Source organism: Chenopodium album, chromosome 21, assembly GCF_948465745.1.
Source record: "Chenopodium album chromosome 21, dcCheAlbu1.1, whole genome shotgun sequence".
NCBI classification, from domain to species: Eukaryota; Viridiplantae; Streptophyta; class Magnoliopsida; order Caryophyllales; family Amaranthaceae; genus Chenopodium; species Chenopodium album.
Window position 1 is genome coordinate 8,475,381 of NC_137854.1, and position 134,967 is coordinate 8,610,347.

At 36.3% G+C, this 134,967-nt stretch overlaps 15 protein-coding genes and 1 non-coding gene across 17 annotated transcripts; 9 read left to right on the plus strand and 7 right to left on the minus strand.

Moving 5' to 3' along the window:
* Window positions 1–1,012: 1,012 nt before the first annotated feature.
* LOC145600291 (proline-rich receptor-like protein kinase PERK15) lies at window positions 1,013–5,029 on the minus strand. Its single transcript, XM_081656209.1, has 8 exons — window positions 4,372–5,029; window positions 3,664–4,152; window positions 3,139–3,219; window positions 2,899–2,969; window positions 2,543–2,619; window positions 2,129–2,276; window positions 1,660–1,821; window positions 1,013–1,449 (listed from the first exon to the last, which is right to left on the minus strand). Exons 1-8 carry the CDS (start codon window positions 5,027–5,029, stop codon window positions 1,180–1,182), a joined length of 1,956 nt encoding a protein of 651 aa, XP_081512335.1. The 3' UTR covers window positions 1,013–1,179.
* Window positions 5,030–9,691: 4,662 nt separating this feature from the next.
* Window positions 9,692–23,976, minus strand: LOC145601525 (phenylalanine--tRNA ligase alpha subunit, cytoplasmic-like). Its single transcript, XM_081657558.1, has 19 exons — window positions 23,824–23,976; window positions 22,897–23,058; window positions 22,101–22,223; window positions 21,926–22,018; window positions 20,560–20,616; window positions 19,879–19,934; window positions 19,111–19,203; window positions 18,189–18,279; window positions 16,395–16,432; window positions 16,211–16,249; window positions 14,223–14,299; window positions 13,566–13,650; window positions 13,100–13,196; window positions 11,725–11,821; window positions 11,405–11,476; window positions 10,973–11,039; window positions 10,591–10,716; window positions 10,017–10,071; window positions 9,692–9,925 (listed from the first exon to the last, which is right to left on the minus strand). The coding sequence occupies exons 2-19, from the start codon at window positions 23,041–23,043 to the stop codon at window positions 9,872–9,874; spliced, it is 1,467 nt and encodes a 488-aa protein (XP_081513684.1). The 5' UTR covers window positions 23,044–23,058; window positions 23,824–23,976; the 3' UTR covers window positions 9,692–9,871.
* A 1,898-nt stretch (window positions 23,977–25,874) lies between these two features.
* LOC145602530 (putative F-box protein At3g23950) lies at window positions 25,875–28,429 on the minus strand. The gene is made up of 2 exons (XM_081658723.1): window positions 28,341–28,429; window positions 25,875–27,234 (listed from the first exon to the last, which is right to left on the minus strand). The coding sequence occupies exon 2, from the start codon at window positions 27,231–27,233 to the stop codon at window positions 26,112–26,114; it is 1,122 nt and encodes a 373-aa protein (XP_081514849.1). The 5' UTR covers window position 27,234; window positions 28,341–28,429; the 3' UTR covers window positions 25,875–26,111.
* A 3,214-nt stretch (window positions 28,430–31,643) lies between these two features.
* Window positions 31,644–35,221, minus strand: LOC145602798 (putative F-box/kelch-repeat protein At1g15680). Its single transcript, XM_081658951.1, has 2 exons — window positions 35,104–35,221; window positions 31,644–33,000 (listed from the first exon to the last, which is right to left on the minus strand). Exon 2 carries the CDS (start codon window positions 32,997–32,999, stop codon window positions 32,331–32,333), a length of 669 nt encoding a protein of 222 aa, XP_081515077.1. The 5' UTR covers window position 33,000; window positions 35,104–35,221; the 3' UTR covers window positions 31,644–32,330.
* Window positions 35,222–37,077: 1,856 nt separating this feature from the next.
* LOC145602111 (uncharacterized) lies at window positions 37,078–42,299 on the plus strand. Its single transcript, XM_081658268.1, has 3 exons — window positions 37,078–37,568; window positions 37,647–37,862; window positions 41,907–42,299. The coding sequence occupies exons 1-3, from the start codon at window positions 37,314–37,316 to the stop codon at window positions 41,973–41,975; spliced, it is 540 nt and encodes a 179-aa protein (XP_081514394.1). The 5' UTR covers window positions 37,078–37,313; the 3' UTR covers window positions 41,976–42,299.
* Window positions 42,300–43,001: 702 nt separating this feature from the next.
* On the plus strand, window positions 43,002–46,554 carry LOC145601908 (plant-specific TFIIB-related protein 1-like). Its single transcript, XM_081657994.1, has 3 exons — window positions 43,002–43,987; window positions 44,850–45,008; window positions 45,681–46,554. Exons 1-3 carry the CDS (start codon window positions 43,403–43,405, stop codon window positions 46,416–46,418), a joined length of 1,482 nt encoding a protein of 493 aa, XP_081514120.1. The 5' UTR covers window positions 43,002–43,402; the 3' UTR covers window positions 46,419–46,554.
* Window positions 46,555–46,639: 85 nt separating this feature from the next.
* On the minus strand, window positions 46,640–46,711 carry TRNAD-GUC (transfer RNA aspartic acid (anticodon GUC)). The gene has a single exon. It is a non-coding gene; the product is annotated as a tRNA-Asp (tRNA).
* Window positions 46,712–49,125: 2,414 nt separating this feature from the next.
* LOC145600189 (uncharacterized) lies at window positions 49,126–52,619 on the plus strand. The gene is made up of 2 exons (XM_081656091.1): window positions 49,126–50,585; window positions 51,853–52,619. The coding sequence occupies exons 1-2, from the start codon at window positions 49,422–49,424 to the stop codon at window positions 52,150–52,152; spliced, it is 1,464 nt and encodes a 487-aa protein (XP_081512217.1). The 5' UTR covers window positions 49,126–49,421; the 3' UTR covers window positions 52,153–52,619.
* A 647-nt stretch (window positions 52,620–53,266) lies between these two features.
* Window positions 53,267–53,671, plus strand: LOC145600292 (uncharacterized). Its single transcript, XM_081656210.1, has one exon. The coding sequence runs from the start codon at window positions 53,267–53,269 to the stop codon at window positions 53,669–53,671; it is 405 nt and encodes a 134-aa protein (XP_081512336.1).
* Window positions 53,672–54,188: 517 nt separating this feature from the next.
* On the minus strand, window positions 54,189–57,811 carry LOC145602484 (uncharacterized). The gene is made up of 3 exons (XM_081658677.1): window positions 56,750–57,811; window positions 55,519–55,854; window positions 54,189–54,993 (listed from the first exon to the last, which is right to left on the minus strand). The coding sequence occupies exons 1-3, from the start codon at window positions 57,032–57,034 to the stop codon at window positions 54,493–54,495; spliced, it is 1,122 nt and encodes a 373-aa protein (XP_081514803.1). The 5' UTR covers window positions 57,035–57,811; the 3' UTR covers window positions 54,189–54,492.
* A 2,148-nt stretch (window positions 57,812–59,959) lies between these two features.
* LOC145601377 (UDP-N-acetylmuramoyl-L-alanyl-D-glutamate--2,6-diaminopimelate ligase MurE homolog, chloroplastic-like) lies at window positions 59,960–64,996 on the plus strand. 2 transcript variants are annotated; one of them, XM_081657389.1, is made up of 7 exons: window positions 59,960–62,135; window positions 62,565–62,681; window positions 62,973–63,148; window positions 63,474–63,619; window positions 63,740–63,782; window positions 63,893–63,935; window positions 64,757–64,996. In XM_081657389.1, exons 1-5 carry the CDS (start codon window positions 60,260–60,262, stop codon window positions 63,756–63,758), a joined length of 2,334 nt encoding a protein of 777 aa, XP_081513515.1. In that variant the 5' UTR covers window positions 59,960–60,259; the 3' UTR covers window positions 63,759–63,782; window positions 63,893–63,935; window positions 64,757–64,996. The 2 variants fall into 2 exon arrangements, with proteins under 2 accessions (XP_081513515.1, XP_081513514.1); XM_081657388.1 differs by having other exon boundaries at window positions 63,740–63,935.
* A 5,158-nt stretch (window positions 64,997–70,154) lies between these two features.
* Window positions 70,155–77,442, plus strand: LOC145601150 (signal peptide peptidase-like 2). Its single transcript, XM_081657102.1, has 14 exons — window positions 70,155–70,464; window positions 71,103–71,261; window positions 71,342–71,453; window positions 73,345–73,464; window positions 73,601–73,752; window positions 73,920–74,093; window positions 74,687–74,721; window positions 75,147–75,303; window positions 75,433–75,486; window positions 75,961–76,053; window positions 76,145–76,287; window positions 76,426–76,496; window positions 76,655–76,738; window positions 77,081–77,442. Exons 1-14 carry the CDS (start codon window positions 70,333–70,335, stop codon window positions 77,203–77,205), a joined length of 1,611 nt encoding a protein of 536 aa, XP_081513228.1. The 5' UTR covers window positions 70,155–70,332; the 3' UTR covers window positions 77,206–77,442.
* Window positions 77,443–81,862: 4,420 nt separating this feature from the next.
* Window positions 81,863–84,151, minus strand: LOC145603005 (putative polyol transporter 3). The gene is made up of 3 exons (XM_081659139.1): window positions 84,052–84,151; window positions 82,352–83,312; window positions 81,863–82,276 (listed from the first exon to the last, which is right to left on the minus strand). The coding sequence occupies exons 1-3, from the start codon at window positions 84,149–84,151 to the stop codon at window positions 81,874–81,876; spliced, it is 1,464 nt and encodes a 487-aa protein (XP_081515265.1). The 3' UTR covers window positions 81,863–81,873.
* Window positions 84,152–87,806: 3,655 nt separating this feature from the next.
* On the plus strand, window positions 87,807–93,840 carry LOC145601244 (uncharacterized). The gene is made up of 7 exons (XM_081657217.1): window positions 87,807–88,020; window positions 89,292–89,687; window positions 89,766–89,818; window positions 90,549–90,586; window positions 90,668–90,986; window positions 92,498–92,805; window positions 92,907–93,840. The coding sequence occupies exons 1-7, from the start codon at window positions 88,008–88,010 to the stop codon at window positions 93,517–93,519; spliced, it is 1,740 nt and encodes a 579-aa protein (XP_081513343.1). The 5' UTR covers window positions 87,807–88,007; the 3' UTR covers window positions 93,520–93,840.
* Window positions 93,841–96,052: 2,212 nt separating this feature from the next.
* On the plus strand, window positions 96,053–97,116 carry LOC145602820 (transcription repressor OFP7-like). Its single transcript, XM_081658972.1, has one exon. The coding sequence runs from the start codon at window positions 96,098–96,100 to the stop codon at window positions 97,085–97,087; it is 990 nt and encodes a 329-aa protein (XP_081515098.1). The 5' UTR covers window positions 96,053–96,097; the 3' UTR covers window positions 97,088–97,116.
* A 27,897-nt stretch (window positions 97,117–125,013) lies between these two features.
* On the plus strand, window positions 125,014–127,117 carry LOC145602547 (outer envelope pore protein 24B, chloroplastic-like). Its single transcript, XM_081658739.1, has 3 exons — window positions 125,014–125,335; window positions 125,432–125,794; window positions 126,687–127,117. Exons 1-3 carry the CDS (start codon window positions 125,135–125,137, stop codon window positions 126,765–126,767), a joined length of 645 nt encoding a protein of 214 aa, XP_081514865.1. The 5' UTR covers window positions 125,014–125,134; the 3' UTR covers window positions 126,768–127,117.
* The last annotated feature ends 7,850 nt before the right edge of the window (window positions 127,118–134,967 follow it).

Below are 134,967 nucleotides of genomic sequence, written 5' to 3' on the forward strand. Positions count from 1 at the left end.
TGAATAAAGAAAGGTGAAAAAGAATGATGACATGTGTCAATTTTGGTTTGTGTTTTTAAATACTAATAAGTATAGATTGAAATGTAATTATTGATTCGGATTACTTGAATTTGTTTTTTATGAGTCGGTTTTTGTATTCGATAACTTGGCCTGGCCCAAACATGAGTTCAATGTGGTTGTCCACTCGATCGAAAATAATTTAGGCACATCAAAACTTGATTTTTGGAACACAAGCATCTGCTTAGTCGCATAGATATAATGGGGTGTGCTGAAATCAATTAAGAGAATGTTAAAATCAGTTTTCCTACATGAGATATCAACTATTCGTTTATTGTTAGGGTTGGATTATGGGAGTGTTTAGCAATATTAGTTATTATATGGATTTGTTCTCTTCAGCTTAATTTCAGTTCAGCTAAGAATCATATTAGATAAGAAGAGATGAGGATGTATGGCTTGAAAAAATATTTTGGTTGGTAATGAGAAAACACCAGAATGGATTGGAGTCTCTCATAGACAACCTTGCCCCAAATACACAAGCAAAGGCCCCTGGGTAGGGAGGAGTGGAGAGGGTATTTATATACGAAGTAAGGGAATCCCCACACCCAAGTTACCTCAATCTAGCTAGTGGACAACCTCATTGATTATGAGATAATTAATAATCTTACCACTAGATCATGTACTACTTGGTAATTAATAAGTGTTATATAATTATATATATGCTACCTCTAACTACATGTGTTTTAACCATTTATGTTCAAGTGGTCAAGTTTAAAACTTAAATAGTGTCTCTAAATTGACGTACAAGAAAAACATTATCAACTCAATGTACTGTATACTTTTAAAATATCTTTTTTTAAAAAAAAGAAATTTAAAATTAATAAGATATATTAATCATATAATTCCATGAATTGAATAATTAGTAAAATGTAATTGTGTAGAACTCAGTGTAATAGATAGAATACTTGCATTTTTAACTATTTTACATCTACACTTTTTTTTTTTTTAAAAAAAAAAAAAAAAAAAGAATCAAGCACATAGAAAGACTAGATAGAATGAGGTTTGAAATTATCTAAGAAAAATAATGTACTCTCTACATGATATAAAAGAAAAACAATTAGCTTGTGTACCATAATCCAATTAACAATAATTAATTAGAATTATCCTAGTTTTAAATATTCATTAAGGTATATTCTTGCTATTTATCTCCTTTGAAATGTCACTTGAGCTACTAGACGGGTTCAATCCATATTCACTTGTGGTTCCTCCATATTCACTGCTCGCAAAATCTTGAGTTGCTAAAGCCATTTGCCTGAACTTCTTGAGGTCTTTACTATATGCACGAGTATCATAGTCCGAGCTCCCCGATGAGCTAAGCATCGTGTTTTGCGCTGGCTTCCCTTCACTATTTAGGTCTTCCAATGAGACATCTCCTTCTAATGCTCGAACAATCTGCGATTTTAAGATTTATGGACGTTACATAACGTTCATGACAGGTATTACGCCTTTATGAAATACTCGGATCAATAAAATGTACTTTTATGTCATTAAAAAAATAAGAACAAAATTTTTAGTTCAAGGTATGGGATCAAAGTCTACTCGAGAATTATAATGAATTGTTAAGAAAAGAAAAAATATGTTAGTTGAACTGAATGAACGAACCTGGCTCATTTTGGGGCGCCTCTTAGCAGAATGGCGAATGGATGCAGCAGCACAAGCCACCATCCGTTTCATTAAATTAGGGTCATAGTTTTCTTCCAAACGTGGATCAACAAATTCATGGTAATTGCCAGTTTCCAATGCTTTAGTTAGAAGTGGTCTGGACTGTGAACCACAAATAAAACCATACATTTATAATCAATACAATGGTCAATAGATGTAAACTTATTAAATTTAGTATAGTACTAGCTTTCACTTTTTTAGTCGATTTTGTGTGTCAACAAAATACTTAATTAGCCGCCTCAAAGTTCATATTACAAAAAAATAAGTCACCTTAACTTCTTTTGTAATTTGAGTTGACTAAACACATTGTTGTAAACCAAATCAAGGTAAAAAGATGACTATTCTTCTTTTATAATTTGAGTTGACTATTCTTTTATTTTAAGTTAAAAAGATGAGTAGCATGTAATACCCAATCAACTAAGCTATCTTCCATGTACTTCATTTGAGGGTCAACTGGTCGACGTCCAGTGATAATTTCTAGCAACATTACACCATATGAGAAAACGTCCGACTTTTCAGTGAGCTTGCCACTTGAAGCATACTCAGGGGCCAAATACCTGCGTTATATCATGAGTGATTTTTTTTTTGAAGAGAAATAGCCCAAGGGCTATCATGAGTGATTTTTATACATTAGATTCATATCATATTATCACTAATCACGTTATCATTGATTTATTATAATCTATAGTCACCATATTGTTCCTTCTCTATATAAAACCTTGATCTATAATAAAATTTGTTAGTATTTTAATTACTATTATAACACTTTGGTCTTTAAATCAACACCTACATTAATTTTGGATCAAATGAACAATTAACTCACCCAAAAGTTCCCATCACACGAGTAGAGACGTGAGTATTTGTATCAGTGGTAAGCTTAGCTAGTCCAAAATCAGCAACCTGAATTGCACAAAATATATCCAAGGTCATTAGGTCACTTAGCTTGCAAAAGTGGGTAGAATTAATTTTGTAATTGTGTTAAAATCTATAGTTATTCAATTTGAATACTAGAGATGATTTTTGATAGATAATATTTATTTGTTTTCGAATTTAACAATTTTAGTTGGAGAGAGGTTTCAAGGACTTCATAATTCTGATTAATCATATAATTTAAGAATAAAAGCTAAATAATATAAGCAGAATGAGGATCAAGAAAAGGAAGTTTATTGATGAACATACCATGGCCTCGTAGTTTTCATCCAACAAAATATTAGAAGCTTTGATGTCACGATGGATGATTCTTGGGTGACCTGATACATATTCCATTCAAAACATACAACAAAAAAATGGATGTAAAGCAGGTGAATAATGATTGTATTAGATTATATTGTAAGTAAATTAGACACCATATTAATGGATCAATGTGTAGTAAACCAAACAAAATGTGGGAGATTATAAAAAAAATTCGACAAGACATACAATCTTCATGAAGATAACCAAGCCCTTTAGCTGATCCAAGTGCAATGCGAAGCCTAGTTGGAAAATCCAACTCTCCTCTTTCTGAAATTAAAATTAATTCAATGTATAAGCACTTAACAACCTAATCATGACCAATGAAACTCATAACAATGGTTTCCAAAAAAAAAAAAAAAAAAAAAAAAAAAAAATCGTAACAATCATATAGGGCCTAAAGAAATCAAACCCAATATAAAAGACTTGATTAATTCTTCTTCCCCTCTATCTACTCTCACATCTCACATAAACAACGCAACTAATCCTACCTTTAATTTGCAGGTAAGATGAAGGGCCCTACCAAGCCAAAACTCCTCACGGGCCAACCTGGTCCAGGTTAGCGAACTAGACAAATTGAGAGAGTGGGGGAAGGTAATGGTATCTCATCCCCTAAATTGTCACTAGTGGGAATTGAACACGTCTAAACCATTAAGTCTATTATACTACAGATACGTATATGTTTTAACAAGTGTAGAAGCAATAATGACGTACTATGAAGGTGGTATTCCAAAGTATCATTAGGAACAAACTCATAAACCAACATCCGTTGTCCACCAGCAATACAATAACCAACCAGTGACACAAGATGACGATGATGAACACGGCTAATAATCTCAACTTCTGCTTGAAACTCTCTTTCACCTTGACCACTACCAGACTTTAGACTTTTCACAGCAATTTCTTTCCCATTTGGTAAAACACCCTTATGTACATATCCAAAACCACCTTGCCCTAACATCATTGATCTATCGAACCCATTTGTCGCGGCAGCTAGCTCCGCGTACGTGAATTGGCTTTTGTTAAAACCCAAGCTTAGACCCGGAGATGGTGCTGTTGATGTTGCATTGTGCCCTGATTGTTGCCCGCTTTCGTCGCTAGTTGGATGTCCCCAACCTTGGCCGCTAGATGTTGGGGGAATCTTGACTGCATGGTGATCTTGAGAAGAATTTTGCCAATATTGATTATTATTATTATAATTGCCTGAAAGTCAATTTAAAGTGATGCAATTAATTAACAATAAATATTATATAATTTTGTTATGCAATGCATTGCATTTTTAATATTTTTTATTATGATAATGTACAGGTATGTATGATATAGATACTATATTATACATACCCGTACATTATATTCGTGTTTTGATTGTTTAATTAATAACTTAAAACAACATGACAAAAATTCACATATAGGGTTATGTACCTTGAGGTTTACTAGGACCACCTTCCCAACCATAAGAGGGCATACTTTCCCTCTTTCTCCTTTTCTTCTTTCTTATGCAAAATACACAAACCGCCATTAGGAAAAGTAGAAGGCCACCAACCACCACCACTCCGGTTATGACCTTGGTACCATTGGATTTTGAAGAGCCACCACCAGAAGAGCTTCCACCGGTTAATGCTGAAGGGGATGGTGATTGGTTGGATGAACCACCCTGGGGTCCCGATGGGGTTAGTTCTTGAGGTGGGGATCGGGGTTGTGATGGAGCATCCCTAGACGGCCCCCCACCACTATTACCACCACCCTCGCTAGGAGGCTGGTTGTTATTACCACTACCACTACCACCACCGCCACCACCACCCTCGCTAGGAGGCGGGGGTGAGGATGATGATGAGCCCTCTGATGGTGGCGATGGTGATGATGATCCTTCTGATGGTGGTGGTGGGGATGGAGATGAGTTTCCGCTTTCAGGTGGTGCAGGAGTAGAAGGAGGTGGTGAGGAAGGCGGAGGAGAAGATGAAGATTGCGAAGGAGGTGGTGGTGATGGCGATGTTGATGATCCAGACGGTGGTGGTGATGATGATGAGCCTGATGGTGGTGATTGATCAGGAGAAGGTGATGATGATCCGTCTTCCGCCATGTCTACCTCCAAGCTAAGCTTTTCTTTCTACAAATTTAATTATAGTAATTCCACATGAAAAGCTTTTGTTCAAGAAACTTTACCCCTTGGCTCTCCCCCTTTTGCTCGCCTCTAATTCTTTCCAAACCCTATACATTAACAACAAAAGTAAAGAAAACAAATACAAATTATAAAATACAAATTATTTCATACACTTGTGAGTATCCTAGATAACGTGCATGTATGTATGTAGCTGTTACACAACATATATATAAAGAACAACATCATATAAAGAACATGCATTGCATATATGCATGCATCGTAATATATGAACCCTCTTGAATGTACCTTATATATACGCGTTAATATTAGTGGTTGCACACTTGCACGGAATCAATTACAACAAAAGGATATTAAGCATGTATGTAAATGGTTTGTAATAAAATGTAACATAATGAAATTATACTCTAGAATTACCCTTACATGTTTACAAAATCATAGAAAAAAAATCATAGAAAAAAAAAATCATAGAAAAAAAAATTAAGAGGAGACAGAAAGAAATTAAACCTGAAGGAAGAGAGTTAGAAAAGGGAAATCAAAAGAAAGAGAAGCAAAAGTTGGAGTGGAAGGAAGATGGCATGATAGAAAGGAGGACATAGTCCATTACTCTCTCTTCCTACAAAAAAGGATCTAATCGTTCTGTCTATTTTCTTTCTCTTTGTTTAATTTGTTTTTTTTTTTTTCTTTTCCTAATTTCATTTTCTCTTTCTTACCCTTATCTTAATGATTCCCCTTAATTTTAGTACTTTTAATTTTAGCAATTATATATTATTAGCATGTATTAGTCACCATTTTTCAAAAAAAAAAAAGTATTATAGTCACCATTATAAAGAAAGAAATAACAGCCTCTAAATCATGACCTTAAGTTCTAAATTTAGAGTAATAATTGAAAGATTTAAGTAGTACTTAGTACTTTTTTAGGGGATAACATTTAGTTATTGTACTCCAATCCGTACTGATTTAGGCGTAGAATAAACTTAAGACTAGTCATATTAATACTAGACTCCAGTTGTTAAGCGGAAAGTTGACATCATAAAAACAAACAATAACATATGCATGATATCATCATTAGATGTAAATCTTATTTAATGATAATATTTCTACCCGTTCAAAAAAATATCATCATTAGATGACTATTATTTAATGATAATATTTCTTCTTGTTCAAAAAAAAAAAAAAAAAAAAAAAAAAGAAGAAGAAAAAAATCTAAATCATTATTATTTATGTGCTGTATGAAAACCTATTAGTTCAATTAGAGTCCCTTGTACTTGATGCAAAAGAGGATGTTGATTCAAATATTGCCTGTGTAATCGGTTACTTGAGCAATATATATGCAACCTTATGCATAATTCTTCTTTAATGGTTGATTGAGATTAATAAGAATAAGATTTTTTTTTTGATGGTTGATTGAGATTCATGTATAATACGTTCATTTTACATGGTCATAAATTCATAATGTATTCCTTGATCATACTACTAATAATATTCAGTAAAAATAATTCCACTTCAATAAAAACAAATTTAATTCAGTAAAATTATTTTCAGGTCATCGGTTATAAAAATAAGTAAATTTATACCTCTTATAGAATTTCTTTTCTTTTTTTTTTATTGAAATATCCTTTTCCATTTACTACTCGTGTTTAAGGAAATTTTCTATTTTTACAAATAGTTATAAGGAAACTTTTTCCATGCAAAATAAACTTGGAAAGATAGATATACAGCTGGACTCCCTCCATATACATATACGTATACTCACTACTTTGTAATTTTTTTTTTTTTTTGAGGGAACTCACTACTTTGTAATTCTATTTCATCAAGGACTAGGAATTTATACCTAAATTAAGAATCGTTACTTTTGGTTATAAATAAAATAACATACCATCATAAAACAAATATTCATACACTATTATATTTTCGATCAAATGCAACATAGTATAGGCAACAAAGTCTTAATACAAACATTGTTTCAAAAAAAAAAACATGGCTTCGCCTCTGAATGATAACAACCACCACCAAATGAAGACAACATGTAAAGCAATCCCGGTCACTCGTATGGTATCCATTGGTAATTCAAAAGATGACTCAGACTCACTACTCATCAAACTGAAAATCAAAGTGAATTTCAAACCATTAAATAACATTGACGGAAGAGTGTCATCACACATATCCATCAACAACAAATACCGGATACCGCGACAAGAGCTTATATCAGACGATGGTAGCCCTAGTTCCCGCTCATGGGCTCATGTATCGAATATGATTTCCAATATCTCACCATCAATCCACTTCCCGTTGCAGTGGGTGGACCAAACACGTCTTACCACTCAAACAACACGTGTACATGTACGTCTTGAGAGGCAGGAACAATTGGTAGACCATATTCTGCAGGCAGCAAGATCAATAGCACATGATGGGACAACGATGATAGAGGTCGATGAGCAGCAACCTAATAGCAAGCTGCACCGCGAGTTGCATCTACGCATAAATGAGACGTACTCCTCGAGATTCTGGAATTAAAACAGTATATGTTAAATTTCGAAACAATATGAAATGGGTCTGGGCAACCCGAACAGGGAGGAGGAGAGTTAGGTCCACAAACAAGGCTTTGGAGCTTCCATACTAAAACCAATTGGCAATAGTAGGAGTGACTCCACTACCTTATAAAGTGGAACTACCTCTCTTCTTTCTCCAATGTCGGACACTCATAAGTGGGCTACAATGGGATTCAACAGTATAATGCACAAAATACTTTAGGACATAAAAGTACTAATAAACAAGAATATGATTGACTGGTTGCTGATCTTATGGGTCAGTCAGAAAGAATCACAATAGCAAAACAAGGAGAGAAGTGATAAATAACACCAAGTTGTGGGCTGCAACGAAGAAGATTTCTGTGACCTGGCCTGTTGAAGAGGCGGAGGCAGCAGCAGTTCGGTTTGATTGCAAGATGGCTAGGAGAATGGGTCACTCGATGGTATGGATTGAAGGTGATGCTTTGTCAGTGACGACTGACGAGCAAAATTGGCAAGGCTGAACATGGTGTTTCTCCTTTGTGGCTGATTTATGATGATATTCGGTTGTTAGCTAGCAAATTTCATGTTTTAACATTTCTCATACTTGTATTACAATGGGATACTCGTGATTGTTCGGAGCTTATTTGTATTGACTCTATCCCACAAGGTGTTTTAGCCTTGTCGGAGCTTGATTTGGAATAGTAATCCTTCTAACGTTTCCCCTCAAAAAAAAAAAAAAAAAATCCAATTATTTTAGTTTCATAAAAAAATAATTCAAATTGAACGTAAATTTTATGTCATCACTTACAAAAATCTTGTTAAAAATAATAATAAAAAAAAAAACGGTCAACATACATAAATATTTCGGTCAGTATTAATCATGGGAAAAGCTATCATAGTTAATGTTAACCATAGGAAAAGCTCATGTAGAGCAACTTGACTATTTTTTAACAAATACAAGTTCTTTAAATCTTAAGCAATTATGGTCAAGTTAAACCTAATTCTGTTGCAGATTTAAAAGGATATACAGATGACAAACTGAAGATCTTATACCCTCCTTCCTTCAACAAGTACAAGTATAGTTTATTCACCTTCTTAGCACTTGTACGTAAAAATTATTCATAGAACACACTAGGAGTACAAGTCATGTTGCAATTATACAATCTCTCTCAGGTGCGACAAGCTGCTTGAGTGCTTGATTTTTTATAGTTTATCACTCATAATCATCGGTTAAGGCATGTAGGCATCCATCACAATGAATATTTCCCTCGAATCTAAATTATAGAGCAATCCCTTACCTCCTATTCAAAAAATAGTGCATATAATTTAGTATTAGATCACAATGACACGGTTAACGCGTCAACACTGTTGCTGAGAAATGGACCTGTGACACCATTCCGCTCCTAGGGAACGAAAAACATAACTGCATCTTAGGAGCCTGGTAACAAAACCTCTAGAGTCATTTACCTTAATGACTCTATGAGACCGTGCATCCAAATACAGTTTCTCTTTTTGCAATTCCACCAACGAAGAATGCAAGAAAATGGAGGACTTTGCATAACCCAAACATTAAAGATGGGTAGCCTCCTTTAAGATATTGATTAACAACGATGACTGACCTCGTCATCACCAAAACTAACCAAAGGATGATAGCAATTGACTGAATGCCCATATCATCCCACACACGAGCAACAAGACTTGCAAACCAAACTCCTCCCTCTAAACCACCCTCCTCCTGCAAACTCCATATGCAGGAAAAGCTATCCAATTGCGCAAATAACTTCCCCCACCGGAGACTAATTCAACTACCAGGGGAACACATTCACACCCCGACAAGACTACTAGTAGGACCACCCACCTAATGTTAAAGGGGTTGCTTAAACTCACAACCCCAACAAGGCTCCAAAGACCATGACCACACTTCAAAAACTTCCATAACTTGAACTACTTTATGAAACTCCAACTCAAGACTAAATTTGTTTGAAGTGGAATACAAGTACTACGTATTTAATAGCAGACATAAAGTATAGCCCATAAATTTATGAGGATACCAAGTCTTTCCCCTTGTACGCAATGACAGATTTAACTAATAAAATATTGAGCTTGATAGTTAAAGTCTTACAATGGAAGATATATAGTTACAAAGAAAAATTGGTAGGAAACAAAAATTAAAAAGAATAATACACAAGATCAAAAACACATGATGTCACAAAATAAAATCTAGCTTGTTAGGAATTCAACTAAAACAATCAAATGTAATCAAAATTTGCATTTGGGGTTAAATTAAAACCTAATCAAGCCCAATTCTGCAAATAGGATTCTTCTTCATCAACCCCAGATCAACCTGATGACCAAGAAAACGTCCAAGTGTTTCAGAAAAAAATGCCAATAAAAAATTCTAATATGCTAAAGTTATAGATATTCATAGGAAATACCTTGTGCCCGAAGAGATCCCTTATGTTATCAATTCCATACAAGATCATTGTAGGCCTGCAAAAAAAAAAAAAAAAAAAAAAAAAAAAAAAAAAAAAAAAACTAAATAACTAAACAGTCCCTCCTTTCACGGTGCTCACATATAATTGCAATTGAACATCTCACTTCTTGAGTTCCAAAAAAACCATTAATGGACACAAATCATTCAAAAGCCATGACAAGTTTTTCATCTGATATCAATCCCTCTTCACCTTTCATTTATCTTTTATGCTTCTAGTCATTTCTTTGCCAAGTGACAAACTAACTCAGTAAATGTGTTACTACTTAACTACTTTCCCGTTAAAAAAAAAAAAAAAATGTGTTACTACTTTCTAGTAGCAAAGTTTGATCGAGTATCTTCAAAATTAAAAGTTGCCACAATATAAGGAAATCAATCCTATATATTCTTTTAAAAAAGAAAACATAGTTGATAGTTCAATTTGCTTGAAATTGTGCTAAAACAATTGTGGCTGCCTGACTGGTACATTATATGTGCAGTATTCATTATTAGAGAAATGAAACCATATTTAAGCTCACCTCTCAAGGGATAACCCCCATGCAACTACACGGACATCATCTGGAAGCCCCATAGGAAGCAACATCTCGGGTCTGAACATACCAGAATTACCTATCTCCACCCACTTTCCAAAGCCTTCATGATAACTGGCAAATTAAAGATAAAGCAAATTAAACAGGTCCCAACTGGACGAGTTTGACCCATATTCCAGTCCAAACCAGATTATGCAAATTTGATCCTGGACACAGCAATGAACACTGCTCTAAAAGAATACATATACTTGTGCAAAAGAGCAAGACATGAGTTTTAAAGAATAAATAAATAGATATATTCCGTTTAATCACAATGACATGTTTTGTACATATACATTATACACTAGTGTTCTTTGAAAATATTTCATACCTGAATATTTCCATGCTAGGTTCAGTGTAAGGGTTGTATGCAGGCTTGAAACGAAGTTTTGTCATCCCTGCACAAATCATGAAACACTTCTTTACATCACCAGGAGTCATCCAAGTTTAAATGTTTAACTCTAAGTATCGCTTTAAGGCTATATTCCAGATTCAGAGATACAAATCACACAGTAGTTATATAAAAATTAGTTTCAAGGAAGTATATGCTGAGCAGCATCCTGCACAAGCTTAATATTCCTTTTCTAGTCATCAAAAGAGTTTAAAGAAATATGCTGAGTAGCATCAAGAAATATTTTGGTATTCTATTCTCACTTTGGACAGATATTCAAATTCTCTCTGTCAAATAGACAATAGAATAATTTTGTAACATGACGCTTACAAACACTAGACACTAACTTGAATAAACAAAGACAAATCTTACCTAGACGTGAAAAAAAGTCATGCAGCACGCCAATAAGATCCCCTAGGGTGAGGCCTCGATCACATATAAGGCCTGAAATGAGAAAATACATAATTAGGGTGAGTAACACAAAATTACAGACTTCTGAGAAAAGACATAACCCAAGTTTAATTATTTTATTTATTTTAAAACAATTAGCCGTGCAATAAGAAATTGGCCCTGTCAGGCTGTAAGGGTACACCGTCATGTGAATTAATATTTTCAGCCAACCTTTGCCAAACATATACCCAATATTTAGAAATAGGACAATTGCCCAACTAAGAAATAAAAAAAATGTTCACCTTCTATCTGATGGAATTCTGCCAAGTGCGTCCTGTCAACGGCTTCATTTCTGAACACACGATCTATTGAAAAGTATTTTTGAGGAGCAAATGGTTTCTACAAACATAAGAAAAGAAATGATCAGGAAAAAAGATTCATCAATCCAACTGAACACTATAATTTGGCGCAGTCATTAAGAAAAAGATACAGATAAAATAAAAGCATAAAGGAGTATTAAAGCAAAAGACCTCTCCATATCCAATGTAGAAGTTAATATTGTTTCATGTCTTCACCACTTACTAAACATTTTGCCAAGCATTTATAACAAGTTACAAATTACAGTTGATTTATTATACTTCGTATTTTCATTTAATAAAAGGGTTATTTGTGGGCTTCCAAGTTATTAGTTTGAATCTTGGGTTATATATTGTCAGAATTGTTTTTCTGATAGACTAATTTGCATCATTGGCCAAAAGATAGGTGTGTCTTTGGCTCCTTGGCTTTTCTTGCCAATTTGCCATGTAAATTGAGGATTCTAAATTAATTAGGGTTTCTTAGGTTGGTTTGTAGTGTATATAAACAACCGACACAACGAGACATTTTTTATCCATCCATTGATTTTCTTTTTGGCCTACTCAGATCCATATCAATGATAGAGGACCAAAAGGGCCTACCAAAGACAAGGGTTGATTTTTCATATGTTACACGAACATGTAAACACCTATCCATTTAACTAACCATAAATAAACATAAAATCAGAAAAAAAAAGGCATGGTATTCACATCTCTTCTGAAGTAAATGTATACTGGCTCCATAAACTATTTAGCCGACTATCCATATCTCTATCCGTGAATTCACATGAAAAAAAAAAAAAAAAAAACATGACACTCTCCTCTTTTGAAGTACATGTTATACTGCCTCAATTAACCATCCAGCTGGTAGGCCACATTTGATAAAAAGGGTTCAAAGTGCAACTAACTAAATCTAGAAAGTAATTATAATTTACAAGCAGAGGGAAGATATATATGTGAGATGACATAAAATTAGTAAAAGTAATTATAATTTACGGGCAGAGGGAATACTCATATACAAGTTAGACTTTACAAAATGGAATGACATTATAAATAAAATTTTATTAAAAAAAAAATAATAAATAAATAAATAATAATTATAGTATTTCTTTTGTGCATATGTAAATAACACCTATTTAGCACCCAACCATCAAATATGGAGACATTCAATTTGGAATGGAAAGATAACAAATTAAGGCAATGGCAAATTGACTGTCAATTATTCTATCAAAATATGAAAACTCTAAGGAGATAGAGAGGGCCCTGAGAGGTTCAATTACCACAAAAAACTTACAGCAATTAAATCATTACCGTCATAAAATACCTGTGCAAGTTTATATAACATTCTTGAAGAAACAGCAGTCGTATGTGTTCGCAAAAGATTTTTGTTCGCCTCCTCTCTTTTCCAGTCATATCCATACCTACATTAAACATAATTCTGAATAATCAAGGGACAATTTTAGGACAAAATATTAAACAGTACTTACAGTTTGTAGGTACTTTAGGGGTGACAGCGTGTAAATATTTTAAGTGGCTAACTCCATGTTTCATATTAGCAATAACAAAAACAGCAACCAGGACTGACACTACCTTAGTTTCATATTAGCACTTAGCAGACACATTTTCTAGGCATGTTTGCCAATGCATGATTTTTAATATAAATATCTTTAATTATCATTGAGCAAAAGTTATGAAAATTTGATATTCGGACACTAAAAAAAACAAAGGAAGTAAAATGTCAGTAGATAGAAGAATGAGATTGAACAAAATAAAGAAAGAAGAATGTATACCCTCTGGAACCATAACCACCCGATTCGTGAACACACTTTACCCTCTCAACATAATCTTCAGGCAGCCATTGTGTAGTGGACGGTTCTGCAAAGTAGCAATTACATATTCAATAAGCACGAAAACCAATGTTCCAAAGTTGCAAATTAGGTTGGCACAACCTCGTAAAAGTAACCATCATAGCTAGGTCAGTGTAGAAAAACTATAAACCCTAAATTTGTGCAAGGACATTTATAAAAATGAAGATCCTTTAGATTGTCCATTATCATAATGCAAAAAAGCAATTGCGGTATAATATTAATATATTAGGACATCAGTATAAATTAAGAAACCTTCCGCAATCTCTTAAATGAGCATCACGTAAATAATATCAGTTGACAACACAATTAAAGTGGTTTTATGGTAATACAGCAATAGCAACAATAACAATCATGCCCAACAAAGCAACAAATCAGGGTTAGGATAGGTAGTAAGACGTACTCAGCCTTCCAGGAACTTCTCCAAAAATCCCAAAAAATTATATGGTAATATTACAGAGAAATTGCAGATAAAGTGAAGGTTTACCTAGGGTTGGAGAATAATTTTCAAAAGAAATTGATACAAAAGATGAAACAATAGATGTCTAAAGGATGCTATAGACATGATGAATTACAACAAACCTTTCAGAAAAAAAGTGTCATGTGAATCACGAGCTGGGTGTTGTTGTGGCTGGAACAACGCATCAAAATTCCAAAAGCTAAAAGAAAACCATTATATTCATCAAAAATTAATAAATAAATAAATTCAAGCAAAACATGAAGATGCAAATTCCGAAATGCAAACAAAAAATATCCCTGTATGGGGTAGTGCAAGTATATTGTCTGCTATACATTAGATGATTTTTTTGTCAGCTTACATAAAAAGTAAGTCATGAACCTTGAGGCATTGTTATGTGACATTATAACATTTTGATATGCAACTTGGGATCTACCCACATAACAGCCTTGATCACAAAATCAAAATGACTAGAGTCTAGAGTCTAGACATCATAAAAAATGTCAATTTTTCTCAAATCAAAATTTCATCAAGAGTCTAGATGTCATAAAAGCTATGTTATTCCTACTAAAAAAATTTAAGATTTTTAAATTATTCAACGAACCCCCCTTCTATCATAAAATACTATCTCTCCTCCCCACTTATACTCACTTTTTACAATTCCACCAAAAAACACCGCATCCGGAGAAATGGAGCAAGTAACTAAGTACGGAGGGATTAATTCTTTTCAAAACACACAAACCACCTTGATAATCACCAACATGGGTACCTCTATGTTAAATGGACTCAGATGGAGCATCCGATACTGGTACATATATAAGAGTCTCGGATTTGTCAATCCCTAAATTTCAGGACACGGTTACTTTGTTTGAGTTTTGGACACTAATACTGGGACATAGCAAAAATCTATATTTTTAAGAAATTTTCCTGAAGAAGTCAGAAGCCAGAACTTCACCCGGGCTACCTGGATTTTGTACCCAAGCCTGGTCAGGTTGTGTCATGTCGACATGGATACGAAAGAGTAAAATGTCGAGTCCATGTAACAGAGCCTCTAAACCCCTTGTCGAATGTCAGTAAAGAGAATTGACTTCTAACCATAGAAACCATGGCCTTAAACATATCCACTTCAGGAATGCAAACTAATTAGTATGGACATCAATCATTTCATACTTCCTAACAACCACTAAAATCAAGTAGACATCCATCATTATGTCCTAAGTCTCCCAGCAATCAACCACAAGAAAAAAGAATACAGTAAAAATATCCTTTAACTGCAGCAAACGAAATTCCTCCAATAATTATCCTCCTCAAAGTCTTTTTATTATAAAGACCAAGTACTAGTGAAATAGGACATGTTCCAAACATACTAGTGTTTAATCAAATCAAAATACGTTCGTTGCCAGACCATGGGTACACTGCTATTGTTTATCCAGTACATAGAATGACAGAATATCCAACAGGCTGCTCCGTATTGAAACATCACTTCACATGTGTAGTGGAAAAAAAGAATCGAAGAAAGCCGCAAAAACAATTAATTAACTGCTAGTCACCATTTGTGATCATTGGAAGTAAATACTGTTTATAGAGTACTGCTCTCTTAGCTTAGCCTCTTAAATGCAAAGAAATTCTGTAACTTGTAGCTTTCTGAGGGACAGGACACAGGAAGGTCATATGACACGAAGCTTGCATTAGATATTAAAATAAATGGAAACAGAATATGAAGCAGTGGATTTCTATTTTAAGTATCATTTTATGACAACAGATACTGCAGAACTAAAGGCTTTCTTTAAATTCAGCAAAACATAAATTTTTATTTTTTACACATAGCACACAATAGTTATGATGATTTTCCAAACTCTTTTGAATGATGATTTTGTTATGTCCTATTCTTTATATAGTACGATTCCTTATGATGATTCATGTTAGCCGACCCCAAATCATTTTGGGACTAACACTTTGTTGTTGTACACATAGGCACATACCACACAATAGTACATATTTGCATGACAATATTAAAAATTAAACACACTAATAGGCTAATAGCATAGATTGGGATGTTAAAGTATTAAACTAGTAGACATCAGACAAGTTTTAAATGAAAGAACAAACGTACCTGCTTTCGACATAATTGTTTGTTGGCATTTCCTCAAAACTGCGCAGAGACCAATACAAATTTGTGGAGCCAGTAAAATATCAATAGAGATCAGAGCAAATTCTTTCATCAAAATAATTTAAGTAAATAAATGAACAAAGAAACAGGACGCAAGCAAAAAAGAAGAGAGTCAATGGAATCCTACCCCATCTGAAGAAATATGTCTTTCAATTGCTTCCGAACCTGAAACATTGGATGATGTCAAACAAAACAAAAATTTGAAAAACCAGTTGACAAATCAGGATGATGAGGATAATAATAGAAATTAAGAAAAGAAATCTGACAGGCAAGAGTTTAGACTTGAGCAAAGTAAGAAATAACTGAGTTAAAATTAAGAATAATATAATTTTCTTGTAGAAATACGGACTTAGCAAGTAAGCATTTTCCTTCACCTAAAAAAATCGCATCTACTACATTGAATGCCCTGCACTAATCCTATCTTCTAAAATCTCTTACTAAATAACTATCATATTGTTTAAATTGCAAAACATACCTCCTTTTTGAAAGTTCTCAAGAATTTCAACACTTAACACTTTCACGCTTGCCCATGTAAAACTATGACCTATGTTACATTGTATCCGATACTGGTACGGATCTGAGTGTCCGATACGTCATATTCAAAAATTTAGGACACGGGGACACCGTCTTAACTTTGGACTCGGGTACACGGATACTCCAATAAATTCTTTAAGAAAAAAATATATATATTAATAAGAAAAACGTTTTTATTTATTTTTTATTAGGCACAGATCAAAAATCTTATGAGTCAATATTTATTCATATATAAATTTTGATACATACAGTATCTTTTAAATAACTAAGATAAATAATATAATATTTAAAATTAAACATTATAAAATCTTGTGAAAGCTTTCTTCAAATAAAAAATAAAAAAAATGTTATGTAAACTTGTTTGGGAAGCCAAATCAGATTTGTTATTTGAAAAAATGAGTACCACGGCTTTTCTGTACCAATTTCTTGGGAAACCCCAAACCCTTTTATTTAAATAAATGTACAGTAAATCTCTTTCTTGGGAAATCAGAAAGCCGTTTTAAATAAAGTTATTCCTAAAAAAAATAAAATAAAGGTAAAGAAAAAACCCTTCATCTTTCTTAAATGGTTGCTTTTTTCGCTCTTCCCTCTCTGCCATCTCTCTTGAAGCTTCTTTTCTTCAATGGCTACTGTGAATAGCCGTACCCGAGAGCCAATCGGAATATCCAGAATGGATTTCATACCCGGGTCCGTGTCGGGTCGTACCGACCCGGGTATGACGCCAAAAATGGCGTGTCCAAGCAACATAGACTATGACCATTAATATTTGTACTTGTATATTTGTAAAATAAATAAAAAAAAAATTTGATATTCTGATAATAAAAATTGAGACGGATCTAATGAGATACACTTAAATATGTTTTTCTTTATGAATATAGTGCAAACGATGGTCAAAGTGGAGTTTGTGAGAAGTGCCAAAAGATAAAATGTCAAAATCTTTCAAAAACGAGGGCATCGATACTGTACATTGCTTGCAAATCTTTTTTCCAATTCTATAATAGCCGCGAGATCTAACAATCTCACACAACATCCCCGTTAATAATTGTTCAACAAACCCAAACTGCAATCAGGATAATTAGATTGATGACAGAAATATTAAATTTCAAGCAGACTGGTAAAGCATGTGCTCATTCCAATATGTCATCGCCCGGTTGGAACTTGCAAAAAAAAAAAAAAAATTTACTTCTGAGTTCTAACCACACAATCAGCAACAATCTATAATAATTGTAAAAACATCAATAAATGCAGATATGCAATTCAAAATTTCAAATTAGTCAATAAGTTGCATTTTACTTAATTAAAAAATTGCTGCAATCAAATGGAAATGCTTAAAAAAACTAACCCCTGAAAAAGAGAGAATTTCAGCAAATAGAACCAGCAGCCTAACCTTGAGTAAGGGATGCAAATGACCACCTTCAGGTGGAAGACCTTTAGCATCAAAGTTGTATTCTTTGAGTTCCAAATCCTTCCAGGCACCACTTGAGATAACATGCCAGCATTAGAAAGTCAAACAGCAGGAAAAAAAACTTCTGAAACCAAGCTCCCGCCACAACGTCAACAAGTCATACAAAGTTTGCTTATAGCAACCAAATACAGATTACACTCATTACAGAGCAGCAAGGCTCAAAAGGCTAATTGGTAAGTATGCCAAAATTGGTGAGAGGGTAGGCCACGATGTAAACTGTGGAAAGGGATCACATGACACAACAATTTTACAAATGTAACAAGGCCTGAAGGCCAACAGATTTTCAAACCAATTCATCACTGAAGCTTAAAGATAACCACTAGAAACACCACCAATTTATCAGAGCAATACCAGGCTTATGCAAAAAATGCCAACATATGTGTATGTGTTTATATATTGCAAGTCAGCTAAGTGAGCTAACTATATCCAAAATGTATAACTCTGATCAATTTCTATGTAAGTATTTAACCTTACCTTGTTCACTTAAAGGTCAAGCAAGCCGTAAATATTTATTTCCCAATTACATGGTCTCAAAAAATAAAAATGAATGCAAAGCTATTGCTGTCCTTAAATAGTTAAATGGCTTCAGAATATGTGTACTGATCACTCTCTTACATTTGGCCTACTCAATTAGTAAAAGAGGAAGAAACTAGGTTTCGTGCTTATATATCTAATTTCAAAAAATAATAAATGTTCCCTTTTTCCTAGATGACGTATATTAAGACCAGGAAAAGCACAGCAGCATTGAAATTGCTCTTTGTATTATAAAATGGTAGTAATGCACCACAAATAGAGAACTGATGCAAAAAACACCCTTTCCCAATCAGATGCATGAGTGAAATACCTTTGCAAATGCTCTCGAGTCAGATCAGTTGCTGCTTTTGTCCTTTTTCGGGCGTAATTTGGACCCTTTCGAATTGAGTATCCCTTCCATGTCCTAAAAAATACAATAGATGAGTTAGCAGCGTAACAGTTCGCAATGTGCATGTAGGAGACATAAGCATAAGAACAGTACATGATAAGAAACTAGCATAGAGTCATTATCCAATGTCAGCTGAAAACAGATAAAGTATAATCTATAAATAAACTAAAGGAACAACCGCTGACATCACGTTGTCCACGTGGCAGCTTTATAAGAAAAATTTTCCCGCCTAAATAAAAATCTGACGTCATTATATTTTCTTTGGTTTCAAATTTCAAATTTAATTTCTCCTACTCAATTTATCTATACTCTTTAATTTATTTATTTTTCTTCTATCACCAATTATTGGTATCTAATACATCTTTCCCTTATGGTTCATCGAATAAAATACTTTAATGTATATATATTTTTTTCTATGTTCCTGTATAAATTACAAGTTTAAAATCATTTTTTATTTGCTTAATTAAAATCGTATATTAAAAATCTAACTTTTATGTATATGCTTAAATTTTTCATATTTGGTTTGTTCTTCTTCAAAATAAATTGTATAAAATTAGCATTTACAACTAATGGTTATGTCTCAATAATTTTTCTGATACGTAATAATACATAAAATATATATTCTATATTTCAAAGAAATCCGTGCATCGCACGGGACTAATCTAGTAAGAGAACACAAGAAATCCCTACTGTAAGGTAATCAGTTTTCTCCGTTTGAGAGCACCAATATCCTCTTGCTTAACCACCTGCAGACAAGATATTCGCCAATTAAAGCTAAACAAAAAGACTACAGGAAATTCCCATAATATATGGGCAAGGCAGACAAATTATCAAAGACAAACACAAACAATGTAGCAAATAAAGAAGCGTACCTACAAATTAAAAATTGTTTAATTTTTAATAACTACAGTTTTCATCGCAATAACCTATTATGAAAGCACCAATAAGTCTGGAACTCTGGATGGATCAATAATGTGAATCCTAACTCCCAACTAGCCAAGCCTTGTAAAGAGGTTACTACCAAAAGTCTCGCAAAGAATATATTTATCAAAGAAAGAACAGCATAACCAGTAGAGCACTTACTGCCCCAGCCAAATAATAACTAGAGGCAGAACCAAAGGATCCACTCTTATTCATAGAATCATAGAGCATTTGTCCAGATTCGTAGTAAGTTTAAATTCATGGAAGCAATCCACAACAGCAAAATTACAATACTCTCATACTCTAACAACAAACTGATCAGAGAACATCAATTACGGTTCAAATATCTACATTGGAAGATGCTACTAGTTCCTAAGCCAAAGAAGTGACACCCATCACATAAACAATGTCAACATTTAAAATACCAAACGAGTAAAGACACCGTCTCACCTTCTCAGCTTGTATCTGTGTAAGCAAGTCCTTGACCTTATCGTCAACATGTTGAACCTGCAACAGAGAACTTAATTAATATTTATAAAATCAAGCTGCATAAATATATACATATATAGATAAGCTTACATTTGTACTTCACTACACCAAAACAACCACCACCGCTGTCTATGTACAATGTATTTAATAGAAAGGTCGAATAATATACCCCTAAAACCCTTTTCTCATAATACAATTTGACCCCAATTACGGAGCATCAAGACACCAAACAAGGCTTGGCTCACCTGATAAGGTTCTTACCTTAGGGGTTCGAATTTTGCAAGTGAGGGGGTGGGAATCCCTTACCTTTCCCACTCACAAATACTAGCCCAAGAAACTATGAAGATTGAGGTATGGTCAGGGTTCATCTCCTTATCAGTTTAAAATTTATATTTGTAAAAAAAAAATAAAAAATAAAAAAATAAAAAAATAAAAAATAAAAAGAGGAAAAAAAAAATGTGAATAGCACCCGCACTGTGCTGAGTTATGTCTTTCAAAAATAGAGACCAAAATTTTGCTACGGCTGATATAAAATTTCATGCCCTACCTTGTGGTGTGGTCATTCTTAGTCGATTTCAATTCACGTAATAGCAGATTGAAAATCGGACTTCAAAGTATAAAGGAATTGATAGACGTAATGTATGCAGATACAAGCCCAAAACACACAAATGTAATTTTTTTGGCTTTCTGACAACACTTACGAGGTGTTAGGTCCACACAACTAAGGTATAAGGTATGGATATGAAGTTGCTAAAAGCCTAAAACCCATACATAGTGTTTGTTTAGGAAGATTTCATTTTCTAAAACTATACCTCAAGCTCACAAGGTAATGGGTTTAAAACCCCAAGGGAGGAGACAGGTATGTATCATACCCTTATTCCTAAACAAAAACACTTGGAGTAAAGAATCAAGTTCAAAATCCATGATTCCAAACTCATACCAAGTTGTGAACCAAACACCCCTTTAGTATGTTTCAAGAGCCTAAGATGATTCAATCTTGCCCATTTTGAATTTTTTAATCGAGACTTCTTGCAAATTGTAACAAATGATAGTTAAGAGTGGGAATAATGTATTTTAACGGCTTCATAAGGACGTTTATGTTTGGCAATGCTATTTTATTGTTATTATAAAAAAATAAAATAAAAAAAAGAAACTGATATTTGAAATGTAATTAATAGAAAACAGATAACAAACAAAATATTGAAAACAAGAAAAACAATAAAGTTTGAACTTTCAGGAGTACCACACAAGTGAAGATAAAATGTAGCATAGTTTAGAAAGTAATAAATAATAATCTTTCCAATAACGGAACGTTAAGAAAATTTACCTTTGTGGATACTGATTGTTTTCCTCTCTCCACCCACTTATTCTTCATAGCCTGAGAAAATCCAATCTTAAAAACAGAAGGATCCACCTTTTTCTGCATCCAACATGAAATTTCACATTAAGATCCTTCACTTTATCAAAGTGAACAAATGAAATATACAAGCAAAACTGTCAACCTGAAGTTCATCAGGCGAAATACCCTCGGGTGGTATAGCTGAGAATACTTGCACTTCAGGAGAGCCTGCAGCAGCATAAAGTTTTCCTTCTTCAGTCAGAACCCAGTTTTCCTTCTTAATATCCTGCACTGGCAAACACACATATTCACTGTAATAAATGTGATAAAGATAAAAATTGGCCTAATATCCTGTAATTTCAAATATATATATTAGTGATCAATAATCCAATTTAATTCAAGAAAATACCTCCCCAAAAAACTAAATCCATAGGCAAAGGCGCAAACAATTTTAACTTTACATTTTCATCAAGTTAAAAAAACTGAACAAAATTCGCAAATAGGCACTCCAAGTCCCACCCTCCATTTGCATTATTAATAAATAAAAAGGCTACTAGAAAGGAAAATAGTAGTTGCTAAACCTCACTGTCAGTAATTTCCCATCCAACCAAAATGCACAATTGCACAAAAATACCATTTCTATTTTTATTTTTATTTTTTTTGTAAAATTTGGAAAGTAATAAACCATAACACATTCTTGACCTCTAATTAAGCAAAAAGATCTGTGCGTACTAAGCTGATTTACACCTTCTAACATAGCATACACTTTTTAAATTTCTAAACCTCAAATAAAAAAGAGGATTTTTAATAAAATAAATTCAAGTATATACAACCAAATCAAAACAAACTGCATAACTCAGCTTCAAGAAAATAGACAAATCCCCAATATGTAATTTACTAAGTAATCACTCAGTTCCATAGTTCAACGAGCAATTAAATATGAAAGAGAGAAGCAAAACCTGAGCAACAACAAGCCCATAGGCATTAAGGCTCTTGGTCACATTGATCACTTCATCATGATCAATCCCAAAATCACTGGCAAATTTTCCTGAATGTGGAATTTCTTCGCTCTTTTCCAAATAGAGCAAAATAGCATCTTCCGCCATCTTTCTCTAATAATCCTACAATAGTTGATTGCTATTATTTGTCAATAATCATAGTTGGGTATGGAGGGAAGAACTATATGACATATAATGAGTATTAACAACATCAAAAAGTGTGAAAAAAATAAATAAATAAATACACACTTGTATAATATACGCTTCTCCAACAACAAAAAAAGGTCACATATCGCCACTTACTAACTTTTATACCAATGTGTCACCTGGGTGATAACTTTTATACCAATTTGTTATTGGTGCTAACTTTTATACCAATTTGTTACAAAGGTGCTAATTTTAATAATTGGCCTTGCTAATCATCAGAGGTGATGGCTCGAGCTAGATAAAATTCAGGGGTGCTTCGCTTGAGCTCAATAGGATTTAAGGGTGCTTGGCTCGAGCTCAATAAGATTTAGCCAAGCTTGGCTTGACGGCTCGAAGGCGAAGCTCAATGAGCCTCGAAACCCAAGCTCAGCCTAAGGCTCCAATAGCCACAAAAAATCTCAACTCGGGACTTAATTAGGCTTGAATTATGCAATAATAAACCAACAGATTTGATTCAATTATCACATAGATAATTATAGTAAGGAAAGGCATATTTGATTCAATTATCAAATTTCTAGCAACATAATCGTTGGTTACGATCTTTGATATAATCTTAGTTATTAGAACCAATAGTTCAAAATTTCGAACCCTAAATTAGCTACACTGACAATCAAATTAGATGAAATTAAACCCTAGATTGTGAAATTGACATGATGATTACAAATAGAAACAACAAATTACCTCAGAAGGCGATTCAATGGGGATACAAGTATCAGAAGGCACTTCAATGGAGAACGTTGAGTACTTGAGTGCGCTTCAATGGAGAACTGGTAGAGAGGACGATGAGGAGTGTTTTTTTTTCTTTCTTTTTCATTTTCTTATATTCGCAATTAGAGTTGTTCAATGGGTTAGAATGTTAAAGCCCCGTCAATTAGTCTAAATTAGGGATGACAATGGATCGGATCTAGACCGGATTCGGATGGAGCTTGATCTAGATTCATTTTTGTATCTAGGATCTAAATTTAACCCGGATCCGTTGAGTCTAGAAAATGAAAATCCGGATCCAAATCCAACGACTTCAACTCATGTTCAGTTCAGCTCCAATCAATTCAAATCTGTTCAGCTCCTAATTTCCCTCTCTCATAAAATATTCATTTCAGTTCAATTCAACTTAGTTCGGTAAATGTGAACAGACCCTAATAACAGCAATTTTTACTTAACATAACTTGATTAATAGTAATGAAGTGTATCGATTAGAAATTCCCTAAAATAAAGAATAATATTAAGTGTCAAACAACTTCATTGCATCCATTAGTCAAAATCGAATTCAACTCATGTTTTTTTTTTCAATCTATTACATTAGATGAATTCGAAATCAAAGTTATTTTTTTTTTGGGTAATTAAATATGCAAATCGGCGACCCTTGACTTAAGGGTCATATTATATGATTCATCTCAAAATCCTTATTTCTCTCCATGGTTGCCTATGATGAATATAGAAACTCTAAGAGTCACATACAGGTTAATCTACCGAGGAGAGAAAAAAATGGGTGTAATTTATTGAATCTTTAGGACCTTTACTTTACTCGGGTTATAAATTAAATAAATAGACCTATTTTACATTAATTTATTGTGCACCACATTTACTTTAGAGAATATGGACGTTTAATTAATAGAAAGAAAAAAAAAAGGTCACTATGATAGTATGATGAAACAATATGGGTGGGCAAAAATGCAATCTGAACGAACTGATCCATGATCTGATTGGAAAAATTGGAAATTCGAACTAGTTTTTTCAATTTCGGATATTCGATTTTTTAGTATAAATTTTTTTAAAAAAAATTAACTAATTTTGCTACAAACTCCCACTTATAATGTTAGCTCTAATTAAAATGTAATATTGTATTTGTAATCTTGGATTTTTAGTCAAGTGTTTTTTTTTACAAGTATTTTTTTTTTTTGCCTTGATAATTAAAGCACAATGATGCAATAAGGTTCATTTTTCAAAAAAAAAAAAAAGTAAACCTTATTGCATCACTGTGCTTGAATTTGTTGCATTAATTTAATTTTTTACAATTATTATGAAAGTTCATAAAATATAAGATATTACACAACTCAAATTAGGGGTATTTTACCAAAATAAGTACCAAAATTTCAATATTAGTATGTGGATCGAATCCGAAATTTCAGATATCCGATTTTTTTCGGATCGGATCCGATTTGTAATTTTCTCGATTTTGTTATTACAAAGATCATAAGAGATTGATTTTTTTAATGAAAGTTTTAATATAACGGTCACTTTCAATTCAATAATAATAAAGGTCAATATGATCATAAGAGTTTTAATTTTTTTAATGCACTAAGGGCTTGTTCTCATTGACTGAACTGAGCTGAACTGAAATGAATATTTTATAAAAGAAGGAAATTAGGAGCTGAACTAAACTGAACTAAGCTGAACTAAATTGAATTGAATTTTAACGTAAAAGAACAGGCCCTAAATCAAAATTTTATACTTGAATGAAGTATAATAATTGTATCCCATCTCCCCGAAACACGTTTCTTATGAGTTATGACAAAGTACATTTGTTAATTTTTGCATTAAAAAATTAAAAAAAAAAATAAAAAAAATACACTTGTTAAATTGGCGGCATGTTCTCAAAATGCAACCAAGAGGGAGTAGGGGATGCTGAAAGGGCACCCTTTCTCTTTTCCCCTACCCAAATTTATCATAATTGTTACGTGTTAATTAATGCCTAGTAAAGATTCAGGAACTTGTATGTTAATGGCGATGCATTGAACTATAAGGAGTAGAGCATTCATAATAATTGTGCAAGTTACATAGATGCTCATAAAAGAAACGAAAATAGTTTTAAGAATCTAAAAACAGAGCTTCAACCAGCAATGTTTTACATTAAAGAGGTGATATGACAAAAGTAAAACAAAAAAAATTGCAAAACAGTCTAATTAGCACTACAAATCAAATGAGCTAAACCAAAGACAATCCCCAATTTAAGGCAGGAACAAAGTCGATCATACAAGGGAGACAAGGCTGTTAATATATGGAAAAACTTCATACCGAGAATCAGAAGGTGATATATTGCACTGTGTTGTAGTAAGGGTTCTTATATCATGAATAAAGACCTTGCCATCAGCTTCGAGTACAAGCATACCATCCCATGCGAGCAAAACTCGTAACTGATTATTTTTCCCAATACCGATGTCTGCAGATTTCAACAGAACATCATGCTTCATTATCCAAGGGCAACCAGCCTTAGATTTCGTTGGCATTGTATTGCTATGTATGTTGCTCAACACATCCACCTTAATGGAAAAACCAGTTGAAGACGTCTTGCAGAGCTTCCCATCCATCATCCCTAGGGATGTATTGACATAGGCCTGTCTGTTGATGAAAAATGCCCCATAAGCAGAAGTTTCCATTGCCTTTTCTTTTTTCAAATCAAAGATCAAAAGCTTCCCACAAGTCGTTGACCAATAGGCAACTCCATTCACAGTAATCCCTTTTGAAAACTTAAGTCTTCTAGAGCTAAAGAACATCTCTGACGCAACTTTCCAAGAATCTTGCAACGATGAGTAGATCTCAAATTCATATGCTTCCTCAATGTCAGTAGAGGCAAAGATGCATACCACTTTATAATCAGGCAAGAAATTCAACAGTGATGGTTCAAACTCAAAAGCAATTGTAGGATCAGATCCATGATTGGCAGTAGGCTTAGGAAGTTTCTTCCACTGCTTGTTAACAGGATTGCATACATAATATGGCTTATCCCCAGAGCGGCCTTGGCAGCAAAGCAGGCCATTAGAGGAGGCCTTCACATCAACTGCCTCAGGCAAAAACTTCAGTTCTTGGTCAGGCACACCATGAGCCATTCGGTCAGCGGAAATGAAGAAGGGAGGTTTTCCTGGTGACTGTAAAAAGAAACCCGAGATTGAGGAGTACGCAATCGTCTGATTATGGATGAAGAAGGGAGACGAGATCAGATGATTCCAATCCCTACACACTGCACAAAACCTTTGAAGAGCTTTTGCTGGGAGATAACGAAGGGCATGCTCTCTGAGAATCTCTCCGAGGTCCATGTAAATCCTTTGGGACTTACTCAAGTCCACAAAAGGTTTCTTCCTCATTCTATCCATCCTGATCGATGTCAAAGAAAATACAGGTTAATCAAAGCCCTCAAAGATCTCCCGAGGAAGCTGCAATAGTTATCATCTCGCTCTTCATACATTTTATACGCTATAGGTTCAATCCCACATCCAAAGTTCATCAACTGCCTTGAGAGTCAATGCTCATATAACAAGATTTACAGATTTTCCCTTAATCCCAATTATTGCCTAGAACAAGTGTGATTACATTCCTTATCAACACATCTACTTTTCATTTTCCAACACGGAATTGAAGTTTAGTATGCAATTTCAACAACAACAACAACAACAACAAAAATAAAAAATCAGACAAAAACCACACCTTCAATTCTTAATTTCAACAAATTTTCTTTCTTTCGCGATGCTACCTGATCTTCCATCAGCATAAATATATTTTACCTAAAAACGTGACATTGACCGATCATCACATTACCCTTAATCATTATTGCTAAGACTATTTCCCAATTTTTCAAATTCATCAACTAACCATTGCCTTCAAAATATACTCTATAATAAATAACCTAATTCTAATCAAGCAATCATACAATTAAAATCCCCAAATCATCAACCAGAGACGCAATTCACAATGTACAGTACATAAAGTAAAGCAATGAAATTGATTTTGGCAAACCTCAACCTCTAACCTCTAATTGATTATGGCACACCTCTTTACAAGAAGAGCACAGTTTTCAATAAAGGGTGCACCAAAATCAATTCTTGGCGTGTCAAAAACCATTTTTCTCATCTAACAACAATTGTTTAAAATTAAATTAATTAGGGTTTATAAATAAATCATAAAATTACGAAACATTGATAACATACAGAGCACGGTATACTGTATTAGTAAAACCCTTTAATGTTACAGAACAATTCGACAAATCTACAACAAAAATCAAAGTATAATTCTGTAATTTAAACAAAATTTCATTTATTTTGCCTGAACTTTACCAACAAAAATGTTTAAAAAATTGATCTTTCGAGATCATACACTAAATTAATACCCAATTTAATCAAATTCGAAAGGAATTGCAGGAAAAAAATTCTGCAATTTCAATAAAGCAATTATACAGAATAACAGAAATTAAGACATTCGTATACCTTGGCCGAATTTATCTTCCCACCTAGAATTTAGCCTTCAAATTAAAGTTTTTTCACAAGAGTCTCGACTCTCCTTCGATAAAAGAGAGTGTCTGATGAATAAACAAAAATAAAATAAAAATATATGACTAGGTGAAACCGTGAAACCTACTGGCTTTTTTTTTTTTTTTTTTTTCCTTTTTTTTAATATATTATTTATTGTTTTATTATTTTTATTAGGGTTTTTCTACGTAGTAACTCTGTAGTGTTGGGTTTTCTAAGGTGTGCCCACCCTTTTGAGAATTTCCACACTGTAACCCGAGGGTACAATTAGTAACTGTACGGTACCCTACGTCATCATCATTTATGACGGACGTCAGAATAACGTTAACTCCTTCACCTAACATCACCTCTCACAGTAACTTTCTCTCTCCTTAAAATTAATTCCCTCCCTTACTCTACTCTCTGTTTCATTCTCTTTCATTTTTGATCAAAATAAAAACCCTAAATCTATTCATTCACCCAGAAAACTCGTATATCCCTAAATTTATTTTCTTCAAAGAACAAAATTTAACGGTTTTAATGAGGCGATTGAAGCGGTGCACAGAGAAGAGCAAGCCGATTGTAGCGGTGCACAGAGGAGAGCAAGGCGACTTTGCTGTAGCTTTGTAATTGGCGAAGGTATGTTTGATCGGTCAAAATTTTGTGTTTTGCTTTGTAATTGGTAATTGAAATGATTAAAGGAGTAGAATTTATAGAATTTAAATTATGGGTCTTGCGAACTTGGTAATGTTTTGTATAGTTTTTGCGTGTATGGTGGTGAAATGGAGTGTAATCTATTTTGCTAGTTGTTGCAATTTAATATGTTGAATTGGTAGTTGTTGTTGATATATGTTGTTTGATAATTGGGCTGCAAGTTGATATATGTATTGTTGGTTTATGTTTTTGAATATGCAGATGGATGATTCTAGGATTTTGAAAATCCATTATGATGGTAATTGTGTTGATTTAACGATTGATGATATAGATAAGTGTTTGCTAATTGATGTGCTTAATGACATGTGTGAGGAATTTCAAAGAAGAGAAAGAGCAGCGAGAAGAAGACATGATACTGGGTGAGTGAAGGACACTACAATGGAGAAATTAAGAAAAAAGGAAAGAGGAGGGAGTTTGAAGCAGGGGGAGTAGGACTTAAATATCATAAGAGGAAGGATGGAGGGAAATATTCCCACCAAAATTAACACCAAAGTAACTTAAACTGCTATAACACCATAAAACATAACGCCGTCAAACCTGAACTAACGGCGAGGGTACAGTAAAGTTACTAAATGTACCTTGGGGTTACGTTGTGGAATTTCTCAAAAGGGTGGGCACACCTTAGAAAACCCAACACCTGAGGGTTACTATGTAGAAAAACCCTTTTTATTATTTCGAAAAAAAGAGCATTTAGTTTAACATAGGGTGGTATGGGGGGTATGGGCTTCTCGGGTGGGCCTTGGTGGTTCGGGTTTTATTGTCAGGCGGCAGGTGGGTTGGGTTGGTGAACTTCGGAGCTTTGGTGGTTGTTCTCGGAGTGGCGGCGGGGTGGGTTGTTAGGGTTTTGTTCGTTGTCTTAGTTTTTAAGTTTCTGCCTGTTTTTTCTTTTAGGAGTCTTTGTGTGCTTTTTAGTTTTGTTATTTTTTCTGTCTGTGTGGTGCGGTTGGGTGATATGGGGCATGCAGATCGGTGTACCGATCTTCTGGTGCAGGATTTAAGCCGGGTTTTTTGGCTATGGGGCTTCGGTTGGATCTTTAGTTGGTTTGGACTAAAGGATTATGCTTCCATGCCGATATCCGTGTTTGAATCGGAGACTGTCTTGTCTATGGTGAAGTGTACGACACCAATTTTGATTTCAGGTCGAGGAGTACGGGATTCTGAGCCAATGAAGGTTCATGTCAGAAACTACAACATATTGCCAGACCCCCTTACAAGAGGCTGCATAGGACAACGTTATATGAGCCAAGGGTACTTAAGAAAGTCATTTTGCGAGTGCAATTGTAGTTTCCTTTATTTCGAACTTGTAATTGGTTCTTTTGTCTTTGTATTGTTCGATTACGATCTCTTATGTAAGTGCCGTATGGCTTATTATTAATGAATTTTAATCTCCCCCCTTCAAAAAAAAGTTTAACATAGGGTGGTTTTAAGAGTGATTATTTGCGAATTTTACGGTATTAGGGTGCTTGGGTATACTCCATATAAATTATTTTTTGGATGGGGGATTAGGGGTAGGTAAGTATATTGTCTTGTCAATTCAGAGCATCTCATGTGTTGTTTGGTTGATAATATAAAACATGGAAAGTTGAAATCCCTAGAAATTAAAATTCTTTTGTGTTGTTTGATTGACAAATTTATGGGAAGTAGAAATTCCAAGTAAGTTCCATTTCCCACAAAATGGAGGTAGCTAATTATCTAAAAGGACCTAGGTAAGTGAAACTTTCCATGTTTAACCAAACACACTTTGGCATTTCGTAGGAATTTCAATTAAATGGGAATATAAACTTCCAAGGAAGTTGCATTTCCCACATTCAAGCAAACAAGTCATCACTTGACATTAGGGTGTAAACGAGTCACGTACTACGGAGTAATATTGATTTGGATTTTGAAATTACTACTTACGTTTCTAATTATTTGTTATAAAAAGAATTTGGAGTACTTTGTTGTAAGTGTGCATTTAACAGTCTTCCCCTTTATTAACTTATCACAACTAAAAATTGAGCAAATCTTGTTAATAAACTACTCGTTTAAAAATGCTCACTAAAAAGGCCTTCTTTTTCATGGAATGACCTTGTTTTGGGTGGTAGAGGACTTGTGTGTCAGTTGTTTGGGGTTGATTAAACCAATACATCTAAATTGATAATTTTAACTTAAAATTTTATTTAATTAAGTTGAAACCAATCAGGATAGGACACTTGTACAATTACAGTAATTTAGGGTACGTTCTATTCACTTGATTTTTACTTATCTGAACTTATCAGTACTTATTAGAACTTATTTTAGTTGTAATTTGTACTAGAGAACCCTTATCAGAATTGATTAAATTTGATGTGAACTTATCTTAACCTATTATATCTGAAATAAGTGAAAATAAGGTGAACAGAACGGACCCTAATTGAATATGTAAGCATTAGGTAGTAGATACGGATAGATGTAAAAGGTTGGATTATATGTAGTCAATCCAAAAGTTAAACCTATTTGAGAAGACAACGAAAAGATGGGATTATTCTCATCAATTTTTCCTTGAGTAAATGAGTAATATGAATTTTAAAACCCAATAGATGTAATATATGAAGATAAAACATTTATGTCAGGAAATTTAGATACATCATATAGCTTAACTAAATTCAACATGTATTTAAATACATACACTATGCATAGGAATAATACTCTTAAATCAACTACTTTACTGATCATATTAGGCAAGATATAAGTTTAACAGACGATAATACTGTAATATACTAATGTGGAATCATCCTGTTCACCAAACACCGGTATAAAACTCAAAGTTGATCCCTGGTCCGTCTGATGCATTAGTCACTAAAGCCACACTAGGCTGTTAACATAAGGAACATAAAAACTGCTTCTGTTAAATTCTTCCTTAGTGCTCACAATTGTAGTTTCTTTAGTTCTTAGATCATAGGACAAGAATTTTTTGGCTTTTGGATACACAATCATATCGCTTCTCACAGACAAAACACTCACTTCACAATCATTCGCTGCATTATTGCCAGTATCTGCATTAGTATATAGCATAATTTTTTCAAGTTCCCATGTCTTGCTTTCAGCTCCCATATGCATGGTATTTGCATACTCATTGGACAACACAAATATGCTTAGTTCACAACCTTTCCTGTGTGATACACAAAGTTTTCTGTCCACACTGCCCAAGGTACGAGTTCCATACATTCCATAGCATGGGATTACTTTCACACGATTTTTCTTTAGATCAAAACCAATCACATGATTATGTACCAATCAGTACACAAACCCGTTCAGATGAAAGCCACCTCCCTTCAATATCCTTCCCTTCTCGCCAAAGTAAATCTCAGAGGAAATCTTCCACGAGTTCTCAAGTGATGAATAGATTTCAAACTCATAAGCACCATCAAAATCAGTGGAGGGAAAAGCACAAATCAGCTTATAATCAGCCACAAAGTCTAGCAGTGATGGCTCAAATACAAGTACCACACTTGTGTTCTGTCCATGGTTAGCTTCAGGGTTAGGAAGTTTTTTCCAGCGCTGGTTGACAGGATTGCAAATATAATATGCCTTTTCATTAGTGCGACCTCGACAGCAGAGTAAACCATAAGATGATGCAAGCAAATCAACAGGCTCAGGCAAGAACTTCAAATTTGGGTCTGGGATTCCATACGCCATTGGATCAAGGGATGTAAAGGAGATGGAGCCATCATAAGACTGACAAAAGAAGCCCGACAAAGAACGAAAAGCAAATGATTGGCTGTGTTCAAAGAACGGACTTGATATCTGTAGTTTCCAGCCTTTGCACACGGCCTTGAACCTGCAAAGAGATTTAGCAGGAAGGTAACGGATAGCATGCTCCTGGATTATTTCTCTGAGATCCATGTAGATCTTGTCCGGCTTGGCCACCAGATTAGAATTACCCAGCTTCTTTCCTTTGTCCATCCTAATCATATCACAACCCCAAATCTTAATAAGATCTACAACCATTGGAAAAGAAGCAGGATTAATCCGACACAATCCGTTATTAACTTAGTATTCTGCATATCATTGCGGCCATACAATGATACGTATTCTTTTCTCAACATCATTATTCATACCACTCATACCCACATATTAAAAATCTAAGAAACAACCTTATTAAAACAAGTACATACTAGGGCGTTTGGTTAGTGTATTTTTTGGATTAGAAACGAATTCGATTAAACTGATACCGTTACCATGTGTTTGGTTTGAAAGCATGGTAACAATCACCATTAGCTAAGGGTAATGGTTACCCCTCATTTGTTACCTCTCAAAAACTTGGGTTAACAAATACCCTTACCCTCCTCTTAACAAATATCTTTTCCATGGTTAAACCAAAATACCAAATAAGTGAAAAGGTAATAGCTAAGGGGCCGTTTGGTTGGGGGTCTTCATCAAAGGGAATGGGAATCAACTTCTTTCATTCCCTTTGTTGGTGTTTGTTAGACCTTTTTTCTCATTCCCTTTACCCTCTCCATTCCCCCAATTCCTTCTAAATTGATTCCCCACCCCCCCAAGGTATTTCCATTCCCATTCCCTAGCCACCAACACACCACCATACCACCACCAACACACCTACCCATGCCACCGGAAAACTGCACCATTGCACCACCGCCTCACCCGCAACCCTCCGCCGCACCTCCCCCACCCATCGCCGGCCACCTCTCCCCCCGAAAATCCATACCCTCCCCCGTAACTCTTTTCCCACCCCCGCTAAACTGCAGCCCCTTCCCGTAAAACGGACAGCCACCACACCCACCACCTTGAAACCGCCGAAAACCCCTCAAAAATCCTCCCAAAACCGCCGAAAACCTCTTCAAACCACCCTATTCCCGCTGCCCGTGTTTGATTTGGGTTCGAATCGGATTAATTTGGGTAATTTCGTTGGGGTTATTAGTGGTTTTGGGGGGCGGAATTTGGTGGCGGATCGGAGCTGGGAAGTGTCGGGACTCGGGATGGTGGGGGAGGTGCGGCGGCAGCAGCGAGCAGCGGCTAGGGTGAGGTGGCTAGAGTAGGCGAAATACTGGAAAAAAATTAGGGCGTCGAGGTGGTTGGGTGGTCAGAGAAGGTGGCTGATTGCGAGGGGCGGGGATGCCCGGAGAAGGGAGGTGCGGCGAGTGGTTTGGTGGTGGAAACGTTGGAGAGTGGTTTGGTGGTGGTGGTGTGGTGGTGGGACTAGTGGGTCTCATTCCCTTTGATTTTAAAACAAACAACACCCCAAATTTTAGGTATTTTCATTCCATTCCTTATCTTTCCCTTTGTTCATTCCATTCCGATTACCCCATGTGAACCAAACGGCCCCTAAATGTTTCCTTTCCCCCCTCTTATTTGTTTCCTTTCCACCGTGTTTCCATTTTTCGGAACAAACGCCCCCTAAGTACATACTCATATGTTATCACAAATTCACACCCACAATGCTCGAAAACAAACCCAAACAGTTTATGCAAATTCAATTTCATTGGATCGTGAATAATATAAATAGCATAAGGAAGAGTTTAAATCATTAGTTCATTATAGTAACACTAGAACCCATAAACATTTTGTTCAATTCAGTCTGGTGGTAACATTACATTAGCATATAACAGCGTAAATAATTCAAATCTTGATAAATTTCAAAGGAACAAAAAAAAAAATTGTACTTTAAAGAGAATTTACAGAATTATAATCTATTCCCAACATAAAAATCAGCTCTAATTAGCCAAAAAAATCAGAAGAAAATACAAATAAAAACTAACCAAAAATTGACTTCGTATTAAAAACAAACAAAACTAGCCCAATTCTCTCTCACCAAGAAACAATCACCAAAACAACAAGAAATTATCAAAAAAGACATATAAAAAATAAGAATTAATGATTAACATAACATTGTATAGATTTCTAGAAAATAGCTAAATGGGGGTTTAAATAATTTACCGATTAACAATTAAAACAAAATTGAATTAAAATGAAAATGCAGATTAAAGCATGAAGAGAAATACTATAAAGAAAGAAGAAGGATCGGGATTAAAGAGGAAGGAAGAGTTACCTGATTAAGAGTGACCAAAATTTGTGTCCTTATTTCTGAAAGACGTTAGGGATTTTGACTGGAAGCTATAGTCGCTATGACCTTTGTTTGACGGAGGAAAATCCGTTTTCCATCCTCCAATCAGCCTTTGTTCTTTTATTTTTAAAATTTGTTCAAAAGGTCCTTTTAAATGATTTGAGAAAGGTCCTTGTATTAAAAAAAAAAAAAAAAACAAGAAGTTGGTACCAATAGAAAAAATTATTGCAGAGTATATCCCATTTAGATGGTAAAGAGATATTTTTAACCAAATTTCGGCAACTGACTTTATTTTCTGACCATTGATCATCACTTGACTTTACAATAATAAACCCTTTTTCGTCTTTTTCTCCTTTTCCCGCCTTTTTTCTCCAATTCTAAATGACCTCAATTGATTTGACTTCCCTTCAACTCGAATGGGAGGGACTATATTCGATCATTATTGCTATGAACAAGCTGCTTCGTGAAAAACTAAAGTTTGCAAATAGAGAAAGGAAGGAAAAGTAAGGGCCAAAGAATTATGGTTAGTTAGAATTGGAGGGAAAAGGGAGAAAAAAAAAGATTGAAACAAAGGGGAGGTTCAAAGTCATATGTTGGACACGTAATAATCAATGATCGAAAACTAAAGTTAATCACCGAAATTTAATCAAAGGTTTGAGTTAGTGGTGACTATGACCCTGTTCTTCTAAGCAGAGAAGAGCATAGCAACTCTAAAGAACAGGGGCTATGTTAGGTGAAACATATCGTTTAATAAAATAGTGTGATGTATATTATCATAAAAAATTGCTACAATTAAAAATAACGAATGGAGCATAGTAAGTATCATACTCCACGTATTATTTTTTTAAAAAAAAAAAATTAGTACTCACCTTCAAAAATTTGTAAAAAGATAAGAGGAAATCCAAATTTTTTACGGTGATAAACTTGGACTGTTAATCACATGGCAAAAGTGTCATAAACTTACCTTGGGTTCCGCAAAAAGACAATAAACAATTATTTCCGACCCTCTTTCTCAACTAATGTGGTCCCCTGACGTGGAAAGGTATGAGACGGAAAATAGAAGCGTTAACGGCTACTTTAAGCTAGTCCAAGGGAGTTAACTCAAGGACTCAAGGTAAGTTAACTAAAATAATGGAAAAAGAAATGGTCGAAACAAAAGTAAAAGACCAAGAAGGGTTCATGGCAAATTCTTCTTCCTCCATGCTCTCACCTCCATTAAGAAAAATTAAAAACCTTTAATATAGAAATCGAAAAGCACAAAAAACTTTAATAGAGAAGGAAAACAAACATTTCCCTTAAGGATTAACCATGCCCTAATTTCTCTAATTTTCCTAGTGTTTTTCGTTTGATTCGGCTGTAAAGTGCCAAAAAAGTGAAAGAGGGTGGAGAAGATAGAGGACAGCGAGTTACCAAGTAATGTCAAGCATTCAAGCATGGAGCCATGGAGAATTGGAGTCGACCCGGTAATGGAGTAAGAAGAAGGACAAATTGGCAATGACAAAGGCTACACTACACCCATGAGATTCGCAATTGAATCAATAAAATTAGAGAAGGAACACTTGAAAATTGAAGAAGGAAATTTTATAGTAGCTGAATTCAAGAAGAAATCAGTCTACTTTTTGCTCAATTGAAGAAAAAATTTTAGCTGAAATGAAGAACAAACAGTCAAATTGAAGAAAAAAGACGCTTACGTGTCGCTGAAATCAATGCTCTTGGGTTTGGGTATGTGACAACAACGAACTAACCATGGTTAGTTATGTAAACTTAACGCCAATAAAACAGCAGAAATCCGTCCGCCCCATGTCAACATAATTACCCTTACTTGAAAATACGTTTTTACATTGAAATAAACGTCTCATGTTTCTCTCCTACATTAATTTGGACCAGCTCAAAGTTAAATGTTGCAATTAATAAGAAACAAATGATATAACATCACTAATCTACCATCCTACCCCCTTCCTCATCCGGGCAGTCCCCCATAACACTCATGCTATTCAGATCGAGTGATCGACCAATAAAAGGTAGCTCACTTCTTCTTGCTCAATTCATCCAACAAAACCTTTTTCTTATACGAGTATATTCCTCATCAAGATTAATCCACAACAAAATCTAACTCAACTATAAAAAATCATTTCAATTTCCCACCAAAATTCCTGCAAATCCCAACCCCAGAAAAAAAAAACCAATAATCAAAGATGAAAGATGATGATTCTCTCCCATTAACAACATCAAATTCAACCTCATCAACAGCTTCATCAACCAAGAAAGAAACCTCCGATGTGAGTGTTTTCGGCAAAGGGCGGTACAAATTCTGGGCATTAGCCGCCATTTTACTGCTTGCTTTCTGGTCCATGTTCACCGGCACCGTCACTCTACGGTGGTCCGCCGGAAACCTCAACCGTCTCTCCGACGACCTCGACACTCCTTTGAGAAACGATCTTGATGTTTTGGTGAGCTTTAATTTCTATTTCTTTGATTTTTGAATCTGGGTTTGTGTTAATTTTTGTGGGGTTTGATTGGTTTTGTAGGAAATGGAGGAGAGAGAGAAAGTGGTGAAGTATATGTGGGATGTGTATACGAATAGTCGGCGTATGAGATTGCCGAGGTTTTGGCAACAGGCGTTTGAAGCGGCGTATGAGGATATGACTAGTGATGTGCCTGGTGTTCGTGAAGCTGCTATTACTGAGATTGCTAAGATGTCTATTCGTTCTATTGATCTTGATCCGCCTCCAATTCAGATGACGGTCAGTGTTGTTTCTCGCTCCTGAATTGAGTGCATTGTGTATATGAAGTCGCAAAATTTAGTAATGTAGACGGGATTTGATCTCAAGTCTTAGGCCTCGTGGTCTAGTGGATAATCCCCGAGACTTTTAACCGACAAAGAAACTTAAATGTGTGTGATTTCATGACTCCATTGTGTCATTATGCTTGCTGGTATATGGTTTGATTGAGTTGATGTTGCTTATTGGATCATTGCCGTTGTATATAATTTGGGTGATAGGAATATAGGTTAATAACTTGATAAATATTAGTTGTTTGCATAAGTTTACTCTAGGATGGGAGTACAATAGGAGAGAAGGGATTTTTTGTTTGATAGAGTGAGAGTTGATATTTTTTTTTTGTACTGAATTTAGAGTGAGGGGTGATCTTGATCTGTCTCCCATCCAATTGGCGGGCAGTATTGTTTTAGCTGTTGTATTGTGCATTTTTGGAGTGATTTAGATGAGATTCTATATAATACCTTGAGCATGATCCCTAAAACTTTAACCAACTAGGCTACATTATTGTGTGTGCTTGCATCCCTGATTCCCTGGTATTCATATGCTTGTTGGTCTTATAGCTGATGTTGCTTATGCATCATTAGTGTAGATATGATTTGGGTGATTAAGATATAAGAAATAAAGGTTGATGGATATAAGTTTTTTTGCAGTAGGGTTTTTAAAGGATGGATGTTTAGTAAGAGAGGGGTGACTTTTAGGGTGTTTTCAAAGGTATATTGAGAAACCTTTGGTGGGAATCTGGTAGAATTTGTGAATTATTTGAGGTATATTTTTGCTCATGTTTGGGTTGCTGTGAGTGAATTGGAATTTGGATGGTGGTGTGTGGTAATGCGGTTTGGTTAATTAATTGCCATTTTTGTGGCTTTCAGATTTAAGATTGTACATATTTGCTTTTTCGAAGTTTACATGGAACTGGGAGTGGAAGTAATTTGCTTGAAGATGTTTGCCGTAAGGCAAATTTGATCAGATTGTTGAGTAGGTATTATGAACCCCTTATGAAATTGGGTCAATTTCTGGCTCAAATTATTAGATGATCACTTCATTAGTTTAACATAGATGATTCTTGTTGGATTATGGGTGATCAAGGTTATAGAAGATGAGAAGGTAGAATCCTTGGTGTCTGCAAGTCTGTTGCCACATCAGTGTGGCAGTACATAGTCGTCTCCTTTTTCTTTTTAAATATTTGCCATACCCTGCTGTCTGTTGAGTCATGGAAAGCAATAAGTAAATAAGCACATCATACCTGTTGGCTGGCCCATATTTAATGGGACTGTCAGTAATCATTCTATAAAATACTTCAACTTGCCTCATATATAGTATGAACTCTTTAGTGAGATATTTCCTGGCTTCCTGCTGTTTTATATCATTCAGAGCACTGGTTACAAGAGTTTGGTGTGTGGGTGGCCAGTGTATAAGGTATTAGCTTATTGCAGTTTGATCGTAAAGGATTCCAATAATGCTCCAAGAAATTTGAAAAGTGAATAACTAAATTTGAAGTTGGGGATCAGATCAGATAGACTTGTTGATTTGCCCTTTGACCTCGCTCCTAAGTCTTTATTGTGACTGTCAGTGGCCATTAGATAAATTGCTTCGGCATACAGTGTGACTTCTTAGCGAGGCTGGTGTGTGGGTGGCGAGTGTATTCTTATTGCAGTCTATTAGCAGATTACAGTATTATTGTTCCAATAAATTCTGAAAAGTGAATAGCAAATTTTAAAGTTGGGGATCAGATGATCAGAGATACTTTTTGATTCGACCTTTGACCTTCTTGTTCTTATGTTGTTTCCTCTACTGGGTTAGTTTGACAATGTTGCAAAAACGTAGTCAGACCTTTTAGCTGTACTCGATGTCCATGTTCTTGTTTTCTTCCTTTGCTTCAAGCTGGGAATGGATAGAATGCAGGTAGATGTTTACTTGGAACAGAGAGGAAAAGATAGAGAGCAAATGGCAGAACTTGCTAAAGTCTCAATTTTGTATTATCCCTAACCATAGGTTCTCTGAGAATAATAATTTTATCAGGCATGGGTTTGGTGACTTATACAGCTCAGGGTATTCTTAATCTATAAGTACTTGTGGCAAGAAGAATAGTATGCCAATTGGAGTCTGGATGGAAAATTCTTAATGAGAATCAAGTACTTGTGGCATGCAGAATAGTTTGCTGTGAACAATTAGTCTAATTTAAGGAAGCCTAATTTCTGGTCTGTCTTGAAGCTTAATTTGGGACTAGTTCACTGGGATACTTGAGTGGTTATAGCAGTCGATCGATGCCAACCTTTGACAATCTTCAAAAGTAGACCCTCGGAATTGTGTCTTCCTAAGTTTAGCTAAAACATGCCTAATGACTTCAAACACAAATCTTCTTGATGAGCTTTAAATTAGTTTCTGGACTTGTTTCTTGTGTGGAAGGTTGCATATATCATCAATGGCTGAAAATCTGAAACAGATAATCCTTAGCTGTGCAAAATAAAGTCATAGGCATACAGATAGGTGGAATTCGTGAAAATTATGTGATTTGCGGGATGTTTTTTTAAATCTCCCCCTCTATTAAATCCTTGTGACCTGTGAGTGGGAATAGTCCAAATTGGATGATTCTTGAGAACCCATGCGTGATATAAAAAACAAGTGTTTGGCTCTTTGGATAATAACCCTTTGCTTCATTCCCCTTCTCTTTCTCCTTAGCACCTCATCCGGTCCTTATCAGTGTACAAAATAGCATACCTATCCACTACACAAAAGGGGTGCAAAGCCAAAGTGCATTTAAAGAGGCACACACCCTAAATGCACATCTTTCTCTTTTACATCAATGCTCCTAAGTTTTTTATACATTGGTCTTCATAGGAAAAAGTGGCTTGTCAGGAAAGGGCATCCTCAGTGGTGGGTATTGACGGTGTTGTGGCCGTGATAGATTGTTCCTTCTGTGTATGTGATTCCATGAGGTGGGGAATTAGAGACAAATTTGCCTTACATTTTCAGTTTTGCTAACCCATTCCTGGATTTTTCTTGTGTTTGCCTAGTTAAATTATACCTCACCAATTTACTGATCTGATAAGTAGTATGGTTTTGTAATCATCAAAGCCCATATCAAGGTTATAAAGGAGGCTTATATAGCAGGGTTTACCATTGTGTTGCTGAACAGTTATTATTCTGTATCATAATTTTACCGTTCTCTGGTACCTAATAGCAGAATGACAGTAATAATACTTGGCCGGAGAGTGAGTGAACTGATCAGCTAATAAGTTGAATTTTCATGAGAGGAAAAAAATACTATACTATTTTGGCTCCAAGGATTATCTGTGGTAGATGATTTTCACTTGGAATTGGTAGAGGGCTATATCCTTGGCCAATAAAGATATTATTGATAACCGGTTGGATTTACTTTGAAACAACATTAAGGCTATGTTGTAATGAGGGGAATTAATTAGGGAGTACTATAATATCTTTTGTGGGAGGAAAAGCTGAGTATATATAGTTGGGGGTTTAACAGTATGATTTCCAAATGGAGGTGATAAGCTCTCCACTTCTCCTACCTAGAGTAATAACTGCTCACCCCAACTAACCAACAACCACCAAGACACCCACCCATTCATGTACCCAGTATCCCCCATTTTAGCATCATTTTCATTTACCTTACCCCCATTTCATTTTCTTCATTCCAAACGTGGATTATGAGAATTATCGTGAAGACTTTTGATGCATGGTGAAACATAGCAGTATCTAACTTTTACGAGACTGGACAATTTTAGCATGGCTAATAAGTTTGATAATTTTTTTTATTCCCCCCACCCCACTCTTCTGCAAGTTGAGAGACAAAGTGGCCTGGTATTTCTAAAAGTTATAGCAATGGTTGTGGATAGCCGATTTAATCATTTACTATCTAGGGATATTGGAACTTGACCCTCACCTTCACTTCCCTTACCACCTCAATAGTTGGTGGGAAAGCAATTTGTCATTGATTATAAAATGCTTGTGGAGGCAAACTCATTTCTGTTTTTGCTGCTATGTTAACAGGGTGCTCGAGCATTGAGCCTTAAGCATGCAGAAATTAGAAAGACAGCAACTGCATCTGGGAATAGTTGATAAATGGATACTTATGCGGCCTATGAAGCTACAATTCATTACACATGTTTGGCGTTCAAAGAGTTTTGCTTTTAAGATGCAAACTTCTGCCAGGGCATACAACTCACTTATAGTCAGCTGACGTTGTTTACAAGGCACAATATGTAATGAAGCTGGAATTTCATAATTACAAGTTCTGATGTCGCTATATAAATTTTATTGAAAGGAAACTTTGCTCCTGCTATATTGATTCTTCTGTAAGAATATAAGAACTTTGTAAACTAAAGATAGTGAATTCTACATCAAAGATACAAAATTATTAGATGCATATTTTGGCTCCGCACAACATGGTGAGAGTAGTATCACTAGTACCTGACTACCTGTGGCTATGAATTCTTTATCAGGTTTTATACAGGCTTTTTTATTAAGGTGGAACAACCCTTACCAATTGATTTGAACACTTTAATCTTGTATAAACTCACCACTTAATTTGAAGGATTCAAAATATCTAGGAATAACAACTAAGGGTCGGGTCGGCTCAGACGCTCAGTTCAGCTCCTAATTTCCCTCTCTTATAAAATGTTCTGTTCAGTTCAGTCCAGTTCAGTTCAACTGAGTTCAGTTAATGAGAACAGGCCCTAAGCATATTACTCCATATCCTGATAATTAAACAACCCTTGCTATTTATGGTAGTGTGCCAATTATCTTTAATGGCCAAAAAAGAAAATTGTGTCTGTTATTCCGAAACAGAATGAACACAAAGGTTGAAGCCTTGAAGGTAGTTAAGCTTGAAAATTGTGTTTGTTATTCCGAAACGATTATATTATTAGGAAAAAAAATAAAAAAATAAAAACCTTTGGGGAGTCAATTTGGGTAATAAACACATTTTATATCGTAAAAATTTTAAATGGCCAAATTTATATACACTCACGTGGTAATGTCGATTCGAGTGTTCAGATCGGATTTGGTGAGTTCAGGTTAGATCTTTTTTTAAACTTGAGTCATAATTAGTTAGGGTGTGTTTATACAAGTTGAAATTTTAATTAGATATTTTTGGAGTTAGGGCCTATTCACTCCAGCTTTTTTTTTTTTTTTTTTTTTGAATAATATTCACTTCAGCTTAATTTCATTTCAGTTCAGTTTAGCTGCAATCAGTTCAGCTCCTAATTTCCTTCTCTGATAAAATATTCATTTTAGCTCTATTCAGTTCAGTTAAGCTCCAATCAATTTATTTCAGTTCCAATCAGTTCAGTTCAGTTCAGCTCAAGTTCAGTAAATGTAAACAAGCCCTTAGATCGGGTGAAATTTTGACCCCTTTACGGCTCAGTTCGCACACACACATTGTCTTGAATCATCCAAATCAACAAACTACGAGAGTACGAGTACAAAAAAGTGGAACATACCCAGAATGAGCTGAAAGACACTGAAAAAGAAAAAAAAACCCCTAAATGAAGTGTCCGTATTGCTCAGCACCACCGTCGCACGGGCGGTGCACAACCACCCCAACAGGCCGTTACATAACAGAGTGCACCTCTTGCGGCCGTGTCATCGAAGAACGCCAAACTCAAACCCACCACATCTTCCATCTTCAAGCTCAAGACTCCCCTCTTCTCCTCTCCACCTCCGACCTCCCTCTCTCTCCTCCTCCTCAGCCCGACCCGGATGACCCGTTTGACCCAACCGGGTTTCTCACCGCCTTCTCCACTTGGTCTCTCCGCCACTCCCCCCTTTTCGCCGCTTCTTCTCTCTCCTTCTCCGGCCACCTCGCTGAGCTTGAGCGTGCTCTCGAGGGTACTTCTGTAAATTCTAATTCGTCTTCTTCTGGGGTTGTTGTTGATAATTTGAGGGCTTATCTTCAGATTGTTGATGTTGCTTCGATTCTGGGGTTGGACCATGATATTTCTGATCATGCTTTCCAGTTGTTTAGGGATTGTTCTTCTGCTACTTGTTTGAGGAATCGTAGTGTTGAAGCTCTTGCTACTGCTTGTCTTGTTCAAGCTATTCGTGAAGCTCAGGAGCCTCGTACTCTTCAGGTTTCTCTCTTTTCCCTCTATTTTCTGCAAATTTGTTCTAATTTTATCTATTTTGTTATTGTTGGTCTGTTGAATTAATGGGGTTTTGTTCGAATTTTCAATAATGATGTAGACGGGATTTGATCTTGGTCTCGGGTATTATTATCCCGGGCTTTTCATACTAACTAACTAAGCTAGTTGGCATTTACGGGGTTATGGAATTAGGATGATTGTTTGTTTATTGGATTATTTGGGGTATATACACCAAACCCTTTCATGATTGAGCTTTGTGAATTCAGGATTTTTTCTAAGATTTGAAATTTTAGAATGGTGTTAGTGTTTTAAATTTGTCTATTTTGTGTTTTAGAAATGGTGTTTATGTAGGAGTGCATGAATTTAAGCTCTCCAATTTGAAGCTGTCTATTTCTCGCTTTGACTTGATAGGAGTAGTTTCTGGTTGAACTTTTCAATTTTACATTGATAATTATATAAGGCTCATTGTACAAATTTGTAAGATGCATTCTGATTTCGAATAAATTTGATGTTTTCGAGGATTGGATGGGATTTGAGAATCTCGGACTTGGTACAGTTTTGTAGTGAACATGATGCAATCCCTTTTCAATGTTCTTGTTTTCCTTACATAAGTCCTGGATGCTGAGCCATTTATGAAATCTGGTTGCTGTGCTTGCAAAGTTGTGCAAGTTGTTCATTTCTAACCGCCTTCATTTCCTCCCCATGCTGAAACTCGTGTGGAGTACTGAACAGTGAATAATATTGCAAGTTTGAAGAAACCGTTGTGCTAATTTTATTTGCAATAATATATGAGTGAAAGGGCACTTAATTTAAGGGCATTTGTAATTGGGTCTCTTATTTCATGTAACAGGAAATCTCAATTGCAGCAAACCTTCCTCAGAAAGAGATTGGAAAGTATATCAAGATCTTGGGAGAAGCTCTACAACTCAGTCAACCAATTAATAGCAATTCCATAGCTGTACATATGCCTAGATTTTGCAATCTTCTCCAGCTTAATAAATCCGCTCAGGTAATTAGAAATTTCTGGTAATGTCTGCTCATATGCATCGTTGAGTGATAAAAGAAGAAATTGGAGGAATTTGAGAGGAAAGAGAAAAATAAAAGATGTTTCCTTACTCTTCCGTTCATATCCTTACATTCACCAAACATCGGAAAATGAAATCACTTTCCTTTCCCTTCTCTTCCTTTCCTTTAATACTGTTGAACCAAAAAGGGCCTTAGCTAGCAAGAAATTTATGGCTGTCAATGAAAATAGAAGAAGTGAGACTAGAAGATTTGAAGTAATCAGAGGTCAAAGATCAAGGGCAGAAAAGTAACCCAGGGAGAAGGCTGTGTAATTGTTACTCTCATTTTTTAAAGTTGTTAGTTACTTCATGTAATTATCTCCATCATTCCACCCTCTCAAAATTTCTACCGTAGAATTTTCAACCCATTACTTTTTCCTCTCCTATTTATTTCAATCCAGATTCCACATTCCAGGCGAGCCATGTATTGTAAGATTTGCCGCTTTCCAACTGCTTTCCTGTTTTTGCTGATTATTAATGAAGCTATTTTATAACATTGCTAGTTGAATAAATATATAACATATCTTATGTTGCTGGTCATCAGCTGGCTATTGCACCAGAATTAGAATTAGAATTAGAATTAGAATTAGAATTTATACCATTTTGGACATTTATAGGAACTTGCAACCCACATTGGAGAAGTTGTGATGAACAAATGTTTCTGCACTCGTAGGAACCCTATAAGCATATCAGCTGCTGCTATATATCTGGCCTGTCAACTTGAAGATAGACGCAAGACCCAGGCAGAGATATGTAAGGTAACAGGTCTCACTGAGGTCACGCTCAGAAAAGTCTACAAAGAGCTGCTTGAGAACTGGGATGATTTACTCCCATCTAATTATACTCCAGTTGTCCCTCCTGAAAAAGCATTTCCAACGACTACTATTGCTTCTGGCCGTTCTGCGACCCCTAGAGCCGAACCTCCAGAAATTACTACTTTCGATCGAGAAAAGCAACCTGAGAGCAAGCCGCCCAAAACGAATCAGGCTTCAGAGACAACTCATCTGGACAAGGTCAAGGGGGAGAATGACGGCAATACCCCTAATACGAATAAGTCATCCACTTCTTGGAAACCAGGGGTTCAAACTGGTTCTAGTGTTGGGAAGAGCAGTGGTGAGATCAATCAAGGGACTGGCTTGAAGTTCAATTCAAGTATGCAAGCAGAGCAAAAAGTCATTGGGTCTATGAGGCCTAATCCATTTGTTGCCGCTCAGGTATTTGGTGCAACTTCCACATCGCGACCTAGTAATCAAAACTCACAACCAGGGCAATACCAAACAGCAGGTTCGTCAGACCTCAAGGAACCCAGTAGACATAATCAAGGCAAGGGTTCTGATGCAACTGGCGGAAGATGATTAGCTGTAGTGTAGCTCCTGGCCCTATAGTTGTTTACTAGTCTTGAAGGTTTCATCATTGTGTATAATCTGTGGTGGATTGAACAGAGTTTATTGTTTTCAATTTCAATGTCAGAATAGCTGATTTTCTATTGATATGGTGTAGTGAAATACGTATATTGGGTGGGAAAATGAAGGATTTGGGAATATGAAGTTCACGAAGAAAATTAAAAAATAGATAACGCCGTTGCCGGGGATCGAACCCGGGTCACCCGCGTGACAGGCGGGAATACTTACCACTATACTACAACGACTTTGATTGGTAAATAAGTATTGCTTAATTCTTATATTTAGTCTGAAAAAGGTGGTGGAAATGGATTTTTAACGCAAACTTATTACTTGGATGTTTTAAAACTTGAGAGGGGCAGGGAAAATGATTTTGGCATCCTTCTGTGACAATACATTTTTTTTTAAGCTCTACTCACGTAATTAAGGGTGTGCTAAAATTAATTATGGGTGTGTCAAAATTATTTTTAATGTTTTGTGGTATAATTTATAGCTTTTGAAAATTAAAATTACTCGTTCTTCTTCTATGGAGTATAATTTAGGGGAACAACACTTCCTCTTTTTCTTTTTAGTGCTCCAGTTTAACTTAGCTTACTTGTTAGCCTGATTTGCCTAATGAGATTAATCATTTATCAATAAGTATAAAATATAAAAAAAAATTGATATTTGAAAATATGCATCAAGACAATTATAACAAGTATCCACATGCTTATGTATAATCTCTTGTATAAAGTGCAAAACATTGGTTAAAGTGGTGTTAAAAATACTATCGAAATTCAAACCAGATTACATACGTAGTATATAGAAATGGGTGGAGTGTTTATTTTCATTGGTAACTATGAGTCTAAGAGTACTACCGAGTAGTCAACAATTACATTATCAAACACTGGAACTTTTTTTTTTTTTTTAAAAAAAGGAAACGTCGAGCTAGTGTCTTAAAGGCATAAATAGTCCGAGAGCACATATGGAGAAATTTCCGTAGGACAATGATTAATCCACACTTATTCAACTCCAAACAACACTGACTTAGCAAGATGGTTGACAATAGTACAATATTACCCCCTCTTAGCTTTGAAACTTTAAATACTTTGTACATGTTTTCATAGCTAACAAAACTTGATGTTAGCTAATACGAGTAGCTCTTTGTAATTTTGTATAGCTGAAATTTGTCATCACAACTTATAGCCGCATTTACTAGCTAATTACTCCTTCTGAATTTTATTTGTATTTCCCATTTTAAATGTGCACGTTTACTAATACATTATTTTGACAATAAATATATATATAGTTGTATATTAGTTGAATATTAACATGCTATTTCATTGAGATGAATTAAATAAAACCCAACATGGTTGTGCTATGTTTGATATATTGAGTGTGATTTAGAAAATTCTCTCAAATTATGAATAAAGTCAAGATATCAAATAGAAAAGAACAAAATGGATCAAAATTAAAGGAGTATTTTAGGAAGTGTTTGGTTGACAAAGGGGTATGAATTTGGAATCAGAAATGATCGAATGTAACTAAGATGGCATAGTTTTGGGAAATGATTACTGAACTGAACTGATTGAAGCTGAACTGAACTGATTGGAGCTGAACTGAACTGAATTGAGCTGAAATGAATATTTTATGTGAGAGGGAAATTAAGAGCTGAACTGAACTGATTGAAGCTGAATTGAACTGAACTGAACTGATTGGAGCTGAACTGAACTGAAATTAAGTAAATGTGAACAGGCCCTAAGTATTTGATTATTGTTCGGGAATGAACAATTTTGCTTTATCTAATACATGAAACCTTGAAAGTATGGTAAGAGCCCTATCTACCGCCCTTGGATTTTTAAGCTTCATACCTTGTGGGTTTAATGCTGGGGTTAAAAAATGTAAAACAAACAACAGATATGGGTCACCATTCTTAAACCCCTCATTCCAAATTTATGCGAACCAAAAACCCTTTAATAACTATTTTAAAGCAGTAGTGGTTTCACATACGAAGAACCTCGTGAATTCAATTTAAATGTTTTAATTTCAAAAAGTTTACATTTATTACATTTCAATCAAATCAAATTTATACTTTAAACTTAGATGAATCGAACATTTCCTTATAATGTTATATGTACATTCGTATCTTCCCGATTTCCATATCTTGCTCATAAAGTCATTATTTAATCCGAGTTAACCTATGAGAGATTCCGTTACAACAAGTGACACTTTTTCCTTATATCAAAAAAAAAAAAAATTGTACAGTAATGATGTGTTTTTTCAACCTCTATAGTATAGCACATTTGCTTAATGCCTAGTAGTGGACGAACTTGACTTCTTTTGTTCAAAAAAGCGAAGAAGCCAACAGTGGTGGGACAATTCAACACTTTGGCGGTGAATTTATGAAAAAAAACGAGTGGCATTTCCGTAATTCCAACAAACAACAGGGGCAATTCCCAACCTACCCCGATATTTCACCAATTTCCAACCATTTACACCGCACAAAGACGCGTATACCAATCAAACTCCTTATTCAAGAAACAAACACACCCACTCTCAATCCTCACCCTTCATTCCTCCACGTCACCGATCCTCTCCTCCTCAATCCAACGGCCACAATCCCCTCTACCCAAACCCTAACCCGGCCCGCCTTCTCCCTCCCGTTGGGGTTTATCTCCTAGAGAGAGAGAGTTCTAGAGAGAGAAACTCTTGATACAAAACAAAAACTCACCATTTTTTAGAGAGAGAAAATCAAATTTTCTAGAGAGAGAAATTCATCTTCTTCCTCCCCTGCTAAAAAAAAACCCTCAAATTTAGGGTTTTTAATAAATCACACTCAACCCAAAATTAGGGTTTTCAACTTCCTATTTCCCAAATAAAAAAAAAATCGTTTCTTTGAAAAAATTGGAGTTTTTCTATTTTAAATTTATGAGAGTTAATAATTTATAAAAAATTGGGGAAATAGTAGATAGTTGTTGGATGGACGAGATCTGGGAGAGGGCGGTGGTAACGGCGTTAGACGGGCAAACGGATAACGGAGCAACGAAAAGCTTAACCCTAGACGGAGCCGTTAAGTGTTTGCACGGTCGATTACCAGCACCATCAGTATTGGAGAAGTTCCAGAATCTTCAGCATCTTTCGCTTGCTAGTATTGGAGTATCATCGCTTGAGCAGTTTCCTAGGTTGGGTAGTTTGCAGAAACTTATACTTTCAGATAATAGGATTTCTTCTGGTTTAGAGTATCTTGTTGAAGCGGGTCTTGATTCGTTGCGAGACCTTGATTTGTCGAATAATAGGATTCAGTATATTGAGGATCTTGCTCCTTTAGCTGGGTTGAAGCTTGTTTCTCTTGATTTGTATGAGTGTCCTGTTACTAGGGTTAAGGATTATAGGGCTAGGGTGTTTGGGTTGATTAAGTCTTTGAAGTATTTGGATAAGATGGATGCTGAGGAGAATGAGCGGCTCGAAAGCGATGACGAGGAGGAGGATGAGGAGGATGATGAGCAGGAGGATGAGGATGATCCTGGGAGTGGGGAGGTTGATGGGGATGGGGATGGGGAGGAGAGGATGACGAATGGGCATAGTGGTGGCGGTGCCGGTGATGGGATTGTTGATGTGGATGAGGATGAGGAGAGTGATGCCGATGAGGAGGAGGCGGAGATGGAGGTTTCAAGGAGGAGGGAGAATGGTGGTGGGGGGTTGCATAATGGGAGGGAGAATGGGTTTAGAGTAGAGGCGGCGGGGGAGGTTGATGGGGAGGATGAGGGCGAGGATGAGGAGGATGACGGCGAGGAGGAGGAGGAGGATGTGGAGGAGATTGATGAGGATGATGGTGAGGAAGAGGAGGATGTGGTTGAGGTTCATGATATTGTAGATAGTGATGATGATGATGGGGATGAGGAGTTTGATGAGGACGACGATGATGATGAGGAGGAGGATGAGGTTGAGGAGGTTGATAATGATGAGGTTGAGGCTGTGGAGCCAGAGAGTGTTAGTAGATTGACTAGTACTGATGGAGAGATTGATGGGCATGAACAAGGGGAGGATGAGGATGATGAAGATGATAATGGGGAGACTGGAGAGGAGGAGCTTGATGTTGAAGATGAGGGAGAATCGGATGATGATGACGAGGGTGAGGATGAGGTATAACTCACTGACCCTTTGGTTGTTGTGCTGTGAATGTTGTTTTGCTTATTATTTGCTCGATTTCCTCTAATGTATTGTTGTGTGCTTTTTAGGTACTTAATGAGATGTATAGCTGAGTCTGTGTTCTTTGTATGTTAGCTAAGGTTGCTGTATTTTCCGTTAAAGGGGTGATGCATGCTGTAATTTGTAGTTGTGATGATGCTAAGATTGCCAACCTCTGTTTATTGTGCTTGCAATCGTTTGTAGAAGCTGTAGCTGTTTATGTCCAGGCCCCCCTGTGTTTTACTTTTTGTTAGTTATGTGTGTGTTTTATATCTGGCTAGTTAATCCGGGGAAGAAAAGAAAGAAAATGGCTGTGGTATGAGCTAGGGAGATTTCTGTTGGTTATACCAATTTACCTATCGGTGATTAAAAATTCAACCTTTTTATTGTATAATACGTTGTGCTTCATGCAAGCTTTGAACTTGAGAAATTGACTGAGCTTTGGATGTTAACTTCAAAATTATTGGAAGTCTAAGTATGTGATTTCTGTTGGTTTTTCTGTCTTGTCTGGTGCAGTGTTGAGCTCTAGTCTTGTTTGTATTCTTGAGTGTTGTTTGAACAATTTAAAATTGGGGACTGATGAATGGTTTGATTTCAAAGGTTTAAGCTTGGGGTGATCCTTTAAATGGTAATTAAATGTTTTTTGGGTTAGTTTTAGTTCTTCATTGCATCTTTTGATCCTTTCTTCTGTGTTGTATACTTTTTTCCTTTTATTTTATGGTATTTTATTTATTTATTTATTTCTTTAAGGGTCTTAAGCAGGGAATAAAGAGTTGGTATATTTACTGCTTTTGAAACTCTGCTTGAATGTTCTATGGTGGTTTTTGGGAGTGCCTTTTCTTTTAAAAAGTGTCTTTTATTTTTTTTCTTTTTTTTTGGAGAGGAAGTCCACTTCTGTCTAGTCGTTTTGATTTATTATTTGGTGTTTGGCCTGTATGATGCCTCATCACTTCTCAGTATATGTTTTGTGATCTGTGACTACCTCTTGTATTTGTTGTCAAGGCCTTTTCTGGGTTGCTTCATCATTTAATTTGTATGCTGTGTGCTGGTGCTGGTTGCATTTGATTTTTCGCTGGAGATTTCTGACGTGTTTTCCAGTAAATACATTTTTCCTGTGATGATGTCGTCCTATTAAGTTTTTATAAATCTAATGTTAATGCTGATTGTTGGGTAATTTTTTGCTTGAGTTTGCTCATGAACTGTGTTTTGCTTTCAATGGCAGGAAGAAGATGGTGAAGAGGGCTACTTGGTACAGCGGGTAAGACAGTCAACAGAGGTTGCAGAAGATAGTGACATGGAAGCTATAAACGAGGTAGAAGATGCCGTTGATGGTGAGGAAGTTGAAGATGCCATTGATGGTGAGGAAGTTGAAGATGATGAGGATGATCTAGGGGAAGGGCAGGTGATGGCATCTTCTTCTGAATCAAAAAGGAAGAGAGATGATGATGATGCTGTTGTCGACAACGACGATGAAGAAGATTCTGATGATGCAGAGAGGCGATCCTCAAAGAAGCGTCAGTGAAGAAGATTTTGCTGGTAGGTTCTTTCATGGTGTGTGTCTAGTGAACAGAGATGGAGAACCTCAAAGTGTATATCTCATTGGTAGGCAGCAGTTCAGTTTTACGAGGTTTTAGACTATTTTCCTTGGACAGAGTATTTAGGAGGGAAAACTATCCCCAGATATGATGGGTTTCTTTTTTTTTTTTTAAATCTTGTTCAAAAAGTGGTTAGTTATGGTTTTGGCTCCCCTCTTCTATGAAAATAGCCGTTAGTTTGGGTTATTTGAATGACAGTTAAATGAGAAGGGTTCATTGTCCTTGTGTTTTCCCCCCAAAATCTTCAGTATATATAAATATTCAAGTTAAAAAAAAAGGGGGAAATTATAGTAGGAACTCCAACAGTCTTTGTTACTACCCGCCTTATTGCTTGTTGAAGCAAATTTTCAATTGGAGATTTATAATCATGTATAAAAAGGCTTCCTTCTTTTAAGATGCTTTCTTTCTCCCTTTGTTAATGTTCACTCTCTATATGGGCATTTCCGTCTTTTTACATTCTCTCTCTTTGATCGTACCCTTACTCGTTTAATTATGTGTTTTATATTCCCTGTTTAAGTGGCAATCTTGGATTGTTTTTAACTTTTGCCCCACTTATTTACGTGTATTATATCATCATATACTTCATCATAATCATGTCTTTCATGTGTGCCTCTACCTCATGGGAAAGTTTGGTACATTCTATGGGCTGGGTTGGGCTTTGCTCGTCTTGGCCCAGCTCGGCTCGTGTCTGGACCTTGTTAGTGTTTCTAATTGGGCTATCTTTTTGGCTAATTACAATCCTTGTTATGCTTTGATTAATAAAATGAATACTTGTTGGCAGGGAATCAATAATACTTTCATGTGGTCATGTTTATATTGGATAAGGTTTTAGCAACGAACCAAAATTTGTGGTTTAGTAAAATTGAATAAGAGTGTTGTGTTACGAAGTCATAGTTCTCTCTCTTCTTTTCATCCCCCTCTTTCTCGAGATATTCTTGCTAAATTCATACTATGTTGCTATCTCCATCATTCACCGCAGTCATCAGGCCACTTAAAGCTCGCAACAGCGTATACACAAGGAATCCCTCACAATGTTCAACGATGATCAAGGTGGTAGCCATGGCAAAGGGTACGAGCAATGAGACTGAAGACAGTGGGATAATCGAAAAACTAGCTATAGGCGGAGGATTGATTGCATCTCCGGTGATTGGATGGTCACTCTACACCCTTAAGACGACGGGCTGTGGGCTTCCTCCTGGTCCTGGTGGATCAATAGGGGCTTTGGAGGGTGTTAGCTACTTGGTTGTGTTGGGGATAATTGGCTGGTCTTTGTACACTAAGACAAAGACAGGTTCGGGTCTACCCAACGGGCCTTTCGGTTTGCTGGGTGCTGTTGAAGGCTTGTCATACTTGAGCTTGCTAGCCATTCTAGTTGTGTTCGGATTACAGTTTGCGCAGAATGGTTCCATCCCTGGGCCCTTACCAGGAGACCAATGTTTTGGCTAACTTTATATATCTATGAATGTATGATCAGTTTTAAGTATAAAAGAAATAGAAAATCTATGTTCTTGTCCATACTTAAGATTATTTTTGCTTAAGTTTAGATATCAAATATATCATTCAAGTACTATTATAGACTTATATACACCTTGTAGAAATTTCACCAAGAAATCTCCATGTTCTAGATAACCCCTAAACCTGTAACATTGTTATAAAGACGGTGTCGGTTGTAGCACAACCCACAACACAGCACTGTGACCTAGGGGTACAACCGTACAACAGCCTTGGTCATAGTTTGTGCCCCGTGTTTTTTTTAAATATTTTTTTAGTGGCACAACACGATCCAATACAATGTGGCCTTTCCAAAAGGTAGAGTCTAGTTGTCAAAGAGTTATAACTCGACTTAATTAATCATCATCATCACTAGTACAGAGAGATTACTAACTTTAGAAGGTAGATTGGATGAACAAGACCAATTAATTTTTTACCTTAAAGTCTTAATGAAATATAAACTTCTACAAAAGCAGAGTTGTTGTCAAAATTGAGCATTTTAATCAAACATGAAAATATATACAACTTTGGAGACCAAAATTATACACAGTCTCTCATCAAGTACAAAACCAGTGAACGTTAACTAACTTAGTTGGCAATGGTAATACCCCTAAACTCAAGATCGAATTTCCTGTCAAAAAAAAAAAAAAAAACTCAAGATCGAATTTGGTCTACTGCGTATATCATTATCATCCTCTATAGTTCTCTATGAACCTTCCCTCTAAATAAAAAAAAAATAAAAAAAAAGAAAAACGAAAAAAACATTTAATCAAAGATCAATATTCTAAAGCCTCTATTTCCTCTTTTGGTGGTGTAAAGAAGTCAGTATCCAAACCCCAAATGTTAAAACCAACTTCATCAATTTTCCATGTTTCTTCAATCTCTCTTTGGTGATTAGCTGATTGCTCACCATACCTAAATACCCTAACAGAGGTTTTGCCACTGTGGGCTATATTAACCCCATCAACATACCTATAGTCTTCAATGAATGACTCTGCACTTGTCTCCCAAAACACACCATCTCCATCATCGTTGTCAACACTGTTCTTCAAACGCAACATCCTTGAGTCCTCAAACTGGAGGAGGAGACCAGATCTTTGGCTGAAGTAACCCCATAAGGTGTGGTGGATGATCTCATACTTTGGATCACTTTGTGCATCCAGTGTTGTCTGACTTGTCTCAAGCTTGAGGATGAAGCAATCCTCGTGGTTGATGACCTTCTCCCCGATACATACTGCATCTATGAACAAATTGGCTGTAGCCCTTGGATCCAGGCCCTGAAAAAAAAATCAAGGATCAATTAGGGAAGTGACCTTATGTTGAACTGTGAAGGAAAGTAGGTATATAGTCAATGTATATGAACTCCAATCCACACCTTACAAGTATAAGGTTAACAGATGCAGGAATTCAAGAACAAATAATTAAGAATGATACAGGTTTTTGTGGTTCACTACCGATCTTAGTTATGTTTGTGCTGTCCAAGATACATAGCACAAAACAGCTAGACTTTTGATCGTGAAGGGAGTTCTATATAGAACAACAAGAACTAAAAAATGAACAAGGTCCAAGGTAGATAATTTAAACAGACCACGATGTTTATATGCCAGATTCAACTTTAGCTGACCATGTCTAAGTCTAGTTGATTTTCATATCCTCAGATCATAAGCTCTACTACAAATATGAAATGCACATACATGGGGGAGGGGGACTAGCTCTTTTTCAGTATTGGAGTACTCTAGAACTATTGTAATATAAGCACACCAATTTTCATTCAGGACTCAGGAATGAATGAACTAAATTACCTGTAGAAACCGACGCAAGGGTCTGGGAGAACCAGTTGTGACAGAAGGTTGATTTGATGATTGCCTCCATGAAACCTTGCCATTGCTTCCGGAGAAGACTTTGCAGCCAGACACCACAAATTCTAAACACCACAAATCTGGATTCTTTTGCCACAATACAAACCCCCCGGCTTCATCAGTGTTTTTTCCCTTCACAGTTTGATCACCTAGATGAAACACAGTTGCGCCAATCCTAGCATGTCCTATTACACACATGCTCTGTATGGAGCTTATTGCTGCTTGCCCTCCTGTTGCTGCAATATACTGCTGTACGATATACTTTGCAGTTGATGTTTGCTGCATTTAAAATCATAAATGTTTACCAATCACATGGGAACCCAACAAAAAGGATGATAAAAAAAGTGAAGAAAGAGTCCTTGGGAGCAAAACAATTAAGTTCATCCAAATTCTAGCCAAACAATTAAGTTTCTAGTAGGAGTTTTCACTTATACATCCTACTTCAGCTGGTAAAAACATATACGAAGTACTATATAAAGCTAAAGCTAAAATCTTGAAAAGTGAGTGAACTGGAGTTGCCAAAATGGAAAAATGCAAAAAAGCAGAAAGTAAATTGTAAGCAGAAAGTGACTCAATTCTTTAACCAAGGGGACTCAATTCTTTCTCTTATATAATTAGAACCCACCGAAAACCCAAACCCATTCTAGCCCAGTCCCTTTTCCCTCTATAAAATAAATAGAGTCCCCTTTCCCCACATTTTGCAAGAATTGAGTCCCTTATTTTATACTTAACTCACAAATCATAGAACCAGGAACTCCACCATAATATACAGAATTATAAACTGTGCACATGATAGTAGTAGCTAGAAATACAGATTATTGGACCTGCACATTTTTCCAAATATAGTATATGAAGCATTGAAATCATTTTATCAACATGAATGCCATATACCAGTATATGTTTCTACCTTCTTTTTATTTTTTCCCCTTTTTTTGGGGTTTGTGTTTACTTGGCAACTGTAAAAACTCTTTTTAAGCCACTTATAACATAGATTGTCAGGCTGCCTTAAACTAGTGTTAGGCAGGAATCTGCTTGCTTATATATCAAAGTTTAGCTAAAAAGCTTAAGATATCAATAGTATTAGGCCAAAGGACATACTTGTATAAGAATATAACATTGCAAAGTCAGAAAATGTATTAGCATTCGAAAGGGGATTGAAGGTTGATAAACTCACAATAGAATTATCTCTAACAGGGCGACTAATCTTGTCAATATGAACCTGAAGAGGAATAAGGGGAGCACCAATATGATAAAGAATGAACCGTAGCTCGTTAATCCGGCCTAAAATCACCGGTGATGACCATTTATCCGAGGTCTGTGCCTTCATCCATTGCTGCATATTTTGACAACGCAATGCAACATTGTTTCCCATGCTGTTAAACATTTCCTCCGGTATAGGTACCTCGAGGATCGTCTCGAGAGCATCTTCCTTATCCAAATTTGGACACAATTTCCTCATTCAGACCACCCAAGAGAAGGAAAAAAAAATAAATTCAAAGACAAAGAAAAGAAACTCCCTTTTCACCAATGTGCATGTATGTTGATCAAAAGACTAGATTTTGAACCAGTAATCAAAATACTTGCTTAAATGAGAAAAACAGGAAGTGGGGTGCACATTAAAATTCTCAAAAAAATACTTATTCAAATTTGGGACATGATCATATTCATATCATAGGAAGAAAAACATGGGATACATGAATTGGAGCAAAAAAAAGAGAAAAAAAAAATCCCACCATTTAGATCATAGTATATTATTATTTGGGTGGGATAAATTTACGGGAAAAAGATTGAAATGTGGGTGGTGGATGGGGAATAGTCAACCAGTGAAAGGCTCCCCTTATTTGTAGAAAATTTTCATGGGCAAAAATTCAGCTAGGCATTTTGTCAAACAGTTGGTGCGCAACCCACGACTCAAACGATTTTGAGTATTATCATATAGAAATGTATTGTAATGTCTGAAATTGATGGAGATATTCATATAAATAAGGGTAATCATGGTTATGAATGCATGAATCATGAAAAGCTTTGAATTTGCTCCGGCTTCATATGGCCTGCAGTAGGTAGCTTTGCCGGCCATGGTTTACAACAAAGTAATCTAATACGGAGAAGTTGTGACTTTACGAGTAATATAGTAGTAGTTAAGATTCTAGTATAGGGACTGTTTACCGGAACAAGATCGACAAGGTATCGGACGTTTGAAATTTAATTTGGAGATTGAATTGGTTATGTGAACCTCGTTCGAACTAAAATTGGTTTAAATCGGATTGATTCGGTTTTGAATAGTTTTTAATAAAATGTCGGTCTAGTTTAAGATCGATGTAAAAAGGGTTTTGAATTTAAACGAATAAAAAATAAAAAAGCTATACTCTATACTAGTATACTCCGTATACTTTTTGACTTGGATACTAGATTGATTTATTTTATATGATCCAACTTAAATGAGTGTTTTTTCTCGATCTAGACCGGCTTTTGAGCACCTCTCTACATATGAGTAGGTATGAGAGATAATAATAATAATAATAATAATAAAAAAGAGTTTTAGTTAAGTAAGGAGGATTAAAAATTCATCTTGACTAATTTTTTTGAGGGCAATTCATCTTGACTAATTATATATAAAAAAGAATGAAATTTGATTAATTAAAGATTATAATACATAATACGTAGTACTTCACAATAACACAAAAGGGGTGGAAAGAGATTATTAGGATTTAATCATAAACGAAATTTCACAATGAAACAAGACTTTTTATTAAGGAACGTAACGAGCACTTGAATTGATTGATAACATCAAATGTGTTTGATTAATGCTTTAATCACTTGAGTGTTTATCTTCCTATATTCAACCAAACAAATTGGCACACTTCTAAAAAAACTACCCGTATAACTCTTGGACTCTTGGTTGAATAAATATCCCTTAGAATTTGGCCAGCTTGTTTAGTTGTTTCAAGTGGCAATACTCAAAACTTGAATCAACATTTACGCTCAATCAATTCATAAGTATTAAAATTTGACCTGATTTGATTAGACATTTAGACTTGATTTAATATGAAAATACCCTAATTCAAAATTCAATTTGTACAAACACAATGGTAGGTTTGACCCGATCCAACGTGACACATTGATCCAAATTAGTAAATTACTACATCATGGGCTCTTTCTATAAAAAAAAAAAACAGGCAAGATTTGGCTTATGGTAATTTACTACTTGTTTAACTTAGGCCCTGTTCTTTTGAGCTTCTGGGCAGAGCAGAGCAGATTTCAGCAAAGCAGAGCAGAGCAGAGCAGAGCAAAGCAAAGTCGAGCAGAGCAGAGCAGATTTCATTATTATTATTATTATTTTTATTATTATTATCATTATTATTATTATTATTACTAATATTGTTATTATTACTATTATTATTATTATTATTATTATTATTATTATTATTACTACTACTACTACTACTACTACTACTACTACTATAATAATAATTGTAATGCTTTATTATTGTTATTAAATATTATTATTATTATTATTATTATTATTACTACTACTACTACTACTACAACTACTACTACTACTATTATTACTATTATTATAATCATTAAATTTTATTATTAAAAATTAATTATTATTAATAATATTAATATTATTGAATATTAATTATATTATTATTAATATATTATTATTAAATATTAATTATATTATTATTAATATTATTATTATTAAATATTAATTATATTATTATTAATATTATTATTATTAAATATTAATTATATTATTATTAATATTATTATTATTAAATATTAATTATATACTTCCTCCGTTTTCTTTTACTTGCAACACACCTTTTAAGCACGCAGTTTTAGGAGATGATTAGTGAGGGTAAACGAGCGATTTTATCAATATAATTTTTACACGGAAATTAGAATAGAGTTAAGTATCATTTGTAAAAATTATAATGAAAAATTTGTCCATTTACATTACATAAACCAGAGCTCAAAACACGTGCCACAAGGCTGTGTTGAAAGTAAAAGAAAACGGAGGAACTATTATTATTAATAAATATTAATTATTATTAATAAATATTATTTATTTATTTATTATTATTAAATATTAATTATTATTATTATCATTAAGTATTAATTATTTATTATTATTTTTATTAAATATACATTATTATTATAATAATTCAATATTAAGTATTAATTTTAAGCAGAGCAGAGCAGAGCAGATTGAAGCAGAGTAGAGCAAATTTCAGCAGAGCAGAACAAAGCAGAGCAGATTTCAGCAGAGCAAAACAGAGCAGAGCAGAGCAGCTCTAAAGAACGGGGCCTTAGTAGACTACCACTTACCGGCTTACCGCCATAATTACCTGACCTTTTTCTCTTTCTTCATTTTCTGTGCTTCAATTCAGTTATCACCTCAGCAGCTCTACTGCCATAAGTCCATAACTAACTCTTTGCTAAATCCTCTGTCCATTACTATTACCTTCCAATCCAAACCAATTCACACATTCAACTCAAAATTTGAAAAACCCAGAAAGAATTTACACATAAAACTTAGAATTTTGTTGAATTTTGTCATTTGTGAACAAAATTAAGGGTTTTGGGTTTATGAAATTACCTCTGAAAAATTGATGTTTCACCCTGTACCTTATCTTCCACTTTCTACTACTAGCTGAGATTTCTGGGTTTCCTTCCAATGTTTCTTCAAGCTTTTCTCACTCCTCTTTCTCTCTCTTCACCCACCATTTCTTCTTCTTCTTCTCCTAATTTCGCAAAACCCCTTTTCCTCCGCCCTTCAATCTCTCTCCTCCGCCGTAAACCCATCTTCGTCGCCGGACCCAGACCCGGAAACTCATACCCGGACCCGGCTTCCGATGACCCACCTGAAGCACCCGAAGATACAGCTCATGGGGTTTCCAAATTCAGTCAAATTAAACGCCAAGCTGCCCGAGCTCGGAAGTTAGAGGAGGAGGATTTCGAGAAGAATCGTTCTGTTTTCCTCGACGCCATTAAAGATGTTGAAGATGCTCCTGATAATGAGGAGTATTCTGCTGGAAATAGCGGTTCTGGGGATGATTTGTTTGGTGAAATTGATAAGGCGATTGCCCAGAAGAGGAAGGAGTTTGTGAAGAAAGGGTTGTTGGAACCTAATCCACCTAAGAAGAAAGAAGTTGAGGAAGTGGTTTTAGATGATGAATTGGAGGAAGAAGAGGTTGTTGATTTGGAGGAGATTGATGAATTGCAAGGATTAAGGGTTGTCGACGAAGGCGAAAAGGAGGGAGAGTTTACTGATGAAGATGATGTTGAGGTAAATGAATTGGGTAAGAATGGTTCTAGTTTGTTTGATTCTTCATTTGATATTGATTTTGATGATTTTGGTAATAGTGATAAGGTTAGAATTGTGGAACCTAGGTTTAAAATGACATTAGCTGAGCTTTTAGATGAGTGTAAGGTAGTTCCTATTTCTGTTTATGGAAATCTAGAGGTTGAAATTACGGGAATCGAGCACGATTCGAGGTTGGTTAATGCCGGGGATTTGTATGTGTGTTGTGTTGGGAGTGATACTGAGGTTGATGGACATTTGTGTTTGAGTGAGGCTGATAAAAGGGGTGCTGTTGCTGTTGTTGCTAGTAAGGAGATTGATATTGAGGAGAGTTTTGGTTGTAAGGCATTGGTGATTGTGGAGGATACTGATGCTGCCCTTCCTGCATTAGCTGCAGCGTTTTTTAGGTGCCCGACGAAGCATATGTCGGTAATAGGGATTACGGGTACTCATGAGAAAACCGCGACTGCTTTTTTGATAAAGACAATGTATGAAGCCATGGGATTGAGAACTGGAATGATGAGCTCGGTTGCGTATTATGTACATGGTGATAACAAGTTGGAGTCCCCAGAAGCAAACCCAGATGCTATTTTGGTGCAGAAGTTGATGGCTAAGATGCTTCACAATGGGACTGAAGCAGTTGTGATGGAGGCCTCATCTAATGAGCTGGCTCGTGGTCGTTGTGAGGAGGTTGATTTTGATATTGCGGTTTTTACTAATTTGTCAAGGGACCATTCGGGTTTTCAAGGGACGGAAGAAGAATATAGGCTTGCTCAGGCTAAATTATTTTCTAGGATGGTTGATCCAGACAGACACAGGAAGATTGTCAATGTAGATGACCCAAATGCATCGTTCTTTATTGCACAAGGGAACCCAAATGTCCCTGTTTTAACTTTTGCAATTGATAATAAGGATGCAGACATTCATCCTTTGAAATTTGAACTCTCTCTGTTTGAGACCACTGTTTTGGTTAATACTCCTCAGGGTATTTTGGAGATATCATCAGGATTGCTTGGGAGGCATAACATTTATAGTATCCTTGCAGCAGTTACTGTAGGGATTGCAGTTGGGGCCCCGTTGGAAGACATTGTGAGGGGTATTGAAGAAGTTGATGCGGTTCCTGGAAGATGTGAGGTGATAGATGAAGAACAGGCGTTTGGGGTGATTGTGGATCATGCCTGTACTCCACCTGCCTTGTCTAGACTTCTGGATTCGGTTAGGGAGCTCAAACCAAGGAGGATAATTACTGGTAAGGTTCTTTTCTTTCCGTTACTCTAATTATATGTCCAATCACACTTATGATGTCACACCTTGTTAAGCTAGCTTTAATGGCATGCTCTGTGCCATTATGGCAAAAGGTGAAGAAGCATAAACTATTCATTTCTGGCATCTTTTTGTTCCTATATTTGAAGCCTTACTCTCCCATATCCCTGAAAAAGAGATAAGGAACCATTGTCCATTGATCAACAGAGTTTTCTACAAGAACATATTAAACCGAGGGGATCTTAATAATTCTAGTGTCTGCGGCTCAATTTTACTTGTGATACATGCATATCAAGATATTTCAGATGAATTTTTATATTATTATGTATTAAATATGTATATGCTCATTTAATTTACATGAAATGTTCAATTGTGAACTATTTTTTCTGACTCGCTTCTATTTGTGTATGAGCAGTCATTGGCTCTTGTGGTGAGAAAGAGAGGGGAAAGAGACCCCTGCTGACTAAGATAGCAACTGATAAAAGTGATGTGACTATGCTGACATCAGACAATCCAGGAAGCGAAGATCCATGTGAGTATTTGGTAGACCTAATTGTTTAATTTGATAAAGAGATATATTATATTGAGTAGATCTTTTCCTATCAAAGTAGCTAGATGAAACATGCTATAATTCTCAGTCCTGATGGATGGAATCTTACTAGTTCAGTTGAAGAAAGGGAGGGGGTAAAAACTTACTAGATGCTGCTTCTGGAATGTATACAGGACAGTTGTGTAATTAACTGTACTGACTGATTGTGTAGATATCATTGTGTTTCATGGTGATGAATCTAACATTAATGTGCACATGTTTTCCTTTGATTAGTGGATATATTGGACGATATGTTGGTTGGAGTTGGATGGACAATGCAAGATTACTTGAAACATGGGGAGAATGATTATTATCCTCCTCTTCCAAATGGTCACAGGCTCTTCCTGCATGATATTAGGCGTGTAGCCGTACGTTGTGCGGTTGCGATGGGGGAGGAAGGTGATATGGTGGTAAGTTTCAGGAATCTATGGTTTTTTCTTACTTCTAATTTGAAAGTTTATATTTCTGATCTAGATTTAGTTTTAGTAACACTGTCTAAGTTGTAGAGAATTGAGATGGATTCTCAGTATAAATATGCTCATGCTGTTGCTACATTATTAGAAATATTGTTCATATGTGCTCTTAAAGAAAGACTGGATTGTCCAATATAATTGAATACCAGGAGGTTTTTGTGGTCGGATTTTTCTTTTGTAGCCATGATCTTTTTTTTTTTTTCCTTTATATTTTTTTTTGTTTTTCTGTAAATTCTCCAAGTAACTGGCTGTGCTGTTGCAGGTAGTTGCTGGCAAGGGCCATGAAGCATATCAAATTGAAGGTGACAAAAAGGAATTTTTTGATGATAGAGAGGAGTGCAGTGAAGCACTACAGTACGTTGATGAGCTTCATCAAGCTGGAATAGACACAAGTGAATTTCCATGGCGGTATGGTTTTCATTGTCGTCTATATTCTTTCCCGTCCCCTAGGATATATAATTTACTGTCTTAATAATGGTACTTAGTATGACGAAGACAATGATCTGGCTCTCTATCCATCAATTGCAGGTTACCTGAGAGCCATTAATTTACTATTGTGATACAAAATCCGGTAGAGAAAAATCAGACCTCTTTTTGGTTTGTTGATAGTGCTCGGAAGAGAGCTTCCCTTGGATCAATTGGGCTAATATTGTCAATGATTTATTTCCTTATCACTATCAGATCTTTTTGGAGCTTATCAAACCCCAGTGTGGATCTACATAGGGTATCATCTCTAATTCTCTATTCATATAGTTGAATTTCCAGCTCCCCATCAATTATTTCCTAGGTTATCTTTTAGCCCATCATATTTGATCAACTAAAAGATGGCTGGAAGCTATACTAAACATATAAATCTTAACTCTTATAAGTCTTGTATGTATAATTTTCTTATATATCCATGGCTTGCTCTCAAATGCAAATTAACATCTCTGATATTGGTAATGTGGAGAAAAATCCTTATCTAAGGGGATGGCAATTAGACCCTTTACTCCTTTCCTTTTATGCCTGGAATGGGATCAGAATTGCTAGTAGGAAATATAAAGTTATAAACTTTGAAGGTTAAGGAATAAATGACAATAATTTCTAATCTGCGATTAGTAGTCCATACTTTATGTTAGGACACTTAATCTAACTAAAACTGGTTTTTCTTTTGGAGAATTGAGGGCTGTGCATATGGATTGTTGAGGGCACTACAATATAAGGAGTGATAAGCCATAATGTAAAAAGACTTCTGAGTCCACGCAACGGTACTAAGTGTTTATTTATTAAGAACCGACTACTGAGTGTTTTTTTTTTTTTTTTTTTTTTTTTTGTTTTCCTCCTGGCTTGCAATGAAAGAAAAGCAAAAGACGAAGATCAAAACAATAGCCTTTTACATGAGCCCAATTAATTTATAATAAAAATAAGGGTAAATGTAGTTGTGTAATGTAACTAAGTGGAACTTGTGAGTCTTGGAGATCATATGATATTTAGCTCAACAGTTTCCCTGATTTGCAATCCTCATTTAAAACCTTTGCCCTAATTTTCACTTTCATTCATATGCAGGACGCAGGATTTTGTATATACCTGAGACTACTGTAATGCAATCTGCCCAACAGTAACTGTAAGGCATTTTGCCCTCTAATACTTAGGAAGCAATATGGAAACATCAATTTTGAAAGTGGATGACTATATAGGTGTCTGTAGTTTGTACAAAGCACAGATTGTAATTTTCACCTTCCTTTGCTGTTAGCTATGTGCTGTATTCCCGAATATCTCAGTGAAAGTATGTGATCAATTGTCTGATATAGTTGCTCTGAAATTCACAGCTGCCTTTTCCTTTGTTACTATAATGGTAGCTCTTGCAGTTAATAGAGATATGATAGCTGATGCGACAATAGATCAAATAAAGAGACTCAATCAATCATATTATCAGTCAGGCCAGTGAGTTATAGTCAGAAACTAATCATCTGTTGGTAAAAATGACCGAATTTTAAATTTGTGGTGACAGATGACTGCTTTGATTGTCTGATCTGTATGTTGCAGGAAATATACTTTAATAAAGTTAGTGCATTGAAGTGTCTAGATTCCTGGTTGAACCACTTGTCCACCCGATTTTATCATCTGGTTCAAGTTAGTATCAGATTCAAATCTTTATGATCAGAGTTAATCATGAAGATTATGAATGGAAATTTGATACTACGTATTTTCTTCATTATCATATTATAAATGTCTGTAAAAAATATGAATGAGCTGTATTTATTGTACACACAATCTGTCTTTTTAACATGTATTGCTTGATTACGAATCAAGCAGTTATTTTGGTTCGTTATTGCTATTGTTTCTTCTTTTGATACCAAATTCAATTGCTCATTTATTTTCTTCCATTTATTAATTTTAAAGCTGTGAACTGCAAACCTCCTAAAGTTCAAATAAGCAATATCTAAATAGTAATCATTTCCAGTAACCATAAATGGCTGTAATCCTGTCTTTCCTTATGTGTGGAGGTTACGTGAAGAATAAGATAAAATGCAGGAAGAAAGACAGACTTGTCCAGTTACTGGTGAGGATTGTCTTGCATTGGATTTTTTTCATCAACTGTGTACTGGTAAGTTAAGCAATATACATCACCACAAATATTTTATTGTGTTTCTGTATCGTCTTTTCCTGTCTGCGATGTATGTTATCAGACTCAGGTTATCCAACAATCATTTATGTGTTTAAGTGTATTAAGATGCACAATCACCATTGATATAGGTCATAATTCAGTTATGGTTGTTTGCAACAGATGTACCTAAGGTCAGAATAAGCTCTCCAGCCCACGAGTTTTTGGCGTGAATTGAAGCTTCTGACTACTATTGAGGTATCTTTGTCTATTATGGCTCTGTAGGTTAAAATACTGAGTCTATGAAAATTAAATATGATATGATTTGAATATGTGTAACATATAGTCCTCGATGTTTGGTAAATGTAAATTCACGATTCTTTACTCTTTTCACCCATCTATTGGGGGTAGCCGTGTAGTGATAACAAGGGAATTGTTTTCAGTTTTAGAAGTTGGTACTTTACATCAAAACCTATTCTCTTTTTTTAAGATTTTATAGATGTAAATATATGTTGAATCTCCATGTATTGTTGTTATGCTGTGTCAAGTGAGAGGAATTCATTAGACAGAATAACCCAGTTACTAACCAGAAATCTTTGCTTATCAGGCCTACTATTGAAGTGAGGTGGACCAGGAAATTTTAATATAGAATGAGTGATCAGGATCAGCGATTTCAGCACAGGTGGAATTTCAGAAGGACTGAAAATGATTTTGATTCAAGTGATGATGATCACTCGAGACCCAGTTCTCCTAGTGAGCCGAAACTTACGAAGCATAAGCTGCTCACTAGTCAATTTTCTGAGGAAAATGCCCCGCTAACGGAGCATAACCCTACATCAATTCCTCGTGGAGAAAATGAAAATCACTTGAATTTTGCAGAACCTAACAGAAAGCCAAACCAGTCTGGCAAGACACGTGAGAGAAAGGCTAGATCAAAGAAAACTAAGAGAACTACCTTCAGCCATGAGTCTTCAGATGCTACGTTGATCAATTTGAGCGGGTATACGGAATCGTTGGTTGAAGAAATAAAAACCGCTAGAGTGGACTTGCTTGCATGGATGAGCAACGAATTAACATCATCCTCTAAAGATGATATCATTTCCTCTAAGCCTAGTGGGCCAAAGAAAGGCCAAAAACCAAACACGAAGAGAAGCAAAACTCCGAGAAATAATCCGAACAAGGGTAGGAGAAAACCAGGAACAAGTACTCAAAATAAAACCAATGAGGAAGTTGTGGTGCCGCCAAAGGAGGGAGAAAATGTTATCGTTGATGCTAAATCTGTTGAAAAGACTGAAGCTAAATCTGTTGAAAAGACTGAAGCTAGACCTGTTGAAACAACTGAAGCTAAACCTGCTGAAAAGGCTCAGAAACAAAAGGGAAAGACTTCAAGGTCGTCTACCAAGAAGCGAAAAACTGATGGCACCGAAGCTGTTGAGCAGACTGATAAGAGTATTACAGCTGCTGCTGATATTTGTGTGGCATTGCCTTCTGTTCTGCCTCAAAATCAAATTACTAACATTGAGAGAATTCCCTTAGAAGATGGGAATGGTAGAGATGCTGTGAATAGAAATGCGCTAAATCCCGGAGTCAATTTGAGCTCTCAATATCTAAATTATGATCCAAGAGCCCAGCAGAAAGATGGAATCTTCACTCAAAGTGGTCTGAGGAACGTGAGCGATTTTGGACAGAACTCATGCCCAACTATGGGCAACGGGAATGGAAACGGGTTTCCTTTTCCACTTGCTCCTCAAGGATCGAATTGTGGTATCGGAATGCCAAATGTCCCTAACCAATTTGGGCAACAATATCTCAGTCAGAGTAATAGGATGTCAGGAATGTTTGGGGAGCCTTCTTTATTTTCTAATGCAAATCATGCTTATATGGAAAATTATGGTGTTCTGAATCAGCCTCTGAGATTTAATGTTCAGCAAAGCGGAGTCATGGCGATACAGTGTCCAGATATTAGAAGGGGAGCATTCAACCAGAGTAATGTAACTAATCAATAAATCTTCCATAGAATGATTAAGGGAATAAGTCAGCAATAGAAATGCATACCAGTAAACAGTGTTTGGTTTCAAGGGAGATGTTTAATAAAATGTATTTTTTTTAATAGAAAAATAATAAAAAAAAAAGGTAACACCACTTGACAATGTTATCATCCTTGGTGCAATGAGGGAACCCTGAGTTGCACCAAGGCTTGCTTTTATTTCGCATCGATAATTACGTAGTATTTTCTTTTAAAATTCTTGAATCATAATATAATTACATGTTCATATGTCCTTAATCCAAGGAGTTTTGTAGTAATTAATAATATTATTACACAAAACCGTATTAACTAGAATAGTTGTTTATATTTTGGGTGGTAATCAAGACATGAGATCGAATCGTGTATAAATTATTGTCTTTTATGACTCATTGAAAAAAAAAAGTTTTATTCCACCAATCGCAAAATCTCGTATCTATGTCTTTATTGTTTTTAAGTTATCCTTATTCCTTATATAGTTATGGAGTATATAGAAATATTAAGTTCTGTACCCTTCCTTTTCTGTTTGAGGATGAGGTCCTGCCAAATTATCAATTTGATACGGAACCTTATAATATAATGCTTACAAGATAAATAAGGGTAACATGATGCTCTGTAACTAGCATATCTTGTCTGTTGTCTCCCATAATGTTTTTACTCCTTAATATTGTATAGTTTTTGAAAGAAAAAAAAAAAAAAAACAACTTAAACATCCCATACGGCCATACCATATAAACAATATACGTATTTTATTCACAATTACTTACCTACTTAAGCCTTAACAACACACAATAAGGCCCTGTTCTTTTGAGCTTCTGGGCAGAGCAGAGCAGATTTCAACAGAGCAGAGCAGATTTCAGCAAAGCAGAGCAGAGTAGAGCAAAGCAGAGCAGATTTCATTATTATTATTATTATTATTATTATTATTATTATTATTATTATTATTATTATTACTACTACTAATATTATTATTACTATTATTATTATAACTATTATTATTATTATTATTATTATATTTTTATTACTACTACTACTACTACTAATACTATAATAATAATAATAATAGTAATGATTTATTATTGTTATTAAATATTACATATTATTATTATTATTATTATTATTATTATTATTATTATTATTATTATTATTATTATTATTATTATTATTATTATTATTATTATTATTATTATTATTATTATTATTATTATTATTATTATTATTATTATTATTATTATTATTACTACTACTACTACTACTACTACTACTACAACTACTACTACTACTACTACTACTACTATTATAATCATTAAATTTTATTATTAAATATTAATTATTAATAATAATATTAATATTATTATATATTAATTATATTATTATTATTAATATTAATATTATTAAATATTAATTATGTTATTATTATTAATATTTTTATTATTAAATATTAATTATTATTATTATTAAATATTAATTTTTAATAATAATATTATTATTATTATTAAATATTAATTTTTAATAATATTATTATTATTAAATATTAATTATATATTATTATTATTAAATATTAATTATATATTATTATTATTAAATATTAATTATTATTAAATATTATTTATTTATTATTATTAAATATTAATTATTATTAAATATTATTTATTTATTATTATTAAATATTAATTATTATTATTAAGTATTAATTATTTATTATTATTATTAATTATACATTATTATTAGAATAATTCAATATTAAGTATTAATTTTAAGCAGAGCAGATTTCAGCAGAGCAGAGCAGAGCAGAGCAGATTTCAGCAGAGCAAAGCAGCTCTAAAGAACGGGGCCTAATTTGAATGTGAGCATATTTTTAGCTCAAAATTTGGGAAATCACTGTCACAAATTTGATATGAGTATATGACACAAACCTAAAATTACTCGGTAAAATATGAACAACTTTGTCTTACGGAGCATTTTTCTTTAAAAAAAAAAATAATGTCATATCGGACTAGAATCTGTACTGATGTACACATAAATTATTACACAGTTATTCCTTAAGTTAACTATACATATTATTTCCCATAAAAAAAAACCAATATACAGATTTTTTTTATTAACCAATGTTTTGGAAAAAGAAAACTAAAAACATTACTGTAAAACAGAAAATAAGAACAAGGTGTTTTCACTTTTTTGTTGTCAGTTTTCAAAATTTTTATGACTTTTAATAATTTTGACTAATTTTTGATACAGAAAACCACAACAATGCCAAACGAGCCTTAAAGTGCATAATTCCCAATTTATGCTTTATTTTCCCCATTATCAGAACTCAGAGATTTCAATTCCCAATTTTAAAAAAAAAGAAAGAGAAAATCTTTGCTTTTGCTTCAGTTGCCAACTTGCCATTTCAAGTCCAACCCAGTAGGCCAGTACTAAGAAAGGTCACAACTGAATAATTCTCTTCTTCTTTCACCCCAAAACTTAGAAATTCCTCAAATTCTGATGCAGAAGAAATCATAGAATTCAGAAATGATGGATCTGCAAAGATTGAGCTTGTTTTTCTCTCTTTGTGTTCTTTTAATAAGTGTTAGAGCTGGGGATATAATTCACCATGATGATAAAGCTCCACAAAAACCTGGGTGTGAGAATGATTTCATCCTGGTGAGTTTCAATTTTGCAATTAATATGTCTACCCACTTTTATTTTTGTTGATTTTTCATCTGGGTGTCTTTTAATTTTACTAATTTCTTTGTTTAAAGTGTAATTTTTTTTATTTTTTTTAATTTTTTTTTAATTTTTTTTTAATTTTATTTTTTTTGCATTAGAAATTGGTATTAATTAGAGTGTAATAGGGTGATAAGATTATTGTATGCATGACTTTGAAGTGAAGAAGTGGTAGAACAATTCTGTGTTAGCTTTGTTATGATAGAAGCTTATTGATTTTTTTATATTATAGTATTATCGTTACATTTTAGGCTCTTTTCCCAAGGTTTATTGTTTTATACAGTAAGTATGTTTTATCATTTTAAATTTGGGAGGAATGCAATTAATTTTCCGTTAGCGAGAGCTGCAAAGGGCAGTGATATAGACGAGATTTGATTAAGGTCTTGGGTTGCAGGCGTCACTCCTAATACTTTACTTTAACCAAGTTAATTAGTTGACAACCCAAATTTGATTGTAGATCATTGTATAGATACCTCCTTGGGGTCATTACAAGAGTGATAATAATACTAGGAGTAAGATTTAACTCTTAAGCTAGTGGCTTAATTTTTCATTTGTGGTGTGCTCTCCTTGGTTAGGTGAAAGTGCAAACATGGATTGGTGAAAAAGAAGATGTAGAATTCGTTGGTGTTGGTGCGAGATTTGGTACTAGGATTGTCTCAAAGGAGAAGAAAGCGAACCACTCTCGCCTTACTCTTTCAGACCCTAAAGATTGTTGCAGTCAGCCAAGAAACAAGGTTGCCATCTATACTCTATCTATGTCAAACTTGGTAATTATGCTATTCTTTTATAGCTCATGTGACGAGCTCTGTGTTAGCTTGCTGGAGATGTCATTATGGTGCATCGAGGCCACTGCAGATTCACCACCAAAGCGAATGTTGCAGAAGCTGCTGGTGCTTCAGCAGTTCTCATTATAAATGATGCAAATGGTAATTACTTGAAGGCTCTTGTCTTTGTTGCATTAGTTGTGTAAAATCTGAATGGTAAACGATTTCAGGGTTTTAAGATTTATTTTATGATTTGTCACTTTCCCTGGGTGTCATAAATCTTAAAAACTGTTGAAGACCCTGTACTAATACACCAGAAAGCTCACTGAGGGGGAATCATAGATGAAACTCCGCGGTATTCATTTGCAGTTAGTAATTTGCTGATGCGGATCCAGATAAAGCATCATTTCATGCCTTGGAGTTGTTAAGAGTTCATTTTAGTCTCATTCATGTTTAGTTTGCTATTGCCAGACATGCCAGTACAATGGTTTGTTTAATTTACTCTTAAAAGTAGATAAGCGAATTATGGGTGTATTTGGTTACTTGGCTACTTGCATATATAATTCCAGATAACAAGCAACTTTATGAACAATGTACAATACCCTCTGTCGCACATTGTATGTGAGTTTTCGAAGTTGTCATTTTCAACATTGTTGGGACTTATGGAGAACTTTGTGGTGGCACCCTCTCAAAGTATTAAAGAAAGAATTTTGGCTGAAGTGTTTCTGCTTCATAGTGTCACAGTGTCACCACATTTGTTTTTAGGAGATTCTTTAGCAACTAAGACCTAGCAATAGATAGTTTTTTTTTTTTTTTTTTTTTTTTTTTTTTTTTTTTTTGAAGGGACCTAGCAATAGACCTGTTGTACACTTGTAATCTGCATAACATACCGAAAATTGAGGAGTTTCAAGGCGCTCTCTCAATTGAAATTATGTTGTAGAATCTTAATGATAGGGTAGCAGTACATGTTTGAAAAGTATAGATGATGGGGATGGCTCATATAATTGGCAAAATGTACATTTTTGGTAAATAACAATCTACCGTAGTCACTTTTTTCAGCTCAACTTAATAAACTTTGAGATGTATGGATTTCTGAGATATTTGCTATCGTAACCAAATGTTGGAACCTGAGTTTTGAATTACTATTATGGAAAAACTGAACTCTGAATAATTTGAGAAAAAAATATTTGTCAAGCGTCTCATAAAGACAGCAAAAATTATAATATAAAAGTGGGACAAAGGTAGTAGTGGATTTGAGGCGATGTTAGTCACATATGCTGAGTTGTTATGATAATTACCTCAAGACTATGGTCTCAACATGTCCTGTAAGACTATATGTATTCATTTTGCACTCCTGCTTGGTCTGCTCTGTGACTGTATATATTAATTGGTATTATTATCAAGAGTCATAATTTCTGGCAGTTAGGCATGGATTTGAAAAGATGCAGGATACATTGTTTTTATTGTCATTCAAAGCAAGAGAATTGGACTAGGAAAGGAAAGAAGATCTGTATTCTGTACATTACAGAATTGGAATTGCTTATTTATTTTATGACAATCTTAGTATCAGCCTAGTAGTCATTAGCTGTACTACGTGTCTTAATGTATAGTTACTTTTCATTAATAAAATAGAGGAAGTAATAATGATGTATGTAGTGCAAATGTGCAATACATGCCCCAAAAGGGTACTAGTCTTGAAATTAAGACACCAGCACCTTGAAAAGGTTCAGAACACCATTAGTTACGTTAGTCAAGCCACTTCCAGTTAATCTTTTGTATTTCAACAGAGGCTTGAGAAAATTATGATGTTGAGTTCACTTGATACCACAGACTTATCAAGTTATTTTCACTGTAATATGTGCGAGACTTACTGTTGTTATTATTCACCTTGAAGTTTTTATATAAATACTTGCATATGTTCACACTCACTGCCACACATGTATGTACATGAGTACATGTACATACACCTTGATAAGTATAAACAAAATATGAAATTTTATTGTTCCAATTATCGATTCATGACCATTTTTTTTTTTTTTTCTTTCTCTTGTAGAGCTTTACAAGATGGTCTGTGAACCGGATGAGACTGATCTTGATATCCATATTCCTACGGTTATGCTCCCTCAAGATGCTGGTATAACGTTGGAAAAGATGTTGTCAAATAGTTCTTCAGGTTAACTTTCTCAATACAATCTTTCTGTCCCTGCAGGCCTGCATCAAATTTATCTGCGCACGAGTGTTTACTTAAATAATAGACACAGTCTGATCATTCTACAGCTTGTTTTTTTAAAGTTGTCTCCTTTGTTCAGTATCTGTGCAGCTATACTCTCCTCGAAGACCAGTGGTGGACATTGCCGAAGTTTTTTTATGGCTTATGGCAGTTGGCACTGTTCTATGTGCATCATATTGGTCGGCTTGGAGCGCCAGAGAAGCAGTTGCTGAGCATGAAAAGCTATTGGAAGTAAGTCTCTTTTAAAGTTTGTTCTTCCATTACATTATGTATTGTGGTTTTCTTGTGCATGGGTAGTTTGGGTAGGCTTGGAAGTATTATAGATCTATCAGTCTTGAGGATCCTCCTTTTGATTTTGGTTGGTTGCTGACTGTTTGTTGTAAACTTATTCTCCACAGGATGCTTCAGACGAACTCTCAAATGTGAGCTATGGTGGTGTGGTGAACATCAGCACAAAATCGGCCCTATTGTTTATTGTTGTAGCTTCAAGCTTTCTTGTTGTCCTTTACAAATTGATGTCATATTGGCTCATTGAGCTTTTGGTGGTGCTTTTTTGCATTGGCGGTGCAGAGGTTAGATCAAATCTTTTCTTAACTCTTTATCAGCATCGTCTGCTTTCCTCTGGATGAATGTTGTACGAAATATGTTCTTCCTATTATACCAAATAGAAACGAACTTCCTTTTTAAGCTTTTCGCTCTCGTGCTACTGGTTTAGCAGTAGATCTGTTAAAAGATAGTTTCTGAAGTTTGTTTCAGAAAACTTAGAAGCAGACCAGCCATCTTTGTGCTCAAACTTAGATATGTTTTGAGCAAGGTCCTCTCTGAATCGAGTAATAGAAGGAAATAAGAACATGCTGAAGTAGATTGAGCTGCTTCTCTTGCCAGTTACTCCCATTTTGGTTTGTTCATGACTTCATGAGAGTGGGATAGTCAAGAACTCTATATTTGCTCTAAAAAATAAAATATACGAGTACTAATTTCTGGGGAAAACAGTAATCTAACTTTGACTGTGTAAACTGTTACCGTATAAAATGTTGTTGGATTAGTCTATATGTGAATGTGAGATGAAAGGAATATTGATTTTCTAGTGATTGTCATAAATTTCATACTTAAACCTTATTTCTTAATTTATTTTAGCCTTATTTTCTTCGTTTATGTTTTGCAGGGGTTACAAACATGCTTGGTTGCTTTACTTTCAAGGTATCTATGCCCTATTTGCTTCTAGTCCTTCAAGAGATATAATAGCTGAATGTCACCAGATAACTTTCTGGGTGTAGAAACTCTTTGACAGTTTATGTAAACAGTAACCACCTTTCCTTGCTGAATTTACTTGGGACATGGGAGGGTTTAGTGGCAATTATCATCAAATGTTTGACTAATTTCTGATATCCACATATTTAACAATGTTGAGCACCGTTTATTGCATCTCCCGTATATCATTATATCTGAACTCTAAAGCTTTTGGTAATCTTGCTAATATATACCTATCTGCTGTACTTTGATGCTCTACTTGTATTATAATTACCGATTTGTAGTGACTTGTTAAAAAAGAAATAATATCTAAGACTCATATAATTTGAGTCTTGTCTTACCACTTAAACTGCAGTAACACTTCTAAATTTCAGGTGGTTCAATTTGTTCGCTCGCTCATATGTGAAAGTACCTCTTCTTGGAGCTGTTTCATACCTTACTTTAGCTGTTTCACCATTCTGCATCACATTTGCAGTCCTTTGGGGAGTTTATCGAGATCTTCCTTTTGCCTGGATTGGTCAAGATGTGCTTGTAAGGATAAAATATTATCAAATATATATTTGTACCGATTTGTACAGTATATAAATGTGCTAGACATTCTTCTGCCATTTGTAATTATATATTACTAATAATCACGTGTATTCTTTTCTGATGACTCAGGGAATTGCTTTGATAATTACTGTTATTCAAATTGTTCGGATTCCAAATCTCAAGGTAATGAATCCATCCCCTTTCCACTTCCCCTCTCCCCTACAAAAACCTTTCAAAAATTTTACAAAAGAAAGAAATGATTTGGAAATCTGCTCAGTTGTTTTGAAATGTATACAGTACAAAAGATACTGCAAAATCATTTGATGAATATTTGAGAAGCTGTTCACCTTTATTTGTCTCTATAAGACTCCAGTGGTAATTACAAATGCCTGAAATGCTTTGTTTTCTTCCTCACTTAGCAGTCTAAGGAATAGCCGAATAGGCTATTTGTGCTTGGAATCATAAGAAGTTATATATCAGTTCTGTATACTCTGATATCACTTTGCTAGAATGCTAGTTGCACTTTACCTTTGGTAGTTGTCTGATTTGCACACTTGGAGTGCTTTGATTATTATGATCAGTTGGTTTGCTAGGATATTGATTTTCTTTGGTGAGATTCATGAATGTATATATCTTACTTTTTGTTATGTGCATCAGGTGGGAACAGTTCTTCTCTCTTGTGCCTTCTTGTATGACATATTTTGGGTCTTTATCTCAAAGAAGTTATTCCACGAGAGTGTTATGATTGTGGTAAGTTAGTCATATCTAACCATTTGCTTTCCTAAATGATTTATTGTAATGCATGTCTGTTTTTTAACAATGGATTCCTTTATTTTTTTAGGTAGCTCGTGGTGATAAAAGTGGGGAGGATGGTATTCCTATGTTGCTTAAGATTCCACGCATGTTTGACCCATGGGGTGGCTACAGCATCATTGGTTTTGGTGACATCCTTTTGCCAGGGTTACTAATAGCATTTTCTCTCAGGTAGGAATAATCTTGTGAGTTTTTTAAGCTCTTGACATGGCTCAACCCATCCCCTCCCCTAATTTCTTTTGCAATAAGTAGATAACTAGGTGTTTGCTATTGTAAAAATGATGTTATATGTTCATGTATGTTCGACAGGTATGATTGGTTGGCAAAGAAGAGTCTTCGAGCTGGATACTTCTTGTGGACTATGATCGCCTACGGATTAGGTAAACAAAGTTGTTCCTAATTATTCTTTCATTTTCCTAGTATGTGGTAGTTAAAGCAGGCATAAGTTCAGCTCCGCGTTGTATATGTGACAATTTTGCATCTGGAAGCTCTCCGAGTTGCTGACTATCTTTCTCAAAATTTTGAATGTTATTGTCAGGTCTTCTTATTACTTATGTTGCTCTAAATTTAATGGACGGACATGGCCAACCTGCTTTGCTTTACATTGTCCCTTTTACTTTAGGTATGTTTTCTGATGCACCTTGAGGGCATTCTACTTCCTATAACACTTCACGCAATTTGGGATGGCAATTAATGCTTCAAACAATTCCACATTCTTAATTTATACATGGTCCAAAATTCCAATTAGTCAACTGTGAGTTTACCCGATGCTATAGTGTAAACTCTCAGTTCTCTTAATCAAAATTGACTTAGTGATATTGTATAGCAGATCAAATTCATGCTGTTTTACCCTTGTAATTGTAAAGAGATTGTCATTACAGTACATAAACTCTACACATATAAACAATCTTCATTGATGCATCTAGGAGTTCTCTTAATCTAAAATGACTTGTGTGAATATTAGGAACATTATTGATGCTGGGGAAAAAAAGAGGCACTCTCAAGGTTTTATGGACGAGAGGGGAGCCCGAAAGACCTTGCTCTCATTTGCATCTGCATATGTCTCAGGAGTCGAATCAAGAGAAGTAGATCCTCAGTCTGAATTTAATGTATAATAACAAAGTAGTTAGATGTTGTAGTAATTCACCTTCAAGGCTTCAGTTTTCTATTGCCTGGAAGCAGGAAAGAATGTAATATATGTCAAATTTGCCAAACTAGTTTATATTGTATATTTTCATACTGAGCTCTTGAGCTGGGTGTAAGACCCTGTTATTATATGTGTAATAGAAGTGAATTGGTTCAATCAAATCATGCACTTTTGTTAAATTATTATGTACCTTTGTGGTCTTGCAGCATTTGTTTGAGTGACTGAAAAGTAATTCCAATAAACAGTTTATGTGCCCCGGCTGTAACCACGCCGCCTAGTTGTGCAGCAGCATCAAATTTTCATAAGAGCAATGAATGCCTTCTGCTGTTTTGACACATTTTCGGAGTACTTGGTTAAAAATGATAGAAAGCAGCAAATGAAGACTACAAATTTAAACTTCTTGGATTCTCCTGGTGATAACTGAATTGATTTGTTTGCAACTTGAAACTTGAAAAAAGAAAAGTACTGGTACATAATATCGATCAATAATCAAATTTTGAAAATTGAATTAGTTTATCATTTAAAATAAGTTTCTAATATTAAACAAATTACAAATTACATTTCCCTCCTATTTTATTCCTAATTCCTAGAGGTGTCCACCGTGCGAGTCGTGCGAGCTGGGTTAGGGTTAGGTGGGTCGCGGGTTGGGGTTTCATGACACACGACACGACACACGTTAGGTAGGGTGGGCCGGGTCGTGGGTTGGGTCGGAGAAGTTGGACACACCAGGGTTAGGTTCGTGGGTTAGATGGGTCGTGGGTGGGTCGAGCTGGGTTCGTGGGTTAGACGGGTCGTGGGTGGGTCGAGGTGGGTTCGTGGGTTAGGGTGGGTCAAAGGGTGGGTCGAGGTGGGTTAGGGTGGGTCGAGGTGGGTTCATGGGTTAGGGTGGGTCAAAGGGTGGGTTTGGGTTGAGTTGGGTTAGTGTGTTAGGGTCGGGTGGGTTCGTGTGTTAGGGTCGGGTGGGTGAAACGGCTAAATGGGGTGTGTGATGTTTTAATTTTTACAAAATTAACAATTTGATGGCTTGCTCTTAATTAAGATGCCTACGTATCCTTATATCACAAAATAAGGAATCAAAGCCAACGTAGTTCTTATATTGTACTTATTTTGGAATTTGGGGGAGGAGGGGGGGGGGGGGGCTTGGACCTATCTTTAGAAAGTTAAAATTTAATTTTGCAATTAAATTCTAATTTTCGAAAAATAAGTTGCCTACGTATCCCGAAAGAATCAAAGCCCACGTAGTTCTTAGCGTACCTGATTAAGACTTTTCTAGCCACCCATGTTTGTTGCATCATCATCCCCGGAAGCTACATCATCCGTTGACGACTCCAATATCATCACAGGATCATCTTCATCGTCTTCGTCTTGCTTTAAACCTTGAGTTCTTCTTTCAGCTTGATCCCAATCTTTCTTACAAACACAAATTTGAATGCTTTCCGGAGTTAAGCGAGATCTTTTTTCATCTAACACTCTTCTACCTGCACTAAAAGCAGACTCGGAAGCAACTGATGAAGCGGGAACTGCAAGTATATCTTTTGCAATTCTCGCTAATATAGGAAAACTTTTTTGATGTTCTTGCCACCATTTTATAATTTGAAAGCTGTTGTTGGTCTCATGTTGATATGACAAATAATCATTAATAGCAAGTGTTGAAGAAGATGATGATGAGAATGATGTAGATGCTTTGTGTTTTTTTTTCATAACTTTATCAAGAAAACCAAATCGGAAGTACTAGTATTAGTTGGTGTAGCTAAATCAAAACCATAAATAGATGCATAATGATCATAAAGGTCTCCCAAAACAGATTTGCATTTGTTAATATATTCACTAACATCATAATCAATTCCTAAACTTGTATAATAAAATTCTAAAAGATTTTCCAAACCTTCAGCTTTGACACCGGGGCAAGAATAGCGGCAATTCCATAAATAATTGGAAATTCACTAAAATAAGTATGCCACTTACGTTTCATGCTATCAAGAACGGGACGAAGTTCATCAATCTTCATATGCTCTTCGATGGTGTGAACAACTTTAACACACTCAATTACTACTAAATGAATGTTAGGCTCATAGATATAAGAGAAAATATGAGTTGCACTATCAAAAGCATTTAAAACATCACGAACAAAAGAAGCATTAGTCCATTGACTTTCGGTTAATAACTCAGTAGGATCAACACGAGTCTCGTTGTAAAGTTGGGTCAAAATATCACGATACTTTATAGCATCATTCAACAAATTGAAAGTAGAATTCCAACGGGTAGGGGTATCAATAGACCATTGTCTTTTCTTAAGACCTCTTTCTTTACACATAGCTATGTACTTTTGTCTAACTGACTGAGTTATCCTAATCCATTTTATAACTGTTCTAATTGGGTTTAGCAATGGTTGCAACTCAGCGAGACCCTCTTGAACAGACAAATTCAAAATATGAGCACAACATCTAGCATGCAAGAGACTACCACCCAACAACAAATGCAACTCGGAGTCATTTTTCAAATAGTCAATACACTTTGTGTTTGCAGTTGCATTATCAAGAGACAAAGAAAAAACTTTATTATTCAAGTGAAATTCTTTTAAACAATCCAAAATACGAACTTTGATGTTAAAACCGGTATGCCTTTCTTCCATAGCTTGAAAACATATTATACGTTTTTGAATAAACCAATCATCATCCACCCAATGAGCAGTAATGCAAAGAAAAGGTTCGCCCATACTAGAAGTCCATGTATCACTTGTAAAACTAACACGACCATCAAAAGTACGAAATAATTCAATCAAACCACTCCTATATTTATAATAAGAAGTTTGTGTATAACGTCTTAGGGTGTTTCGGGGGACACGAGTAAATGCAGGTTGTAATGCAACTTTATTAAAATGCTCAACATTTGCATTTTCACCATAACTAAAAGGGTATTCATTAGCAATAACTAAAGTACTCATTTCATCAATCATTCTATCTTTATTATAATGGAAAGGTGTACCTCCGCCTGGTAGATGGCTCATGTATCCACCCAATTGTGTTTGGACGGGCATTCCACCCCCCGAAGTACGGGGGCCATTTTCGAACAACTCGTGTTTATTTTGCAAATGCCGAGTCAAGGTTCCGGTTCCATCTCCCGTTTTCCAATTATATGACTTGACATTTGCACCTAGCGCCTTGCAAACTAGGCATGTACACGTGAACCTCTTTGGTTAACCGGGTTGCCATCCCGAGGGTGTAACTTCCACTCGTTCAAAATGTTTCCACACCCAAGAAGTTTGTCCTCGACCTTTACTTTCACCGCCACCACCTTTCATAAATCAAATTATTGAAATTAATTTTTAACGCTATTTATGAAAATACACTTTTAAATTTAAAATATTTTAATTATAGTAACTTAAACGCATTTTTCATGGTGATTGTAAATTATAGAAAATTGGAAACTAAAATAAATTTTTTTTTTTAGGACACTAAACTATAATTAAACTACTATTAAATTAAACTAAATTAGACTAATAAAAATTAATAGTAGTTTATAATCATAACAATAAAAATTAAATTAGAAATTACCTTGGGATGAAGGTTGAGATGTTGGTTGCGATGGAGGTGGCATAGTTGAACTTGATGATTGGTGGGAGAAATGTTGTGGTGGAGATGTTTGAATATTTTGCCCATCTCCTAAACCATAATCTCCATATTCATTGACAAATTGGTTTAAATTTTCCGTATTAATTTCATACGAAAAATTTGCACCACCACTCCTTTGGCCACCACTTCTACCACCACTTTGATTCCTTCCCATTCCTCCTCTTGAACCCATTTTTTTTTTTATATGATTACTAACTATAATATGGAGAAGATTTTTTTTTTTTTTTTTTAAGAAATTGTTTTTAAGAATACTAATAATAATATTAAGGAGATTTTTTTTAACAAAAATAAACACTATATAACACTTGAGATTTTGAAAACAATTAATTTTAAGTAAGAGAGAAAGAAAGCTTGAGTTGTGTGGAAAATTGAGTGAAAAGGAATTGGTATTTATAGGAAAAAATACTAGCCTTTTTTTAAAAAAAAAAAAAAAAAAACAAAAACAAAAAAACCAAAAAACTAGCCAGTACATATATATAAGTTACCGTTAGATTTATAAAAGTTGCCAACTTGCCATATTTGAATTCTTACACAAAAAAACAAATTAGCCGTTAGAAACAAATTAGGTGGGTTGGGTTGGCGGGTTGGGCGGGTTATGCGGGTTGGTGGGTCGGGTGGGCTGGTGGGTTATGCGGGTTGGTGGGTTGGGTGGGCTTGTGGGTTGTGCGGGTTGGTGGGTTGGGTGGGTCGTGTTTGATGGGTCGAATTGGGTGGGTTCGTGGGTTGGGTGGGTCGAATCATGTGGGTCGAAGTGGGTTGAACGAGTTGGGCCGAATCACGTGGGTCGAAATGGGCTGGGTCAAAGTGGGTTGGGCTACAATTTTTAGACCCACGACACAACCCCCTTTGCAGACGGGGTGTGCCGGGTTGTGCCGGGTCGGATCCGGGTTGGGCCCATTTGACCCACAAGCCGTGCGGGTCAGGGTGGGCTGGGTCCAACCCGGCCCACTGGCCACCTCTACTAATTCCTATGATCCATTACTTTTTGTTCACAACATGATCCTCATTTATTGCTTGAGTTTTCTTGCTAAACATCATCTCAATTTCTTCCAAAGATTTTCCCTTTGTCTCAGGCAAAAAGAAGTAGAAAAACAACCAAGCCATTATTGCAAGCCCACCAAACAAGAAGAAAGTCCCACCAATTGTAATTGCCTTATACATTGATATGAAACTCATTGACACAGCAGCATTCATGGACCTATTCACAGCCACAGCAAGTCCTGAGCCGACGGCTCGAAACTTGAGGGGAAATATCTCTGATGTGTAAACCCAAGTGATGGGAGATATCCCAATTGAGAAGAAGGCCATATAAATGTATGTGGCACATATAGATAGTGCTAAAGCCCATGTATGGTTTTTCGAGTTTGCAACAATAGGTAGCCTACAGAATTTCTCCTGTATCGGCAACATTGCTGATGTGGTATTACCATGAGGGTAACAGCTGGTGAAAGTTAGCCCGACCCCAAGTGCTATAAGGGCGGCTATCACCCCAGCTGTGCTTGTCAACAGCAATGGTCGTCGACCAACTTTGTCTAACAAAAAGGTGGCTACTAAAATGAAAAGGGTCTTAACCACCCCTAGCCCAACATTTGCTAGCAAGAGCTTGTTCTTGCTAGTGATCCCGACCGCCTTGAAGATTCTAGGACTATAGAGTATGACAGCTTCTACACCGGTTGCGTGTTCGAAGAAATGAATACCTATGGCAGCAAATAAGGTCCAACGAACCGCTAAGGTGGGCTTAAAGAGGAGCTCCTTCCACAAGGAAAACTCGGTTTGAGACTTATTATCTAGCAATTTTGTAGACTCTACGGTTGTTATTATATCATCAAGCCTAGTCTCGGCCTCGTGTTTCGAGTTAGACACCAACATAAGGACTCTTTTAGCGTCCTCTATGCGGTCTTTCATGACGAGCCACCGAGGAGACTCAGGCATTTTAAGCACCCCAAAGATCAAACCAAGAGACGGTATGGCTGCCACGCCGAGCATTAGCCTCCAACCTAACTTCAACGTTAGTTTTCCAAACAAGTAATTTGAGACATATCCTAATAAAATGCCAAGGCTAATGCAAAATTCGGGTAATGATGATAGTTTTCCTCTATGTGTAGCTGAAGAAATCTCGGCTGTATAGATTGGCGCGATCATAAGGGCAAAGCCTACGCCGAATCCAGCAATGCACCTCCCGGTCATTAGGACCGCGTAGTTGATGCCATAACCCATCAATATAGAGCCTAACAAGAAGAGGGTGGATGCTACGACGATCGTGTAGCGTCGACCGATGTAGTCGGAAGTCCTCCCGGCTATTAGAGAGCCAACCAATGCACACAAGTTAAGTATACCTGCTAGTACTTCTATTTGGGTGTCATTGATTTTGAGGTCTTCTTTGATGAAAATCATTGCTCCGCTCATAACTCCAGTATCTGAGGAAAAAAATTCGAAAGCGAAAATATTAATGGGTAATGCTATATGTAGCCCTTCAGGCTAAGAATGAGTATTAAATAACTTTTCTAATTTGGTATTTTAATTTAGTAGCACATGATAAAATTAAATTATGCGTAAATCAGTGTAATTATGTTATATTTTCATTTATTTTTCTATTTTTAGCTCCTTATATGTGGCTATATATAACATTTTCATTTCGGTTTAAATTAAATTTATTCAACGCAACTAAGTGCCTGTTCTCATTGACTGAACTCAGCTGAACTAAATTGAACTAAACTGAACTGAACTATACTGAACTCAGCTGAACTGAACTGAACTGAACTGAACTGAAATGAATATTTTATAAGAGAAGGAAATTAGGAGTTGAACGGAACTGAACTGAATTGAGCTGAACTGAACTGAACTGAGCTGAACTGAACTGAATTTCAACGTAAGAGAACAGGCCCTAACCTTTGTGAACAAAGAGCAATTTTTTTTTTTAAATCTCGATCAATACATGCACTATTTTGACTTTTACACTTATATATCATCACAACTTTTAAAGGCATGCAATGATGCAAAATAATAAGTGATCGTTACGTGTATTTTTTTTTTTAGGAACAAATCGTTGTGAGTACTTAAGTACTATGTAATATGCTAAAAATTCAACGACTTAAATGCTACGAACCTACCAGTATATATTTTTACACAAAATTGCGAAAGTGTTAAAGGAGTTACCATAGCCAAATATGATAGAAATAGTAGAGGCAAGGATAGCAGCAGCACAAGCAAATTTGTTTAGATGCTTATGTTGTTCTCCTCCAACAGCTTCTTCCATTGTAGATAATTTACTCATCTCACAACTTTGTATGATATGTTCTTTTTTAATTGATTAATCAGCTCTTCTCATCATATATATGGTGTTATATAAACTATTTATATAAGGAAATAAAGTATCTGATAAGTTTAATCACTTTATATAAAAGAGTGTTTAATAGTCTGGCTTCTCCTTATTATGGATATTTATATAATAACAACAACGTAATCTTTTTTTTTTTTTTTTTTTTTTTGACGGGGAAACAACAACGTAATCCTAATAGGCCTAACAACAAGATATTCTAACACCTTGAACTTTCCTAATTAATAAGATAATGTTTTAATATCAATAGATAATATAACTCTATCTTAAAATATTACTAAGTTATATTATTTTCCTAAATATTATCATAATATCTATATATGGAATGTATTATACTCCTAATAGTATGTTTTAGAATAAGCCTTTCAAGTTGTTTAAGGGTTGGGGTCAATTCATTTTATTTGATTTACAGCAGTAAATTATTTGACTTTGAGTTTACAAGTTTGAATTCTATTAAGTAATTATATATGATTCTTATTGGTCGAAGATGTGATCTTCCCTTATTCTTTCCCCTCACTTTCAATTTATGGTAAGTTAGAATTGTCAAGTCGAGTCTACTAAAATCATATTTTGTAGTAAATCTTACCTATCAAAATAGAATTTGCTTGCGGAGCCTACTAGTTTTGTTATTAAATGTCTTAAAAGTAATTTGATTAGGCGCTAATCGGTAAACTTGGTTACATGTGGATTAAGGAAATATCCTTGTAAATACGATGAAATAAGGAAATAGGGAAATTATTTGGAACGTTGATTGATTACCAACATTAAGACGCTTAAAATAAGTTTGTCCTTTTGTTTTGTTATGGGGTTATAACAATCAAAAAAGTGTTTTGCAACTCTAACGTACCTGTAAAGTGCAGGTGCTGTAAAAGTAGAACTACTTACCTTTTTGACTTATTGTGAAGTTTGATTGATATCTAACACAATTAAATTTTGAGCACTTTGACATCAACAATGTGAAAATTATTAAATTGCTAGAGGTATTTTTCTAAAACTCGATGATGTAATTATTGTTATTTTATATATTATTGAAGAAATTTTCATTGTTGACAAAAAAGGGAGAAACTATATTATATAGCATCCAATTGAGGAAAAAAAAACTAATAATAAAATAAAAATAATAATGTTACTTATGTGAATAATTTCAAATATAATTTATCCGTTTCATTAAGACACATTTGATAATGCATAATTTCTTTTAAATATAAATTTCTTTAATTATGAAAGTTTGATGTTTTGAATATAGACATTGAGACGAATAATAGTTCTACACTTCTACATGAATGTTATTAAATCATAAAAAGAAAGTCAGAGTAACTTATATGTGAATAATTCTCAAAGTTAAAGTATGGTAACCGTAAGAAAAAAGTAAGAAAAAAGAGAAAGTACATTGAGAAAATATTTAGATAAAAGAAAACAAAGAATAAGTAAATCGAAAATTTGGACATGGTGGAAAAGCTAAAAAGTAGCACACGGAAACTCTAGCATTGATTTTTAGTATGACCTGGTTGATGAAGACCTTCTTGTTTGAGATAATCTAGATGTCAAATGATATGATGCCGACCAAGATTGCCAACATATTAAGGTTTTACGATATCAAATCTCATTTACATTAATGGAAAATATTCTCAAGATTGTTGGTACATTTGAAAAAACCATCTACAAGTATGAGATTGCAAGCAAGCAAGTCAACAAATTAACAATAGTCAAATGCCTCTTCATTAATAGTTGCATAATGTAATTCCAAGCTATGTCAAATAAAGTTACTTAATTTGTAAAACCATTGGAATAATAAAGATTGCATAGTGTGATACATACATGGATTATTAGAATCGACACGTTGTTGTACGTGTGTATTGTGTAGTGAATCGATATAATTACCCCTAAATTAGGCCACTTAGTGTAGCGTTGAAACACACACAAATTAATAATAACTACCTTAAAAAGATTAATTGTAAGTTGTAACAACATGATCTTGCAAACGAACGCCCACGGGGCGTTAGATAAGCATTTAAGATATTACCCAAAGTGGTATTAATTATGCATGACAAAATAATGCGTCGATCGGTGTAATTAGTTTTCATTTTTATTTAATACTAGGTTAAGTGCCTGTTCATTTCAGCTTAATTTCAGTTCAGTTAAGCTCTAATAAGTTCAGTTCAATTCAGAATTAAGGAGAGCAGCCAGCCCTTTTTTATTATATTGATTTTTTGCGGGTAGGTTAAACTTTTTCCAGAAGCATAGATGAGATTAGACGGCAATGGTTGTGTAGCCGATGATTAACTGGCCCTTTCAGAACCAACTCACGAATCAACTAAAAGCCCCTCCGAGAACCGCTACCTATTGCAAAGCGGGGGCTTTAGCTTAGGGATTGAGGTAATTCGAAGGCTACACGTGAAAGTATTCTTTAGACGTATGTTACCTCCTTGGACATCTAAGAAGGTGGGCGACCAGCCGCAGCAAGGGAAGAGAGGCTTGTTCCAGGTAAAGTTCCAGGGTATAGGAATCCTCTTAAACAAAAGAAAAGTCCCTTTCATGGTTCAGCTCCAATCAGTTCAGTTCAGTTCAGTTCAGCTCCTAATTTCCTTCTCTCATAAAATATTCTTTTCAGCTCTATTCAGTTCAGTTCAGTGCAGCTCCAATCTGTTCAATTTAGTTCAGTTCAACTCCAATCAGTTCAGTTCAGTAAATGTGAACAGACCCTAAGTCCCTTGCCATGCACGGTCATAATTAAATTTTACAATAAAAATAATAAAGAATGGTATTAATTCAACAATAATTTATCCAAAAAAAGTATTTGTAACAAAATAATTTGAATATACCAATACCAAATGCGTAAAAATTCCGTAAAAATAAGGATTTTTTTTTTATATAACCACCCCTCTAATCACCCTATTTTGAAACAACCACCCCTTTTTTGGAGTATTTAAAATAATCACCCCATAAAAAATAAAGTTAGAACTCACCGGTCACCACCCATTACTTGAGTCCGACCAATTTTCCATTTTAGGCCCACCTAACGACTATTTTTTTCATTTAATATACTCAGAGCCTCAATTCTTTTTTCCTCAATTCATAATCATCAACAACGGTCATTAAAATAAATAAATAAAAGGAAAAATTGCTCCCATTAATCTGAACTTTGCCTCATCCGCCGAAAATAATCCCAACTTTCGTTTATTATCTATTGCACCCAACTTTAGGGGGTATTTTTTTGCAGCAAAATAATTTTTGAATTTAAGGGTGTGTTCTATTCACCTGATTTTCACTGATCTGAACTTATTAAAACTTATTTTAGATGTAATTTGTATTTGGTTAACCCTTATTAAAACTTATTAGACCTTATCTGAACTTATCTGAACTTAACTGAACTTATCTGAATTTATTACACCTGAAATAAATGAAAATAAGGTGAACAGAACAGACCCTAAGTCATGTTAAATTATTATGCACATATGAGATATACATACATGGAGAGTTAATTGTTTCTAATCGGATTAGCTTTTGACCTATCTTCTTAATTTCATATCCATTAATTAATGGTTTTTGGTCTTTGGGTATATAGAAAAAAACACAGAAGCTACCACATGGTTATCTTGGGCACCATACAAACACTAAACACACAAACTTCTATCTTCCTCCATCTTCACTCTCCCTTTCTCTCACCTCTCCCTCTCACTTTACACTGAAGAACCACAATTTTAATGGAAATTTGACAATCATCGCTTTCTCCTGTTTCTGGGTTTTCTGGAGCTTTTGACTGAATGACCTCCCCATGCCTTTATTAGGTTCACTCTCTCTTTCTCAAATTTTTCATCTATTTTTGTAATTTCTTGTTTTATTTGGTGTTCCTGTTGATAATTTTACAATAAAGCTTCAGAATTTTATGACCCATGAAATTGAAATTAGTATGCTTTTGAGTAATTGAATATAACATATCTTGGAAGTACTAGTGAAATGGGCAACTGGGTATTTCAGGGAATGTTTAGTGAATTAGTATATTTATTAATGGGCGAATAATTAGACTTCCCTTTATCTTATATTCCTTGTTTTATTTTGATTCTTTTGTTGAAGATTTAAAATTCCAGTTTTGAGTTAAAGGGTAGAAATAAGTTGATGCTCTGGAATTTTTTACCTATGAATGAATTGCCAGCATATACATTAGGGCTTATTGGAAGTTGCAAAAGGTTGCTTTTCCACATATTTTTTATGGTTTTTTTTGAAATAAATTTCACTTGGGGTTCTGAATTTATGAAATTGTAACTACTTCAATTTCTTGCTTAATTATACCTTTTCTTTTCTTTGTTTCCATTTTTTTTCATTTAATTTCTTGCTTGTTTTTGGCTTCTCATGGTCTTTAAAAATAGGAATTACTCGAAATTCGAAATTAAGGACTTAAAAGGTCTAACCAATCTAGGATAATACTTGTTATATGCAGTATCACTTGAATTATCCAGCGTGGTAAAATTCGTAGAGAAAATGTGTCCAGAATCTCTAGATTAGGATTAAAGTAAATACAAAGTAGAAAACTGTGTGCTGTAGATGATTTAGAGAGAGCCGAGCTTGGCCGTTTTTTATTGGAGGAATACAACTAAAAAGAATGTTATAAGACATTAATATGCACGAAATATCATTTATTGATAATACTTCTACTCCCTTTGTCCCATTATAATTATCAAATGTACTTGTTTAGATGTCTAGAAAAGAAAGATATTTTATTCTTAGATTGCTAGACATACCCCCGCTTGAATGGAGTTGTGGAGATGGGATGAATAGATGACAACCGTTTAGTGAAGCATGGTTATTATAACTATGGAGGATTTTGAGACAATGTGACAATTTATTGCAGAATGAAGAGCTATATTGTTACTCATAGAGTTGAAGTTGGAATTTGTTAGCTATAGATTAGCTTTCATAGGCCTTCTGTTTGAACTACCGTTGCGCTGTTCTTTAGTATATTCATCTTCCAAGATTAAACATATTTTCACCAAGAAGCTTAGTTTGGTCTTTAAATCAATTCAGCACTGAGCAAGTCTTTATAATTGTTATATAATGGCAGATATAGCTATTGCACAGTCTTCCTTCCAAAACTATTTGGGTTGTTCAGGAGTGCGGTCGCTTATCATCGGTAAAATACCCAGTTATTGCTTGATACATCATGAGGACAGATGGGCATTTCGAAAATCCTTACAGAGTACAGAAAGCTTGAAATTTAGTTTAAGTCAATTTAATAAGAAGTCATGTTGTAAGTTCTTGGTTAAAGCTGTTGCTACTCTTAAGCCAAAGTGTTCAATTCAAAGTAAAGATGAAGAGAAGCATAGCCAAATTTTGCCATCTACCAGTAAACCACATGAAGAAGAAGAAGTTGATGAGAGAGAAAAGTTAAGACGCATACGGATTTCTAAAGCAAATAAAGGAAACACACCATGGAACAAAGGCAGAAAGCACAGTCCTGGTAAATTACTTGTACACCATCAGCCTTCCTGCTTTTGTTATTTGGAGATCAAATGCTGATTACTTTGATGATTTACAGAAACTCTTCAACGTATAAGGGAGAGGACCAGACTTGCTATGCAGAACCCTAAGGTGAAGTCATGTAAGAATTATATTGATTTTACATTTATTTAGGGGGAAGCTAGGAATAGAATGGAGCCTCATTTGATTTTAATCCTGATTGATAAGAATCCTATACCAGACAATCTGTCTCAGACAGTGTAATTTGTTGTGTCTCATTGTTGTACTTTGTAGCTCCATCTTTTTGTTTAGTAGAAGCTTGTCTTGGTATTGATTGATTTTTTATGGTGTTAAATGGCATCGTAGTCCTTGTATAATTCGTTCGTTTACAAATATAAATTAAGTGACTGCCAATTCTCTGTTGATTCTTCCCTTGCTTGGCTTGGCTGCTTGCTATAGTAATCTCCATTTCCTCCACTTTGAAAAATAACCTCCGTTTCCATATTATTTGCAACGATTAGACATTTTTCCTCTCTACTTTATGTCAAATTGTTGCAAATAATATAAATCGGAGGTAGTATTTAGGTTTGTGATATCCTGCCACACAAAATAGTTAAATAAACTTAATCATTTCCATCTCTGCATTTTTTTATTAACTTTTGGTGTTTAGCAACCTTTTTTTATGCCGCCTCCTTCTCCTTAGCCCCCTCCCTTGTTAATGAATCCCATTAAGAGCGTCTCCACCTATGATACTCATTCTCCCTTGTTCATCATTCTCCTTTTCTCCTTAGTTTAACTCACATGCAGGACATCAACTTTCTTGAATACTATGAGACTCATTCTGATGAGATTTTTTGTTCAGGTGAAAATGAAGTTGGCAAATATTGGTCATGCTCAAAGGTAGGTCCGGAACTAGTATTGTTCTTCTTTTTGTTATTTTTTTTTCTAGTTTCCTCTGTAATGTGTATGCACTTATTGCAGTCCAGAGACAAGGGAAAAAATTGGGGTTGGAGTGCGAATGGGCTGGCAAAAGCGCCGTGCTAAGCTGCTGCTTCAAGAAACTTGCCTTTTTGATTGGCAGAACTTGATTGCTGAAGCTGCTCGACATGGTTTGCTGGATCAGGAGGAGTTGCAGTGGGATTCCTACAAGATCATGAATGAGCAATTGCAGCAGGAATGGTTGGATAGCATTCAGCAAAGGAAGAAAGCGCCTAGACCCAAGGGTAGCAGGAGAGCACCCAAATCTCTCGATCAACGGAGAAAAATTGCTGAGGCCATTGCTGCTTTATGGGCAGATCCTGTAAGATTTAATCCTAATACATAAAGCTATAAAAGCACTTTTTTACTCAATTTTTTCAAATAAAAGTATGTGGCTCTTTTATTGTCATGTTTACAACTATACAAGCATGAAATGTAGTTCTTGTTTAAATTATGTACTTTTTGTATAAGTGTTGCTTCCTTGTCCTGAAGTTCTGAGTTGTGGGCCTTGTGGCCTGTTGGGTCTTAGGTGAAGTGGATGAGTGTTGAGTAATATAGCTTTCTAGAAGATTGAAGCAATAAGTTGCTGGTAAAATAAGTTTTAGTCAAAGTTGTTGGCCCTGTTTAGTGGCAAAGATTGAATCAGCATTTGTTTATGAGGCTCTCTAAAGTCCTTTTACTGTTAAAATTGGTTATTGGAACTGTATGATGCATGGATTTATATGCCACTAGCTTTTGTATACATAATCTAAGCATATTTTTGTGATTCTTTTTTTGCTTTGTTTCGGATTATTGTTCATATGTCAAAGTAGGATGTTAGTCAGAATCAGTGGATGGATTGACGACTGCATCATAGATTCATAGGTGGGGGTAGCAATGCGGAGGATAAAAATGGGAGTGGGGCACAGGGGGTTTGTATATGGGAGAGTTTTATGATTTCATTTTTTTTCCTGTCCCTTTAAGGGTGTGTTTGGTTTGATGTAAAATGTTTTCATGGACAATGATTTTACCTTTTTTTTTTTTTTTTTCCCATTTTACTTTGTTTGGTTTGTGAAGGGGTGAAAAACAATTTTCTCAAATGTGAATATGTCACTCTCAGTGATGAAAAACATTTTTCCTTACAAAACAAAGGAAGGTACATTTTCTATAATTGTTCTATTCCACAGCTCCACACTATATATGCATTCTCCTAGAAAAAAACATCACTTTACATTATAGAGGTATTTTGAACCTTTATCTTGGGTGATGTAATCATGTCATTCTATCACCCTCGGTGCTACTTATGAGACTCTAGCCTTGGCCCTTGGGTAGTGTACAGTTAATCAGATGTATGCAGCTTTACTTATGCAGTTGGGAAGGGATCGTTACTCATGCAGGTTGGGAAAGGGGTCTATTAGCTTGTTTGTGTTGGATTTGTGTTGTTGAATAGATGGTGCTGTTGCCAAATTAGTAGATATTTCTGAAAAACTCTCAGATGATTACCAGACTTTTACTGTTTTTTTTTTTTTTTCCTTCTTCTCTTCAATCACTGAGTAGGTGCATTGAGCTTAGCAAAAGCCAAAAGTTTTCCAAATAACAAGACTATCGTGTGATCTACATGTAACCTAAGAGCTTATTAATGGCCGGGCTCAAGCTCTTAATTGTTATCAACGTTCAATATCTGATTGTGGCCTTGGTATCCTGACCATTAATCTCCAATGAGACTAAGTTGTGTGGTAGTGATAACTGATGAGCACTTGTTGAGTTATTTCCTTTCTGTTTTGCCTGCATTCTTTAATCCTTGTCTAATATTTATTTATTTATTTATTTATTTATTTTTAAACTTCTTTAAAGGAATATCGTTCAAGGGTGACTTCAGGCTTGGCTAAATATCATAATATACCAGAGGGGGCTGAGAGAAAAGTAAGGAGAAAATCAAGTGATGAATCACAGTCCCCGAAAACTCCTAAGAAAAAGCTCCGCAGTGCAGAAAGCTCTGCCACAGCAGAATCAAAGGTAAAGATTCAAAAGCCCAAGTTGAAGAAGACTGTTCCAAAGTACAAAGACCCTTTAGCGAATTCCAAGCTGGAAATGTTGAAGAACATCAGGGCACAGAGGATGGCATCTGAGGCAAAGAAAAATGAAGCCTTAGAACAAGCAAAGTGAGCCTTGCACCTTATAAGTTTACTTGTCCCTTGTTGGTAAATGTGTGTGTATTCCCCCTGTGCTCTTATATTTATAATGAGTTATACTGTTAAAACAGGCTCCTAATAGCAGAAGCAGAGAAAGCTGCAAAATCCCTTGAGATCGCAGCAACAAGAAGCCCTGTTGCTCGAGCTTCCCTTATTGAGGCAAGAAAGCTTATTGCTGAAGCTACCCAATCTATCGAATCAATACAGAAACAAGAGCCTAATTCTGAAGATGAATTAAGTTTGGGGACACAGAATAATGTTGAGAAGGATGAAAACCCTTTCACAGAAGACAATGATCAAGGACACAATGGAGGAGTGAATGGCACCGCCACTGGGTTTATGCAAAATATTGATGGTCAAAATCAAAGTCCAGATATTGGTGTCTATAAGATGCCTATGCTGGAAGAAATGGACGCGAATCACCAGTTTCCTAGACAACTCGGTGGGTATGGATTTTCTGAGCTCGATATAGGGAGTTTTATAGGGAAATCAGAGTTAAGGGAGCTCATTGATCAACAGCATGGGCATGAACTAAATGGTGCTACCAATTTGAATGGGAGCTCTTCACACCACCATGGAACGAAGTTGCAAAATCATGAAGATCAGGTACCTCCAGTTTCTGAAAAACCAGTGACTAAAAAGTGGGTTTGTGGAAGATTGGTTGATTTTGTGGAAGGTGAGTGAAATGCAGGATTTTCTGTGAAGGTATCCTGAAGACTAATTGTTCTTAAAAGCTTCGGTTGAGAGCTAGCATATGATGCAGAACTGAAAACCTCTCTTCTGGTCTGTTCGTTTAAGAAGCTGCCGTGAAAGCTTCCAGATTCCACTTAGCAGCAGATTTTGTTTGTATTTCACAAGTATACTTTTAGAAAATTTTCATCGATCATTATTAATACTTCAGTAGTTTTGAGTACTTTGTTAGCTGCAGGATTATGTTTGTATATGTTGTATTGGACGAAATAGTTAGGTTCAAGATAAATAATCTTGAGTAGGCATCATTTGATTGCTCAGTTGCACTAATGCCACTCTTAAGTCTTGATTAGATAAGAAGAATAAACAACTTTTAATCCAAAAAACAATAAAAGGATGGCTATTTGGCTATAGTGGTGAAGAAGAGTTCCAGACTTCCAGGTTATTTTATGTCTCGGGTTGCCCCCTGTTTACTATGTGCCGAGAAATCAATTATCTTTAGCAATTAATTTGATTATAATACGATGATGTGAAGAAGTCAAGAACCATATAATAAAAAATCCGTCTTTGTCCCAAGATTATTGCCGCATATGGCTTTTAATCTAATAAACTTTGTATGTAGGACTACGGATTAGTTATAAATAGGGATGTTAATTGAGCAGGGCAACTCGCGACCAGCTCGAACTCGACTCGGTTAACGCTCAGTCAAAACTCGACTCGAATTTGCTCGTGCTCGCTTGAATCAGCTCGAAACTCAATAAGTGTACAAGAAATTCAATTTTTTTTATATTATTTCGTCTTTAAAAACAAAAATTAAACTTGACACTTAATAAATTTAAAATAATTAGCTTAAGTAGAAAAAATTTATATAAAGAGAAGAAAATATCATTCACAAATATTTGAATTTCAAGAGACGTAAACCTTTAAACAAGCAACTCGTGATCAACTCGGCTTGACTCGAAAATTAACGAGCACGAGTCGAGCAACCCTCTGCTCGTGATCGACTCGCTTGATTAGCATCCCTAGTTATAGACTTATAACCAATACAAAGTACAAGTAAGAAAACTTTATGCAAGTATGATACATTGTTTTAGGATCAATTTCTATTAAAACAACTTGAGGGTGGAGATTCTTTTACTCTTCTCATATTCTCAAAAACTCTTGGCTGCAAACTCGTATTAGGTTGACCAGTGGGAGATTTTGAGTCGATTTCTAGAGAGTCTTGCCTACGAACTTGGATAAAATTAATCTGTGGGAGATTTTAGTCTAATAGAACACATTTTTCTATAAAAAAATATGTATTATTAATTTATTACACCAAGTATTATTTGGTTTAGTGGAGTAAAATCATGCTAAATCCTTATAAAAGGTGGTTTACTTGTATATGCCAATTTGCCTCAGCATCGTATCGGACCGTTCTTAATTTTGGACGGACTATGCCGGATGCCTAATATTTATAGTTGGAGCCAGTAAAAATATATGTACACCTCGAGCACTCTGCAATTGACAATTATATGCGCAATAATATATTGATCTCATGAGACAAAAACAAATACGGAGTAATGTTTTATTTGTCAAAGTCTACAAGCTAAAGCTAAGGGGGTCGTCTTGATATCGTGAAATATTGTGCTCCTTTCATGTTGATTAGGTTTTGACATTCATGCTTCGTCAGCCAAGTGTTACTACAGTTAGGTTTTTTACCATGTTCCTGTATGCTCTACTTATAAACCATTTTTCTTCGCGACACGATATCTCCATTATCTAGGCTTATAGGGTCCTATAGTTTTAAGATAAGTTCATGACTTCATGATCATTGATGAGTACTCGGTTTGACACGAGCTAAGTAACATTCCGATAACGTACTCGTATCCGTGTATTACTTTGTATGTACAACTATTTCCGTTAACTTTTTAGGAGAAGGAATAATACTTTTGTAAATTATGTTACTTGGACTCAAATACTAGCTACATCATGTACATACCCATGATGGATACATATTAAGTTTTCGAATGAGTTATTTTTTGAAAAAATATTCATGATTAACTAAATCATGCATGTTAAATTATGATTTAGGATCCAACAAGCTTAAAATGAAGAGGACATGTAATATAAGTTACGAGTATAACAAATTATATATGACTTTATGCATGAAAAATCCAACTATTTGAGATGTAATCCATTTATATTCTATCATGTAAAACCCTACTCCGTACTCCATATTTCATCTGCGATATACTCCTTTTTTTAGAGTTTTGTGACATACATTCGCTACTTTATGCAATTAACGACAATGATAATGAACAAATTTGTAGGAGTATGATTGAGGAGTGGTCAAATAAATGACTCCCCATGATTTTACACAACAAAAAACTCAAAAGCATAATTACAGTCTTATCCTTAGAATACACACAAACACACACTGTTGACTATGGATTATTATATTCATTATATTCGACAAATTTGCATGATCATATATAATGAAATAAAGATCACACTACTCTTATAAAAACTATACACTCCTCAAATATTCATATTCTCCTTTAACTATCATAGTTAATAAAAAGAGAGTAAAATGAGAAAAAACTTCATGAAATTCCGAGTATCCCGAGTAATCCCCACCTTTCATTCCTGCCGTTCTAAACACCCTTCCAATCTCCCATCAAATCCTGTCCCTTCATTCCTCCACCACTCTTCTTCCACCTCCACCGCCGCAACCGCAACAACCCTCAACAAACAAATAAACCTCCCTACTACTCCGTCTTCCTCACGCTCCTCCATAAAACGCCACGTGTCATCCGCCATTTCATCAGCTCGTCGCGGTTGTTTAAGATCACACCCTTCCCCTGAACCCTCCCACACCGAATCACCACCCAAACTTAAAGGCCTTAAACTACCCTCTCATCATTGGCACGTCATCACTAAACTCCCCCAAGAATATCATAATTACGATTCTACCCCTCCTCGTCGTAAAATCTACAACTCAGCCGCATCCGACACTGATCACGAAAACGACGTCGTATTCCTCCCTCCAAAAACCAAAACCCGACCCGGTAGAAAAACCCGACGACGAAGACGAAACTTCCAGAACCTTCGAGTCAGCACTTCCTCCGACAGCGGAATCTTCAGCGACGATAATCAAGATGAGAGAGAAACAGAAACCCTCGTCTCCACCGACTCTACCAGCCCTAAAGTCAACAAAAAGTCAAAGGAGAGAGAAAATAAAAATAAAAACAAAAACAATAAGAATATTCCGAGATCGTCGTTCGAGTTACCGGCACCGGCGAGATTATCGGCGTTTATGAGAAAAATGACGCCGTGTAAGGCGGTTATTGACGGTAAAGTAAGAGAGAGTTTTGCAATTGTAAAGAGATCGGAAGATCCATTGGATGATTTCAAGAGATCAATGATAGAAATGGTGGTGGAAAAACAGATGTTCGAGGAGAAAGAATTGGAGGAGCTTTTACGTTGTTTTCTGTCACTTAATTCGGAACGTCATCATGAAGCTATTGTACGAGCTTTTACTGAGATTTGGGATGGCCTATTTTGTCAGTCATCAGAGTAATTAATTAATTAACCAGTTTGTTTGATTAATTATGATATTAATTGCTAGTTTTAGTATGAATTGTAATTCATGTGCTAAGATAAAGCTAATTTGACTGTTATTAATTAATTAAGGGGTTTAGTTTAGATCTTGAGATTATTATTAATTAAATGGTTAGAATATTCTTCTTAATTGTATGATCCCGATTTATTGAGTTACATGATGGTAGTTGCTTAGTTCTAGAGGTTGACTATGTATGGCGGTGCTCTATGAGATTATGGCGGAATCGAGGGTAGTAGAACTGTCGTAATGTCGTTTTGTTATTTTTAGTACTCGTATCATTTTTTTTGACGAGATTTTTAGTATCATTTTGTTTTTAAATACGTAATGTTTTCCTGTAAAAAAAAAAATGCGTAATGTTTGGATCGTTTGATATATAACTTTAACGGTAAATCACATGTAAAGTACTCGTATTTATCAATAATAAAATTTTCTTTAGACTTGTACATATTGATGTTATCATCTTAGAAATGTTATCATTATAATTTATCATCTTATACATGTACGGTGTGACCAGTCATAATATGAGTTACTTCGTTAGTGCTACAGGATTACTTGATTAGTGTTACAAGGGTTACTCGGTGATTGTTACAAGGGTTACTCGGTCAGTGTTATATATAGGGGTTACTTAGTTCTTTTACAATCGGCGACACAAGACGGGCTGTAATTTGTTACCATCATCTCATTGATTTGTTAGTCCAAGCAAAACCCTAAATTATTTTCTATATGAAAGAAAGTCCTAAAAATAGTGGACTAAAAACAAGCCAAATGAAGTAGTAGTTGTAGTAAAAGAGGTAAGACAAAGGAGAAGAGAAATGATATGTACAAGTAAACATAGAATTCTGATAGAGTACAACTTCCGCAATTCACGCAATTTGCAAAAAAACATCATCAAATTATAGAAAAAGAAAAGGGTCCACCTTGTCGAAACACTTTTGAAAGATTGATGAAGGAAGCAGCAAGAAATCCAATGATCGTATGTGTAGTAGTCACGCAAATAGCAATATATGGTTGGCATGCACAGGATGATTCATGTATAAATGTATAAGTAGAATGAAGAAACATTGCAGTATCATTGTGTTTGATTGGGTTGTTAAATCCCATGCTTTTTAATTTGTAATTGATTTAGGCGTGCATAGAATATTCAAATTAATTTGCAGCTTATTAATCATTTCTTCAAGCTTAGGACTTAAGAGTATGTAGCCGTTTCATTAGTAGATTAATCTTTAATTTTGAGTTGAGTTGAGTTGAAGGTTGTTTCATGCAACAATGTTAGCGTCTGTACTTTGTACTTACTAGAATTCGTACATGATCGTGATGTTTAATTATAGTAGTTGTGTTAGAAAAAATGAGAATGTAAAGTGTAACACGGAGTTACGGAGTAATAATTATTGACATTGCATGTTAATGTTTTACTACTGTATAACTGGGCCTTTAAAATTTTGTTACGTGATTGGACCTAACTAATTTTGTTGTGCAATTATTAGTTAACTAATTTACCATTGTAATATTGTGTTGGAATAACAATTACAAAAAGAAGGGTAGGGCCATGATAGGCAAAGGCAGAGGCAGATAATTAGAAAAATGTACTGTTATTATTCTCTAATTCGAACTACTCAAAAGACTAAAGAATAGATACTCTCCCTCCCATTCATTGAATTACACGTTAAAAAAAAAAATGTAACAAATCTATCCTACATAAATTTTTTTTCATAGGAAGTTACAGTATTATCCATTTTACACATGCTTTTAAACAACAAGATATTTAAACTGTCCAACATGTATATAAATGTTCCCATCAAAGATTCAAAGGAATTTAATATGATCAATGTTGCTCATAGAATCAATTCATATCATAACAAATGATATTACGTGCACCATTTCTAAATTGCTACCGCCAAAAAACCTAATTTAGAATGACCAATAAAACGACGTGAACTGTGTCATGTGGATAGGCCCAAAAAATTAAAAAGATGCTCCTACATTATCAATTAAAATCTCTTTTGGTTTATATGTGTGTCTTTATTATGAGTAAATAAGAGTAAAAATTATATGCACCATTGAATTATAGGATATTTATAGTAATGGTGAAAGTTATAGGAGCATGGTCGATCTTGAGCCCTTGAACATGATAGTATTCTAATATAGAACTATAGTGTTGCATTTTGTACCATTCATTGTAACTTTCCAACTATTGTATGATATGACCTTCCAAAGTTCCTTGCATGCATGCTCAACCATCCCTAATTAACAAAATACAAAAAAATCGTACCCCCCATGCCTCAACCTTTACAATGAGTTTACATGCAATATTACCCAGTTTGCATCCTTAATTATATCATGCGTATAAAGTACGTATAATCATTTTCGTATTAAAATGTTCACGTTTTCGTGATGTTTGTGTAACATGTGAATTTGAAATTTTAGTATGCATTTTCGTATTTAAAAGTTCACGTGTTCATGATGTGTATACCATGTGAATTTTAAATTTTGGTAGTGATTTTAAGCTAAGCCATAATGTGTGTATATTATAGGATGGACATTTGATCCAAATTTTACAAGTTTTTGTAAGTAATATAGATTTGACAATGAATTCATATACTCCCTCCGTTACATATTACTCACAACAAAGAAATATTTTATGTCTCACAAATAACAACCTTTTGATGCAAGTAATACGTAATGGAGGAAATACTTATGCTTTGTAACTGTAATATTACAAGGTGCACTTTTGAAAAAAATCTATATACTCCGATCCGTATATGCTTTGTACAATCATCATCAATTACTTCATACTTCGTATATATTACAGATTTACAGGAATAATTTAACGATAGTTGAAACTTGAGATTATCTAGAATGACAAGATAAGGGTTCCTTGCTGCTTGAATACACTTTTTCTTAACACTTTGTTTGGATTGATGGAAATGGAGGGAAAGGAAGGGAAGGGAAATTGAGGGATAGATTATCTTTCATTTGGATAACAAATGAGGAAGGAAGGGAATTGGAGGGGAGAGAAATAGAAGGAATAAATTGTAAGAATTTAATCTCTCCAACAATGGAGAGATTTGGAAGGAAAACTCATATTTCTTCCCTCCCCTCCCCTCCCCTGCACCTCCTTCCCCTTCTTTTCTTTCCCATTTCTTTATCCAAACACACCCTAAAAAGAAAGTAAAAAGACTTTCATTAGCTACTAATCACTGATTCACTGACACTACCTTGCAAGCTACTATTGGTCTACTACTTCTACTAGTAACAATATTACTATAAGTTTTTGTTTTTAAGACCCTGAATAACCTTCAAGCTAATAATCTAAATGGCCTGGACGATTAAGTTTTATTGTCAATTGAATCTTGCTCGGGTTATTGATTTTGTCATGCCATTTTGTTTGGTTCAATTCAAATGGAGTAGTTTTGTTAACGTTTTAATTTTTGGTAAAGCAGATCGGAGTTGACGAAAGGTAAAATTAATAGGACAAAATATAATAATAACATGATACGAGCAATAACTAAAATGATACATACTCTCTCATAAATGTTTTCAACATACATGGGACAAACTTTAAATAATAAATGTACAAAAAAATACTTACAAATCAAGATAAAAAGGACGGGTGGTGTAATTAGATACTCCATGCATATACATCAAACATATGTAAAGTTACCAATCTCATTGCTCATTAACCCGTCAAGAGGGGTAGCAAAATCAAATACTTCCTTAGTACTATAAGGATTGATTCGATCTTCACACTTATGTTGGTAAAAGTTATATAAGGTTCAAAAATAAAATAAAATGAAAAATTGAATAAATTGAAGGAATGATAAACTATAATAAAATAGCGACAATCTTTTTTAAGAATTTTAGAATATGTCTTGAATTTGTTATTCCCTTTATAGTATTCATTAATTTGCATTATCATCCAGATTAATAAAAACTCTCTTATAGTCTTATTTGTGGACAATGGACATAATTAACTTATTATTAGTGGACCACGTAAAATCGACGTATATTCTTACTGAGTAGTTAATTTTGTTACTTTTTATCACATGTTTGTTAACGCTTAAACAAGGGAGTAATTCGTGATAAGAAGCACGCCAAAGTAGAGCTTTTGTAAAGCTGTGATTCTTTCTAGGGTACAGTACGACAAGGCATCGTCGTCGGAATGGTTAGTGTCATGTAGCCTGTTGCTAAAATAAATTATCAGGTAATATTTCAGAGGAGTTTGGAACACACGGCATCAGAGAATCAGTTACCCTTTCCAATTGATATAAATTAACAGGCTCCATTCTCCATCCTTGACTTGTCTTTTGTGTCACTTTTATTTTAATTAGTAGCTCACTTCCCAAAATATACTCATAAATCTAGTGATCATCTATCAATCTATCTATGAATGGATATGTCCTTTCATTAGATTGCTTTCAATCCACCACTTTGTTTGGATCCGGAGCTTTTGGATATTTGAACATGTTGTTGGTACTTGGTAGTGTCACTGCAACCGGCCACCCGTAAAATGTAAATAGAGGCGTCAATTCGGATAATTGAGTTGGGTATGACAAGTATGCTAGGGTAATAAATTGTTGTGTACATATAAGTTGAAACTTAAATTGAGCTTTGTTTGGGGTAGTTTTAAATTAGAACAATCGGATCAGTTTTTTATAACATATGTATAGTAATTTAGGGCATGTTGTGTTTGACTGAACTAAACTGAAGTGAATTTGTTGGAACTGAACTGAATTGAATTGAACTGAATATTTTATGAGAGAAGGAAATTGTTGAACATGTTGTTGGTACTGTTATAATTTAGAACAATCCACCACTTTGTTTGGAGCTTTTGGATTTTTGAACATGTTGTTGGTACGGTCACTGCAACCGGCCACCCGTAAACTGTAAATAGAGGGTCAATTCGGAGAACTGAGTTTGGTGCGACAAGTATAAATATTAAATTATTATGTCCATACAAATTGAAATTTAAATTGGATTTTATTCAAATTAGGAAATTCGAGCCAAATTTTGACATCACCCTCTAAATGTAATTAGATTCTAGCTCTATTTTGTTGCATTTCTTATTTTGCATTGGATTAAGATCAGAATTTTAGTAGGGATGCCTCTAGGGATCATTAGAGAGAATCAAATTAAGATTAATACGTAGTATTTTATTCTTGTTATTGGTGAAAAAATTTGGATTAATTAGAATTTTATGATAAGGATAATGCTTGAAAATCTTTACACATAGTTTATGATGATGATAATTAAGTTTGGAATATTTTACATAAAGTAATGTATTGAGTTATTTTTCGTGTTAGGTCGTGTCATGTCTTTGTCCAAAGTCATATTTTAAAAAGAGCATACGATTCAATCCATTGACAATTTGGGAAGTATGATCAAAATCACAAGCATGAGCAGTGATACAAGGAACGAGGGACGTTGAGGCGAATCGCGATCTGAGTCGTTCGTACCGAATCGCGGAACGAACGTAATACCCCGTATTTTTAATGTATTTTATAAATTATTTATTTAATTATAAAATATATTTTGGGTCAAACCATTTTAATTATTGGATTATAGATAAAGCAAGTATTTATATTTGGGTCAACAAGTATTTAATCCAAATCTAGCCCATCTTTCTTACGAACCCAATCATCCTATTTTTACTTTTGGGCCACCTATTTCATCATTTAAAGTCCATTATTTTTATGAAGCCCAAACCTACCCTAACCTACTCTACACTATAAATACTCCATTTATCCCTAAAAATTTCTCACACAAAAAGGTTAGTCTTATTTTCTATATCCTCTTGTTTTAATTATTGTTCTAACAATTCATAATTTGGGTTTTTGATTTTAATTGTTTAAATAAGATTAGTATGTTTGGTAATTGTATTTTAATAATTAAAGATTGTAAATTTTAAATAATAAAGTGTTTTATTTTCAGATTTCATAAAATTATAAGTTAGGGTTTTAAAATTATTAAAGACTTGATTTTTAGGGTTTTTATGAACAATTGATTTAGGGCTTTTATAGTAATGATATTTTGGAAATTTTGGTGATTATAACAACTAATTAGTTTAACTTAATTCCAGATTATTTTGAACACGTAAATTCGTGTTTAAATTTTTAGATTTCCGTTCGTTAATATTAATCCCGTATTAATCCCGATCAGGTTCTAAACTCATCCGATTTTGATAAAAAAAGGTAGTGTTTTTCATGTGGAAACCACGTTTTAAGAAAGAATCACTACCATTGGTAGTGAGCACCACCTTTTCGTGGCCAAATTCAGCCTCTAAATATGATTTTTTGGCAGTTTTTGGTTTTTAACGAAGTTTTTTTTATTAAAAGAAACAATTTGTTTGATCAAATGAAAGGAATAAATTTTTGGTAACAATGAAGGATAATTTATCTTTTGATTAAAAGAGACAATTTGTTTGATCAAATGAAAGGAATAAATATAATATTGAGGTTAGACTTGAGGATAGGAACTAGTATTAAGTAAGAACCTTCGAAAGAGGACATTTCGAATATTGGCATTTATGACAAGATTTGGTCGGTTTGAGTTTCATTTTTTTCCCTTTTGGATTAACGGAGCACCTATGTTTTATATGGACCTAAAGGAATAGAGTGTTTTATCGAAAATATTTTGGTAAATTCTAAGAATGGGAAGGAAAGGACGATGTGAACACTTGTGATAAAGTTATCAATACAGAGATGAAAGCAAATGCACACATGGTTTTTCCTAAGAGTGAGTTATGATTAAGAAAGGACCATCTTGGGAGACCTTGTGATAAAATACAGAGGTAATTGCTGATGTAGCAGGGATAGAAGCGGTGAATTATGGACAATAAATTAGTTGTCATTTGAGGTCTTTAAGTTGGATAATGGGGGTGAAAGAGGTCTATGATGGATTTTCAAGGATAATAGACAAGTGAATGTATTAATGGAGAGTAATAGAAAGTTTATGGGGAATATAAATGTGAAATAAATTTTGTATGGAAATATGATTATTTGAATGAAGTTTAAAGTTGAAATAGACTCTCACACACAAGGATTTAAATATGTAGCAAAGAAATTATTGGAGTTGATAAAGGAATATGGGTGAGGCATTCAATGTTATTGAAAGGGGAGGTAATGTGGTGGATTGATACAAAGTAAATAGGAAAGAAGGAAATTAACCCCCTCAAAAGTGTTGGAAAAGAAAGTAAAGAAAATGTTGGGATAACTAGAGTTTGAGACCAACGATATTCGAGGAAATGCAGGAAAATCAAGAAGAGAATGTGAATTTGGGTCGAATTCGTAGGAGGATGTGCTATTTTATTGGTCATGGAAATAAGCTTAAATATACATTTAAGAGTAAGAAGTTGAAGTGAAATATAATGGAAGGAAGGTGAAATACACCCAGGAAAGGACAAGTTGTAAAAGGATTCGATAAAGGTGTATTAATGATTAAGAGTGATTGTTTCATTTGAATTGTGGTGGATAGATTGTCTAAGTCCACAATGTGTAAAACTGATGAAGGAGACTTGGAGAAAGGAGCAACTTGCAAAGGCTTACATCAAGCTTGTTGTGAGATTACATGGAGTTCCTAAAGATATTATTTTAGATTGAGATTCCTAGTTTCTTTCAAGATCCTAGGAGGTTTACAGGAAAACTTTGGTGATACACTGAGGACGATTACTACAACCACCAAATAATAATGGACAAACAAAAGGAATATTTGACGTTGGAAGTCATTAGAGAGCATGAAGCATTGGAGAGAAAACAAATGAAAGATAACCATGCAAGCCCGCATTGGCATGGCAACACTTCGAGGCTGGTATAAAAAGAACCATGAAAGTTCACTATGTCGGGGAACATTAGTGAGAAGATCGTCTTAGGACTTCAAACGAGTAAAGTCATGGAGAAGCAAGAAAAGTATCCATGAACGGATTAAGTGGTGCAAGTTAAACAGGGGAAAGAATTAAGAGAATGAAACAAAGTTAAGTGGTGCAATTTTACTTTGAGCCTCACTAGACAAGTGTTATTGAATAAAGAGAATGAGAATATGGAAAGAATAAAGAGAATGAGCCAAGGAATATAGAAATATATGAATTTGCATAGAATTGGTAAAGGGGCGAATAACTTGGCATATTATTGGACCTTGGTAAGGTATAAGACATTTTTCATGAGTCATTGTGAAAGAACATTGACTAAAGGTATGAATTACAAAGAAAACTATTGAGGGTAACCAATTTAATCAAGAGAAAGCTTGACAAAATCAAGGTTTTAAATAGCAAAGTGCTTCATACTTTTACTAGAGGATTGGTAAAAGATAGTATAGATGGTATTGATTATTATTGGTATAATGAGTACGGAATCGATGAGACTTTTGGTACTTGCAACAAGGAATGAATATAGAGAAGTATTATGACTTTACCAAGGATGGAAAGAGAAAGAGAACAACATAACTCTAAAGTTGAATTAAGTGGAGTTACGGGGGCGTAACTCGTTTTCTTTAAGGGGGGTAGAGTGCGATAGAATTGCGCACTTTTCCCTTAAATTTGGCATTTTAAGTGCTTTTTCGGTCAGTTTTACACTGATTTTGTTATTTAGTTTGTTTGTCTTACACACAAGAATGTGTAAGTTTATTACCAAAGCTGAATCTTACACTAATAGTAGTGTGATTTTGTTAGATAGTCTAATAGTTTACACATTATTTTGTGTAAGTTGGTTAGTAAGTTAGTTACTTTACACACTAGTTTGTGTGTGAATGAATAGATGAGGTATAAAGTAAGTATCACAAAAGTACAGCAACTAAAAATATTAAGGAAATTTTCAGAATTTACAAGCACTTATTCGTTTTCAAGCGATCTTTTTCTTGTTTTCGTACCTAAGTTTCGGGGACGAAACTTCTTTTAAGGGGGGCAGACTGTAATACCCCGTATTTTTAATGTATTTTATAAATTATTTATTTAATTATAAAATATATTTTGGGTCAAACCATTTTAATTATTGGATTATAGATAAAGCAAGTATTTATATTTGGGTCAACAAGTATTTAATCCAAATGTAGCCCATCTTTCTTACGAACTCAATCATCCTATTTTTACTTTTGGGCCACCTATTTCATCATTTAAAGTCCATTATTTTTATGAAGCCCAAACCTACCCTAACCTACTCTACACTATAAATACTCCATTTATCCCCAAAAATTTCCCACACAAAAAGGTTAGTCTTATTTTCTATATCCTCTTGTTTTAATTATTGTTCTAACAGTTCATAATTTGGGTTTTTGATTTTAATTGTTTAAATAAGATTAGTATGTTTGGTAATTGTATTTTATTGATTAAAGATTGTAAATTTTAAATAATAAAGTGTTTTATTTTCAGATTTCATAAAATTATAAGTTAGGGTTTTAAAATTATTAAAGACTTGATTTTTAGGGTTTTTATGAACAATTGATTTAGGGCTTTTATAGTAATGATATTTTGGAAATTTTGGTGATTATAACTACTAATTAGTTTAACTTAATTCCAGATTATTTTGAACACGTAAATTCGTGTTTTAATTTTTTAGATTTCCGTTCGTTAATATTAATCCCGTATTAATCCCGATCAGGTTCTAAACTCATCCGATTTTGATAACAAAAAGTAGTGTTTTCCATGTGGAATCAACGTTTTAAAAAAGACTCACTACCTTTGGTAGTGAGCACCACCTTTTCGTGGCCAAATTCAGCCTCTAAATATGATTTTCGGGCAGTTTTTGGTTTTTAACGAAGTTTTTTTAAAAATTTTTATCCTTGAGTTTAAAGGGTAAGAGATAATTTAATTTTTCTATGGATAATTTAAGTATGAAGATGTATTTTGATGAAGTTTTAAAGGGGTTTTTGATTAATTTAAAATGCTGGAATTTTATTTAAAGTAGTATAATTGTGATTTTAATAAAAGGGTGTGATAACCTATTAAAAAGGAGTTTAATTAGGGGTTTTAAAATAATTTTCAGATTATTCTAAATAGTTTAAAGTGAGTTTAAGTTGCTGGAAATTGTGTATACAAGAGTAATTAATTTAGCATTATTGTCCCTTATTGTAGGAGACTTGATTCGGGAATTGTTGTAGTATTTTCGGCCACTTTATGGGCTTAATTGAGGTACGTTCGCGTACTTAGCATAATTATGTTGATGTAGTAGCATGCTAAATGTGTTTGATTGATTACAAGTAATATCATGCTAGGTTTGGAATGAAAATTATAATTTGGATGTTATTGGTGAATGGATTATGAAGCATGATTTATTTGTGATGGATTATTGAATGGAAAATAATAGCTTGGAATATTATTTATGAACCACATATTTATTTATGGCATGATAGAGAGCATGTTTGATTAAACTAATTGTTTAATTTGGTTTGGAATATTGAAAAGGAATGTTATTATGGTTCATATAATTTTTATTGATGCTTTAAACATGAGGAAGGAGCTATATAAGTGTCTATGTACACAAGTAATAAATAGTATGTTGGTGCCTTTGTGCACTTAAGGTGTTTTTGACACCGAGGGATAGGATTTTTGGCGCTTTATGCGTTTAAGGTGTCTTTGACACTGAGGTAGAATTAAAAAGGATTCAACATTAAATAATATGTGGTCACTAAGTATTCAAGAATTAAATTGGTATGTTTGGTTGATTGAACAATTATTGTTGATTGATTTATTATGCTTTGAGAGTCATCACCAAGTCCAATAACATGTGTTTAGGGTAAAAATACCCTAGGTACGTGGCCCAATCTCATAGTGACACGTGGCCCAATAAACAGGCGACACGTGGCCCTATGAGAGTGAGACACGTGTCCACCTGTCATGGTGACACCTGTCAGCCATCTGTAAATGCCCCAATACTGCAATCAGAAAGAGAAAAGGGCCCTGATGACCTCAGGCCCAAATCCCGAGAAAATCTTGAAAGCCGTAAAACGACGCCCCCCACGACACGTGGCGACCTCTGATTGCGCAGCCAATCATGTCACGAGATTTAAGGGCATAAACCCTAGGGGGCACATGTTCCCACCCCTATATATACCCCAATCATTTATGATGGGAGGGGTGGATTTTGAGGGGACATTAATACAAGAGCACTAAAGAGCTCCAACTTCTCTCTACTTTCTCTTTCTAGCCTTTCCCGTTTCCGTTCACTAACTTGAGCGTCGGAGGCGAATATTCCGAACACCGGAATATTCGTTATTTTGCAGGTGTCCGAGTCTTTGTCAGCAGAGCGTGACCAGTATCCGAGGGAATCACAAAAAACCCCGAAACATTTGGCGCCGTCTGTGGGGATACTCGTCCGTTATGGCAATAGATGGTCAGACACCTAATTCTGGACCTCGTCCAGGCGAGGATGGATATGTAGAGGACATACGTACCACCATACACTCAAGCAATCCTTTGACTGCCTCATTTGAAGAGGCCGAACAACCTCCTGTTACTCCAGCTGCTTTAATGGCCGAGCTGACTAAGCTCCGCAAGGAGTTGGCGGCTACCCAGCAAAAGGGAGGAGGCACCTCTAAGAAAGCCAACAACAAGACTAATGCAACTGATGCTGGTAACACCCCATTCCGTCGTCCGCACGGAAGGTCTCCCCGAGTCCCACGGACCAACTTCTCTAGCCTGCTGGCGAAAACACAGTCGGTTGGGGGGAGGGGCCGAGTTGAGACTGAGCCGTCACAGCGTTTCGAAGACGCAAGGGATTACATTCGGCACAGGCAACGGGAGAGGGCCGCATACTCTGACACGACCTCTACCCCAACCATGCCGGATGAAGTCTCCAACCAATCCTTCTCCCAATACACCAACACGGCTGCTTCTAGCAAGAGCCATACTATTACTCCCCGTCCAATTCAGCCATTGCAATATCAGCCCCCTCAAGTACCCAATGGGTTGATACAACCAACTCCCCAAGTTTTTGGGCAATATGGGCTGTATGGTCAGATGTTCGGCCAGACTCCCTACCTGGCTGGAACGTCCGCTCAGCCTCAGCCTATTGATTGACAAATGCGTTTGTTGAATTTGGGAGATAAGCCGCCTCCGTTTTCGCAAGACATACTAGTATCCCCTCAACCAGCAAAAGTGAAGAGTGTACTAGTGGGTGCCTATGATGGTACGGGCAACCCAGAAGAGCATGTTACCTCGTACAGGAACTTGATGTACTTGCAAAGTGTAGATGATGCTACATGGTGTAGATGCTTCCCGGCCACTCTCAAAGGGGTGGCCCAGGACTGGTTTAACAGCCTTCCAGCCGGATGCATCAATTGCTTTACCACCCTCAGTTTGTTGTTTGTGGGAAACTTCTCATACAACATCCCACCAAGAAAGACAAGTCTCAACTTGGCTACAATTGTCCAAGGAAAGAATGAAGGACTACGCTCGTACGTCCAAAGGTTTAACAAAGAAAAAGCCCAAATTCATAATCTTCCGGACGAAATGGCTTACTCAGAATTTCTCCGGGGATTAAGGCATAATGGTTTTAAGTTTGATTTGGTAAGAAAAAAGATTCGGTCATACGCAGGTGTATTGCAGGAAGCCGAAGCCTATATTGAGGCCGCGGATTTTTGTTCGCTCACCAAATCAGAACAGCCGGCCAAGGGGGCTGAGAAGAAGCAATCTTCTCAGCAAGACTCGGCCGGTCGAAAGAAGGAAGGAAACAAAAGAAAAGAAATCTGGGTAGCTGATGACAAGCAACCCAAGTCAAAGAAAAGCAAGACATACGAACCTCAGTATGAGTTCAACAAGGATGGTTACTCCATTTTGATGGAGATAAAAGACAAGTTTGAATTTGAGAAGCCTCGGCCTTTGAGAGGCTCGGCCCAGTACAGAAACAAGAACAAGTATTGTCATTACCACAAGGATGTGGGTCATGACACGGATGAGTGTATCAACTTGAAGAGACTGTTGGATAAGTTGGCCGACAAGGGTCTGCTGAAACCCTATGTGACCAAGTCCAAATTCACCTTCAAGCGGACAGACAACACGTCCGAGAAAAAGCAACAAAGTGAAAAGAAGAATGACAAGGAAGATGATGGGAATAGCACTGATTCAGGTTTTGTGGCCGTCATATCAGGAGGCTTTGCTTCAGGCGGCCCTACCATGAAAGGAATCAAGCAGGACGCTCGAAACCTGTCAAATGTGATGCAAACGGACGCCGTTAAGGCCGAGTCATTTCCTGAAGTGATCATAAGTGAGGCTGACCGTGGAGAGGTCAGAGTTTTGCACAATGATCCCATGATCTTTGTAATGAAAATAGCAAATTTGAAGGTGGGACGGATATTAATTGATACGGGCAGTTCGGCCGATATCATAAGTCTCTCTGCCTTGAGGAATTTAAGCTTCCCAGAAGACGCTCTCCAAGATATAACTCACCCCTTAGTAGGATTTGGGGGGAATATCATTCATCCAGTTGGACGGATTGACCTTCAATTCCCATCCGTTTTGGGCAGAAGGGTGAAGGAAGAGACATGGTCGTCCGTTTCCTTATGGTAAAAGAGTTGACTGGGTACAATGTAATCCTTGGCCGCCCTACTCTCAATGCAGCCAAGGCGGTCATAGTGCCCCATTTGATGTTGCTGAAGTTTGAAAGGTCGGACGGAAAAATTGGAACAATTCAAGGAAGTCAGAAAATGACTAAAGAATGTAATCAACTGGCCGTGAAGCCAACAACACGCGGCCCAAAATTGTCCGAGATTAAGGAAGAAGGAACCTCACTCCCAGCATACCAGGTCGGCCAGAAGCGTAAGGCGACCAGGGCAGAAGAAGCCTAGCAACTAATGACTGTCGGCCGGCCAGATGAGTTGAGGCCCCAGCCGGCCGGCAGCCACCAGGATATAGTGCTTGACTCCAACCACCCAGAACGGACAGTTAGTGTCGGCACTATAGCCTTGGAATTGCTTGGGGATGAGTTGGTTCAGCTGTTAAGGGAATTCAAAGATGTGTTTGCATTTGAAGTTGGTGAAATGCCAGGAATAAGTCCTGACCTGGCCGTGCACAAGTTGGCCGTGAATCCTTTGATAAAGCCTGTCCGCCAGAAGAAGAGAAATCACGGGGAGGAGAGGAATCAGGCGGCCGCAGCAGAGGTAAAAAAGCTGCTGGACGCCGGTTTCATTCGGCAATGCTTTTACCCAGATTGGGTGGCCAATGTAGTTCTTGTGAAAAAGCCGAATGGGACTTGGAGGATGTGCGTGGATTACACGGACTTGAACAAGGCGTGTCCTAAGGATAGCTTCCCCTTGCCTAAGATTGACCGTTTGGTTGACTCTACGGCCGGACACGCCCTTATGAGCTTCATGGACGCATACTCCGGATTCCATCAAATTCCTTTGTGGGAAGAAGATCAAGAGAAAACAGCGTTTGTGACCGAGCAGGGGTTGTACTGTTACAAGGTTATGCCATTCGGCCTCAAGAATGCTCCTGCTACATTTCAGAGGCTTGTTAATACAGTCTTTAGAGACCAGCTCGGCCGGAACATGGAGGCATACATTGATGACATGATTGTCAAGTCAAAAGAGCCAGCCGACCATCTCAAGGATCTACGAGAAACGTTCGCCGAACTCAGGCGGCATAAGATGATGTTAAATCCAAAGAAGTGCGTATTTGGTGTTGAGTCCGGCAAGTTTCTCGGATTTTTGATTGATCAACGTGGAATCGAGGCTAACCCTGAAAAAATTCAAGCCGTCCTTGACATGAAGTCTCCAAGAACAATCAAGGAAGTGCAAAGACTGACCGGCTGTTTAGCAGCCCTTGGAAGATTTTTGTCAAGATCAGGGGATAAGTGCCGTTACTTTTTTCAAACCATTAAAAAGAAAGCCATGTTCGAGTGGACAGAGGAGGCCGAGGAAGCATTCGTACAGTTGAAAAATCACTTGCATACATTGCCTCGCCTCGTCAGTCCGCTCAAGAATGAGAAGCTATATATCTATCTTGCCATCTCCGAACACTCTCTAAGTGCCGTCCTTCTTGCTAAAAGGGACGACCATTAGGTCCCGGTGTATTTTATCAGACATGTACTTCACAATGCTGAGCTGAAGTACCCCCCAATTGAAAAATTTGGCCTGGCCTTGTACATGGCATCAAAGAAGCTGCGGCCATACTTTTTAGCACATTCAATTGTGGTCTATACAGACCAACCCTTGAAGAAGCCGTTCTCAACTTTAGAGGCAAGTGGCCACATGCTCAAGTGGGCCTTAGAGCTCAGAGGTTTTGATCTTGTGTTTGAACCAAGGAAGGCAATCAAGGGGCAAGCCTTTGCGGATTTTTTGGCTGAAATGACACGGCCTGATCTTCAGCCGGCCGGGGACCAAGTCTGGAAAGTGTTTGTGGATGGTAGTGCAACAGCGACCGGGTGTGGCGCTGGTATTATATGTGAATCTCCTGAGGGAGACAAGTATGAGTACGCGTTGAGGTTTCAGTTCCAAGCGTTAAACAATGAAGATGAGTACGAAGCATTGTTGGCCGGCCTAAGGATGTGTAAAGCGGCCGGGGCAACCAAAATGGAAGTATGCTCGGACTCCCGGCTAATAGTCTACCAAGTCAATGGTGGCTTTGAGGCCAGGGAGCCGGCCACGATGAAGTACATGCAGCTAGTTAAAAATGAGGCCGAAGGCCTAGAGCTTTTTTCTCTCAAGCAAGTTCCCCGTTCAGAGAATCATCAAGCGGACGCCCTCTCCAAATTGGCTTCCTCGGCGTCATGTGATACTCCAAGATCAGTGTTTTGGGAAGTAAAGGAAAAAAGGAGCATTGATGCCGAGCCCGTTCAGATAATAGATAGAAGTTCAACCTGGATGGACGGAATTATTTCCTACTTAAGGGATGGAATACTTCCGGACGATCCGAAAGAGAGTTGGCTATTGAAGAGGAAGGCGGCCTGGTTTGAGATGAAAGATGGGGAGCTATTCAAAAGAGCCTTTGTGAAGCCTTACCTTAAATGTATAACTCCTGAAAGAGGGCATGATGTGTTGGATGACCTTCATCAGGGGCATTGTGGTTCGCATATTGGAGGACGAGCCTTAGCTGAAAAGGCGACACATTTGGGATATTACTGGCCGAGCCTGAAGTCGGACGCCATGAAAATGGTGAAAAAATGTGACAAGTGCCAGAGATTTTCAACCCTTATTCATCGTCCAGCAAATAGTCTATCAGCCATCAGTAGTCCGCTTCCCTTTGCCAAATGGGGCATGGACATTTTGGGGCCGTATACTCCTGCATCCGGCCAGAGATGATATGTACTAGTGGCAGTAGACTACTTCACTAAATGGGTTGAAGCTGAGGCCGTCCGGGGCATTAAATGGATGGATGTGTCAGCCTTCATTTGGAAAAGCATAATCACTCGGTATGGGGTACCTCAGTCAATGATGTTCGACAATGGACCCCAGTTTGAGACGCGTCAACTCAAAGAATGGTTGGGAGACCAAGGCATTACTCATTGTTTTGCCTCAGTTGGCCGACCACAAGCCAATGGTCAAGTTGAGGCCTATAACAAGTTAATTTCAAATGGGATCAAGCGCAAGCTTGAAAAGGCAGGCGGCCTATGGGCAGACGAGTTGGTCAATGTGCTATGGTCCATACGGACAACAGCAAAGAGTTCTACAGGGGAGACTCCATTCTTTTTGGTCTATGGAGCTGAGGCTGTACTCCCAATTGAAATGTACGAGCCCACTTTGCGGGTAATGCTTTATGATGAATCGGCCAATTGGGAGGCCATGAAGACCGCCCTAGATTTCCTTCCAGAAGCTAGGGGCAATGCGGCGCTTAGGCATGAAATTTATCGCTTAAGGATGACAAGGGCATATAACCGCCGAGTGTCTAAGCGGCCGCTCAAAATGGGGGATCTAGTGTTGAGAAAAATGGAAGCTGTTGGCCGTGCCAATGAGGACGGCAAGTTGACTCCAAACTGGGAGGGGCCGTACAGAATCAGGGAAGAAGTCCGAGACGGCACATATCGCCTTGAGGCAATTGATGGCCGTCAGATCCCACGGACATGGAACACTGATAACTTGAAGAAGTATCATGTTTGAGTTTTGTTTCTTTAAGTACTTAGCCAAAAAGCTGTTTATACAGCTAGGTCTACTGACCGAGCCTTGTAATTAAAGCCATACGGCCACAACAATGTACTTATGACAAAAATTAATGAAAAGTCAAGCATTGTTGAATTATTTGTTGTTATTTATGATTAAAGGCCGAATGAAATGATTTACTAAGTTGCTTCCAATATGGCAACACGGCTTACCATTCTTAATAAATGGCCGAAGTGAAAAGGAAGCAAGGTTGCTCCCAATATAGCAATTCGGCCACACCAAAAAAAAAAAAAAAAAAAAAAAGAAACTGATTTAATCAATGCGTCCGCCCAATTTTAGGCGGACAATTGAGGCAAGGTATTCCGAACTTGTGTAGAAAACAAGTGTCCTTTACAAATAGGGCAAGGGCATACCTAGGCATTTAGCCCGGCCGAGCAAGGAATCTCTAAGTTGAGATAATACTTGGGATTTCTAGGGTGCGTCCGAGCGATAGATTCAACGGACTACTCGTACAATGATAGCCGAACGGCCAATTAAATTGATTCGGTGCTTCACCTAGTCCAAGGGCAATCATTACTATGATTTGATTAACTTGCTAGTCGTCATACCCTTTTAAGGCATAAAAACTACCAAGTTAATCAAATCACTTAGAGAATGGACTAGGCGAACACCGAATAAAGGGGCATACCCCTAGGAGCGTACGAAAAGGCATAATATTGAGACGTACGAAAAACTTGCAAAAAGCAGAAAATTTGCAAAAAACTGCTAAGTATGAAACAGAAGTAAAAGCCGCTCAAAAGGCGGACAAAATTTTCATTAATAAGACCGCACAAAGGCGGCCGAAATGTTTACAAAACCGCTTGAACAGGCGGCCTCAAAAGAAGAACAAAAAAAAAAGAGAAGTACAAAATAAGCTAAGTACACAGTAAGCTGAAAAGAAAAGGAAAGCTGAGAAGACGGCTGCTGGAGGACCTGAGCTCTACTTAGCCGTGTTATCTGTGGCAGGCTCCTCCGCTGTCTTGGCGTCCTTGGCCGGGGCAGCCTTGTTGTCCGCCTCCTCCTCCTCCTCATCCCCGTCCTCTCCGGACTCGGGGGAAGTAACTACTAGTTCTGGAGGAGGCATGCCGGCCTTCCTTGCCTTTTCTTTAAGGCAGACGTACTGAAGCCGCTTCTTGAAGCGTTCCTCGTAATAGGCGGCTTCACCTTCGTCCACCATCAAGTTGAAGGCATCAAAGAAGTATGCCTTAAGCCTGTCTTCAGCATTTTGCTCGATGCGGATGACTTCTTCAACGCTGATCGGCCGAGGAGTTTTAAGTTGCTCCTCATAATCCGCAATGGACTTCTTTAAGGTCTCCACCTCGATCTTCAGCGCGTCCGCTTCATCTAGAGCAGACTTAAGGTTGGCTTGGGCCAACTTCAGCTCACTTTTCAAGGCTTCGGACGCCTCGAAGCCCAGCTTCCACTTCTCCCTTTCCAAGACGGCCTCGTCCCTTTCAACCCTCATGGCCTCCCTGGCCAAGGACTCCTGTTCGAGTGCCTTGCCCAGTTTGACCAGGTCCTCTGTTTGCCGCGCCGCTTTGTCGGACAGCGCGGTTATTTGGGCCTCAAAGTGTACCCTTTGGACGGCGGTCGTCCCAGTTACAGCATCCTCGGCCTTCCTGATTTCGATCCAAGCCTGCTTCAGCCGCTCGTTCTCTTTATCCTTCCATTCAAGGAAGGCGTTCAGGCGGAGGAAGAGCTGCGGACAGAAGAAGGAAACTTAGTCAAATATAGAAGAATTTGCTAAGTGTTGGAAAGAAAAGGTATAGAGAAAAGGAGACGTACCTCAGCAGTATAGTTGAGCATAGGGCTGAGGAAGCCCTCATTGATTCCCCGCAGCTTATCACGCTGCGCTTGGGGAACCGCGCGAACCATGGCCTCGCGCATGGCCTTCCTGTCTGCGCCAGTCAGCGACTGGCTGGGCAGCCTCATTTGCAACTCCTCTGAGATGTCTGCGGACGACCGTACAAGAAGAGTTGGCTAAAATTTACAAGTACAAGTAAATCAAATGGTACAAGAATAAAGAAGAAAGGCTAACCAGTGGAGAAGCTTGGAGGAGAGAGATTGATGGGAGGGGGCGACAAAGGAGCCTCCCCCTCATCCGGACGACCCTCATCAGCATCGCTGGACGGAGGGTTGACCAGCATCGTCCCGACCCAGCGACCGGTCATTTTTTCTGGGGTTAACTTATCCCCACCGTCCAAAGGGACGGACTCTTCATGGACCTGATCAGCAACAGGTTCCATGGGCTTGGAGGCCCCGCTTTGTGTCAGCCGGGGTTGTTCTCCTTTAGACTGCGTTGTAGCAGTTTGAGACTTTGCCGTTGCCGCTGCCTGAGAAGACGGCTTGGAAGCAACCGTCTTTCTCCTCTTGGATGCGTTCACATCAGGAGTGGACGTGGCCGGCTGCTTCCGCCTGGCCTTCGGGGTAGAGGAGGAGGTCTGCAAAAATACAAAGTTAGAAAATACAAAGTACATGATGGCGTCCGTGCGATTCGGGAAAGGAGCTCTCTTCCAGCATGCGTGAACGGACATAAAGCGTCCGTGCAAACTCAGGAAGTAGGTTCCTCCCAATATAGCAGAACGGACACAGTAAGGAATGAGAAATTCAAAAAATACACTAAGTGTTTACCTCTTTGATTTGCTCGTACATCTTGAAACGAGCCTTGTATTTGGCCAAGTCCACCTCGGACATCTCAACCTCTGCTTTTTGGGCCGAGTCAAGCATAGCGTACGCCTCCGCTGCAAAAACAAAAAGCAAGAGTGTTAGAATATTTTTCTAAAAAACTCTATGTGCGTACAAAAAAGTTTATATATCTAAGTGTCCACTTTGGGGCATGTTCTGGTACAGGCCGTACGCAGACATGAAGATAGGGTCCCTAAGCCAATTGGCAAGAGGAACCCAATGGCTAGGGACCCGTTCAGTTTTTTTGCCCCACCTGACTCGATTAACTTTGAAGTACTCGAGCTGGTGTTCGTGGCTTGGGTGGATGGGCGGCTTGTCAGGCTTGTGGTCTCCGCGTCCGAGTTGAATAGGCTCTGGACGGCACCTGTTCATGCGGAGGTTGAACTCCGCGTCCTGAGTTTTGACACGGTAGAAGCGGTGCTTCCAGTCCCTCCACTTACTGACACGATCGACCGCGACCATGTAATCCCTGGTTGCACTCAAGATGAGCCAACCATCCACTTCCTTTTCCAGCCGGGTGAGTGAGTGCATCTCACAAAAGACCGCAAAGTCTGGCGTAAATTTCTTAGCGATGCACGTCACTAAGTACCCAAAAATGTTCAACCAACTGTTTGGCGTCAGTTGGAAGAGGTCGATGTCGTACTCGTCCAGGATAATCCGGACGAATGGGTGAAGAGGGAAGCGGAGCCCCACATCCAAGGCGGCCCTGTAGACGCAAAATGCTCGTTTGCGCGGCTTCTCCTCATCCCAGGTAGCCACAGCAATGGCCTTCCTGGGGACTTGAATTTCGAATCCCTCCCCCAAATCAAGGGACTCCTTGTACTTCTCAAAATCCTTCCTTAAAAACTTCAGGGCTGTCTCCCCAACTGTACAGGCGTACGGGTCCCTGAAGTTATCTATGTTGGCGACAGTTTCTTCGGCCGCCGCCTCGCCTTCGGCCGTCTCACCCACGGCCTCTTTCTCAACTTCTTCTTCTTCCACTTGGTGAGAAGGGGCACTCCCAAACTCCGAAGACAGCACTCTGTCCAAATCTGCTGCCTCGGCCGAGCTTCAGCCCCTTGAGCTTGGAACGCCCATTGAAGAAGGAACGTCCTCCTCGAACATTGGACGCTTGCCTTTATCCTTGGCAGCGTCCACCTCATTTCCCGAAGGAAGGGCGTTGCGAATAGGCAGGGCGGATGGTTCGCGGATTGAGATTCCTGTTAAGGGTCTGTCCGCCCCACCCAGTTGAGGCCGAGGTTGAGAAGAAGTGGGGACGGACGAACCAGAAGCGTCTGCCCCAGGATCGGAAGGGTTGTCTTTGCAAGCTACCAGCTCGGCCCCATCCATGACCGAGCTGGCGAAATGAGGGAACCTAAGTTCCGGAGCAGGGGCGGACGAGGCGCCTTCAGCTTGAAGGCGTTCCTCAAAAGAAGAAGTGACCTCCACGGCCAAATGATGGGAGCCAGTGGAGGCGGTTGTTGTTTGGGTGGTGGAGTTAGTCTCCACCATTGTACTTGGGTTACTAGGGTCATAAGGGACCCTAGGATTAACCAGACTCCCGTCTGGGTTCCTGGCCGCGTGAAGCTCGCGCGTACGCATTGTTCTAGCCATTGCCTGTTGGGACAGAGAAGAATAAGTGGGGGTGAGTATGTACGCATCAGACATAGACTCACTCCAAGGAGGAGACAACTCTTCTCCGTCCACTCTAGATTCCTCAGTCCCAGGCGAACGGCCGGCCTCATGAGAAGAGTCGGACGAAGCCGAGTATGGATCCAGAATTGAAGTAAAAGAAAGATAAAACAAGGAAAAAAATAAAAAAAAGGAAATGTAGGCGGCCTACCTCAGTACGTTCTGAAAACTTTGAAGGTGGTGGTGAAACTCTTGAAGGTTGACCGGAAAACTCAAACTCACGGCGGCGCTCTTGAAGATTAAGGAAAAAGTAACTTTCTCTCACTAGAATGCTCTGCCTTCTCTCTAGAATTCACAATTAGATAAAGTGTGAAAATGAGAATTCACTCCCCATATTTATAGAATGAATTCATGGGGGTAAAATGGTAAAATCATTTTTCCCGCCTAAACATTCAAACGGTAATTTCTTGAGAAATTACTCGAAGAAAGGGCCAGGACGACGTTAGGGTTCTGTTAACTTGTGAAAAAGACCAGACGAACAATTAACGGCACGTTAAAGTGAATTGAAATAAGTGGAAAATTCAAGAATTTTACACCTTCAACACTTAGTCTCCAAAACTTGAGAAAATCTAAGAGGAAAAACGTCCGCCCAGTTCTCAGACGTTTAGTCTAAAACAGGAATTCAGACGTACGAAGCATGATTAGAAAGCCAGGAAGTACGTCTGAAATCATGGAAGCCCAGATTACCCCAAAGAAGATATGTGGCCGTTCTGGGTGGTTAGGAGATAAGCTCCTCCTAGAGTATCAGAACGTCCAGTCTCATTGCTGTGGCCGTTCTGGGTGGTTAGGAGATAAGCTCCTCCCGGAGTATCAGAACGTCCAGTCTCATTGATGTGGCCGTTCTGGGCAATTAGGAGATCAACTCCTCCCAGAGTATCAGAACGTCCAGTATCATTGATGTGGCCGTTCTGGGCAATTAGGAGATCAACTCCTCCCAGAGTATCAGAACGTCCAGTCTCATTGATGTGGCCGTTCTGGGCAATTAGGAGATCAACTCCTCCCAGAGTATCAGAACGTCCAGTCTCATTGATGTGGCCGTTCTGGGCAGTTAGGAGATCAACTCCTCCCAGGGTATGAGGACGTCCAGCTTGAAACAAGTGGACGACCACATGAATTCAGAGGTTAAGCCTCTCTCAGAGTACGAGAGCGTCCAGTACAAAGTGTGGACGTCCAGATAAGCAAAAAGCCAAGCTCATTCCAGACTACAAGAACGTCCAGGGCAAAATATATGGACGTCCACGTAGCAAAAAGAGCCTTGAATCAAAAGTATATGGACGTCCAGGGCAGATGGGAAGCAAACCCAACCCAGAGTACCAGGACGTCCAGACTGCAAGATCAGAGGAGGCGGCCAGTAAGTGTACGCGCCACCCCCTCTGAGGGGCAAATGTTTAGGGTAAAAATACCCCAGGTACGTGGCCCAATCTCATAGTGACACGTGGCCCAATAAACAGGCGACACGTGGCCCTATGAGAGTGAGACACGTGTCCACCTGTCATGGTGACACCTGTCAGCCATCTCTAAATGCCCCAATACTGCAATCAGAAAGAGAAAAGGGCCCTGATGACCTCAGGCCCAAATCCCGAGAAAATCTTGAAAGCTGTAAAACGGCGCCCCCCACGACACGCGGCGACCTCTGATTGCGCAGCCAATCATGTCACGAGATTTAAGGGCATAAATCCTAGGGGGCACATGTTCCCACCCCTATATATACCCCAATCATTTATGATGGGAGGGGTGGATTTTGAGGGGACATTAATACAAGAGCACTAAAGAGCTCCAACTTCTCTCTACTTTCTCTCTCTAGCCTTTCCCGTTTCCGTTCACTAACTTGAGCGTCGGAGGCGAATATTCCGAACACCGGAATATTCGTTATTTTGCAGGTGTCCGAGTCTTTGTCAGCAGAGCGTGACCAGTATCCGAGGGAATCACAAAAAACCCCGAAACAACATGTAAATAACGTAAAGTGAAAGAGATTACGCACCAAAACTCTTGGAACGTATATACCTTGAGTATGAACAATGGGGGGAGTTATGGGGTTTTATATTTAACCATAACTTCTAATGGAGTACAGGATGTTGTACATTCCTTTTTATTTATTATTATGCGCAGGAATTCCGCCACCTTTGAGTGGTTTTGTCGCTGGCACGATTAGCTCCCGTGTCAGTTAACCTCAATTTATTTGGGGGAGGTATAGTTGGAAACCCGTTCGATGCGTAATCAACGCTAAATGAATTATTTAGTGTCTAGTTAAACTGTCTTGTTGATTGTTGGGTGTGCTTGTAAACAGGTACATTGAGGTAAGTGTGTGTTGATAGGTAAAAGCATGTTAGTGTGTTTAATTACGCTTATGTACTCAGCTTTGCTGATTGTGTGTGTTTGTGTTTTTGGCCATGTCTTTATCTTGGCCCTATGATGACCCATTTTTAATGGAGAGTAGTGGGGACAAGTAGAGATAAATTTTTCAGGTTGAAACATATTCATGACGGGGCATGAGTGAAGAGTGAATCATGCTAGTTTACGATGTGTTTTATGCTTTATTTATTTAAGATACATTTTGTGTAGACTAACGCAAAGGTTTGGTTTTGGAACGGTATTGAATAAGGGTCTTTAATGGTTCCAAGTTGTAGTTTGATTTTATTTGACTTCGTTTGTTTTGGTTTTAAACTTTACTTACGTTTGGTTGTCTTTAAGTTGACTTGTTTTGAACGGATTTTAATTCTAAGTCTTCCGCTGTGTATCTTTGATAATTTCCTTAGCCGTTTTCACGGTGGCGATAATGTCTTAGATATTCCTAAATCGTATTTTAAAAGAGTAAAGTAGGTATTTTTAAAGGAAAGGAATTTCAAGGGTGTTACAACGAACGCGACCCAAATCGCTAGGGTTCGCGACTCAGTTCGTAGTCGTGGTGTTCCCTTTTTCTTCTTCAGCAAGATCGACTTGGGTCCCTGGGGTTCGCGATCTGGATCGCTAAAGGAGGCGACTCTGGTAGCAGCTAAGCGGTTATACATCTTGTGCAACGTTCAATGGTTTCTTCCCGATATTTCCAATGCATTTTCTCTCTCTTCTGATTTTATTTCTTAGGAGTAGTTTTTTCTCTCTCCTCTCTCCTCTCTCCTCTCTCCTGTTTTACACAGTAGTACATAGGGTGGCGGCTAGGGTTCTGTTCCAAATGGGCTTAAGTCTTTGGGCTTTTTATCATACAAGTATATATTATGTACTTTATTTTCTTAAGCAATTCACTAACTTACATAAATTCAAGCTAGGACTGATACAATTACGTTTTATATTATTTTCCAAATCAAAATCTTATTAATAAAAATCACCCATATATTTTATTAATTTATTTATTTCGTACCCAATCGTACCGGATTCATCATGGGTAGCGTACCGCGTATCCGTTTCCGTACCACGTTTCGTATCGAAGCACGTACCTTGTAACATTGAGCATGAGTAATTGAGATGGTGATGCATATGGGCATTAAGAATAACCACTAAAGAGACTAACCATGTTAAAGGTAGAGACTACATGTGATCCGAGTAAGACTTATAAATCATAAAGTATATTTATATATCTTGAGAAATTCTGTAAACTAGTATGTTTGAAGTCCTTGTTCACAACCTACATGCTAAAATCACAACAAGATCTAAGCCTTAGAATATGGAAGAGCTTTAGGATAATCTACGCCTAAAGCCTTTAATTATATATTACAAAAATACTAAGAGATTAATCTCATAAGTTCAAGTTACGTTATTTCAAACGAAAGTATATACTCTTTATTGCTTACTTGGTTAGATACCGAGTAAGGTTTTCACCCTTAAAAAATGTGTTTCATGTATGCCCAATAATATTTGACATGTTCGAATAAGATCCAATTAAGTTTGATAATTTTACTCTCTTAAGTTTACACTCTTGCAATCAGGCTCAATAAGTTCCAAGCTTCCAGCTAAACAACGCATCATATTGATTATATATATGGTACAACACAGGATTATAATTGTGCTTCCACGTGATTTATCATTAGAGATCACAATGGATTGCTTATAGCCAATGAAACTTACTTTCTGGGTTCCTGCTCCCCTTTGATGGCAAAGGCTATAGCACTCTAAAATGGGCTCCTCCTTGTGAAATTTTTAAACATCAACCAAATTTGTATTGAAGGAAACAACCTTACCGTTTTTAATATTTGTAAGGTAAAGCTTCTAATCTCAGGAAGATTCATGTGCTTATGGATGAAAATAAGACCATACTTCAACAATTCCAGTCCTTTTAGTCAAGAGTCAAGACATGTCTACAGCGAAGCTAGTAGGGTTGATAAATTATGTTGCCTCGCTAAGGCACGAAATGGACAGTCATCAACAAATAGATTAGGTATTAGTCTTGAGAAATTATAGGCCTAATTATAACCGTGTATCTTTCTTTCTAAAATAAGTTAAGAACAGTACAAACTACGTTCCCTCGTGCAAATTCTTGGCTGCATTCTAGTGCAGCCAAGCTAACTGCAACACCATTAAATGTGAACATATAGTACGTTAAAATGAACATACATTTTTTTTTTCTTCCTTATATCTTAATTCTCTTTCTTCTTCTTCCTTAGCTCTATTATTTTTCTCTCTCTTCAGTTTTCTTCTCAATTTAACATTTTATCTCTCCTCTTTACCTGATTTCTCTTCCATCTTTAAAGTTTTCTTCTTCTTTATATAAATTTTTGAGTTACTAATTCGGGTTTTGATGGGTATACTTCTTTCTTTCTAAATCTATGAGTTTCAGATTCAATCATTTGGCTCTATCAAAGAGGAAAGAAAAAAAAAATAAAGGAGAGAGAAAGTTGAATGTCAAAGAAAACAATGGAGGTTAGATTTTATTAATTTGTAATTGTAATTTGTATGATTTCGTTGATCATGCATGATGATTTATTGTTTGATTGTTTGAAATTATTATGAGTTTGTGATGAATATCAATTAAATTGCTTAATTGTTAATGAGTATCAAATGTATTGCTTAATTTGTAGTTATTTTCTCCCTCCCCCCCCCCCCCCTCTCTATCTCTCTCTCTCTCTTTTTCTTTTGATTTTTTTTCTTCGTTTGATTTCTAATCATGTTACCAATCAATAATTAATTTCTCTATGATGAATCAAGATTAGATTGAAGGTGTATATTCAATTTTTTAGAGTTTCAATAATTACAATCGATCTTGAATATAATTTCTGTAAAAAAAAAAATGAACACGTAGGAATTTAAAAATGAACATCTTTTACAAAATGAGCATTTAGTACACCGAAAATGAATATTAAATACATAAAAAATGAACGTATTTCAACAATTTATTTTATCTTTATTTTTCATTAATAATTATATACAATGAATTTGAACCTTTATGAAAATCATGTTCGTTTTAATATCCTAAATGTTCATAACTTTTTGTTACATGTTCATTTTATAAGTGTTTATTTTTAATACTAAATGTTCATTTTTATTAGGTTGAAAGTAAAATATAATACGTTGAAAGTTAAATTATCTGAACATTTAATGTTAAAAATCTGAACAATTTATTATGAATATATATGTTTTGTTATTCATTACGAACATATATGTTATTGATTATGAACACATATGACATATAGAGTGATAATTATTTATATTTTTAACTACTGTATTGATGATTATATATTATGAACATTCTAAATTATTATTATGAACATATGTTGTGATGATTATGAATTTTGATTTTTTGTTATATTTTAGTGAGTACAGATTAATTGTATTTGTAGAAGACAAAGATTTTGAATTAGTGAAGAAACAAGTAAGAAGTGATGAAGAAGTATATGATATGTATAATGAATTTGTCTTTAAGTGGGAGAATTTCCGATGTATATGATCCCAATTTTATGGTTGTATGATAAAGGTTCATTTCTAATATACTAAATGTTCATTTCTTTTTTTTTTTTTTTTTTAACATGATCACTTTTTAATACTGAATGTTCATATTTTTACATGGTCATTTTTATTATTGAATGTTCATTTTTTTAATGTGTTCATTTTTCTAACTAAATGTTCATTTTTAAGGTTGTGGTCTAGCAAATTTATGATTATATGATAATCAGATTCATTTTTAATAATGATCATTTCCTTATAACATGTAAACTTTTTAGTATTAAATGTTCTTTTTTTTTTACGTGTTCATTTTTTGTTATTAAATGTTCATTTCTTTTTCATGTTCATATTTTTTAACTAAATGTTCATTTTTTATTTGGGCCGCGCGTTTTGGGCCTCACTTGTTGTAGCTATCTTGGCTGCACTAGAGTGCAGCCAAGACCAATTGTGTTCCCTCGTGTACAATTTCCAAAATCATATGGATCGTGGATCACCTTTTGTTCCAAAAAAACAAAAAACCAAAGTAAAACATAAAATCTTTCAAAGCCCAAATAACAAACCACGAATCCCCTACAATTCACCCCACCCTAACTACCCTACACCCTCACACATCAACCAATCACAACCCTCAATTCCACCACCTACAAAACAATCCCTCGAAAATTCTATCACCTCTGTTTTCTTCTCAACTCTTATCCACTCCATTATCTCTCTCCTCCGACGATGTGGAAAGCGTCGGTAAACGGCCAATGCGCCACCAACAGCAGCGCCGGCGCCGCCACAGTCTCCATTAACACCGGCGAACTCAAGCTCAAAGCCGCCATTTCCGAAGCCATCTTCGACGCTGGTCCAATCTTCAGAAACCTCTCTCTTTCGCTCGAAAAACCTGGGTCTTTCATCGTCGACTTCAATGTCCCTAAACAAGTAATTCTAATTCTTTTCTTTTTTTCTCTTTCTTCTGAAAATTTGGTTCAATTTTTGGAAATTAACCCCGATTTTTCGATTTTTTTTGGGTGGTAGGATTTGAGGTTTCAATTTATGAATTCAATTAGGGTTTTGGATAAGCAATTGAAGATGACTTACACGCATTCTAGGGCAGAGAGGAATTTGTGGGTTGATGGAACTATGGTGATTGATTCGTCGAATAAGGTTACTGCGACTTGTGATTTTGATTCTGGAATTCGGAAATTCAAGTATTGTTATAGTCAAGGAGGAGGTGCTAGAACTTTTGAGCCTTGTTATGATGTTGCCAAGAATTCCTGGGATTTTGCGGTTTCGCAGAGGATTATTGGGGATGATGTTGTTAAGGGTTCTTATCAGACTTCTACTAAGATTTTGGGGTTGGAATGGTCTCGAGCTTCGCCTTTCAGTGGTTCTTTCAAGGTACATTCTGAGTAATTTTCGAATGTGTTGTAGTTTTCGTGTTTTGTTGTTTTCGTGTGTGGTGTTGAATACTCGTATAATGTAATTTGAACTAGTAACGTGACAGATAAATGTAGACGAATTTAGTGGATTAAATGGTTTGAACTTTGGAAGTTGATCATGCTACTGTTATATTGGCAGCATTTAAAAGTGCATAAACATATTGTTTGATGAATTTGTATTGAAGGAAAGTTCATTGCATTGTTTGTTGATGTTAGCTATTTGGTAAAATGGTGAGATGTTTTGCGGTGTTAATCGATGTCCCTGTTGTTCAAATGGTGTTTCAAGTTGAGCATTATACGCAAGTATTGAAAAAATCCATTCGAACAATAAACTAGTCGATGCATACTCAAAACTCGATGTATGATGTAGTTCATGTATAATATGTCTATTTCTGAACACTGTAGGTGCTAAATTTCCCTAAATGTTAGGCAATCAGCTCATACATCCTGTTACATTAGCTTACCGAATTGATATTACATGTCTTTGCTCATACCATGCACATATTCGTTTAATGTTCACTGAATATTGGTTTTGGAAAATCTGTTGTTTGATGTTCCACCAGTATTATAAACATAATCTGTTTTCAGTTTATCCGAAGGTGACTAATTTTACTTGCCTCTTTTGATGCCATTGTTGTCAACTTGTCATTGTTTTTATAATTCTATATGCTTTTGAGACTTCTTCAATTCCTTGATTTCCTTTATAATGATTTTAATCCCTATCTTTCCGTTGTTTATATGATCTGCATTGCTTGCCATCTTCACGATTAGTTTTCAGAATTTTCAAAAATTGTTCTATGTTTGCAGTAACTGTGTACTTTTATCTAAGCATATATGAATAATTATTTCAGGTTTCAGCGTCTCTGAATTTGGCCGAGGAAGCAAAAATACCGAAATTGAGTGCTGAGAGTACTTGGGATTTTGATATGTGATTTCTGTAGTTTTTTTTTTTTTTTGAAGGATGTGATTTCTGTAGTTAGCTTATCTTTTCTTTACTTATTTTTCCCAAGGATACTGGGTTTTTTCTCCAACGCAAGATCTGTGATCGCGCAGTACAGCTTTTAAATGTTTAGTGTTAAATGAGGTTTATGTTCAACTCCAAGTTTGTGTAGTTCTCGCCTTTGGGGGCTTTTTTTTCCCATCTCTTTTTGCTCATGTGCTACGGCCTGCCCTTTGGCCTGAGCTCTGCTGGTTGTTCTGAAATGTAATTGGATTAATGTCAAAACTGAACGAGCAGTCAAGCATAGATATTTGCTTAATCATTTGACATTTAGTTCGACTTATTAACAGTTTCATGAAATAACCCATCTGGATGTATCATGTGCAAAACTACCAATTGATATGTAATTAGGGACCATTTTTTTTTACAATTGCCAAAAAGATATTTTGCAGTAATTTAAAATTTTAGACCGAGAAAATACAACTTTCTAACGTTGAATTGTTTATCAAATGGCAACTTCGTAAATAACTTGCATTAATATTTGCACATCGAGCTGTCAATTCGGGTATTCAAGTCGGGTTCGGGTTGGGTCAAATTAGTTCTCGGGTTAAATCAGGATCAAGTTATGTTGGGTCAATCTAGCTTTAGATCAAGTTCAACTTCAGGTTGGGTCAATTTCAGTTCAAGTTATAACGGGTCGTTTACCTTTTCAGATATAGGTCAGGTTCAATTCGAATTAAAATCAGATCAGGTTTAATTTCAGGTTTGGGTTGTGTTGAGTCGGGTTTGGATGGGTTAACAAGATGGTACATTCGGGTTCGGGTTAGTGTTGAGTCGGGTTTTGGATCAAGTTTAATTCTAATAAATATAGATGTGGCCAAGTTGAACTATATAATTACGCCTTCCATAATTTGATCAAGCACCATCAAGATTTTTTTAAACCTACATACGAGTAATAAAGAACAAAAGTTATATAAGCTGAACAAAAGATTTTATTAAATCGGATTGAGGGTTTACAGAATTATACCAGTATATGAGCTGAATAAAAGGTATATAAAATTTTATTGAACCTTTCCTAACTCAGGTTCATGTTTTAATTGGGTTGGGTACTAGTTCAGGTTCAGATTATTTTTGGGTCGGATTAAATCGGTTGACGGTTACTATAAGGTCGGGGCAGGTTCGGGTTCTGGTCATAAATTATAGGATCAAATGGGTTTTCGGTTAAGATCAGGTCAGGTTACAAGTCACTAGTTTCACCCCATTGTTCGAGTACAGGCTGGGTTCAGATCTTTGTCAGTAAAGGTAGGATTCTTGGGTCAGAACAGTTTTTGACAGCTCTAGCTATAATCCACACTTTTTGAGGAAATTCTGAGGTATTGGGGCCTGGTGTTGAAAAGTGTTGAGACCATAGGGGATATATATATCGGGGCCATATAATGCCGTTTGAAACCATATATAATCATTATATGTTGTCATAAACGTACGTAGTAGGCTTGAGTTTACGAAACCAATGCAAGTTGTGAACGAGTAAAATGACCTTTAAAGGGCATATTTGATGGTTGCACTGACCCAATTGGACACCCGGAGGGCATATTCGGTGGTTGCACCGACCCAATTTTTATTTTCGGGCGAAAAAACGTTCAAAAATTACAAAGTTGAAGGCTATAACTCAAGTTTTTGAGGAAATTTTGAGGTTTTTGGGCCCGGTAGAAAAAAGCCTTGAGACCCACCCTAAGGGATACATTTCAGGGTCATATACTGCCGTTTAAAAACATATATGATCATTATATGTTCTCATAAACGTCCGTGGTAGGTTTGAGTTTACGAAATCGGTGCAAATTGCGAACGGGTAAAATAACTGTTTCAGGACATATTAGATGGTTCCACCGACCCAATTGGACTCCTGGAGGCTATTAGAGACCATGGTAAACATCTCGAAAATTTTTATTTCCAGACAAAAAAAGATCAAAAAATACAAAATTGAAGGCTATAATCCATGCTTTTTAACGAATTTTGAGGTTTCAGGGCCCAGTGGCGAAAAGTGTTAAGACCCTAGGGGATATATCGCAGTGTCATATAATGCCATTTGAAATCATACATGATCATTATGTGTTGTCATAAACGTCTGTGGTAGGCTTGAGTTTACGAAATCACTACAACTTGTGAACGGATAAAATGACCGTTTAAGGGCATATTGGATGTTTCCACCGACCCAATTGGACTCCCGGAGGGCATTAGGGACCATGGTAAATATCTCGGCAATTTTAATTTCCAAGCGAAGAAACGTCAAAATTTTACAAAATTGAAGCCTATAATCCACGCTTTTTGAGGAAATTTTGAGGTTTCAGGGCCCGGTGGCGAAAAGCCTTGAAACCCTAAGGGACACATCTCAGTGACATATAATACCATTTGAAACCACATATGATCATTATATGTTGTCATAAACATCCATGGTAAGTTTGAGTTTACGAAATCACTACAAGTTGTGAACGGGTAAGACGACCGTTTAAGGGCATATTGGACGGTTTCACCGACCCAATTGCACTCCTGAAGGGTATTAGAGATCATGGTAAACATCTCGAAATTTTTTTATTTTCGGACGAAAAATGGTCAAAAAAATTACAAAATTGAAGGCTATAATAATCCAAGCTTTTTGAAGAAATTTTAAGGTTTCGAGGTCCAGTGTTGAGAACCTAGGAGATGTTGAGAACCTAGGAGATGTATCTTGTGGTCAAATAATGTCGTTTGAAACCATATATGATCATTATTTGTTGTCATAAACGTCCGTGGTAGGCTTGAGTTTACGAAATCACTTCAAGTTGTGAACGGGTAAAATGACCGTTTAAGGGCATATTAGATGGTTCCATCGACCCAAATTGACTCCTGGAGGATATAAGGGACCATGGTAAACATCTCGTCAATTTTTATTTCCGGGCTAAAAAGGGTCCAAAAATTACAAAATTGAAGGCTATAATACATGTTTATTTAGGAAATTTCGAGGTTTCGAGGCCCGGTGGCGAACGGCCTTGAGACCCTAAGGGATATATCTCAAGGTTATATAATGCCGTTTGAAACCACATATGATCATTATATGTTGTCATAAACGTCTGTGGTAGGCTTAAGTTTACAAAATCAATTCAAGTTGTGAACAGGTAAAATGACAGTTTAAGGGCATATTGGATGGTTCCACCGACCCAATTAGACACCCGGAGGCTATTAGGGATGATGGTAAACATCTTGGAAATTTTTATTACCGGGCGAAATAAGGTCAAGAAATTACAAAATTGAAGACTATAATCCACGTTTTTTAAGGAAATTTTGTGATTTAGGGGTCTGTGGCGAAAAGCATTAAGGTCTTAAGTAGAGATGTCAAAAGTTGACCCGACCCGAAATACTGACCCTTACCCGATTATTAACCGACCCGTCTGAACCCAAAAAATTGTGACCCGAACCCGACCTAACCCGACCTGAAACCAACCCTAGAACCGAGTATTTGAGACCCGAACCCCAACATTAACCGACTAAGAGAGGACCTGACCCGAATGTAACCCGTAAATTATTGAACTGACTCGAAACAGAGAATGACCCAAACCTGTTTTAACTCGTCAAAACCCTAATTCAACCCAACCCGACTTGTTCCTAACCCGACCCGAATTTAACCCGACCTGTTACTAATCCAACTCAAATTTCAACCCGACCCGAAATCAACCCGACTTGTTATGAACCCGACCCAAATTCAACCTGACTTTTTATTAAATCAATATGTATAGGTTGTTATCTCATGTTAGAATTCGAACGGAAATTGAATCCTAACTCTATTCCTTCAATATTTCACTTAACTACATAATGTCTAGTCATTCCAATAATTTAGCGTTGGAAATGACTACATAATGTCTAGTCGAACCGACTTGATTATAACCCGCAAATTATTGACTTGAACCGAACTCGACTCGAACCCGAGAATAACACGACTTGATTATTGAAGGAATTATGTCTTCGATAAGTGCAATTACTAGACATATCAAGGATCACTATTATGGAGATAATAAGTTCATTCTATAGGGTCGCCAATGTTTGGTGCTAGATCTGACATTTGGTCCTTGGGCTAGTTAAATAGCCCAAACCCCAATAGAATGGATCCTATGAGATCACACAACAAGGGTATTGGGTTAAACAAGTAAGAGGCCCATTAATAGGCCTCAATGAGCTTATGACATACCATGTAGAGTGTTGGGCTAGAGTAGTGTGTTTAAGATAAGGGTTTTGGGCTTTTGACATGGACTCTTAATTAAAGATGTGATCTATAAATAAATTCCATGCCTAGGGTTGCAATAGTTTAGTAACAATCAACATACAGTAGATTGTGAAAGAAGCAACCAAGTCCCAAACCCTAAACATTCTCCTCACCTCACGGCCCTCCCCTCTCCCTTCACGTCCGTACGTGCGGCACCCCTCATGGTGGCTCGTGGTGTTCGTCGTGGTGGTTCATGGTTATCTCGTGTCTCTCTTCTCCGTTGAAGGTTGATTGAAGCGTTCAATCACGACTAACTAGCATTAGTGGAGGTTTAACTTGTGCCCGTGGACCAAGTAGAGGAATCACGCTTGGGGTTCTTTATCTCCCATTGTTCTTGCTCGATCGCACGTGGAATCGCGCTTCAAAGGTACAATTATGTGTTATGCATTAGATCTTGGGATTAGGTACTGTATGAATATGATTCATGTTATTTCCGCTGCGTAGTACCTATAAACTCCTACATGATTATAACCCGTAAGTTATTGACTTGAACCGAACCCGACTTAAACCCGAGAATAACCCGACCTGGATGTAACCTGTAAATTATTAACCTGAACCGAACCTGACTCGAACCCGAGAACGACCCTAACTAGTTTAAACACGTATTTAACCCGACTTATTTTTCACCCGACCCGAAAGAAACCCGACTTTTATTGACCCGGCCCAAACCCGATAAGATGTATGACCCGACGTGACCCGACTCAAGCATGACCCAACCCGAACCCGGCCCGCATATGTTACGACATTAACCCGTATTGACTCGACCCGAGATGACCCAACCCACACTAACCCGACCAATTTACCCGAATTGACAGCTCTAGTCTTAAGTGATACATCTCGGGGTCATATAATACCGTTTGAAACCATATATGATCATTATATGTTATCATAAATGTCCGTGGTAGGCTTACGTTTACAAATTTGGTGCAAGTTGCGAACAAGTAAAATCAACGTTTAAGGCCATATTGGATGGTTCCATCCACCCAATTGAACTCTTGGAGGGTATTAGGGACCATGGTAGACATCTCACAAATTTTTATTTTCGGGTTAAAAAAAGTCAAAAATTACAATATTGAAGGCTATAATCCACACTTTTTTAAGAAATTTTGATGTTTTGAGGTTCGGTGGCGGAAAGTGTTGAGACCCTAGGGAACATATCTCGGTGTCATATAATCCCGTTTGAAACCATATATGATCATTATATGTTGTCATAAACATACGTGATAGACTTGAGATTACGAAATCACTTCAAGTTGTGAATGGGTAAAATTACCGTTTAAGGGCATATTAGACGGTTCCACCGACCCAATTGGGCTCCCGGAGGATATTAGGGACCATGGTAAACATCACGACACTTTTTATTTCCGGGCAAAAAAGGTCAAAAAATTACAAAATTAAAGGCTATAATCCACGCTTTTTGAGGAAAATTTGAGGTTTCGAGGCCCGTTGGCAGAAAGCCTTGAAACCCTAAGGGATACATTTCGGGGTTATATAATGTTGTTTGAAACCATATATGATCATTATATGTTATCATAAACGTCCGTGGTAGGCTTGAGATTATGAAATCACTTCAAGTTGTGAACGGGTAAAATGACCGTTTAAGGGCATATTGGATGGTTCCACCAACCCAATTCGAATCCCAGAGGATATTAGGGACCATTGTAAACATCTACGCAATTTTTATTTCCGGGCAAAAAAAGGTCAAAAAATTACAAAAGCTAAGGCTATAATCCACGCTTTTTTAGGAAATTTCGATGTTTAGGGGCTTGTGGAGAAAAGCCTAGAGAACCTAAGGGATACATCTCAGGGTTATATAATGCCGTTTGAAACCACATATAATCATTATATGCTGTCATAAATGTTCGTGGTAGGGTTGAGTTTACGAAATCACCGCAAGTTGTGAACGGGTAAAATGACCGTTTAAAGGCATATTGGATGGTTCCACCGACCCAATTCGACTTCCGGAGGCTATTAGGGACCATGGTAAACATCTTGGTAATTTTTATTACCAGGCGAAAAAGGGTCAAAAAATTACAAAATTATAATCCACGCTATTTAAGGAAATTTTGATGTTTAGGGGCTTGTGGTGAAAAGCCTTGAGACCCTAAAGGATACATCTCGAGGTCTTATAATGCCGCTTGAAACCATATATGATCATTATATGTAGTCATAAACGCATGTGTTAGGCTTGAGTTTACGAAATCACTACAAGTAGTGAACGGGTAAAATGACCGTTTAAGGGCACATTGGATGGTTCCACCGACCCTATTGGACTCTTGGAGGGTATTAGGGACCATGGTAAACATCTCGACAATTTTTATTTGTGGGCGAAATAGAAGGTCAAAAAATTACAAAATTGAAGGCTATAATGCACGCTTTATGAGGAAATTTTGAGGTTTCGGGGCACGGTAGCGAAAAGCCTTGGAACCCTAAGGGGTACATCTCGGTGACATATAATGCCGTTTGAAACCACATATGATAATTATATGTTTTCATAAACATCCGTGGTAAGTTTGAGTTTACGAAATCACTACAAGTTGTGAACGGGTAAAATGACCGTTTAAGGGCATATTGGATGGTTCCACCGACCCAATTGGACTCCCGGAGGATATTAGTGACCATGGTAAACATCTTGGTAATTTTTATTTTAGGGCGAAAAAGGTCAAAAAATTACAAAATTGAAGGTTATAATCCGCGGTTATAAGGAAATATTTGAGGTTTAGGGGCATGTGGCTAAAAAATCCTTGAGACCCAAAGGGATACGTCTCGGGGACATATAATGCCGTTTGAAACCATATATGATCATTACATGTTGTGATAAACGTCTGCGGTAGGCTTGAGTTTACGAAATCACTTTAAGTTGTGAACGGGTAAAATAACCGTTTAAGGACATATTGGATGGTTCCACTGACCCAATTGTACTGTTGGAGGGTATTAGAGACCATGGTAAATATCTCGACAATTTTTATTTTCAGGCGAAAAAAGGCTAAAAAATTATAAAATCGAATGCTATAATCTACGCTTTTTGAGGAATTTTTGAAGGTTTTGAGGCACGGTGGCGAAAAGCCTTGAAACCCTAAGGGATACGTCTCAGGGTCATATAACGCCTTTTGAAACCATCTATGATCATTATATGTTGTTATAAACGTCCGTGGTAGGCTTGAGTTTACGAAATCACTTCAAGTTGTGAGCGGGTAAAATGACCATTTAAGGGCATATTGAATGGACCCAATTGTACTCCCATAGGGCATTGGGGACCATGGTAAACATCTTAACAATTTTTAGTTTCGGGGCGAAAGAAGGTTAAAAAATTACAAAATTGAAGGCTATAATCCACGTTTTTTGAGGAAATTTGAGGTTTCGGGGCCCGGTGGAGAAAAGCCTTGAGACTCTAAGGGATACATCATGGGGTCATATTATTCTGTTTGAAACCACATATGATCATTATATGTTGTCATAAACGTCTGTGGTAGGCTTGAGTTTACGAAATCATTTCAAGTTGTGAACGGGTAAAATGACTGTTTAAGGGCATATTGGATGGATCCACCGACCCTATTGGACTCTTGAAGGGTATTAGGGACCATGGTAAACATCTCGGCAATTTTTATTGTTGGGCAAAAAAAGGTCAAAAAATTTACAAACTTGAAGGCTATCGTTTTTAAGGAAATTTTGAGGTTTTGGGACCCGGCGGCGATAGTGGCAAAATTGAAGGCTATAATCCACCCCAATGTTCGAATACAAGCTGGGTTCATATCATTATCAGTTAAGTTCGGGTCCTTGGGTTGGGTTTGTTTTTTACAACTTTAGGGTCTCAACACTTTTCGCTACTAGGCCCTGAAATCTCAAAATTTTCTCAAAAACTGTGGATTATATAGCTTTCAATTTTGTAATTTTTTTT

Bases quoted from the DNA above. Each gene is read 5' to 3' on its own strand.
- LOC145600291 (XM_081656209.1), bottom strand. From the start codon at position 5,029: ATGGCGGAAGACGGATCATCATCACCTTCTCCTGATCAATCACCACCA. The intron at 4,153-4,371 runs GTACATAACCCT...ATTGACTTTCAG, and splicing joins TGGTCCTAGTAAACCTCAAG to GCAATTATAATAATAATAAT. The intron at 3,220-3,663 runs GTACGTCATTAT...TTTTAATTTCAG, and splicing joins TTTGGAATACCACCTTCATA to AAAGAGGAGAGTTGGATTTT.
- LOC145601525 (XM_081657558.1), bottom strand. From the start codon at position 23,043: ATGGCGGAAGATGCTATTTTGCTCTATTTGGAAAAGAGCGAAGAAATT. The intron at 19,935-20,559 runs GTGAGACGGTGT...TCTTGTCTGCAG, and splicing joins CACAGATACAAGCTGAGAAG to GTGGTTAAGCAAGAGGATAT. The intron at 11,477-11,724 runs GTGAACATTTTT...TTCTCATTTCAG, and splicing joins AGAATTCCATCAGATAGAAG to GCCTTATATGTGATCGAGGC.
- LOC145602530 (XM_081658723.1), bottom strand. From the start codon at position 27,233: ATGGATAGAATGAGGAAGAAACCTTTTGTGGACTTGAGTAAGTCCCAA.
- LOC145602798 (XM_081658951.1), bottom strand. From the start codon at position 32,999: ATGGACAAAGGAAAGAAGCTGGGTAATTCTAATCTGGTGGCCAAGCCG.
- LOC145602111 (XM_081658268.1), top strand. From the start codon at position 37,314: ATGAAAGATGATGATTCTCTCCCATTAACAACATCAAATTCAACCTCA. The intron at 37,569-37,646 runs GTGAGCTTTAAT...TTGGTTTTGTAG, and splicing joins GAAACGATCTTGATGTTTTG to GAAATGGAGGAGAGAGAGAA. The intron at 37,863-41,906 runs GTCAGTGTTGTT...CTATGTTAACAG, and splicing joins CGCCTCCAATTCAGATGACG to GGTGCTCGAGCATTGAGCCT.
- LOC145601908 (XM_081657994.1), top strand. From the start codon at position 43,403: ATGAAGTGTCCGTATTGCTCAGCACCACCGTCGCACGGGCGGTGCACA. The intron at 43,988-44,849 runs GTTTCTCTCTTT...TTCATGTAACAG, and splicing joins AGGAGCCTCGTACTCTTCAG to GAAATCTCAATTGCAGCAAA. The intron at 45,009-45,680 runs GTAATTAGAAAT...GGACATTTATAG, and splicing joins AGCTTAATAAATCCGCTCAG to GAACTTGCAACCCACATTGG.
- LOC145600189 (XM_081656091.1), top strand. From the start codon at position 49,422: ATGGACGAGATCTGGGAGAGGGCGGTGGTAACGGCGTTAGACGGGCAA. The intron at 50,586-51,852 runs GTATAACTCACT...TTTCAATGGCAG, and splicing joins ATGACGAGGGTGAGGATGAG to GAAGAAGATGGTGAAGAGGG.
- LOC145600292 (XM_081656210.1), top strand. From the start codon at position 53,267: ATGATCAAGGTGGTAGCCATGGCAAAGGGTACGAGCAATGAGACTGAA.
- LOC145602484 (XM_081658677.1), bottom strand. From the start codon at position 57,034: ATGAGGAAATTGTGTCCAAATTTGGATAAGGAAGATGCTCTCGAGACG. The intron at 55,855-56,749 runs GTGAGTTTATCA...TTTTAAATGCAG, and splicing joins CTGTTAGAGATAATTCTATT to CAAACATCAACTGCAAAGTA. The intron at 54,994-55,518 runs GTAATTTAGTTC...TTTTTTTTTCAG, and splicing joins CCTTGCGTCGGTTTCTACAG to GGCCTGGATCCAAGGGCTAC.
- LOC145601377 (XM_081657388.1), top strand. From the start codon at position 60,260: ATGTTTCTTCAAGCTTTTCTCACTCCTCTTTCTCTCTCTTCACCCACC. The intron at 62,136-62,564 runs GTAAGGTTCTTT...GTGTATGAGCAG, and splicing joins ACCAAGGAGGATAATTACTG to TCATTGGCTCTTGTGGTGAG. The intron at 63,149-63,473 runs GTAAGTTTCAGG...GTGCTGTTGCAG, and splicing joins GGGAGGAAGGTGATATGGTG to GTAGTTGCTGGCAAGGGCCA.
- LOC145601150 (XM_081657102.1), top strand. From the start codon at position 70,333: ATGATGGATCTGCAAAGATTGAGCTTGTTTTTCTCTCTTTGTGTTCTT. The intron at 73,753-73,919 runs GTAAGTCTCTTT...TATTCTCCACAG, and splicing joins AGCATGAAAAGCTATTGGAA to GATGCTTCAGACGAACTCTC. The intron at 76,054-76,144 runs GTAAGTTAGTCA...TTATTTTTTTAG, and splicing joins ACGAGAGTGTTATGATTGTG to GTAGCTCGTGGTGATAAAAG.
- LOC145603005 (XM_081659139.1), bottom strand. From the start codon at position 84,151: ATGGAAGAAGCTGTTGGAGGAGAACAACATAAGCATCTAAACAAATTT. The intron at 83,313-84,051 runs GTAACTCCTTTA...TTTTTTCCTCAG, and splicing joins TTCTATCATATTTGGCTATG to ATACTGGAGTTATGAGCGGA. The intron at 82,277-82,351 runs GCTAACTTTCAC...GAAATTCTGTAG, and splicing joins CTTATAGCACTTGGGGTCGG to GCTACCTATTGTTGCAAACT.
- LOC145601244 (XM_081657217.1), top strand. The intron at 90,987-92,497 runs GTAAGATTTAAT...ACTTCTTTAAAG, and splicing joins CTGCTTTATGGGCAGATCCT to GAATATCGTTCAAGGGTGAC. The intron at 92,806-92,906 runs GTGAGCCTTGCA...CTGTTAAAACAG, and splicing joins GAAGCCTTAGAACAAGCAAA to GCTCCTAATAGCAGAAGCAG.
- LOC145602820 (XM_081658972.1), top strand. From the start codon at position 96,098: ATGAGAAAAAACTTCATGAAATTCCGAGTATCCCGAGTAATCCCCACC.
- LOC145602547 (XM_081658739.1), top strand. From the start codon at position 125,135: ATGTGGAAAGCGTCGGTAAACGGCCAATGCGCCACCAACAGCAGCGCC. The intron at 125,336-125,431 runs GTAATTCTAATT...TTTGGGTGGTAG, and splicing joins ACTTCAATGTCCCTAAACAA to GATTTGAGGTTTCAATTTAT. The intron at 125,795-126,686 runs GTACATTCTGAG...TAATTATTTCAG, and splicing joins CTTTCAGTGGTTCTTTCAAG to GTTTCAGCGTCTCTGAATTT.